Source organism: Taudactylus pleione, unplaced genomic scaffold (assembly GCF_031769625.1).
Source record: "Taudactylus pleione unplaced genomic scaffold, aTauple2 ptg000250l, whole genome shotgun sequence".
Lineage (NCBI taxonomy): Eukaryota > Metazoa > Chordata > Amphibia > Anura > Myobatrachidae > Taudactylus > Taudactylus pleione.
In genome coordinates this window covers 10,270,244-10,414,422 of record NW_028284652.1, presented here as the reverse complement: position 1 = coordinate 10,414,422, position 144,179 = coordinate 10,270,244, and the positions used below count along the sequence as shown (strand labels likewise).

Here is a 144,179-nt window from a genome sequence, read left to right as displayed (position 1 = left end):
GTTTTATAGAGGTTATGTATCACCCTCTCGTACCCAGTTAATTGGTATCTCTGCATCGGCAAAATGTCCGAAGTGTACTAGCACTGAGGCCACATTATACCACTGTCTTTGGGACTGTATCGCTATTAAAAGATTTTGGTATCAAGTCAAACAATTAGCAACTTCCGAATTAATTAATTTTTTACCACTAACTCCTGAATGGGCCATTTTTGGAATGCAAACAACAGATTCAAAGATCTCCCCAGGTTGCGGGAAATTACTACTGATACTCTCAGCCGTAGCGAGGAAATGTATACTCCAGCAGTGGATTTACTCTTCCCCCCCATCTATACAAATGTTCAGAGACAAACTTTTTCACACGTTTAAAATGGATTGGATGGAAACGACATTACATAAAGAACAAAGAATAGAAAGATTTTTTGAAATATGGGAATCTTTTATTGACACTTTGAATACATCACTTAAACAACAGATACATAACTGTTTCCGAATGACTTTATGGTATGAAACTAGAACATTTCAGATGGAACCTCCTATTCAGCTTAGTTAAAAAATTAAACATAACAAAACAAAATTATGATCACAGATGACAAGGTGAATCCACGGATGAACACTTCCCTTTACCTTCCCCCCTCTTTTTATTTACATCCTTTCTTTCTTCAATACTTTTCTTTCCCCCCTTTTTTTTTCTCTTCTCTTTGTGTATATGTATGTATGTGTGTGTGTGTATATATGTGTATGTATATGTATATATATATATATATATATATATATATATATATATATATATATATAGCATGATATGTTCTGGTTTATTTAAAACTGATATAAGTAATTCATGTCAATTATATACCCCAATTTCCATATTCGGGAAAGGGGCGATTTGACTACTATGTTAACAACAAGTATATTTAGTTTCATATAATCTGTATTACAACAAATGCATTATTGTAACTATGTTGAAAATTTTCATATGCTCTATATAAATGTTTGAAAACCCAAATAAAAACATTTATAAAAAAAAAAAAGAAAAAGAAGTGAGTATATATTAACAATACACAAAGGAAAAAAAACACACATAGGCCCTGATTCATCAGTGCACGCAAGAACACTGCTGATTGCAAATTCCCGATTATCGGGAATCTGCGAGTGGTCAGAATGGGTCCTGCGTTTTCACACGCAGTGATTCCCACCATGACTCAATTTAAACAAGCTGATTCTAAACTTAAACATTTGGGTGTACAGATTACTTCTGATCTGTCTCAGCTTTATACTACTAATTTCTCCGCTGTTATATACAAAATTGTCACTATGCTTGACAGTTGGAAATTACTGCTATTGCCAGTTTTGGGACATGCGGCTTTCCTAAAAAGCATTATCTTCCCAAAGATTTTTTATTTCATGCAAATGTTGCCAATTAGCTTGTCTAAATCAGATATTATTTTTTTTTTAAATAAGAAAATGACCCGCTTTCTGTGGCAGGGCAAGAAAGCAAAAGTGTCCCTTTCAAGGTTAGTGGCTGTACACAATTCGGGAGGGGCTGGAATCCCAGAGTTACCCTCTTACTCAGTGTCAGTCTTTTACAGATATATGAACGATTGGTTCTTGGAACAAAATACTTATACTGATTATCAGCTAGATATAGTACTATTTTTCCCTTATTCCCCTAGTGCTCCCCCCTGCCACAATCCCCCTCCTTCCCCCACAGCCTCCTGGAGCAGGGACAGCAATAATGCAAGAATAATAAGATACTTACCTTACCTCCTTCTATTCTGGCTGCCCCTCTATCCAGGGTTGTTGCTAGCCTCAGTCCAGTCCTCACATATCGTGGCTCCTCTTTCAGTGGTGTGGCGTGACTTCATGACGTCAGGGCTGCCATCAGAAAATATGGGGCCTAGGACAAACAAAATAAGCAGGGTCCCAACCCCAAACACTTACCTTAGTTACCTCACTCCTCCTTCTGTTCTGACTGCTCCTCAGTCCTCTCTCATTCAGCGGTGCGGCGTGCTGTCATAGGGATATTAGTCAGAGGCGTAACTAGGGTACATGGCAGTCAGGGCAAATGGTGCCCTAAGAAATATGGTTTCCCTTGAACACTGCACCCACCCGGCATGTAGTAGGACCTACTGTACTACATACACACTGTGATCACTAACTGTCTGTAGTTAGTCCTGTGGGACCCAGACGTTCTACATGGCCTTGCTACCATATAGGGGTAAAAATACATGTTATAGTATGTAAGTGCAACACTGACTGCCTTACTATACAGAGAATAAGAGCTCTGCAGCTCACGCTATGCAATGAACGATAGTGTGGCAGCAAACCAAAATGCAGCTGTCTCATATTGATATGATCCTATGCTGCCTGTTGAATGCCCACTGACAGCAGGTATAAATGCAGAATTTCTTGCCAGGGAATTGCTAAATGATAGATTTCGCTATAAAGGAGAAAAATAAAACATCTTTTTGATAGACAATGGGCCTGATTCAGACCCGCTCGCGAGCGCTGAGCGCTCGCAAGTGGGTCGATGTTGGCCAAGTGCGCATGCACACGACGGAGCCAGCTCTGTTGTGCGAATGCGCGAGATCCGAATAACGACGGCCAAGCCATCGCTATGGGTCTCGCACCAAAGAGAGCATGCTGTCGATGGTGTTTGACAGCATGCCCCCTTTGGTGGGCATGCCGGGGGCGTGGCTGCCCAGACAGAGGCGCTCCCATGGGAACGCCTACCGTCTGGGGCCGGCCCCACTGACATCACTAGCGATGTCAGTGGGAGTGCTTTTGGCTCTAATAGAGCCAAAAGCACTCCAGGGCTTGTGGCAACGAGACCCTACCACAAGGGTCTCATCGCAAGCCCAATGGTCGCGATGGTCTTGACCATCGCGACCATCATTTTGGCCGCTCGCTATAGCTGTGGGTGGTCACCCACAGCTATGCGAGCGGCCAGGAGCCGCTCTTAAATTCAGAGGGATGGCCCTGATTCAGAGCGAGTGCTCTATCAGAGCATCGGGCTCTGAATCAGGGCCAATATCAGTGTATTTAATTATATATTTACAATATTTTTATAATGCCCCCCTGTCTGTATTATTCTTCTGGTGCCCCCTATCTGTATTTTCTTAGAATGCCCCCTGACTGTATTTTTCTTTTAGCGTACCTCTGTCTGTATTTTTATTATAGTGCCCCCCTTTTTTTATTTTGCCCTTCCCCTATTATTATTTTCTTTACATACAGTAGCTTCTCACACCATGTTGTTTATTTCAATAATGTGCTCTGTCCTCACCCTTTTCTCCACACAAACACACACTTCCACACACACACAAACAAGCACTTCCACACATACTTCCACGCAGGGCTGCCATCAGAAATTGTGGGGCCCGGGACTGACAGAACAGGCAGGGCCCCCCTTCCTACCTTATTCATACACACAAGAAAAAAAATTGTCAAATATTTTGGCCAAAAATTATTAAGCCTGCCACCATGTCAAGGTAGACTCTTTAGGCAGGTCCCTAACCACCCTCATTAAATTAACCCTTTAAACCAAAAATGTTCTTGGTAACTAACCATGAAAAAAAGTTTGGCCAAACAAGTATCAGATCCTAACAGCAGGAAGCTGATGTTATGAAGTAAACAAGAGTCCTTTAGTCTAATATTTTGGCCCAAAACATCCAACCTAAGTAATAACTTAACCTATAATAACTTTTAAAAAATTAATGTTAAAAACGAGTGCTTGAACATGTACTGTGTATAGAAATAAATAAATAAACCACGATTTACTTAAATTAATAAATAAATTTCTCCTATACACACTCGTTGTTTATAGCTCTTTTTTGTGACAGAGTGGTAAGGAGTAGAATGTCTCAAAGGTAATCCGGTGAATACGGGAACATGGGTGTTTGTAGAATAGCACACTGCCCCTACTCTTACCCTATAGTTGCCGTATTCCTTTAGCTGTGCGGCGCGCGGTGTCTCCTCCGTCACTTTCGGCTTTGGCGTGCTGTGCCTCCTTGCACGGCGGTCAGCAGCGTCTTGCTTCTGGTGAAGTGGGGAGATTAAACGAGCAGCCTGCAAACTGTGCCGTCTCCAACGCGTTTCGTACCTCACGTACTTTGTCAAGGATGACGTTCGCTTCCCTGGGGGGCCCTTTTATTCCTCCTCCATGGTTTCCTTTTCTTTTTTCTTTCATAAAACTTTATTGATTAAAATGACACTTTGTGTCTTTTCTAAGTTAAATGGTCTCAGTAATCGTGGTTGCTATTGGTGTCAATAAAATGTAACTAAAATGTTCCAGAGGAATGATATATTAAAAATAGATACTTTATTCTAAAAAATATATATACTTCCCTATAAAAAAACATTCAATTCAATATCTATATTTAAGCCCTGCGGTTTTAGGGTTTTTAATACGAAAATCCACTTGCTTTCATGTTTTTTTAACTCTTTCACTATGTCACCTCCCCTCCAATGGATCTCAACTTTTTCTATTCCAAAGAATTTTAGTCCTGATGGATCTTTACCATGTACATCTGTGAAATGTTGAGAGACACTATGTGTGCTAAGTCCTTTTCTAATATTATTTATATGTTCTGCTATGCGGGTTTTTATTTTTCTCTTAGTTTGACCTATATAGTTTAACCCACATGGGCATATCAGAAGGTAGATTGCTCCTTCGGTGTTGCAGCTTATATGACTTGCAATGCGGAATTCCTGTCCATTCACAGTAAATGTCTCAATGACTGAAGTGGAGCGATCTTCTTTTTTTAAATTTTTACAGCCTTTGCAGTCTAAACACCTGTGGAATCCCTTATTCAATATGGTGTTGCTTTCCTTTTCCAGCGGAATAAAGCTTGATGTCAATTTTTGTTTCAGAAAAATTAAATAGAATCAAAATAAATAATATATGCTTTTTGTATATACAAAAAAAGTGCTTTAGTGGTTACACCTTCAAGAGTCTTCTAAGAACGACGAGTTGACCATCTTCTCACTTTACTAGATGCAAATTCCTTTATTAGGTCTTTAAAATCCTGTTGTTGTGCAAGTTTGTTTTCAATAGACAGAAGTGCAAGGCTATTCAAACGTTGTTCACTCATTGTTGAGCGGAGGTAATTCTTAATCAAGGCCAGTTTGCTAAATGCTCTCTCGCCTTCTGCCACAGAAAGTGGGAGGCGGGTGAAAATTCTGATAGCAATGCAAACCTCTCTAAATATTCCTTGAAGCTGTACGCTGTATTTAGCATTAAGCAAGTCCAGTGGTGTTGAATGGCTCCTAAATGTAGCATCATATACTTTTTGAAGATGTTGAAGTTCACCTACTAAATCTGGTGTAAGATCTTTTGGATATTTGGAGACCAGAACTTCAGCAGATGTCACCAATTCATCATCATTCATAACTGTTAATTTTAAAATAGGAGAAAACAAATTGCAAATATTTTGCATTGATTCAAAATGCTGATTCAATTCACAAATGATGGAATCCAATGCTACAAGAAACACATTCACCTTGAAAGATGTCTCAGCATCTTGTTCATGACACAGGGATTCCCCACTGCGTCTGCTTGGAATCCTACGATGACGTGGGTTCAGCTCCTTTGTAATTTGCATACTGTCAGCAACAAGTTTTGCCTCTGAAAGCAAAACAGGCCACTTATCCCTAAGTGACTGCATTTCTGCCAAAAGAGCCTTAGTGTTGGCTGCTCCTATATCCATGGAAACTGATCTTGATTGAAGAATTTTATTCCTTTCTTCAAAACTTTGCAGGATCTTAATCCAGAATGTGGAAAGCAGTATGGATTTGAAAGACAAGAAGTAATCTCTTAGACTTTCTGCCTCAGAATGAGCCTCACTGGAAAGTTTTCTAGATGAAATAATTTTCTTTAATGCCTCAATAACACCAGGATGCTTTTGAGTTATTGGCCGAACTGCTTCAATTCTGGCGCTCCATCTGGTGTCGCTTAAGCCATGCAAGGAACCTCCAATTTGTTCTTTCAAAATGTGCCATCTTCCAGGGCTTGAACTAAATAGGACATATAAGCGATTTACACATCAAAAAAATGTAAACACATCTGGACAGCACGATGCTGCATTTAAGGAATGGGCAGCACAAGGGCAAAATATAGCTGCAGGATACTTCTCCTCTATACGGGCACGTACTCCTTTGATTTTTCCAGACATATTTGCTCCATTATCATACCCTTGGCCTCTGCAGTCGTTAGCATTGATGTCATGTTCATTTAGTCGTGATAATAACATTTCAGCTATCTCTTCTCCTGTTTTGTTGTAAAAATCAAAAAACTCAATGAACCTCTCTTGAATGGCCCAGACTTCTGTCAATGAATCATTAACAACATAACGGATAATAATAACATTCTGTTCAGTATGTGAAACATCTGGTGTGGCATCACATATCACTGAAAAATAGATGGATTTTTCCCTTTCTTTTAATATGGTGTCCAGAACATGTTTTCCACATAGATCAATAAATTTGTTTTGTGTGGCCCAGGATAAATAATGCGCATGCATTTTTTTCCCCTTTTGCTGGCTGTCTTTCACAGTTTGTAAGTGCTCACGCAGAAGTGGATCGTAATGGGATATTAGTTCCAGTGTACCAAGAAAATTCCCATTGTTTAGGTCTCCAATCCGTTGAGAACTTCCTCGGAATGCCATATTCCTTGATGCCAAAAACAAAGTCACATCCAGTAGTCTTTGCAGTAGAGAAGCAAACTTTTTAGTTTCCATGTCCAGATTTCTTTGAATGCTACAGTCCACTCCATGCCCTCTAAGAGACATCTGCAGTGTTCTAAAGCTCAAATAATGTTGCTTGTGCTGCATGCTTTTTTCATGTTCCGGCAGCCTGCTGTATAGTTTACGCCAGCTGATCTTTGATGGGTCAAATCCTTCTTTCCTGCAGAGAAGACTAGAAGACTTGCCATGGTCCGAAGTAAATGCAAAGCAAGTGATGCAATATAATGATTGTTTTACATTGCTCCATCTGAGCCAGTCTCTTATAAGCGTCTCACGCCCATTAGGCGATTTTGAATATACTAGGAAAATAGAAAAAGAACGGCCGTCACAATCTTTAGGCAAATATTCAATCATTTCCTTTAATTCCGCTTCATTACTTAAGCCACTGAGTGCAATGGTTTCTCTGTCTTTTTCCTTCACTATATCTGGCCACAGTGCTAGGTCTTTCCAGTTTACATCATCAGAAACATTCTGTAGGATTGTAGCCTGTTCTTCAGTCTCTGTGATATCTTCGGCCTCAGCGGCCTTGGACACATCTTTGGCCTCGGACACATCTTCGGCCTCGGACACATCTTCGGCCATGAGCACATCTTTAGCCAGGGGCACATCTTCAGCCATGGGCACATCTTCAGCCACAGGCACATCTACAGCCACAGACACATCTTCGACCTCGGACACATCTTTGACCTCGGACACATCTTCGACCTCGGACACATCTTCGGCAGCCTGTGTAGAAAGACCTCTGCTGCAGCAAAGACTCTCCTCTTCGGCAACCTCACTAAGTTCTTGCACATTTGCTTCAGTGAATACATTCTGTTCTTGAACATCTTGCTGTTTAGAGGGAGGCTTTTTGAAAAACTGTAATATTGAACTCTTCTTTTTAAGCTTTTCCTCTTCTTCTTGGCGTTCTTTCTTTTCCTTCCATTTCAATGATCCAGACTTATGTTGGTACATTGTGCACTATCATTGATGTTCTTATGCAAGCACAAGTACAAATAACTGAAATATGAAATAATTGTAACCTTAAAATACTACTGTCTAAAGTGTCACAAACAACAACATCAAGAGTACAGCTGTGCAATACCAAAAGTATAATTCAGCAAAGTAAAACAAATGTACAGAATACAAACATAAAAAGTGAAACAATTTAAATCAAGAGCCAAAGTACTATTTAGTGTTATGCTGCAATTTATAGCAAATTTGAACTACATACAGTTTAAAGGAAAAACTATGAAAGTAAAACATCCAAAAAATTACTTACAGTTTCTTGCTTGCAGTCTTCTACAGGGGGCTCTAGGCTGTTTCAACACACAAGGACCTGTGCGGCAGCCGAGCCTGCTTATCCTCAGAGATGAAGGCACTAGAAAAATAATGCATGATTGCAAAACATTGGAGAGGCAACTTAGGTATGCTGATTATCTATAAAAGGCAAGATATTGGTCCATGCAAAAATACCTTTTCTAGACAAAGTGGAATGAGGCTTAAGCCGTGAACACATATAAATGACTGGCTATCGTGCCGATGGATGAGGCAATTACCCTTTGCCCCGGACCAGCTGAAGATTACCAGTACACACTGAGCGATGTGATGAAATACAGAACAATACCTTTTTCGTCCTTCGTTACACTGTATAGCACCGCATGCGATATAGTCCGATTGGCCGCGCAACACGACCAACCAAAAGATATCGCATGCGACCCTTGGGAGCACTCAATCTTGCGTACACACCAGATGATTTTGATGATTTGATATTCCAATATGGAAAATCATCAATATATTGTTCTGGTGTGTACCCAACCTTAGAAAGCACTCCCTGAGTTCCTTACACTGCAAATAAAAACTGAACTACTTACCGTTGCCTGACTGCCCAATTCAGAAATCTTTTGCAGTGATGATTCTTCAGTCTTTAGATCCACACAAGCTGGAGACATATTTATAAATATACAGTATTAGAATAACTAGTAGTAGCAAATATTTAATTTGAAAGCCAGCTCCTTTCTGCCTCTCCAGCCCTGCGGTGTCTGTTCAGTCCCAGCCAGCACCCTTCAATCTCTCCAGCCCTGCGGTGTCTGTTCAGCCCCAAATAACCAACTGAGTACTCTCCGCTTGACTGTGTATTCTCTTTGGGGAAGGTGATACTCAGCATCAGAAAATAATGTGAATAAGATTAGCTGTACATTCTCCTTAGGAAGGGTAATACTCAGTATCAATAAACAGCTCTCAATTCAATATGAACAAAATGATTAATGTGTCATGGAATACAATTTAAAACAGAGCCACAAAGCCAAAACAACTACTTCTCCATTATAGCTACAGTATGGCATACTTGCCTGATTGTAAGGGAGACTCCCTGAAATAGAAGTAATCTCCCTGACTACCTGAGGAGTCTAGCAATCTCCCTGATTGCCCCATTATAAAGCTGTTATATACCAAGAAAAAAATAAATAAGATATATAGATATACATTCAAATGGTATAATCAGTGCAATATCCATGCATTGGTTATAAGGTACAATGATACCTATGACTACATGCATTTTCAAATAAGGTTTATAATGCCCATTAATATGCGGCAAACTATGTAACTTATATGCACTAAACCAGTGATTTTCAACCTTTTCAACTCGATGCACACTACACAAGATTTTAAAATTGCCAAGGCACACCATCCGGCTATACGGTGTGCGTGACCAATGAAAAAACAAAAACATTGGCTCCCTCATAAAATTATACACACATATTGGCCTCCACAGGAATAAAACACACTACATTGGCTTCCACAGGAATAAAACACACTACATTGTCCTCCACAGGAATAAAACACACTACATTGGCCTCCTCAGGAATAAAACACACTACATTGGCTTCCTCAGGAATAAAACACACTACATTGTCCTCCACAGGAATAAAACACACTACATTGGCCTCCTCAGGAATAAAACACACTACATTGTCCTCCACAGGAATAAAACACACTACATTGGCCTCCTCAGGAATAAAACACACTACATTGGCCTCCTCAGGAATAAAACACACTACATTGTCCTCCACAGGAATAAAACACACTACATTGGCCTCCTCAGGAATAAAACACACTACATTGGCCTCCACAGGAATAAAAAACATTACATTGGTCTCCTCAGGAATAAAACACACTTACATTGGTCTCCTCAGGAATAAAACACACTACATTGGCCTCCTCAGGAATAAAAAACATTACATTGGCTTACACAGGAATAAAACACAATACATTGGCTTAGACAGGAATAAAAAACATTACATTGGTCTCCTCAGGAATAAAACACACTTACATTGGTCTCCTCAGGAATAAAACACACTACATTGGCCTCCTCAGGAATAAAAAACATTACATTGGCTTACACAGGAATAAAACACACTACATTGGCCTCCTCAGGAATAAAACACACTACATTGGTCTCCTCAGGAATAAAACACACTACATTGGTCTCCTCAGGAATGAAACACACTTACATTGGCCTCCTCAGGAATAAAACAGACTACAGTACTAGTGCGCTGAGCTGACCGCCGCGGCACACTTGACAACGGCTCGCGGCACACTAGTGTGCTACGGCACAGTGATTGAAAAACGCTGCACTAAACTATGAAATGTCTTTGGGGCCTCGTTTACATTTGGATGTAAGTCTATTATATGACACACTTCACATATGTAGCTGTACATGCCCACTGCATTCTTAGGTGTTGCTTTCACAATCTCCCTGAAATGCTTTTTAAAAAGTAGGCAAGTATGATATATAGAGAACACACGGACAGTCTCTTCCCATTCCAGGAGTAAGTAACTATCTCTCTGACCCTGAGTATAGGCGAGTATAGCCATTTTGTGAACAGACACGGGAATGAAGCTTTTTCAATCATGGAAAAGCAAGCGAGTCAGTATGTGGCTCAGTGATGTTACTGTCTGCCAGGCTACACTAAGAAACACAGCCTCAATAGTGTTTAAGTGATTAGTGCATTAGTGCATTAGTCCTAAGTTGTTTAGGATAAATATAATAACATGTACATCAAATGCTGAAACAAATCATCCCATAAATTACAAGTCTCATGACTTAACAAAGTTATGTATAGTAGTGTTTATGAATATAACTTAACATTTATTGATATATTGTAAAATATGCTATGGAGGTCTCAAGAGGGCAAACCTCAAACAAACAGGCATAACATAGAGGGTTATGTACTACAGATCATAGAACAAAATAATAATGAGCCTAAGATGCTGACAATATGCACTCTTAAGGGGCCTATCCATTTGCCGACTTTCTGCACGATGCGACCCAAACCAGGAGGTTTTGGTAGGAACGTGCAGAAAGTCTGCTAGTGGATAGCCGGCAAGGACCAGCGATGCGCATGCACGCTGGGTCCTTGCCGATCCCAACTATCTCTCCAACATGCCGGTCAACCTGACAACAGTCGTCAGGTTTGGCATGTTAGGAGATAGGAAGCTGGACGTGCAGCAGCGGCAGCACTGAAAAGATGTTCAGTGAACGTCTTACAGTGCCGCTCAGCACCCGGCGACTTGAAGGTCTGAACGCTAGATGTTCAGACATTCAAGTCTATAAATGGATAGGCCCCTTTAGGTTAATAGCACATATACCCTGCTGCCAGCCATTTTTTCACCACCTCACTCCCCCAGTTATTTATTCCAGTCTTGCACCCTGGGCCTGCTGCCCAGCCTTTGTTTATTCCATCATCTCACTCCCCCAATTATTAAATCCACTCTTGCTTGCACCCTGCTGCCCACTGCCAACCTTTTGTTTCCCATCACCTCACTCCCCCAGTTATTAAATACAGTAATGCACCCTGCTGGGCAGAATTTTTTTTATCCACCTCACTGCCCCCTCCCCCCAGTTATTAATTTCAGTGTCTGCGCAGCCTTTTTATTTTATTTTTATCTCCTGATTCACCCACGTTATTGAATGCAGTCTTTTTTTTTTTTAAACACCTCACTCCCACCCCCCCTTATTGAATGCAGTCTGTGCCCCTCCTTCCCCCCCTGTTGTTAAATGCAGCCACTGCCAGTCTGTGCCTCTCCTCCCCCCCCATTGTTAAATGCAGCCACTGCCAGTCTGTGCCTCTCCTCCCCCCCATTGTAAAAGGCAGCCACTGCCAGTCTGTGCCTCTCCTCCCCCCTATTGTGAAATGCAGCCACTGCCAGTCTGTGCCTCTCCTCCCCCCCTTGTTAAATGCAGCCACTGCCAGTCTGTGCCTCTCCTCCCCCCCTTGTTAAATGCAGCCACTGCCAGTCTGTGCCTCTCCTCCCCCCCATTGTTAAATGCAGCCACTGCCAGTCTGTGCCTCTCCTCCCCCCCATTGTGAAATGCAGCCACTGCCAGTCTGTGCCTCTCCTCCCCCCCTTGTTAAATGCAGCCACTGCCAGTCTGTGCCTCTCCTCCCCCCCTTGTTAAATGCAGCCACTGCCAGTCTGTGCCTCTCCTCCCCCCCCATTGTTAAATACAGCCACTGCCAGTCTGTGCCTCTCCCCCCGATTGTTAAATGCAGCCACTGCCAGTCTGTGCCTCTCCTCCCCCCCATTGTTAAATGCAGCCAGTGTCAGTCTGTGCCTCTCCTCCCCCCCCATTGTTAAATGCAGCCACTGCCAGTCTGTGCCTCTCCTCCCCCCATTGTTAAATGCAGCCAGTGTCAGTCTGTGCCTCTCCTCCCCCCCCATTGTTAAATACAGCCACTGCCAGTCTGTGCCTCTCCCCCCCCATTGTTAAATGCAGCCACTGCCAGTCTGTGCCTCTCCTCCCCCCCATTGTTAAATGCAGCCACTGCCAGTCTGTGCCTCTCCTCCCCCCCATTGTTAAATGCAGCCACTGCCAGTCTGTGCCTCTCCTCCCCCCCAATGTTAAACGCAGCCACTGCCAGTCTGTGCCTCTCCTCCCCCCCATTGTTAAATGCAGCCACTGCCAGTCTGTGCCTCTCCTCCCCCCCATTGTTAAATGCAGCCACTGCCAGTCTGTGCCTCTCCTCCCCCCCATTGTTAAATGCAGCCACTGCCAGTCTGTGCCTCTCCTTCCCCCCTTGTTAAATGCAGCCACTGCCAGTCTGTGCCTCTCCTCCCCCCCTTGTTAAATGCAGCCACTGCCAGTCTGTGCCTCTCCTCCCCCCCATTGTTAAATGCAGCCACTGCCAGTCTGTGCCTCTCCTCCCCCCCTTGTTAAATGCAGCCACTGCCAGTCTGTGTCTCTCCTCCCCCCCATTGTTAAATGCAGCCACTGCCAGTCTGTGCCTCTCCTCCCCCCCATTGTTAAATGCAGCCACTGCCAGTCTGTGCCTCTCCTCCCCCCTATTGTTAAATGCAGCCACTGCCAGTCTGTGCCTCTCCTCCCCCCCCCCCATTGTTAAATGCAGCCACTGCCAGTCTGTGCCTCTCCTCCCCCCCATTGTTAAATGCAGCCACTGCCAGTCTGTGCCTCTCCTCCCCCCATTGTTAAATGCAGCCACTGCCAGTCTGTGCCTCTCCCCCCCATTGTTAAATGCAGCCACTGCCAGTCTGTGCCTCTCCCCCCCATTGTTAAATACAGCCACTGCCAGTCTGTGCCTCTGCTCCCCCCCATTGTTAAATGCAGTCACTGCCAGTCTGTGCCTCTCCTCCCCCCCCATTATTAAATGCAGCCACTGCCAGTCTGTGCCTCTCCTCCCCCCCTCCCCCCCATTGTTAAATGCAGCCACTGCCAGTCTGTGCCTCTCCTCCCCCCCCATTGTTAAATGCAGCCACTGCCAGTCTGTGCCTCTCCTCCCCCCCCCATTGTTAAATGCAGCCACTGCCAGTCTGTGCCTCTCCTCCCCCCCTTGTTAAATGCAGCCACTGCCAGTCTGTGCCTCTCCTCCCCCCTTGTTAAATGCAGCCACTGCCAGTCTGTGCCTCCCCCCCCCATTGTTAAATGCAGCCACTGCCAGTCTGTGCCTCTCCTCCCCCCATTGTTAAATGCAGCCACTGCCAGTCTGTGCCTCTCCCCCCCATTGTTAAATGCAGCCACTGCCAGTCTGTGCCTCTCCTCCCCCCCAATGGTAAATGCAGCCACTGCCAGTCTGTGCCTCTCCTCCCCCCCATTGTTAAATGCAGCCACTGCCAGTCTGTGCCTCTCCTCCCCCCCATTGTTAAATGCAGCCACTGCCAGTCTGTGCCTCTCCTTCCCCGCTTGTTAAATGCAGCCACTGCCAGTCTGTGCCTCTCCTCCCCCCCTTGTTAAATGCAGCCACTGCCAGTCTGTGCCTCTCCTCCCCCCCATTGTTAAATACAGCCACTGCCAGTCTGTGCCTCTCCTCCCCCCCTTGTTAAATGCAGCCACTGCCAGTCTGTGTCTCTCCTCCCCCCCATTGTTAAATGCAGCCACTGCCAGTCTGTGCCTCTCCTCCCCCCCATTGTTAAATGCAGCCACTGCCAGTCTGTGCCTCTCCCCCCCATTGTTAAATGCAGCCACTGCCAGTCTGTGCCTCTCCTCCCCCCCAATGGTAAATGCAGCCACTGCCAGTCTGTGCCTCTCCTCCCCCCCCATTGTTAAATGCAGCCACTGCCAGTCTGTGCCTCTCCTCCCCCCCATTGTTAAATGCAGCCACTGCCAGTCTGTGCCTCTCCTCCCCCCCATTGTTAAATGCAGCCACTGCCAGTCTGTGCCTCTCCTTCCCCCCTTGTTAAATGCAGCCACTGCCAGTCTGTGCCTCTCCTCCCCCCCTTGTTAAATGCAGCCACTGCCAGTCTGTGCCTCTCCTCCCCCCCATTGTTAAATGCAGCCACTGCTAGTCTGTGCCTCTCCTCCCCCCCTTGTTAAATGCAGCCACTGCCAGTCTGTGTCTCTCCTCCCCCCCATTGTTAAAAGCAGCCACTGCCAGTCTGTGCCTCTCCTCCCCCCCATTGTTAAATGCAGCCACTGCCAGTCTGTGCCTCTCCTCCCCCCTATTGTTAAATGCAGCCACTGCCAGTCTGTGCCTCTCCTCCCCCCCATTGTTAAATGCAGCCACTGCCAGTCTGTGCCTCTCCTCCCCCCCATTGTTAAATGCAGCCACTGCCAGTCTGTGCCTCTCCTCCCCCCATTGTTAAATGCAGCCACTGCCAGTCTGTGCCTCTCCCCCCCCATTGTTAAATGCAGCCACTGCCAGTCTGTGCCTCTCCCCCCCATTGTTAAATGCAGCCACTGCCAGTCTGTGCCTCTGCTCCCCCCCCATTGTTAAATGCAGCCACTGCCAGTCTGTGCCTCTCCTCCCCCCCATTATTAAATGCAGCCACTGCCAGTCTGTGCCTCTCCTCCCCCCCTCCCCCCCATTGTTAAATGCAGCCACTGCCAGTCTGTGCCTCTCCTCCCCCCCATTGTTAAATGCAGCCACTGCCAGTCTGTGCCTCTCCTCCCCCCCCCCATTGTTAAATGCAGCCACTGCCAGTCTGTGCCTCTCCTCCCCCCCTTGTTAAATGCAGCCACTGCCAGTCTGTGCCTCTCCTCCCCCCTTGTTAAATGCAGCCACTGCCAGTCTGTGCCTCTCCCCCCCATTGTTAAATGCAGCCACTGCCAGTCTGTGCCTCTCCTCCCCCCCATTGTTAAATGCAGCCACTGCCAGTCTGTGCCTCTCCCCCCCATTGTTAAATGCAGCCACTGCCAGTCTGTGCCTCTCCTCCCCCCCAATGGTAAATGCAGCCACTGCCAGTCTGTGCCTCTCCTCCCCCCCATTGTTAAATGCAGCCACTGCCAGTCTGTGCCTCTCCTCCCCCCCATTGTTAAATGCAGCCACTGCCAGTCTGTGCCTCTCCCCCCCATTGTTAAATGCAGCCACTGCCAGTCTGTGCCTCTCCTCCCCCCCAATGGTAAATGCAGCCACTGCCAGTCTGTGCCTCTCCTCCCCCCCATTGTTAAATGCAGCCACTGCCAGTCTGTGCCTCTCCTCCCCCCCATTGTTAAATGCAGCCACTGCCAGTCTGTGCCTCTCCTCCCCCCCATTGTTAAATGCAGCCACTGCCAGTCTGTGCCTCTCCTTCCCCCCTTGTTAAATGCAGCCACTGCCAGTCTGTGCCTCTCCTCCCCCCCTTGTTAAATGCAGCCACTGCCAGTCTGTGCCTCTCCTCCCCCCATTGTTAAATGCAGCCACTGCCAGTCTGTGCCTCTCCTCCCCCCCTTGTTAAATGCAGCCACTGCCAGTCTGTGTCTCTCCTCCCCCCCATTGTTAAATGCAGCCACTGCCAGTCTGTGCCTCTTCTCCCCCCCATTGTTAAATGCAGCCTCTGCCAGTCTGTGCCTCTCCTCCCCCTATTGTTAAATGCAGCCACTGCCAGTCTGTGCCTCTCCTCCCCCCCATTGTTAAATGCAGCCACTGCCAGTCTGTGCCTCTCCTCCCCCCCATTGTTAAATGCAGCCACTGCCAGTCTGTGCCTCTCCTCCCCTCCATTGTTAAATGCAGCCACTGCCAGTCTGTGCCTCTCGCCCCCCCATTGTTAAATGCAGCCACTGCCAGTCTGTGCCTCTCCCCCCCCATTGTTAAATACAGCCACTGCCAGTCTGTGCCTCTCCTCCCCCCCATTGTTAAATGCAGCCACTGCCAGTCTGTGCCTCTCCTCCCCCCCATTATTAAATGCAGCCACTGCCAGTCTGTGCCTCTCCTCCCCCCATTGTTAAATGCAGCCACTGCCAGTCTGTGCCTCTCCTCCCCCCCCATTGTTAAATGCAGCCACTGCCAGTCTGTGCCTCTCCTCCCCCCCTTGTTAAATGCAGCCACTGCCAGTCTGTGCCTCTCCTCCCCCCCTTGTTAAATGCAGCCACTGCCAGTCTGTGCCTCTCCTCCCCCCCCCCATTGTTAAATGCAGCCACTGCCTGTATCTGTATGTGCCTCTCCTCCCCCCCCCACTTTGTTAAATGCCTCTGCCTTCTCCCCCAGGCCCCCCGGCTCCTGCCTAACTTACCTTTACAAGAAGAAGAATCCGGCGGCGGCTCCTTCCTCCACGGTCCACAGCTCCTCTTGATCTGCTGCTCCGCCGACGTCAACCTCACCCTTCAGAGGAGTCACGCCGTGACGTCATGATGTCACGCGCGCTGACTCCAAAACAAGCTTTATTGAAAGCTTGTTTTGGAGTCTGTCTCCCACTGTAAGCTGGTGGAGGAGCGGCCCGAGCGGGCCGCGCAGCCTCCTCCAGCTCCATTAACTAAGGGAGCGGGTCGTGGGGTCGGCGGGCGGTAGCAGCAGCGGCCGGGCCCCCTTTCATGGTGTAGTTCATGCTGCAGGCTCTGCAAATGTGGATGGTCATCAGAGAGACTCATAGTAGTAGGCGGCGGGCGGGCGGGAGCGGGCCCCCCCCGTTCAGACAGAGGCCGGGCCCGGGACTCCAGTCCCAGCAGTCCCCCCCTGATGGCGGCCCTGCTTCCACGCACTTCCACACACACACTTCCACACATACTTACACACACATGCACTTCCACACATACTTACACGCACTTCCATACATACTTCCACACACACATGCACTTCCACACATACTCCCATGCACTTCCACACATAGACGCACTTCCACACATACTGTACTTCCAAGCACTTCCACACGCACTTCTACACATACTTACAAACACAAGCACTTCCACAGATACTTACATGCACTTCCACACATACTTACACATACACGCACTTCCACACATACTTCCACGCACTTCCACACATACTTACACGCACTTACACACATACTTACACACAAACGCACTTCCACAGATACTTACATGCACTTCCACACACTTCCACACATACTTACACACTCACTTCCACACATACTTCCACACACACGCACTTACACATGCACTTCCACACATACTTACACGCACTTCCACACATACTTACACACACACACACACTTCCACACATATTTACACACACTCATGCACTTCCACACATACTTCCACGCACTTCCACACATACTTCCACGCACTTCCACACATACTTACACACATGCACACACACGCTCTTCCACACATACACGCACTTCCACACATACTTACACACATGCACACACACGCTCTTCCACACATACACGCACTTCCACACATACTTACACACATGCACACACACGCTCTTCCACACATACATGCACTTCCACACATACTTCCACGCACTTCCACACATACTTCCACGCTCTTCCACACATACTTACACACATGCACACACACGCTCTTCCACACATACACGCACTTCCACATATACTTCCACGCACTTCCACACATAGACGCACTACCACACATACTTACACACACACACACACAGTCCCGCGTCACACATGCTGGCTCACAACAATTAAAAACTTTATTGCATGGGCTGGCGGCAGCAGCCTAGGTAGGAGGTGGAGTGGGAGCGTAGGACAGAGCGGGAGGGCGGGCCCTTGACTGTCACCTCTATTGTGCAGCAGTGGGAGAGAGCCCCTGGGCCTGTCACAAGAAGGATATAGTAATACAGGATTCGAGCCATCGTCCTTATGGCTGCAAGCTACCGGTGGCTCGCGAGCGATGGGTTGGCGACCGATGGTTTATACTGTAATAGAAAACTTTAAAAGGTGTACAATGTTTCCTTTTTCCGCAAAAGTTTTTGTAGTTTCAACAGTTGTATCCAATTGTATTACCAAGAAGCAGGATTAGATAAACAAAATAACGCTTTATTTTTACATGTAAAACAAATGAAAAAGTCCAAATAGATAAAAATAGTAAAAAGCAGCAGCAAAGTCTTTTGATAGCCAAACCACACTGTCACATATAGCACGGTTTCTTTGCAGAAAAAGGTGGCCGGTTTTTAAATACTGTAACTATATCACATACATTCATTCTGAAATCAAAGAGGCAATTTTCATGTAGAATAATCAGTGGAGCGATGATGTGATTGTTGGCTCATAGAGGCAGTTTTTATGCAGAAAAGACAGTAGAGCAATAATGTAATTTTTAGCTCACTGGACTTTTGGAAGTATAGGCTGTCGATCAACATCGACAGCCGCCCCTTTTGTAGGGAGCTCCGGAGCGAGAGACTTTCTCTCTCGCACCGGGGCTTGCGCATGCGCAGTGCGGCCGCTGCACGTGCGCAGGGCCTAAATATCGACCTGGTTGCGAGCACTCAGCGTTTGCACATCGACATCGTAATCGTGCAGTCGCTCAGTAATCGTGCACTTTTATGTCGGAAACGACCAGCGATGCGCACTCCTGCTGGTCGTTTCCGACATTGTCCATGAATGATCGTTCAGTGCAGACACTACAGGGGATCAGGAACGACGGTACGATTATGATGTCGTAATCGTACTGTCTTTCCTGATCGCCTAGTGTGTACACACCTTAAGGCTCCGGTGGCTGACTAGCCGCGTCAGTCGGCTGCCGGCCACCGGGGAGGGAGGAGGGGGCCCTGCACAGGGAGTGCACACAGGCCTCCTCCTCTCTTTAGATGCCCCAGGAGGGGGGGTCCAAGTTCATATATAAATTGCTTTATAAAAATAAAGCATCTGTTGGTTACATGCAAAAGCCGGCACTATCTACTCTGCAGCATGCTAAAAGAGAATACAAATTGGAATTTTATCCCTTTCATTGCAACATGGTTTTGCCCACGTGCAGAGCTGTGTCTTTTTTTTTCTTTGCTCCCAACTCTGAATAAGAGCCAATATGTCCAGCACATAGCTCAAAAGATGTCGCTTTCCTTTTATAAATACCCATGTTCATTAATACATATAGTCATAAGATATTCTGGCCAGAGAACATCATTTCTTAATAAGGGGCATATTTATTAATATTTTACATTTTCTTCCTGATATATATCAGCCACTGTTTAGTGACCCATTGTTTAGTGACGTATTTGGAAATTGCATCACAGCAATGGAATGGTTTTCTTTAGCCGTGACCGCTCCTCTGATGACCTGCTGTCTCGGTGAAGGAGGCCAGTGTTGTCCGATACCCATCACATCCATTCATCTCAGAATTTACACATTTGTCCATGTGGCGAATCACAGTCAGGCACATGTGCAAATTGTAATTGTATGGATAGTACGCCTATCTCTCATACCTCACTGTAAGCTGGTTAGACAAGGAAACTGAAGCAATACACCACTATTGTAAGCAAGTAAGTAGATATTGTTTTGTTCTCTAATATTTGCAATTAATTGGCTACGCTATACTGCTCATGGAAGAGTGATGTAGTCACTAACAAAGTCAACACCACAATGTCAGGCAACATGTTGACATTCTTATGTTAACGTGTGAAATGTTGACATTATTGAAATGTCAACTTTAGGTTAGGCTGCGGGAGGGTTAGGGTTAGGCTGCGGGAGAGTTAGTGTTAAACCTAACCTAAGTGTGTCACACTACTACACATACTACAACAACATCGTGCTCAACCCTGTGTGTAGTGCGGCATATTTATCAATAATCCATTGAACTTTTACCCTACACGGAAAAACAACAACCACAGATGGAATCACACAAGAGTAAAACACCTTACTGTCCCTTTAAATGTTTGCTACCTGCCTAACTAGAGCTGGCCAGCTCCTCTTCTAGGTGACTGGGAAACACTTGCTATATTAGTCGGAGCCTGACAGCTCTCCACTGGGGACTTGGAGGGTGAGTGTCGCACTACAGCTAACACCTCTACACACTAGCACAGGGGCTGCCTACTTATACCAGTGGTCTGGGCCTAATGCCCAGATCCACTCTCAATGGGCTCAGTGCCTAACGCCCAGGGTCTTACCTGTGCCTCAGACTATAAGCCTGCCTATTTCAGGGCACAAAGGGACTTGGGCCTAATGCTCAATGTCCTCCTTTAGATGTTGCCTCAGGCCTATGGGCCTGTCAAATGGAGGAGCTCTCTCTTAGTTGTTCTAGGCCTAGTGCCCAGATCAACTGTATTGGATCCTCAGGCCTACCTAACTGTGGGGCATACCAAGTGGCTTGCACCTAATGCCCAGGGCCACTGTCACGACAGGGTTTCTCGGCATGGTGGTCAATGGGTAATACCTGTGAGGTCACTGTGGCAGGGGTTGTCTGGCAGTGGCACTCGTGCTTGGCGAGGGGCATTGGCTGCGCGTGGTTCTGTGCGTGCACATTGTCACTCTGTCTGGTGAGGCCTGGCGGTGCTTCCGTTCCGCTCGGCATGAGCGCCATCATCTTGCCTCCGGCCATGTGATTCAGTTGTCCAATCCTGGTGGGTCATATGCTCTCTCCAGCCAGTCATGGCGTGGCAGTTGTTATTTAGGAAGTTCCAGAGCCTTCCTTCTTTGCCAGTGCAACGTGTTTCTCAGCAGCAGCTGAGAGAGAGTTCCTGAGCTCGTTACCTGCCTCCTTGGAAACATTACCTAGCCTGTTACCCTGCCTTCTCCAACCGCTGTCCTTTCCCTGCACCCTCCATTTACCTTCCCCCTGCTTGAGTACCTGAGTCTGCTGTCACCCTGCACCTTGCCTCCACTTACACTCTGCTGGACTCACTTCAGCCTGCAAATTCACTTCAGCCTACAATTCATTTCAGCCTCACCACACATATATACTGGACTGTTCCTGCCTGTCACTATCTGGACATTCTCCCATTTGCTTCATTACACTTCAGTGCTATACCTAGACTTTTTCTTTTGCCATATCCATGTCTACTAAGTCACTCATTAAAAGTTCCACATTTTCATTTAAATCTGCTTCTGTGTCTGCTCCTGTCACCACCCTGGGTCCAAAACAAAATCAGAACCTCACAGTTTGCACTATGCCCATGGATCCAGCCACAGACCAGGAGTCAGGAGTGGATTTATTCCGGTGTATTGCTGGCCGTTTAGAAAACCTGGAAGCTATGCAGCACCAAATAGCTCAGTTTCTACAGGAGATGTCTAAAATACAAGATAATCTGCAAACCTCGTTATCCACCCCTGGGGTTTCAGCAACTACACTTACTCCTATGCCTGGTAATACAGCTAACAGGGTATCTCCCATTACATCTTCCTATGCCAAGCAAATTTGATGGTGATCCTAAGCTCTGTCGTGGCTTCCTGAATCAGTGTGATATACACTTCACTCTACAGCCTGATAACTTTCCCACTGCAAGAACTAAAGTGGCACACATTGTGTCTTTGTTGTCTGGCTCGGGTTTGGATTGGGTCTCCCCAGTCTGGAAGCGTTCAGATACACTGCTGGATAACTATGCAGGCTTTGTGTCATCATTCAGGAGGATTTTCGATGAACCTGGATGCACTGTGTCAGCATCGTCCAGTATCAGGACCCTGAGACAAGGAATCCGTCCTGTCAGCCAATATGCCATACAGTTTCAAATTTTGGCATCAGAGCTCAAGTGGAATGAGGAAGCCCTTACCTCAGCCTTTTGGCATGGTCTTTCGGACCGACTAAAGGATGACTCCCACTAATTTAAACGACATGATCTCACTCTGTAACAAGACTGACCTGCGCTTCAGGGAACATCAGGCTGAAAAGCACAAAACTGACCGGCAAAGGTCATTTACTCCTCCCTTACCTACCCATCCACCCCTTCCCCTATGGAAGAAGAGTCTATGCAGGTGAACCAAACCCATCTCTCTAAAGAGGAACGTCAGAGAAGGATACTAAAAAACCTCTGCCTATATCGTGGAGATTCGGGTCACCTGGTGGCCTCCTGTTCCCGTAAATCGGGAAGCGCCCATTCCTAACTGACCCTGGGGACATCAAGTTAGGAGTTATGAGCCCGTCCCCAAACACTAAAGATTTCAAAATTACCTTCGCTATAGATCTCAAGCCTAAACCTGTCTTCGCTACTGCTCTACTAGATTCTGGAGCAGCCAGAAATTTCATGAGTTCCAGCAAAATTGATAAACTACAGATCCCTTGTTCATCTCTCAATCACGCAATTTCCCTGACCTCGGTAGATGGACGGCCTTTAGCTAATGGAGTGGTCACCAAAGAAACTCAACCAGTGTTAGTCCATATTGGAGCCCTCCACTCCGAATCTTTAAAGTTATTTGTGATACCTGAAGCTTCTCAAGACATCATTTTAGGATTACCCTGGTTACGCCAGCATAATCCCAGGATAGACTGGTGTTCAATGCAAATTCTTTCATGGGGGACTGACTGTCAGAAATCCTGTCTTCCCAAGATACGACCTGTAAGGAAATAGTTTAATTAATATCTCCAGTTATTCCTAAGGAGTACCAGATGTTCACTGATGTTTTTCCGAACAACAGGCGAATGTCTTACCTCCTCACAGAGTATGGGATTGTCCAATCGATCTGATGCCTGCCAAGATGCCACCTCGTGGTCGCACCTATCCTCTATCCTTGCCTCAGACTCAAGCTATGTCCAAATACATCCAGGACAACCTAGTGAAAGTATTTATTCGTCCCTCCACCTCTCCTGCCGGAGCTGGGTTCTTTTTCGTCGGCAAGAAGGATGGTGGCTTAAGGCCTTGTATAGAATACCGGGGCCGTAATGATATAACAGTCAAGAATCAGTATCTTCTTCCACTGATCACAGAGTCGTTCGACAGGGTTAAGGGGTCCATCATAATCTCAAAGTTTGATCTGAGAGGGGCCAATAACCTCATCCGTATTCTCGCTGGTGATGAATGGAAGACCGCCTTCAATACCAGAGATGGACATTTTGAATACCTTGTGATGCCCTTTGGGTTATGCAATGCCCCTGCTGTGTTTTAGGGCTTTGTTAATGAAATTTTCCGGGACTTGTTATATTTCTCGGTTGTTGTCTATCTAGACAATATACTGATTTTTTTCATCTTCAGTAGTGGAACATTATGAACATGTGAAGCAAGTATTATCCCGTCTGAGGAGTAATCACCTTTACTGCAAATTGAAGAAATGTGTCTTTGGTGTGCCCAATGTGCCATTCCTTGGTTACGTCATCTCTGGCTCCAGTCTAGAAATGGACTCCAAGAAGGTACAGGCGATTTTGGATTGGTCCCAACCTCAAACATTGAAAGCCATCCAGAGACTGCTTGGGTTCGCCAGCTACTATAGATGCTTTATCAAGGGATTTCATCATTATTGGCTCCCATTACAGCCCTGTCCCGCAAAGGTGCTAATCCTGCCCTATGGTCACCTGAGGCAGAAACAGCCTTCCAGCTCCTAAAACAAGCCTTTATTTCGGCTCCAGTCCTACGACAACCAGATCTGGATAGGCCTTTTCTGTTGGAAGTGGATGCGTCATCAGAAGCTGTGGGAGCAGTCCTATCCCAGCGTTATGAGGACAATTGAGTTCATTCCTGTGGGTTTTTCTCTGAAAAGTTTTCTCCTGCCGAAAGAAATTATGCTATAGGTGAACAAGAACTGTTGACAGTGAAATTGGCATTAAAAAAATGGAGATACCTGCTGGAAGGAGCGAAGTTTCCCTTCACTGTCTTCACTGACCATAGGAACCTCCTTTTCCTCAAGAATATCCAGTGTGTGAGCCCTCATCTGGCCCGATGGTCAATATTTTTTGCTAGGTTCCAGTTCACTCTGACCTTCCAGTCAGGAGCCCTTAATCAAAAAGCAGACGCTCTGTCCAGATCCCTCCTCTGTGATGACAATTCGGAGACCCAACCTAATGCCCCTGTCTTGGAGTCAAGAGTTTTCGCCACCATACAGTTACAGCCTCCTACTGGGAAGACTTTTGTGGCCCCGGAGTTAAGGAAGCAGCTCCTCACCTGGGCTCATTCTTCTCTTTTTGCAGGCCACTCAGGTACTCGAAAGACTCTGGAATTTTTAAAGAGAGGCTATTGGTGGCCATCCATGAAGGTGGACATTTTGGAGTAAATTTTTTCATGTAACTCTTGTGCTCAGTATAAATCTTCACATCAAACTCCGGCTGGCGAGTTGTTGCCATTACCTATTCTATCACGTCCATGGACTTATCTCTCCATGGACTTCGTAATGGATCTACCGAACTCTCAGGGATACGCTACCATCTGGGTCGTAGTAGACCGATTTTCTAAAATGGTCAATTATATACCCCTAAAGAAAATCCTGACTTGGCTCACCTGTTCGTTCAACACATATTCCGTCTCCATGGTCTTCCTGCTGAAATAGTCTCTGACCATGGTGTTCAATTTGCAGCCAGATTTTGGAGAGCCTTATGTTCTGTTCTTCAAGTAAAACTACATTTCTCTACAGCTTATTACCCACAAAGCAATGGATCTACTGAGAGGGTTAATCAAGACCTTGAGACCTTCCTGAGGATTTTTATGTAATCTTCCCAAGACAATTGGTCTGAATTGCTGCCATGGACTGAATTTGCGCACACCGCCTCCTACCACTCTTCTACAAACCAAACTCCATTCCAAGTTGTCTTTGGTCTTCATCCTCGGGTTCTTGAATTTCAAAGCCTGCCTGTCTTCGATGTACCAGCCGTAGAGGACACTGTACGGAAATTTGCTTCTATTTGGACTCAAGTACGTGCTGACTTGGAGAAAGCATCCTCCCGCTACATACATCAGGCAGATAAAAGGCGTAGGAAGGTGCCACGCATGCAAGTTTGAGACCAAGTCTGGTTGTCCACCTGGAACCTACGCTTAGAGTACCTTTGTTGAAGTTTGTCCCACATTTCTTCGGGCCCTTCTCCATCATAGAAATCATCAACCCAGTGGATTACCACCTTCAGTTGCCTCCTTATCTGAAAGTACCCAACTTTTTTCATATTTCCCTACTTAAACCCCTGGTACTGAACAGTGTCCTTCCTGTTCCCCCTCGTATCCAGACTGAAAGGGGCGTGGAGTTTGAGGTCTCCCAGGTGCTGGATTCTCAGCTTTGCAGAGGACATTTGCTGTACCTGTTAGACTGGAGGGGTTACGGTCCAGAAGAGCGCTGTTGGACCGATGCCCGAGACATCCATGCTCCCGCACTCATCAAGAAGTTTTATACTGCCCACCCGGAGAAGCCTGGTGAGTGTCCTGAGGCCACCCATAAGGGGGGGGTACTGTCACGACCAGGGTTTCCCGGCATGGTGGTCGACGGGTAATACCTGTGATGTCACTATGGCGGGTGGTGCCTGGTGGTGGTGCTGGTATTTGGCGAGGGGCATTGGCTGCACGTGGTTCTGTGCAGGCACATTGTCACTCTGGCTGGTGAGGCCTGGCGGTGCTTCCGTTCTGCTCGGCATGGGCGCCACAATCTTGCTTCCGGCCATGTGATTCAATTGTCCAATCCTGGTGGGTCATGCGCTCTCTCTACTGCCAGTCATGGTGCGGCAGTTGGTATTTAGGAAGGTCCAGAGCCTTCCTTCTTTGCCAGTGCAACATGTTTCTCAGCAGCAGCTGTGAGAGAGTTCCTGACTCTCGTTACCTGCCTCCTTGGAAACATTACCTAGCCTGTTACCCTGCCTGCTCCAACCGCTGGACTTTCCCTACACCCTCCATTTACCTTCCCCCTGCCTGAGTACCTGAGTCTGCTGTCACCCTGCACCTTGCCTCCACTTACACTCTGCTGGACTCACTTCAGCCTGCAAATTCACTTCAGCCTGCAATTCATTTCAGCCTCACCACACCTGCATACTGGACTGTTCCTGCCTGTCACTATCTGGACATTCTCCCATTTGCTTCACTACAGTTCTCAAGTGCACTTCAGTGCTTTACCTCGACTATTTATTTTGCCATATCCATGTCTACTAAGTCACTCATTAAAACGTCCACATTTTCATTTAAATCTGCTTCTGTGTCCGCTCCTGTCACCACTCTGGGTCCACAACAAAATCAGAACCTCACAGTCACTTCATATAATATCTGGGCACGGGCTGGGTCACCCGCCTGTTTGCTCGATTAGTGAGCTGGGCCTAATACCCAGGTCACTCCCTCCTAACAGGGGCAATAACAATGTTTTAGAGCCTGAAGCCCCCTGTGTAGCCTGGGCCTACTGCCCGCCTAATGATGGCACAGGCATGAAGTTTGACTCACCCCCACGGGCCTAATGCCCGATGCCTGGTGGTCTAGGGAGGGTTAAATAACACCAGTGGCCCAAGGCCGGTATTCTGGGAGAGGCTGCAGTGGTGATCTTCTCCGGTCCTCAACTGCTTTCTTCTTCTGCTTTTATATGAACAGCAGCGGCTGGACGCAGAGAAGAGGTGTCGCCACTGACCACGACAGGCCAGCGGCACCACCTGCTCTTCTCCGCGTTCAGCCACCGCTGTTCATCTTCTTTCTTGACAGCTGCGTCTTCTGGCCTCTTCCGCAGCTGCCGAAACTCTGGCCGCTTCGCTCCTTTTCTCTTATTTGAGAGGTCTTCTTCCCTCCCTCTCCACTGCCCAACAGACTGTTCCTGCTCATAGCGAGGCTATGACATGGTGAGCTACTATTGGCTCGTCGTGGCTGCCTCCTATTGGCTGCTGGACTGCAAGCCGTGATTGGCTTGCGGCCAGAGCCAAACACCCGCCGCTCCCGACGCTGTATCAAGGCTGCTGGGTGACAAGCTACAGTCAGCTCATGCCCTTGGCCAAGTCCTGCCCACCACTGCTTTACCTGCACTGGGAACAAACACACTGTCTTAGTGCCAGCCACGGATGTGTCCTGCAGAGGATCCGCTTGGATCGGACATTCGATCCCATCGCTGGTGACAGCTACTATTTCCACGGGTCGAGGTGGCGATAACATCACATGCCATGACCTGCTTGAGTCTGTTGCTCGGCATTGGACCCGGCACTCGAGTGATCAGCGGGACGCCACTAGTCATGCAGCCTCACATAGTGGTGCTAGGCTCTTCCCTCCAGGGGGGTGAAGTTAGTAATTATAGTGGCCCTGCCTCCATTAGCAGAAGAGGCAGGTGCCATCTTGGGCATCAGCAGGGGGTGGAGCTGGCATCCTCAGGGTTGCCAGTTTTAACCCAGTCACTGCCTGGAGCTGCTACTGCAGCTAAGGCTGCTTCCCATTCTGATTTAACCCTGCCATTACCTGTGGCTACTACTGCTTCACAGGCTGCTGCTCCTGCTGCTGGGCAGGCTGCTCTATACCTCCCTCACCTGCTCAATTAGCTGCTCCAGTGGTGTTCCCAGCACTCGACCCTACTGCTATAATGGGGTTTATCTCCAACATGGCCAATGTTTTTGCCCCTGTGTTGACAACCATGCTCCCTAATGCTGCGCATTCAATGCCACCAACCCCTGTTGCTCCTCTGGTCACTGTTTTTTTGCAAGGGTTTGCCCCTATGGGCAGTTTAACTGCTTCAGTGATACATCCTACTGCCACTTCCAAGGTGTCCGCATCTGCGGGCATCGTGTTAGGGGGCCCGCCCGCCTGTTTGCTCGATTAGTGAGCTGGGCCTAATACCCAGGTCACTCCCTCCTAACAGGGGCAATAACAATGTTTTAGAGCCTGAAGCCCCCTGTGTAGCCTGGGCCTACTGCCCGCCTAATGATGGCACAGGCATGAAGTTTGACTCACCCCCACGGGCCTAATGCCCGATGCCTGGTGGTCTAGGGAGGGTTAAATAACACCAGTGGCCCAAGGCCGGTATTCTGGGAGAGGCTGCAGTGGTGATCTTCTCCGGTCCTCAACTGCTTTCTTCTTCTGCTTTTATATGAACAGCAGCGGCTGGACGCAGAGAAGAGGTGTCGCCACTGACCACGACAGGCCAGCGGCACCACCTGCTCTTCTCCGCGTTCAGCCACCGCTGTTCATCTTCTTTCTTGACAGCTGCGTCTTCTGGCCTCTTCCGCAGCTGCCGAAACTCTGGCCGCTTCGCTCCTTTTCTCTTATTTGAGAGGTCTTCTTCCCTCCCTCTCCACTGCCCAACAGACTGTTCCTGCTCATAGCGAGGCTATGACATGGTGAGCTACTATTGGCTCGTCGTGGCTGCCTCCTATTGGCTGCTGGACTGCAAGCCGTGATTGGCTTGCGGCCAGAGCCAAACACCCGCCGCTCCCGACGCTGTATCAAGGCTGCTGGGTGACAAGCTACAGTCAGCTCTTGCCCTTGGCCAAGTCCTGCCCACCACTGCTTTACCTGCACTGGGAACAAACACACTGTCTTAGTGCCAGCCACGGATGTGTCCTGCAGAGGATCCGCTTGGATCGGACATTCGATCCCATCGCTGGTGACAGCTACTATTTCCACGGGTCGAGGTGGCGATAACATCACATGCCATGACCTGCTTGAGTCTGTTGCTCGGCATTGGACCCGGCACTCGAGTGATCAGCGGGACGCCACTAGTCATGCAGCCTCACATAGTGGTGCTAGGCTCTTCCCTCCAGGGGGGTGAAGTTAGTAATTATAGTGGCCCTGCCTCCATTAGCAGAAGAGGCAGGTGCCATCTTGGGCATCAGCAGGGGGTGGAGCTGGCATCCTCAGGGTTGCCAGTTTTAACCCAGTCACTGCCTGGAGCTGCTACTGCAGCTAAGGCTGCTTCCCATTCTGATTTAACCCTGCCATTACCTGTGGCTACTACTGCTTCACAGGCTGCTGCTCCTGCTGCTGGGCAGGCTGCTCTATACCTCCCTCACCTGCTCAATTAGCTGCTCCAGTGGTGTTCCCAGCACTCGACCCTACTGCTATAATGGGGTTTTTGCCCCTGTGTTGACAACCATGCTCCCTAATGCTGCGCATTCAATGCCACCAACCCCTGTTGCTCCTCTGGTCACTGTTTTTTTGCAAGGGTTTGCCCCTATGGGCAGTTTAACTGCTTCAGCGATACATCCTACTGCCACTTCCAAGGTGTCCGCATCTGCGGGCATCGTGTTAGGGGGCCCGCCTGCTGAAGTTGTGACAGAGTCTACATATGCTGCTTGGGGTTCAAATTTGCAGCACAAATTAGGCACAGATCGACCTGCACCCTCAGCCAGCAGCAAGGGTAAGTATTTCTCATTCAACTCTGCTCAGTGTCCTTTTCTGCATCAAATGTGGAAATGGCCACCCCTCATCTGGCTGCTCTAAACCCATTGCTGCCCAGCATCCAAGAAGCCAGCCGGACCCAGGGCTGCTAGCTAAAGCTTTTTCCCCAATTAACTTGGATGCCATGGCCAAGTGGTTGGCGTGGTAACCAAACAAAGTTGAAGCACAATTTTTTCTAGATGGTTTTAAGTTGAGTTTCCATTTGCCAATAGATTCTGCGGTGCCTGTTGGTTCTCCAAGGAATCTTCGGTCAGCAAGAGAGCTACTGCTCATCATTAAGGACAAGGTCTTTAAGAAGGTGCAGCTGGGCTGCATGATTGGATCTGCCTCTAGCAGAATTAGTGTTGTTCCCTGTTGGCATTGTCCCTAAAAAGACGCCGGGGTCTTTTAGGCTCATTCAGTATATATCTTGCCCACCCAGCAGATAAGTTAATGATGACATCCCACAAGAACTTTGCTCTGTGTTTTATCAATCTTTCGATCATGCACTGGACCTTGTCCAGGCACAAGACGTTGAATTGGCTTTTCGTTTGCTACCCTTGCATCCTGACTCGTTCAGGTACATGGGTTTTCACTTGGATGACAGATACTACATAGACAAGTGCTTGCCTATGGAGTGTTCCGTTTCATGTGCCTTTTTAAAAAAATTCAGCTCTTGTATTGCATTGGTGCATGAAGGCTGGGTCCAGGGGTAACAGTATCGCGCATTATCAAGATGACTTTCTGTGTGTCAGTCCTGCTGATTCCCCTCCTTGTGGTAACTTGCTGGATTCCATTCAGGCACTTGTTTCATTTTTGGGGGTTCCGATTGCCCACGATAAAACTTAAGGCCCTGTTACTCAGCTGACCTACTTGGGTATCAAAATCGATACCCTGGATGAACGCTGCTGCCTGCTGGCGGACAAGATTTTAAAGTTGAAAGATGCCATTCAGGTTTGATTGTAGGTAACGCTGCGCCAAGCCCAATCTCTTTTGGTAGGGTTTTGTCCTGTAAACTCAAGAGGGCCACTGCGGACATTTGTAGAGCAGACCATTTTATTTGGCTGTCTGCAGAAATCAAAGGGGACCTCTCTATTGGCTCTCTTTTCTGGCTGATTTTAATGGTGTTCTCTTGTAGTTGCCTCCAGCGGTCCCCAGCTCCCAATTGCAGTTGTTCACTGATGCCGCTGGCTCCCCTGGTTTCAGTTGTTACCTGGACAGGACTTGATGTGCTGCCCATTGGCCTGCGGAGTGTTTTTTCTAGGGGCCTTACTAAAGGAGTGTGGTATAAGAGATAGATGGAAATTAGATAGACAATGTCTAGATCGGTCCCAGATGTTAGACAGTTAATAGATCGACAGATACAAAAGGTCGACAGGTACAAAAGGTCGACATGGAAGATGGTCGACAGGTACAAAAGGTCGACATATACAAAAGGTCGACACAGAAAAGGTCGACATGGAAGAAGGTCGACAGGTACAAATGGTCAGCAGGGTCAAAAGGTCGACATGAAAATGGTCGACACCACTTTTTTTTGGGTGGAAATACCATTCGACCCCTTTGCTGGCTCGCTTTGCTCGCCACATGGATATATTCCCCCTCCATGCCCATGGGTGTGTGCATACACAAAGCGATCGCATGCCAAGACATAGTGGGCGTGCTAATGCCTTTCCGTGTGATCGCCTGCCTTCCTGAATTTGCATACGCATCGAGTGAGTGAACGCACTAGCAAGTGGGTCTAAATCGAGCCCTGAGTGCCAAGACTTCTGAGTGCACATCTATTTTTTTGTGTCACAGCACAGTCCAGCTCTGAATGTGTTTGCTTGTGCTATGGGTCACTCCTGTCTGTGTAGGTAGTGGTACATCAAGTTGTGGTACTATGGACCTCATTCAGACCTGGTCGCAAGCACTGAGCACTCGCAACCGGGTTGCTGTTTAGGCCCTGCGAATGCACAAGCCCCGGAGCGAGAGAGAAATTCTCTCGCTCCAGAGCTCACTACAAAAGGGGCAGCTGTCAATGTTGATCGACAGCTCACCCCATTTTGTAGGCGTGGTGGGGGGGTGGTTTCACAAATGGAGGCGTTCCTTAAGGAGTGATGTCAGTGGGGAGCTTCCTGCTCGATCAGAGCAGGAAGCTCCCTGGGGCTTGCGGTTGCCGAGACCCATCCTTAGGGTCTTGTCGCAAGACCCGATGGTCGCGATAGTCTTGACCATCACGACCATCAACCTGGACAGTCACTAAAGCTGTGGGTGGTAACCCACAGCTTAGCTAGCGACCAGGAGGCCGCACTTGAAAAGGCAAGCGGCAGCCCTCATTCAGAGCGTGTGCTCGGTTCTTGCGACCGCCTTTGAATGAGGGTCTATGTTCCACACAAAACTCCAACCTAAAGGAATAAGAGTTCAAGCCTCCCTAGCCCTCTCTGTCAGTGGCGGCTCCTACCGTCTAGGTCCAGGGGGGCTGCCCATGCTGCAGTCTACAGTCCCAGCACCTGCGCAATGGATTTGGCAGGCCCTGGGACCGGCACATGAGAAAAATACCGGCATATAGGGACTGCATTGCTGCAACCCCTAGCAGCTGGGTAGTGCTGTCGGAAAGACAGAGGAGTGGATTCCTTTTGGAAGCACTCTCTTTGTTAATTACAGCCTGAACTGGCAGTACCAGGATGAGAAAACACCTTGCTTGTCCTGTGTGTGATTGGCAGGTAGCGCTTCCAATGGGAAGCCATTACCAGTAACAGCAGTACACTGCAGCCCCTAGGTAAAATATGTCATTGCTCCATAGGCTACCACACTTGTAGCAACTTTTACTTTTGGAGTCACAACGATGGAAGACATTTTTGGGACTTATATAAAATACAAAAAACATCCCATTGACCGTCCTTGAGTACACTGAGCATCCCAGTGAGCTCCATACAGTACACACAGCATCCTAGTGACCACCCTACAATACACAGAGCATCCTAGTGAACTCCATACAGTACACAGACCATCCCAGTGAACGCCCTACAATACAAAGAGAATCCCAGTAATCTCCATACAGTACACAAAGCATCCCAGTCACCACCATAATAGAGCATTTTTGTGAATGCCACAATATTATCCTCTCTACAAAAATAATTTACTCCTTAACCCTTAATTGCACCAATCCCATTCCCCATAATTAACGTACCTCCTTCCTATTATTACTTAATCCCCACAACATCCATTATATTTATACTCATTAACCTCCTAATTACCTTTCTCATTAATCCCAGTAATAGGCTAAGAAGAGCTCCACAGAGCTGAACATGAGAGCTGTCTGGTGGAGGCCATACATGCCCAAAGAAGAGTTTCAATGACAAGAGTTAGTGCGTGCACTGCACACGTGTCCCTGGTGCACGAGGAAACCAGAGAAAGTAGGGAAAGAGATGGCACATCAAAAGAAGACATTGATCGTACCTATGTTTTCCTATTGGTCACAAAACATCGATACCACTAACCTGCCTATTCAATGGCTGATACACCTTAAAAAGTACAAATTATGCACAAAAATAGCTTAGCTTAGTCTATTCAACCTAGAACAACTCTACTGGCAATAGATTTATGAACTAAGGGCCTGATTCAAAGTTATGGGATAATAGCATCACTGCTGAATCTTTGGATGCAGCAGAGATGCTAAGATATGCTAATGCTGCAAGAGGCATTCAAAGAAAAAAGACACCCTCTTTCAGCATCGCAGATCCGAGTGCTGCATCCAAAGACGCAGCATCAGATCTCCATCGTGACCATCAGCCGCAAACATCGCCCATCTGAATAAGTTTACGCTTACTCAGAATGAGTGATGGAACTCCTCTGCCAGGGCCAGGAAATCTGCACAGACCCTGGCCTCGGCACTCCCACTAAATGGAGGCGACACACCCATTCCCCACCCTGAAACACTCTTATTGGCTGCGGGGTCCAGGGCATCGCAACACGTGCACTGCATTCCCCAAAACATCTGTCAAATGCGACCAATACGGGACTGCGTACAACTCTGAATCAGGCTCTAAAGTACTTAAACTGCCCTGATCTCATTAACATACTTAATAAGTCAAAATAAAATAAAAAAATCAACACATTTCTCTTACCCACTTAACTGATTTTTTTTTTTTACCAAAAGGCCCTCAAAAATTATCATTCTTTTTTTACATTTAATTAAGTTAACAAAATATTTGTAAAAAATGTATTTAAGAATTTTATTACTGTCACCCAGGTGTTATTAGGGGACTAAGATTGTCACCCAGATGTTATTATTAGGGGACTAAGATGGTAAATATTATTACTGTCACCCAGATGTTATTATGGGACTAAGATGGCAAATTTTATTACTGTTACCCAGATGTTATTAGGGGACTAAGATGGTAAATATTATTACTGTCACCCAGATGTTATTAGGGGACTAAGATGGTAAATCTAATTGCTGTCACCCAGATGTTATTAGGGGACTAAGATGGTAAATCTTATTACTGTCACCCAGATGTTATTAGGATACTAAGATGGTAAATTTTATTACTGTTACCCAGATGTTATTAGGGGACTAAGATGGTAAATCTAATTGCTGTCACCCAGATGTTATTAGGGGACTAAGATGGTAAATCTTATTGCTGTCACTCAGATGTTAATAGGGGACACAGCAACAGAGCAGCCGGCGACATCTTTTCCGCAGGTAATGTAGCGCTGATTGCAGACGTGATCTTTTCTTTTTTGTGCCATTATCTGATGACTGATCCCTGTCTGCATCAGGCATGATGTCTTCTTCTATTTCCTCCATCTCTTCCGAGTTCACCTGGTGGAGATATAAATTATATACAGTATGTTATATGTGTCCTCTAAAGTGATAAGAATAGTTCTGGCAGTATGACTATTACCAGACAATCTACTAGTTATTACTCAGACATTGTACAATAACTAATAGGTTCCATGTTTAATTCATTAAAGATAACTCATATCCTATATCTATCTAAAGGAACTATATGCTTCGGCAGTGATTACTTCTTAACTAGGTATTTGAAGGCCCCATAGTGCCCTTTATACACATTACACCACAGTAGACCCCTTATACATGTTACACCACAGTAGAGCTACTTATACACATTGCACCACAGTAGAGCCCCTTATACACATTACACCACAGTAGAGCCCTTATACACATTACACCACAGTAGAGCTACTTATACACATTACACCACAGTAGAGCCCCTTATACACATTACACCACAGTAGAGCCCTTATACACATTACACCACAGTAGAGCCCTTATACACATTACACCACAGTAGAGCCCCTTATACACGTTACACCACAGTAGAGCCCTTATACACATTACAGCACAGTAGAGCCCCTTATACACGTTACACCACAATAGAGCCCCTTATACACATTACACCACAGTAGAGCCCCTTATACACGTTACACCACAGTAGACCACTTATACATGTTACACCACAGTAGACCACTTATACATGTTACACCACAGTAGACCCCTTATACATGTTACACCACAGTAGAGCTACTTATACACATTACACCACAGTAGACCCCTTATACATGTTACACCACAGTAGAGCTACTTATACACATTACACCACAGTAGACCACTTATACATGTTACACCACAGTAGACCCCTTATACATGTTACACCACAGTAGACCCCTTATACATGTTACACCACAGTAGAGCTACTTATACACATTACACCACAGTAGAGCCCCTTATACACATTACACCACAGTAGAGCCCTTATACACATTACACCACAGTAGAGCCCTTATACACATTACACCACAGTAGAGCCCCTTATACACATTACACCACAGTAGACCACTTATACATGTTACACCACAGTAGACCACTTATACACATTACACCACAGTAGACCACTTATACATGTTACACCACAGTAGAGCTACTTATACACATTACACCACAGTAGAGCCCCTTATACACATTACACCACATTAGAGCCCTTATACACATTACACCACAGTAGAGCTGCTTATATACATTACGCTACAGTAGAGCCCCTTATACACATTATACCACAGTAGACCCCCTTCACCTCATTCCTCCTCCTACTACAACTACAGTAAGTCATGTGCAGCTAAAGTGACAGCCCAGCATCTCTACTACACTGTGAGTGGTGTTTTTCTGCAGTCTGTGATGCAAATAAGGTGCATAATTTAAAGAAAAAGATGGTACGCTACACCTTTCTACGTGGCTCAGTCGCACCAGGCTACTTGTGCCATAAGGCGCAAAGACACTGGGGATATGAGGACTCATCTGTAGTAAATTTATTATGACTATTTACTTGTGCATATAAGTGATTAAGCACCATTGTAACTTCATTGGTGATCATAAGATGTGGCAAGTTATCACGGTGATGGGGCACATCATTATATGACAGGATCTCACTCCATTTAGAATAAAACAATGTCCTTATTACTATGGGGGCCCAAATATTACTCATTTATTGAACACATTTTGAGAGAAATCCCTCATCCCCTGGATGCTATTGTTCCCCATATCATTGTTACTATGGGGGCCCAACTTTTACACTTAAATATTGATTAAGAATTCCCTATAAAGCACTTTTTATGAAACAAATTTTGTGAGAATTCCCTCATCCCCTGGATGCTATGGTTCCCCTGTTTCAGTTTGCACTTGCAGCCCCCATAAGTTTTTATATTGTAAAATTTACCAATGTGAAGCATTCTGGAGCTTTGCCCCGATAACTAACTCAATCTTTATCCTATAGTCTACATATGGCACAATTTGCCAGTAGTGCAATTAATTGGATCCCCCTCTGGTAATGGCCATTTCAATATGTGCAATCTGAAGACCGCACATACCCACTAGTGTGCCAGGGATCCCGCAGCAGAAAGTACAGTAGGCCTGATTCAGCACGGATCCCAACTGCAACAGCATACGCAGATGGGCAGATGGTGCATAGCGCGCATGCATGTGCACTGAGGTGCGCAGGCGTGAGATAGCATTGCGATCTCTGCACGCAGAAAGAAAGCCATCACAGAGTGAGTGACAGGCAGTGACCTTTTGGGGTGGTGACGGGGGAGTGGTCGGAGAAACACAGGCGTGCCTGTCCGTTTGAACGGCATTGCATGGGCGTGCATATCTTAGCCACTGTGACGGCATATAGCTTGAGTACTTACTGCGGAAGACGAGGTTAGCAATTTCTGAGTAAGGTCGGACCTCCTGTAATTGTGCATGAGGGACCAATGTTACTTGATATTTCCAATGTGTACACAGGACTCCAAAGTATTACGGATGTGAGATAGTGGTAGTGGTTGTCTCTATGCTGGCTGTGCGACGGCTTTGTGATCCCATTCATTAGCAGATTTTCACAGCAGACCTGTGTGTGCAATCGCAGCTGCAATCGTAATAGCAATCCATGCTAAATCAGACCCAGTGATCGCATCAGCAATCACTTTACTCATCGCAGGGATGGGCTCCTATTAGCCCCTGTCCCTGGATGTGTTCCTTCATATATATGGGAAGTATATAATTTCTTGTTGGTGAGAATATCAGTGAAAGAAAATGATAATTATTGGGTCTAAACCTGATAATTGATAAATATGCTGCTTTGTAAAGTATTTAGGCTATTTCAGGGTTGATAATAATAGTAAAACTACTACTATTACTACTACTACTACTAATTATAATACTATTAGCAATTTACTTGTGTAGTAAAGTGATTACTCACCATTGTAATTCCCTGTGTGATTAAATATTGTGTCTCGTTGTTATTGGACACATCGTACAGGCTAGCGATGACTCTCAGTCCTGCCTATAATATAAATATGTATAGAACAGCCCAGTTAGATTAAAAAATGTTTTTGTTACATTGGCTGGCCACAATGTAATCATAAATATTGATTACAAAATATTCTCTATAAAACACTGTGTAGTATATTTTAACTATATAAAGGATATTGATAATAATAATTTGGCATTGTAGCTAACATATAACTCACCATTGTATGTGCTTGGGTTACAAAATACTCTGTACTGTTGCCGTTTAAATCTTCAAACACATAAGAGTATGTTCTTACCTTGGTCTGTAATACAGATAACAGTAATCCTTTTTAAAAACAATGTGCCAAAATAAAGTAAAAAAATTATTAAAAACTGTAAAGTGCTGTGTATAATATTTGTGAATATATACTACTATTACTTCTGCTAAAAATACTATTATCAACAATATCAACAACAATAATAATAATAATAATAATAATAATAATAATAATAATAATACTATAAATTACCAGTGCACTGAAATGATGACTTACCATTGTAATTTGCTGAAACATCAATGTTTCGATTATGTAACCGCTGGGAGTCATATAAGTGTTAATGTAGACTCTGACCTCATTCTGTAATATAGATACCAGTAGTTTGTTTATATTAAAATCAATGTCTTTCTGACATAGGGAGCCCAAAATGGACTAAAAAAACTTTTAAACATTCTCTAAAAAGCACTGTGTAATATGTTTGTGTAATATAAATAAAGTCTAATAATAATAATAATAATAATAAGGTATCTGTATTTATTAATATACAACCAGGCTCTTATATCGGCCTGTAATACAGAGACCAGCTGTCTGTATGATTATTAATGTACAACCAGGCTCTTATATCAGTCTATAATACAGAGACCAGCTGTCTGTATGATTATTAATGTACAACCAGGCTCTTATATCAGTCTATAATACAGAGACCAGCTGTCTGTATGATTATTAATGTACAACCAGGCTCTTATATCGGTCTGTAATACAGAGACCAGCTGTCTGTATGATTATTAATGTACAACCAGGCTCTTATATCGGTCTGTTATACAGAGACCAGCTGTCTGTATGATTATTAATGTACAACCAGGCTCTTATATCAGTCTATAATACAGAGACCAGCTGTCTGTATGATTATTAATGTACAACCAGGCTCTTATATCAGTCTGTAATACAGAGACCAGCTGTCTGTATGATTATTAATGTACAACCAGGCTCTTATATCGGTCTGTAATACAGAGACCAGCTGTCTGTATGATTATTAATGTACAACCAGGCTCTTATATCAGTCTGTAATACAGAGACCAGCTGTCTGTATGATTATTAATGTACAACCAGACTCTTATATCGGTCTGTAATACAGAGACTAGCTGTCTGTATGATTATTAATGTACAACCAGGCTCTTATATAGGTCTGTAATACAGAGACTAGCTGTCTGTATTATAATTAATGTACAACCAGGCTATTATATCGGTATTATATCGGTCTGTAAAAAAGAGACAAGCTGTCTGTATGATTATTAATGTACAACCAGGCTCTTATATCGGTCTGTAATACAGAGACTAGCTGTCTGTATTATTATTAATGTACAACCAGGATCTTATATCGGTCTGTAATACAGAGACCAGCTGTCTGTATGATTATTAATGTACAACCAGGCTCTTATATCAGTCTGTAATACAGAGACCAGCTGTCTGTATGATTATTAATGTACAACCAGGCTCTTATATCGGTATTATATCGGTCTGTAATCCAGAGACAAGCTGTCTGTATGATTATTAATGTACAACCAGGCTCTTATATTGGTCTGTAATACAGAGACCAGCTGTCTGTATGATTATTAATGTACAACCAGGTTCTTATATCGGTCTGTAATACAGAGACCAGCTGTCTGTATGAAGGATACTTGCCAACATGTTTAATCTTCTCTCAGGTACAGTAAAAGCCCAGAGAGGAGATGCATCATTTAGGGGGCAGGGCTGGGCCCTTTACATCATTAGGGATGCGATGCACTGCGGGGCCTGGTTGCAGTGGGTAACGCCATCTTCCTGAAGGCATTACCCTATAGAAGCCTATGGGCTTCTTTTGGGAGAGTGCTGTGAAAGGGATCTAATTCTATCCCTCCCGTGGTGCTTGGGTCCTTGTTTTCACACTGCAAAGGGCCGCTGTTACCGAGAGAGTGGTCCTTTGCCGTGTTCAACATGCATACTGGCGTATGCTTATGCCGGCATGCATGCGAAGGGTGGCAGGATGCTTCAGATTCCGAATGCAATGCCTCATACATCCCAACCCTACACAGACAAATTAAATATAATTTGGGCACTTAATGTTCTCCTGCTTTAGTTAATCAACTATAAAACATGTAATAGGACAGTTACTGTATCCTGTAGATAGCTATTCCAGTTTGTGAAAGTACTTATATTCTAGTTGGTGGGGCCCTAAACTGTTCCCCCCGTCAGTGCTGGAGAAACACCAAGCTATTGTTATTAGCCTTCCCAGTGTGGACACACTGCCCTGCAGACTTAACATAGGGATGTGTCATGTCAGCACATCTGTCAAATCATGGTACAGCTATCTGAATTCTGCACACTGACCTTATGATATGTATAAGTGATAGAGTGGTTACTATGGGTGTTGAAGCTTGCATATATCATTATGTCTAGTGTAGAGCAAAACCATGCATCCCTACTCTGTGGCCTGTAAAGCAGGCTGGTTTTTCCTTTGTGGGGCCCAATTTCAGGGTGGCTCCCTGGTGATGAGGATTGTGGTACAAGGAGAGCAACCCCATAACTCTGGAATGGAAGGTTGGTAATGGTAAGTAACTTTTAAATGTGATAAAACTAATTTTCCTCTTTATTAGCATAGATAACTATGGTATTATGTACTATTTGTATATCATAGTTTATTAGCATAGATGTTTAAACATTTTGTAAACTACAGTAACTGGATTGACACTACAGTCATGGTCATTATCACTTACCCAGGTTACATAAGTTGTAGGTGTTTCTCCCCAAGTGTCACCTGGAGGCCAGCCTTCCATAGCTACCTATTAGGCACAAATAGCAGTTGGATTATATGCACCCTGTATGTGTATATAGGAAGAGAACATAACCTCATAACTACAAATACTGGTAAGTTTCTCTCAGAAATGGTGTCTGGCTCCATACTGAGTCTTATCAATAGATAAAACAGTGTTCCTTGCTCTGCAATTAATATACAGAGTAATGGGCACTGTTCTACATGTAACATCTGCCCATCTTCTCTGCTTTGCTGACTGTAAGCTCTGGTAAATGTCAGGAGCCTATATCTACACAATACATTATATATAGAAAACATATTGAGGCAAGTATTAAAAATCAATTCAAATCTTAGAATTAGGCCAATATGATGCATGCATTATTCCTTGGTAAAATACTTATATATATATATATATATATAATAAATAAATTAAGTGGGCAGATGATTTCTATGTACTGTAACTACAGTTCCTAAAGTGGTGTGTGTCTGCCCAGTCTAGCTATAGTATTAATATAACAGATTAAACAAATATTATGAACCACTATGAGATCTCAGTTTCATTACCTGTTCAGGTGAAGAAGCGGCCTCCTGGAATTGGGTTTTGAATCTATAGTATAAAGAAAAATCCTATAACTGCAAATATCTGTCCTGGGACAAATTCTCTGAGAACCTCCCTGTCCAACCAACTCTCTCAGAGTGATGAGAATCCTGTGACATCACAGAGCTCAGGTGGACCTGACTATGACATAACAATGGAATTTCAGCCTTTTATGCTTTCATCATAAACATCTACAGTATATTTACTGTAGTCTAAATTCTGGCATAATGAATACACAGTAAGAATGAGTGAATGGTATAATGATCATATTTCAAATCATTAGCATTTTGAAATCCGACTTGACAAATGGCAAAATCTTATAGTACTTTTACAAGGACACAATAATAACACTGATTTTGCTTTATATTATATTTGCTGATGCAATATCAATGCCATCAAGAAGCTGGTTTATTTCTTTTTTTATAGTATTTACATATACCTTAGTCACCACATAACATTTCCCTATTTATTATGTGTAGGCCAAGTGGAGAATAGAATAACAACAAGCAACTATGATGATGTGAGCTGGGCATCCATCACACAGCCTACTAATCACAGATACAGAATGGGATGTCTAAGGGGCGTTCATTTATATAATGATCTATACAAAAAAGTCCAACCAATTGGAAAAGCAGATAAATGGATTTATTTCAATTAGAGATGAGCGAGTTCGGATTAGTTTGGATTTCCACGCCTAGTTCGGATTTTTTCCGGCAAAACATGGGACTCCAAAAGAGGCAAAACATAATTTTTCATGGACAAACATCATCATTCCTGGACTTTTGACCAGGAATTATGATGTTTGTCCATGAAAGATGGCATTTTGCCTCTTTCTGAGTCCCGTTTTTTGCCAGAAAAATCCAAACTCTGCGTGGAAATCCAAACTAATCCGAACCCGCTCATCTCTAATTTCAATATTATTCAGCATTTGCAGATAGTGAGCTATACTGTAATTTCCAACTCACTTACTGCAGACAATATGAAACATTTTAAATGAACCCATATATACAGTGTGATTAAAGGGAACCTCCATACAGTATTTAGGTATTTTGCATTACATTATATTTGCGGATGCAATATCAATGCCATCAATAAGGTGGTTTATTTCTTAGTATTAGTATTTGTATGTGTCTTGTCACACATACTAATACTATGCGAATACCAGCTGATGGGACGTTACAGGGTTTTCCACGTCCCGCCAGCCAATCAGAGGCCGAATCACATCTAGCAGCCTCTCATTGGCTGGAACCCATTTGTACTCTTACCAATGAGAGGCTGCTAGATGTGAAGCGGCCTCTGATTGGCCGGCGGAATGTGGGAAGCCCCATGACGTTCAGTCAGCTGGCATTCACGTAGTATTGGTATGTGTGGAGTGATTCTGTATCTGCGGCTGCCATGGATAACTGCCCAGGCTGGGATAGGTCAGTACAAGACAACACTTTCAATCCTCTATCTTTTTGCAATGTATCACATTAATCCTTTGCACACTCCTCCTATAGCGCTAACCTGGCTTATTATCTTCATGTCTGTGACGGTCACCAGCATCACAGGATTGTCCATCTCGGCCATTTCCACCAATGGAAAAGTCAAGTCAGGAAAGCTACAGTTTTAATAAAGCTTTTCAAATTCTTGTTCAACTCATTTCCTCGCACAGTTTGATAGGTCATTGTGGAAACCTTTAAATACAGACTCAAGACTTACCAGGCTACTCAGCATTTCATTGTCCCTTTATTTAAAACAAGAAATAAATAAAATGTAGGTCTTTTCTCTAGTCTGATAATACGTAAATTGATTTGTATTATGTGTTTTTTAATCTGCAACTGTAAACCACTCTGGGGGCGATTCAATTGTTTTGTAGGCGGCAATAATTAATAGGCACCCAGAGTTGCAATTGAATTGATCTGGGTGCCCATTAATTATCGCGGTCATCGCACCCTGCTAGCCCAGGTTTAGCTGTGTAAAACAGCTAAACCTGTGTAATGTCCTGGTTAGGGTGCCCAAGCTGCTGTTTGGGCACCCTAACCACAGGTTAATCGCACATTTTTGCTCGCACCCTCCTGATGGTACGAGCAGAAAACCAGCGGCTATCGCTCCCTAACGGAGCATCAATTGAATTACTCTGTCGGGCACCCAAAACAAATAGTCCCCAAAAGTCAATTAAATTGCCCCTTATATTCCCATTGGGAAAAAATAAATGTATTTATTATTATTATTATTATTATTATTATTATATTTTGCTAATTCAATAGTGGATTCCATTTGCAAAGAAAATACATGAGATGTCCCATTAAAATAGATAGGCAATAGTTTTTGGCAATATGACCTTGTATTACTAAACAGAAGAGCACAAAAAATGGTGTATTTCCAAATATGCGCAGAGCCTTATACATCCAGTGATGTGACGGCAGCCACTACTACAACATATACGCCTGGTTTATGACAAGTCATCATCATCTTCAATGTGAATTGGCCCCAGCCCTGAGGCAGGTACAAAAGATACCCCACCTAACATGCACATATGTGCTTTTCTGCAGGTTTGTATGAGCCACATTTGCTTAATAAAAATAAAACCCACGTGTTTGCTGTACTGTGGCAGAATCAATGGAGTCTGCACAGGTGCATATGTGCGTGTGCCCACTGTCTGCCGAGCAATATCATGCAGTATATGCTAAACAAACTGGTTGCCATGGAGATGTCTGTTTGTATTATTTATATAATATGCATAGATAAATGGAACAACCTTCATCCAGCATTCTAAATCATCTCAACTCCCCTTAATACCTTGGAAAGCACCTAAAGGGGGGGAGATTTATCAAAGCTTGGAAAGAGATAAAATACTAACCAAACAGCTTCTGTTATTTTACAGGCTGTATTTTTCTCTCTCCACTTCATAAATCTCCAACTTTGTTAAATCTTCCCCCAAGATGAGGTTTGATATGTAACTTGGAACATCCTCAGATTGCAGTTTGAGTAACCGCAGTTCCCTCTGTTACTTAGCAGTTATATACTCCAGAAATGTACAAAAAGTCACACTAAACTGTAAACCACCTGTACTATACGGTACCCAAAGTCTACATTTGTACACTTCAGGTGGGACCTATTTCCTTATCTCTAGAAGTCTTGGCCCTGAGCTTGGTGGATCCATCGGACTGATATTTGCATTTGCGAACGCTGTGGCAGTTGCTATGCACACTGTTGGTTTTGCGGAGACAGTCCGCGATCTTCTGCGGGTGAGCCAATGTGTCTATGATAAGCGACCTTCAAGTGTCAGCTGTGTTCTACAATAAATAACTGACAATTTTACATATTTAGGACTATGACTCAACCATTGTGGATCCAATCAATGACATCAGAATTATTGGCATCATTACGGTGTTTCTCCTGCTAGGAATCTCACTGGCTGGCATGGAGTGGGAGGCTAAGGTACAGTAAAAGTACTGAATGTTCATTATTTGAATATTTAGGCCCTCATTCAGAGCCACTCGCAAGCGGGCGCACGTACGTTAGGCGTACGTACAAAAATATTTAAATTCAAGGGCTCGCTCGTATTTTCGATCGCATCTAAAAATCCTCCCCAAACTCAGACGACCCCTCCTCTAACTAACGAGCGTGCGAAATAGCGAGCGTACATCCCCGAAATGGCTTGAAGGGAACGCACAAGTATAAACCGGAAGTGGCCATGTCAGATGTTGATTACCTGCTCCTTTATTCTGCCTACCTCCATCAATCGTATCATGCCAATCAATGTATCAATTAGCTTAATGTTTTTTTTTTTTCAACACAATGCAAGAAACTTTACTCTTGTCCGTGTTTGTGTTTACCCGCAGAATACGTACGGCTTAAACATTCGCTTTTATTGCTCAAAAAACATGTTAGCCACAATGAGACAATTGTTCTATTGCTGTGGATCCCCGCATATTTTCCGGGGTTCATTTCTTTATTTAAATTTGCTTACGCATGTCACTGCATCAAGCCTATCATAACTCTCCAGAGATTTCTGGCCCTGTCGAACACATGACTCATACACTAACCAATCAAATTGCTCCTGTTAATTTCCAAGCTACATTAGCCAATCAGAAATTTTTGGCACACTTTATCAAAAATGAATTTTAAGAAAAACACCATTGCCATCATGAGAGCCTCCGCATTCACCAGGCGCGAGCTGCTGGTGCTAACGGAGGTGCTGGATCGGCGTATCACCAGCCAGCCTCCACCCATCACCAACCGGCAGAAGCGTTCCGCGTATGCGGAGGCACGGGCCCGCCTGCGCTCCTTCGGCTCACACCGCAACATCGGCCAGCTGGAGCGCAGGTGGTCTGACCTGCAACGGCGAACGCCCCGCTTGCTGGCATGCTTTCGCATGCAGATAGTGGAAAGTAAGTGTTATGTATTGTGGTTTTCATGTTTGTCTTTGTGGGGCAAACTGCGTGTGCATGTTTTCATGTCTGTCCTATTTTTTCATTCTCATCATATCTGCGTGTGCATGTTTTTATGTCTGTCCTATTTATTCATTCTCCTCATATCTGCATGACCATGTTTTCCCTCTATTTCTGATATATTCATTCTACTCATATTTGCATGTTTTTTGTTGGTGGTGGGTGATTTTAAAATGTTATTTGGGCAGGATTTGGCCAGAAACTAACCACAATTTGTTTGACATCTTTTAGGGGGACAGGCAAGACTACGCCGTCACCGTCCGGCCAGACGGCGGTCCCGCCCACTCTCACCCACCCCCAGCCAACACTCCACCCCAAATAATTCCCCTATTCCCCCCTCCTCCCAAGCCTTCCAAGACCCTCTCCCGGAACTGTCGGGCTTCCTTCCCCTCCGTCCCCCTTCCCCCTCTCCTCCAACCACCCCTCTTCCAATTACCCCCTCCCCGGAGTCCGTGATAACCCCGCCCCGTTCTTTGGGGAATGAAGGCTCCTCCGAGGATGAAGATGGAGGGACTTCGGGATCTGCCGTTTTGGCTACCGGTATGTTTTTCTTTTGCGTTTTTTTAACCACAAACTGTTTGTATGTAATCATGTGTCGTTCCTTTATTCGTGATTTTTGGGTTCTTTTTTGGTGATTTAGCAGTTTGCCTTTACCTCTTCCTGCTGATTTCAACATACACATATCACACCTGTGGGTATTTCTACATAGGCCTTGTAATTTTTGCAGCACCCCTTTTTTTAAAAATTTTGGTTTTGGAGTGATTTCGTTGTGTTTTTGTTTTTTTAATGTGGATTCCCTATTGTTTGATTAATCCACACACTTTTCTCACCCACAGAGGAACAGAGGCGTCGGCAAGAGGTCGAAGATTGTGTGGCACACATGCGCCAAAATGTAATTGGGGTGCTTGTGGCCCTTGACCGGCTGTCTGGCATCCTTCGGCAGTAGGTTTTTTTTGTTTTTATCTTTTTCAAAATAAATTGTTTATTTCTAATATACGTTCTGCCTCATTCGTTTTTTCAAAACCAAAGATAGTTAACCCTGACATAAGTAGACTGTTCCTGCAAGGTTTTGCATTTTTTAAAAATTAGATTGGGTTTTGTATTTGTATGTAAAACACCCTCAAGAAACACATAACAGTAACAATGTCATTTCCCTTTTTGTGTGTAGTGGCAATTAGATATTTCTACATTTTACAGGTTCCTAGTTGGTGGGCAAGCTGCTTAGGCGAATCTTACAAAGCCAAATGATTGGACAGGCTTCCTTTTGGTGTGGGTTGGGAACCTGAAAACATATTTCATTTTTGCTCAACTGGCGTCAGTACTGGATTACCCCTTAGTCAAATGTAAGGTGTGTTAACCTGGTTAAACTTGCTGGTAACGTCCAAAAAAAGGAAGAACATTTAACTCTCCAAACATTTATTCACAACATAACTGAGAAATCAAAGTGGTCACTCACAAAAAAAACACACAGTGAGAATCTCAAATACAACACATACCCAATAAAAAAAACAAAAAAAAAAAACAAATCAAGAACTGGTTGAGGAAGGACCATGCCAAAATGATTCCACAAACATGGCGTTGCGATATGGGTTCCTGAATATATTCCCAAAATGAGCAGATCCAGGTTTGGTAAGGGTAGCATGAAGTAGTGAGCGTTGTAGTGCCAAAGATTATGTGAACAAACCGAAGATGTTGAAAAAAAGAAAACAAAATTAGATGTTCGCAAACAAACACAAACACATTAGGTTAAAACACTGTTTTGTTCAAACTTACCTAAAAAATCTGGCCACCACATCATCGCGTATGGCCCCCCCACATACTGACCTCCGACCAACCTCGGGGGGGCCATCCTCAGGTAAGGCATCCTCTGGCTGCATTGGGACACCACTCCTTATGGCAATGTTGTGAAATATCCCACACAGGACCACAATTTTCGACACCATATCTGGCAAATACATGAGCTCGCCACCAGAGCGGTGGAGGCATCTGAATCGGCCTTTTAAAAGGCCGATACAGCGCTCCACCACTTGCCTGGTGGCTGTAAGTGCGGAATTAAATGCACTTTGTGGGCCTGGTGTGGGAGCCAAATAAGGAGTGAGCAGCCAGGACATGCAAGGATATCCACTGTCTCCTATGGAAAAGAATTGACAACATCAGGAACACTGTGTATCAAGCTTAACATTGTTATGTACTAAAGGTCTCCACTTACCCAGAAGCCACGCATCACCAGCTTGTAGGTTGGTTAATTTGTGCCATATCCCTGATTGCCGGATGACGAAGGAGTCATGTGCACTTCCGGGTAATTTGGCATTCAGGGACAGGATCTGGAGGGAGGCATCACATACCACCATTACATTCAGGGAGTGATAGTGTTTCCTGTTTCGAAATATGGCCTCCAGCCGGGCTGGAGGCTGAAGTGGTATGTGAGTACCATCCACAACCCCTATGATGTGTGGGAAGGCAGCTATTTGGTAAAAATTGGCCTTGGCCACACTAAGGGCACCCATATCCAAAGGCATTTGAATAAAATGATGGAGGTGCTTGAAAAGTGCCTCCATCACTGCCCTCAGGATCCGGGAAAAGGAGGATTGGGAGATGCCCGCCACTATTCCCACCATTGTTTGAAATGATCCTGAGGCACAGAAATGTAACACCGCCATAAATTGCGTAAGTGGTGGTATTGCTGTTGGACTGTCAATTTGCCGCTCAAGATCACTTTCTATTAATGAGAGAGTGTCTATGATGATTTTGGGAGGTAGACGGTAGCATCTTAAAACCTCATCATCGGGCATTCCAAAAAGGGTGACATGTGTTCGAAATATCTGGGGCCTTTTGTTTGAGCAATAAATTGGAAATTAAACAATGACATTGGATTGTGAAATTATTGTACAAATGGGTTACATTTAATCCTGGGCCAAAAGGCAAAAACTCGGCCAAAAAAAAAAAAAAGGGCTCTTTAAGGAACGTTTAAAAATTCATATAATTCGGCAAATTCAAGAGGCACAAATAAAATGGTGCGAAACTGAAAACATGATGAAATTATTGTTACAATAGGCCCTAACCACCAAATTGCTGCCCAAATAAACCCCCCCAAATGTACGCAAATTGACTGTGTCATCCTGACATTAGCAGCTCTGAGTTCCACCTGCGTACGTTTTGTGCTATCCCAAAAAACTGATTTCAAAACACATACCAAGCCGGTTCTCAATCCAACACTAATTGCTTTTCTGCCCGCCCGTGATTAATCGCAACAACATCGTGGAGTCCAGGGACGGAGGAGAAGGCCATCGCCAATGTGGTCGAGTAATCCAGACCCTAAGCTGTGCGAGCATTTGGAAGGGAAAGAGGATCATCCAGTGACGTAGGAGTCGGTCCGTACACATTTTACGCTCGCATCTGCTAATGTATGTACGCCCCAAAAACGCCTCGCCACGCCTGCGTTTTTCCATCTCCACCCTCGTCAACACCCTAAAACGCCCTGTTCTGACAATCACATTTGACATGTCACTTCCTGTACGCTATTTTAGGAACGAGTCCCAAAAAACTCGCAATCTGCAGTACGCACATGCGCAGTGTTACACCGAAGCATGCGCGGTTATTCAACATCGGAACGCAACGAGCGTACTGCTGTTAACGAGTGGCTCTGAATGAGGGCCTTAATCCAGTGCTGTCCACTGTCTCTATAATCTGAATTCTTGATCTCAGATTTGACCAATTAGTAAAAATGTGTCCTGCAATAAATCAGGTGAAGCAAACATAGGGCCTGATGCAGACCTGCTCGCCAGCACTGAGCGCTCGCAAGCGGGTCGATGTTGGCCCAGTGCGCATGTGCACGATGGAGGCGGCTCCATCGTGCGCATGCTCGAGATCCGGATAGCGACGGGCAAACCGTCGCTCCGGGTCTTGTACCAAAGGGGGTGTGCTGTCGATGTTGAGTGACAGCACGCCCCCTTTGGTGGGCGGGCCGGGGGCGTGGCTGCGCAGACGGAGGCATTCCCATGGGAATGCCTACCGTCTGGGGCCGGCCCCACTGACATCACATCACTGACAGCTTTAAAGGTGCACATCCACTAGACAATATACCGTATATACTCGAGTATAAGTCGACCCGAATATAAGCCGAGGTACCTACTTTTACCCAAAAAAACTGGGAAAACTTACTGACTCGAGTATAAGCCTAGTGTGGGAAATGGCAGCAGCTGGTAGTGCCCCCAGTAGTAATTCCCCCTGGTTGTGCCCCCAGTAGTAATCCCTCCTGGTAGTGCCCCCAGTGGTAATCCCCCCTTTCAGTGCCTCCAGTAGTAATCCCCCCTGGTAGTACCCCCAGTAGTAATCCCCCCTTTTAGTGCCCCCTGTAGTAATCCCCCACTGGTAGTGCCCCCTGTAGTAATCCTCCCCTGGTAGTTCCCCCAGTGGTAATCCCCCCTTTTAGTGCCCCCTGTAGTAATCCCCCCTTTTAGTGCCCCCTGTAGTAATCCCCCCCTGTAGTAATCCCCCCCTGGTAGTGCCCCCTATAGTAATCCCCCCCTTGTAGTTCCCCCAGTGGTAATCCCCCCTTTTAGTGCCCCCTGTAGTAATCACCCCCTGATAATGCCCCTTGGTAGTGCCCCCTGATAATGCCCCCTGGTAGTGCCCCCTGTAGTCATCGCCCCCTGGTAGTGCCCCCTGTAGTCCCCCCCCCTAGTAGAGAGAGACGTGAAAAGAATAATAAAAAAAAAAACACTTACTTTAAACCTCCGCTCCTGGTCCCGCCGCTGTCCACTCCTCCGGCCGCTTTGCATGGGAGAGACGTCGTCATGACGACGTCTCCCCCATCACCCACTGCGGGAGCCGGAAGATGGCTCCCGCAGTGGGAGCAGCAGCAGCCGCTGAGAGTCTGACAGACTCTCAGCGGCTGCTGATTACACCAAACATGCAGCTGCCGGCTCCGGCGGCTGTGTGTTTGGCAGTGTGTAGCGCTGACCGAACTCCGTCCGGTCAGCGCTACACTTGACTCGAGTATAAGCCGAGGGGGTACTTTTTCAGCACATTTTTTGTGCTGAAAAACTCGGCTTATACTCGAGTATATACGGTACTCCGTGTCCAATCTCTAAACGATTTTCCCTTGATTTTTTCCCTTGATATTTTATCTTTCAGTCTGAACGATATGCAAATGATTTGTAAACGATCTTTAATAGATCGAGTGAAATTGACCTGCATGTTCGGTCAACTGACGAGACGATCAAAAGACCAGCGGGAGCGCGCATCATTGATCTTTACCGAGCATACACTGACAATTTATAAATGATTTTTAAACAATTGAACCATAACAACGTTGTTATCGTTCAATCGCCTGATAAAATAGTGTAGTGGATGCCCCCCTTTAGGTGCATACACACACAACAATTTTTTGAACGATTATCGATCAATCGTTGAAAAAATCATTCACTTTCTGAGTTAAAATGATGAACAATTGTCGTTCATGCACGTTCACGTTTGTAGTTTGTAGTTCAGTCAGACTGACCAACTCAACGATTTTCAGTAAGGGAATATGCAAAAATCGTTTGTAGTTCAAAAAAATCGTTCATTACATTTAGTAAATTAATGATTTTAGTAAACGATTTTTGTTAATTTTTCCCTTGAAAAAATGAACAAAAATCATTTACTAAAATCGTTCATTTACTAAATCGTTGTGTGTGTATGCAGCTTTACTGTATCCATGTGTTGTTAAACTACTGTACTGGTCCTCAGGCTCAGATTCTGTTCTTCATAGTGATCATGATCTCCTTCATAAACTATTTGGTTGGGACAGTGATTCCTGCCTCGGATGAGAAAAAGGCTAAAGGCTTCTTCAGTTACCGTGGTGAGTGATGCAGAGATCACATGATCATTTGCTGTAACCTCAGCGTAGTGTCACAAATATATGGTAGTCATATGGTGACAGAGTTGGGGGTGAACAACATACAGACATTGTAACAATGTTATATCGATACCCTATGATGTCATCAATACCCTGCTAGTATGCTGCTTTGTCTCATAATATGATCATTTGGTAGTGCTTGGTGCAATGCTACCAGTGTAGTGTCAGGTGAGTGTTAGATTGACAGCAGAGCTGCCTGGGCGGTCGCACAGGAGCCCCCCACACATACTGTATCTATATGGCATAATGTGAACTAGGGGAACTACAGTGTGTTTCATACTGCTAGATGTATTTAAATATACTTTTAATAACATATATCATATTGCCAATATGATATATTGACAATTTTATTGGCAGTGGACCCCACAAACCTTTATCTGGCCCTGTGTCTGGTTGACAGCACAAACATATTGTGGTCACCATGGGTATGAAAAACAAAGTATAGTGTCTAATGATAGTGGTTCATTTACATTTAGGATAAGTACATTAAGCTTATTTGTGGAGTGCATTGGAATATTCGGTCATCAATGAGTATGTGCTATGTACATTAAATAATTTTCTTGAGTATGACTTCAGGAATAGGAAAATTAACTATTAGTAGGTCTGTCATTTAAGGATAATAGGGTATTTATTGCAGGTCTGATGTGTGTTGGGTTCTGTGAATTTTAGGATTACTCTGGTAGTGGATAGAGACCATCTATATAATAATAAAAGATGGTCTGTCCCATCTCCATCACGTGTAGGACTCTCCGCCCCCCCCACCTTTATAGGCTACCACTGCCATGACAGACAGACAGGACAAGTTAGCAAATGAGGGTGAGCGGGAAAGAGAGGGGTACCCAGCAACACCAGCCACACAGAGTAAGCATAACAGAAGTGCGGGGGCAGGAATGGGGGGGACCCGGCATATAATTGGTCCAAAAGTTATACATATTCTTTGATTGTAACAAATTATGGAGGCAAATGACAATCAAGCTGGCTATGGCCTGGGAAATGTAACCAAAAAAGTTTATCAAAGGGGACCTTAAAGTGAGTGAAAATTATATGCTCAAGGAGAAGTAGCATTTGGGCCAATCGCACTGAAGTGGCTATATTCTGTTCATGGTATGACTTTATAGTTTTCACAGTTATTGATGCCATGGGAACCGGATAAATGGCATAATTGTTTAACCATGTGACAGAATGACAGTGTGATTAAGCACCACCCATAGCATGTAACTTGGGTTACTCCTGTCCCTTCTCAACCCCATACCAATTTAGGCAAGCTTTGCTTTCTATGCCTTTAATACAGAAGAACAGTGCTTGGAGCTAACCTTCTGACTATTGTCGTCTTGTATTTCTATGCTATTCATTGAGCAGGATCTTCCTGACACCAGATACATGCCAGGGAGGGCATTTGGGGCCTGATTCAGACCCGTTCGCTATCTGCGTACGCTCGCTAGATGCATATGCAAATTTTTCAGAGTGACACCACGGGAAACGATCACTCGCCAAGGCATAAGCACGCCCACCATGTTTTAGCGAGCGGCTACTTTGTGTATGCATGCGCTCAATCACACAGGCAGAGCCACCCACCAGCAACAGATCATCTCCAGGAAGTGTATTAAAACATTGTTAAATCGAGCATCATCGGATGCGAACGCAGTGCTTGAGGTAGCTTTACCCTACCGCAAGCAGTGCAAGGAAATCAGTGTAAAAAAATGGCAAGTGACATGTGCTATGACGCTGCCTGTTAATTATGCACGCCTCTAAACCGGCGTTGAAACACCCAGGCACGCCTGCATTCGCATCTCCAACCCCCCGTTATTAGTGTCCTGCCCCTGTTACCACCCACAAACGGTCTCTCCTGTCACTCGTTACCCTGGGCTGCCTTTGCTGGGTGAGAGAGAGGGTTGTGAACGCAGTGTGTAGTTCGCGCATGCGCAGAACAAAGCATGCGCATACGCAGAACATTGGGCCACTTGCGAACGCACAGCGCGAGCGGCTCTGAATCAGGCCCTTGGTCTTTTAATCCCCTATCCACTCTTGCCACAGTATTTTGTCACTCCATTATTTTTCCTCCAGCACATCTTTGGCTATACAATCATCCCAGGCTCCATACTGGAGCACCAATACTGGGCAGTGACATGGTATAGATTCTCTACTTTACGTTTGCATCCAGATTCTTTAGAAAGTTATTGAAGGCATTTGCGTCAAGGGTGTAACTATTGGGGATGGGGTAGCAGCTGCTGAGCATGTGTGTAGCTTCCCCCCTTCCATCTCCAGGGCCATCCTGTGCAGTCTGCAATCAGCAGAGCATTGCCTTATCTCAGTTATATATTCATCTTCAGCAGGCCAGTATTCTCAGGAGCATATTTAGCTGGTGCATTATTTTGCCCTCTCCCAAAGTGAGAATCTCCCTCAAATGATGGTTAGATTGAGCTTAACAGAGAAGTTGATGACCCATGTCAATCTTTCCTTGGAAGGATCACCCAACCTGAGGGGAATGAATGATTTTTTGGGATACCACACTCAACATGGTCTATGGTCTCCATCCAACTATAACATTTGCTGGAACTCAGTGCAATTCTTCAGGGATTGACATCTTTCCATCAATGTGACCATAGTGGCAGACCCTACATCTAGCCCTTTGGTCCCTCCAACCACAGTTCTACTTTGCTTGGTGCCAAGCTCCTCAGGCTCTCAGAATAGGTGCCACTGACTGTGGCTCACTGGGAAGTTTTTTTTAACTCTCCACTGATTTTTTAATTGATTCTGCACCTCAAAAGTCTTGCTAAAGACATGGAAACCCACCTTTTCAAAGCATGCCATGGGGTCTGGGCTGCTTATATCATATTATGTATGCGTGCCCAGAGAATTTGACTATACCCTACCTCAAGCACTGCGATCACTTCAGTGTGAAATACAACCAAGTGACGTGTACTATGAACCTGCCTGTTAATTATGCACACTTCTGAAACGGCGGTGAGACGCTCAGACATGCCTGCATTCACACCTCCACTCCCTCGTTTCTAGTGGCCTGCCCCTGTTACCACCCACAAATGGCCTCTCCTGTCACTCATTCATCTGGGCTGTCTATGCTGGGTGAGCAAACACTTCTCGATCATTCGCAGTGGTTTGTGCACGCGCCTTGTGATGCATACACATGAGCACAATGCGAACCATCGGCAGCTACGAGCGTACGCTTCTTAGCAAGAGGGTCTGAATCAGCTCCTAAATGCCTGATACCAACAACACATAATTGGTACCCTGCTACTACAACCTCGGGGTGTAACCTGGCTCAGTCAGATTGCAGCTGCCTTACGCTATTCTTCACACAGCTGCTGTCAAGTAAAAATTAATATAAACTTTCCTTTCTCTACAGCTGACATCTTTGCTGAGAATTTCGTGCCTAAGTGGCCAGGACAAGACGGACATTTCTTTGGAATGTTCTCCATCTTCTTCCCATCAGCCATTGGAATTCTAGCTGGAGCCAACATCTCTAGGGATCTAAAGGTAGAAATCATTTGCTTAGGTCAAACCATGTAAGTTCCATTTTACAAGAGTAGTGAACCTATAATTGAAAGAGATGGTTGAAATATTCTGCTCTCACCCACTCCCCTCTCTTGTTTAACATGTTTTATGTTCAAGACTAGTTGGAATAATCATTGCACTAACTCACTAAAGGGGAGGACTATCAAACCCTCAAGAAAGAGAGTGGATAAGTTAACCAATCAGTTGGTTTTCATGTGTTTTTCTGGCACCAATCGAATGAAAGCCCTCTAGTGTTCTTGAAGATATATGTACAACCATCTTATTATCAATGTTTGATGGTGGTAAAAGGGTCAATGACTATTAGTCTTATCTTCCCTCACCCAGGACCCGGCAGTGACTATTCCTAAAGGCACACTGATGGCCATTTTCTGGATGACTGTCTCATACCTGGTTATATCCGCCACTATCGGTATGGAGATTTTCTTATTAAATCGTTAATATTGAGTAAATTACAGATGATTTATAGTAATGTATAATCTGGCATAAGCTGCTCTGCAGATATTGATGATAGACAAACATGAAAAATGCACATAAATCACACATTTAAATACAAACCCTACTTATTAAGATGTTCTGTGGTCATATTTCCATGTAATATGATGTAAGAAATATTGATAGTTCTATTATCTCAAGTAAATCTATTGCCTCAAGTAAACTGAGCCTCTGTCTAATTGGAAGAAAATGTTCAAATCTAAGGTGCACAACTCCAAATTATTGATAATATATAAATGCAATAAAATTTTGCAATCAGTAGAGGTTTTTAGCATAATCATGGCCAAGGTTATGGGCCTACCCACCATATCCAGGTAACCTCTTTAGGGTAGGTCCCTAACATACTAGAGTTCAAATCCAGTGCGCAGGACCCCCCCCAAACTGACCCAGCTAATTTGCCCCAGGGCACCACCATAGTAAGAAAAGTGCAGTGTAAAAGAGATAGTATGTTAGTATTTATAGTATGTGCCTTATAACCAATGCAGGGAAATTATACTAATGATCCCATTTAAATGTATATATCTCTTATTTATTTTAATATAACAGCTTCATAATGGGGGTAAGGTGCTATGAGAGAGATTGGTAGACTCTTCAGGGAGACAGGGAGATTGCTGCCATGTCAGGGAGTCTCCCTGACAATGAGGGAGAGTTGGCATGTATGTAATATGTGTAATAATGATAAGTATACATCTAATTAGAAATCCTGCCTATATTGTCTGCAGTATATATGTTGGAGCATATTTGTTCAAAAATATTTGCGGGGTATGAAGGGGGTTTTACAGCAGATATCAGAGATACTGTATCTGCTCTGGTCACCTGTTTTCAATCACAATAGCAGCCTCATAACTCCACGGCTTAGTACATAGACCCTACAGCCTGTAAAATGACAGTTAAGGAGCTGCTTGGTTGGTACTTTATCTCCATCCACTTTCTCTCTCTTTCCAAGGCTTAGTACATCTTTCCCCCGTACCCGTTACCAAAACAACACAACATAAGGCCCAATGTGGCATATTTATCATGTATTGGGAACTGGTCTTGATAATTATAATTTCTTAATGTGGCAATAAGGAATTAAACATCATCTGAATTTAACATTAATCACATGCAGGGACAGGAGCTCTGGTAGGAGCCCGCCCTGTGGTGTGCTAGATGTAACGTGACCACTAGTGCGGACCCCCGCCGTATTACTGCAGCTGCGCGATCATAAGACCAAGCACGTGCAAGCGAAGAGTGCTGGAAAGCTTTGCATTGAGTAGCTACGTTATACGCCGTTACAGTGACTACGCTATCTGGTCTTATGATGGTGTTAGCTACACAGGGCTATTTGGCATTTTAGCAGGACCCATATTGAGACAATGTGTATTTAGAATACAAAACATTTTTTTGTTCCAGACAACATTCAGTTTAGAATCATATATAACAGGCTACTTTCCCCCAACTGATTCTCCTCCCAGGATCTTCAACTGGCTTAATACCGGACCGGCCATTTTACCTATTCCAGCTATATCGCCATCTTGGAACCACGCCGATTTATTACAATTGGATCCCTATCAGGACGTGAGGCTCCACTGGAGGCTGGTAAATACACATACAGCTGGACATTAATCTGGATTGAGCATTTGATGTGCATATTTGTACCAACTTATTCTCATTTACACTTGATTTACGTGACTATTGAGGATCAAATTAGTGACTATATGGAAATACCAGATACCTGCCATGTGCAGTGTCCATCATGAGACTGATTTTTAATCAATTTTATTTCATATATTTTTGTATTTATACATTTTTACATTTTTATGTCTTTACTGATGCAATTAAATTTCTTTATTCAATTCAATCAAGCCGTATTTATATATATTTATATATTTGTATTCCAGTATATTCCTGTGGTTATAATATATTGTTTATTGACACGCCATATACACAATTGGTCCATTAGACCTATTATTCTGATTATTTAGTGCGGTTCTACCATTTTATTTTTGTGCACCATTCTTTATATAGCTAACTACCCCCTTTGAACCTGCAGCTCCTAGACAGCGCCGTCTGGTCCTCATTGTATTCTTTTCCTTTTATGATATAATAACAAATTCCATCTGTATAAATTACAGCTACACAATTGAAAACATATCTTTCAAATTGAAGAACAAACCTTCAGTTTCGTCTTTTGCATTTATCTATTTACTATATTAAAATTAAACCAGTACAAAATTATTGACCCGGAGAGAGAAACAGCCAAACCATCTTTCTAAATAATATTAATATTAATAGGAGGATCATCTACCGCTAATCTTGCGAGATACCATGTGGTATTTTTCAAGCTATGGTGTATTTGTTTTCTTGTGGTAATTGGAAGTGTATCTATGTATGTTTCCCATAATGAAAAGAAACATTCCATCTTTTTTCTTTTTGTATCAAAGTCTCTATCCAGTCCATTTTGAAAATAAAATATAATTTTGTCATAAACAGAGACCATTGGGGAGGTGAGCTATCCAACCATCCCTGCAGTATGGTTTTCCTAACTGCCGCACTCATAATCAACAGTCATTTCTTACTATCTAAGGTCATACGCTGTTCTGGGTCAGAAACCCCCAATATTGCCCACTCAGGAGTAAAAGGGACATCATTTATAAATTTTGTCTCTGCATATCTACGAATCTGATGCCAAACATTTTTTACTATTGGGCATGCCCAGAGACAGTAAAAGTTATCTGCTTCTTCCTGTTGACAACGTGGACATAAATGATTATTAGATGATCCCATTTTAAAACGCCTAATTGGGGATAAATATACATTGTGATAAACATTTATGAAGAGTTCAGTATACATACTGGCCGGCAAAGTTCTTCTAGAGAACTCCAATGCCTTTTCTAATCTCAGAATTGTCGGATTTGGGAAATGAATTAACCATTTAGCCATACCTCTAGGGATTGTTGAATGGTCTATTATATCTCTTAAGAAAGTATAATGAACTGAGATAGCTCTACGGTTTGGTACCTGGTAAGACAAAAAGGAGTCCAACGTGTTATCCCAATCCTTATCAGAGAAACGCTGTAAAACATGTGTAAGATAAGAGCGTATTTGCAAAAATGCCAATGGCTATCATTGGGAAATTATTTGATACCTCCGTATATGTAAGCATACATTTTCCTCTATTGAAACAAAGGATTTAATATTAGTTATACCTGCCAAACGCCATAGTGTAAAAGGGTGAGCAGCCATGCCATCAAGGAAGCTGGGATTACGGATCAATGGGAGATGAAGAGTGTGATAGGCATTTAATCCAGCCTTATGTCTTAAAATATGCCATATCTTTCCAGTTGTCTACAGTAGCGGATTTGATTTATATATCTCGGATATCTTTTGATCATGTTGATGAAGAAAGCTGATCAGATCACTCTCTATTATAAAACTTTGTTCCACTGAAACATTAGTATATATGGAAGACTGAAGCAGCCAATCGCGCAAATGTCGCAAAAGTGCCACCTGATTATATATAGCTATATCAGGAAAATTTATACCTCCGTTATTCCTCGGTTGGCAAAGTTTTCGTAGGGCTATTCTAGCTCTGCCTCCCCTCCAAATAAATTGACAAATCAATTTATTAATTTTAAATGTATCAGCTTTTGTCAAAAGAACAGGGAGAGATTGCAAGGGATACATTAAACGGGGGATAGCCACCATCTTTAACAAGTTAGCTCTTCCCAGAAATGACAAAGGAAATTCCTAAGTATGATATATATTGTTTAGTCCATTGTAAGGGGTATTGAGAGGCCCATCTAGGAGATCTAGCAGAGCTTTTAAGTGACATAGCCACTGACTTATTCATATTTATATGTAGACCAGACACAAGACCGAAATGTTCCAATTTACGTAACAGAAGGGGCACAGATTGTTCAGGATTACCTATATAGAGAAGAATATCATCCGCAAATGCGGAAATTTTTAGTTCCTGTCTACCTACAGAGATACCCTTAAATTCTCGCCAGGTTTGAAGAGTTCTAAGAAGGGGATCTAATGCCAGGTTAAATAATAACGGCGAAAGGGGACAACCCTGGCGGGTGCCCCTTTCCAAATAAAAATGGGGACCTACTATTCCATTGACCAGTAACGATGATGAAGGATTTAAATAAAAATAACGTATTAGCTCAACATAATTTCTCTCAAAAGCTCTTCTCTCCTGAACCTCAAAAAAGTATGGCCACAGGACCATATCAAAGGCCCTCTGAATATCTAGGCTTAACAATATATTTTCACCTCCCGACGCACCTGCAGATGCCACCACTGCTGCGATTGCTGTTCTTATAGCCTTTACGGCATGTCGCCCTTGTACAAACCCTGTTTGATGTTCTGTCACTATGTGGGGTAAAATCGTCTGGAGTCGTGATGCCATAATCTTAGCTAGGATCTTAAAGTCGACATTTAGAAGACTAATAGGTCTATAAGATGACATCAAATTTGGGTCCTTATCAGGTTTTGGTAACAAAATTGTGTATGCCTCATTGAATGTATCATATGGTGTGTTGTTATCATGTATTGTCTTATATAGTTCCAATAATGTTGGGGTTATGTGAGTTTGTAGTATTCGATAATATTGGCCAGAAAAGCCATCTGGCCCAGGGGATTTGCCTGCAGGAAGTAAAGTTATGGCTTTATTCATTTCTTCCATAGTTACGCTGCCTGCTAATGCCTCCCGCTGATCCTCTGTTAGCTTAGGTAATACTTCATCGGTGAGCAGGGTGGTTTGAAGTGCACCATCAACAGGTGTGGAACAAAATAATTCTTCAAAATGTGTTTGAAATTGATTAACAATTTCTTTGGAGTCAGTCATTGTGTCTCCTGTAATAGGGTTTGTCAGTGTAGTGATTGTATGGCATTGTCTGTGGGGTTTAGATAGGGTTGCTAAAAGCTTGCCTGCCTTGTTTCCCCAACGGTAATATTTGTTTTTATTGTATTCCATAGAATGTTTTGCCTGTGTTAGCAGATATGTTTCTAATACCTGCCTGGCTTGTTTGTACAGATTCATATTTTCTGATGAGGGATGAATAGTATATTGTTGAAAGGTGTCCTGTACTACATCTTTTAAGGCCTTGTATTCTGCCTTAGCCCCTCGATGCCTGCGGGACACGTAGCTTATAATATGACCCCTCATTACAGCCTTAGAGGCACTCCAAAAAAGAACAGGATCATCCCAAGAGGACAAATTGTCGTCCACGTAGTTTGTCCAGTGGTGAGTAAGGTATGTTTTAAAATCATCAGATTGAGCCAGGTAATATGGAAAACGCCAAACATAATCTATTTGTTTCATGTGTGGATGAGAGAGAGCCAGTGAGACAGGAGCATGATCTGAAATAACTATATCATGTATATCTACCCCCTGTACCTCAGACTTCAAACCATCCGAGATCAATATTTTATCGATTCTTGAAAGTGATCCATGTACCATGGATAGATATGTATGTGTTTTATCAGTGGGGTTCAATAGTCACCACGGATCTGACATATTTAAATTATGCCTAAATATAGTGAATATTCAATTATTTGACATCTGAGATCTCTGTGTCAGTGATTTGTCAAGTGATGAGTCTTCCACCATGTTAAAGTCCCCCCCCCCCACTATGAGTGGATGAGTAAGCCTACTTTGAAGAAGATTACCTAAATCCTGAATATATATATGAGTGTTAATATTTGGGGCATAGACATTTACTAAAGTATATGTGGTATGATATAGTTCAACGTGTAGAATTATGTGCCTTCCATCCGCGTCAACCGTTTGGGACAATATAGAGACTGGCAAATCCCTTCGAAAAAGTATGGCCACCCCTCTTATCTTAGTTTTATAGGAAGCTGAATAACAGGAGCCCAAACAATTAGCTTTCAAAGTATGTTCTGCAGATGCAAGCCAATGGGTTTCTTGTAAAAATATTATATCTGGGTTAAATCGTTTAAGGTGGGTAAGGACTCGCTTCCACTTAATAGGGGTATTCAAACCACCTATATTCCAAGAAATGAACTGTATGGGCTTAGGGGGAAGCATGGTTACTTGTTCATTTAATAGTGACGGCATGGCTACTCACCCAAATGATACAAGCAGAACCCGGCATGGTTTCCCCCTTATATAAAATGGCCCCCTCTCTCTCTCCAGGCCCCTGATCATCACAATCAAAATACATCGATAAAACAAAAATGTTGGAAAACATGGTCAGGTTTATCTCTTATTCTTTGCATCCAGTGTTGAAGACAAAACTTGTTTATTACACAACATCTCAATTCGCCATTTTCAACTTTTTCCACTAAACTCAAACTGATGGTGGACACCATCTATCAATAGAGGTGCACACACAAATAGAAAAAATATAAACTAGATATGAGTTAATTTGGGCCGTCAGCCCCTAGGAATATAAGAAGTAACACTCCCCTCCAAGTGTAATAACCCCTAATTTTATAACTAGTATTGATTAGTAATAACATTCTCAGCGTGGGGACCTGGGCGGTGAACGTGGATTCATAAAGTGTGATTTTGCCTTTTCTGGATCGGTAAAACAGAATGTGGTGCCATCCTCCACCACACTCAATTTAGCTTTATACAGCAGAGCAAATCTTATTTTCTTATTGAACAGAAAAGTGCAAATCTCTGAAAATTCCTTACGCTTTTGGGTGACAGTAGTCGAAAAATCTTGAAATATTAAAATTTTATTGTCGTTTATTCGCAGTTCCTTCTTTTTGCGATAGGCAGCCAGAACTTATTCTTTCGTTCTAAAATCTAGATATCTAGCCAAAACTGGTCGAGATCTCCTTCTTGCTCCGTCCTGCTCAATTCCTAATTTATGGGCTCTTTTAATATAGGGAACTTCTATACTGACATCTAGTTCCAGAGCATTTGGGAGATCAGTTGTTAGAAAAGACATTAAATCTGCTCCAGAGATACTGATTCTGGAATGCCTATGAAGTGCAGGTTATTGCGTCTGGAGCGATTCTCAAGGTCATCAATTTTATCCTGCATTTGTTGAATTAATCTAGCATGAGAATCTACTCCAGATTGACAGGCCTGCATGTGATACTCGTCTCCAGTGCTACAATACGTGATGCATGAGAGTCGATTCTAGCAAGATCAGATTCTAAGTGCATTTGGAGATCCTCAAACCTCTTGTCCATCAAAGGCATCATAAAATCTGATATTTCCCGAGCCGTCAAAGGGGTGGTCTTATCGGGCGGGATTTCCGAGGATCCCGATTCAGAGAGAGATGGTGAGGGTGGCCCTGATTTCTGGGAAGAACCTTTTGCCTTACCATTTTTATTTGATGCGGTAGAATGTTTGGGAGGCATGTTTCTATCAACAAATCTGTCCATACCCCTCGTACTGCAATAGAACAACTAGTAGTGGTCACCTAAGCGATATATAGTGTTAATTGGTCACCTGGGTAGGGTTTGCATTACCATTGGTTAATGTAACATTTCAATATTTCCCAGAGGTAGCTCTCCACAATTATTTCAATAGTCTACATTTGGACAACAAAAAATATCCAAATATTCCGAAATTTACAGTGGTTTCTAATTTACTCACAAATCAAATAATACCAATAACGGTCACTAGATGGCAGTCACGATACCTCTTATAGTTTTGAAAGAAAAATCAGGCTTGGCTGAATAATTATTCTATCACAAATATAACAACTATAGAAAATGACCAGTAGATGACAATCTTAGCATTATAGATGTGTTGAGATGCAATTTTTCTTAGCCTGAAACAATCAATTATTTTCTGTAATTCCACAATAACAGTCATTTATAAACTGGTTTGTTTGTTTGTTAAAGAAAATGAAGGTGTAGAGGAGGGAGAGCAGATTAGGTAGGGTGGGACAAAGATTAGGGGAGCAAAGGAAACACAAAATGTAAATAAGGAATATAGGGGAGCAGAACATACAAGGAGAGATTAGCAATAAGGAGAGGTAAATTTCTCAGTCCCCTTTACTGCAGCCTCAATGACACAGTCACAAAGTTACCAGTGTGATGTCCAGTACATGAGAGACAGCTGGACATATAACAGAGCCAGACGCCACCTGATGAGCAGCAGCCGTTAATAGAAGGTCTCCAAAGCCATCGGATGTCCCTGGGGGAATGCCAGAGGAAATGGGACCTGTGGCAAGTGCTTTGCAGGATGGAGAAGTGGGGATCACCTCACAGCAGCTTGTAGGTAAGCGGGGCTTGATACAGGCGCACCAACCGGAAAAAGCATCGGGCTCCTCCACACAGCAGCAGGGTCCCCAGCATTCAGCACAGGATACAGATCAAGGGTCACGTGAGGCAGTCCGGGCACACGCACACCACGGAGAAGGATGCCAAGGGCCTCCACACTCAGGTGGACAGATCTCCGCACAGGATACGGAGCAGAGCGGATCACAGGAAGGGAAAGTCAAGTGTAAAGAGGAAGCCCAGTACCTTACGAGGGGAAGCCTCCCCACTACAGTGGAAGGCACAGGAGACTCGGGAGACCAGGGTGACAGCAGCTCCGTCGATGATGTCAGACGGCCGCCCGGACAGCAGTCAGAAGGTGGCACACAGCGTCCGCAGCTCTCCAAAGCCACATCCAGTGCCACTGGCTCTAATAAAGCAGGTAAGCAGGCAGGGATCCCTTGGGACAAACTGCCGTTCTCGGCAGCAGGCTGCTTATATGTTGGGTAATCCGGCTTCCAGATAAGACACTGGGGGTATAAAAGGGGTGGACAGCAGCTCTCCAATATCCACTTCAGGGATCAAATTTCTCAGTCAGAGGTAAATCTGGCAGAGTAAGGCAGGGATAGCTGAGGAAAATACCGCACCTTCCCACGCTTAAATAGATAGGTCACTGCTATTAATGGCCGGACTTCGGTGTTTTGAAGGTTTTCCCACAAGATAAAAGCACCAAGTTGTTCCTCCCCACTTCCTCTAGTTGTTATTTTGGAAATGGGGTACAAAAAGGCAATAGAATTGATGGATGGTGAGGAATTACAGGAGCCATTGTAGGGAGAGTGGTAAAAGTGCGGCCATGCTGGATGCCCCGCCTACCGGAAGTCCTGCTGTGTTGTTCTCATTGGTAGGGTTTTCGCCTGTAAACTCAATAGGGCCACTGTGGGCATTCATAGAGCAGACCATTTTCTTTGGTTGTCTGCAGAAATCAAAAGGGACCTCTCTATTGGCTCTCTTTTCTGGCTGATTTTAATGGTGTTCTCTTGTAGTTGCCTCCAGCGGTCCCCAGCTCCCAATTGCAGTTGTTCACTGATGCCGCTGGCTCCCCTGGTTTCAGTTGTTACCTGGACAGGACTTGATGTGCTGCCCATTGGCCTGCGGAGTGTTTTTTCTAGGGGCCTTACTAAAGGAGTGTGGTATAAGAGATAGATAGAAATTAGATAGACAATGTCTAGATCGATCCCAGATGTTAGACAGATAATAGATCGACAGATACAAAAGGTCGACAGGTACAACAGGTCAACACACTAAAGATCGACATGGAAGATGGTCGACAGGTTCAAAAGGTCGACACAGTAAAGGTCAACATGGAATAAGAAATCGACAGGTACAAATGGTCGACATGAAAACAGTCGACACCTGTTTTTTTGCGGAAATACCATTCGACCCCTTGCGGGCTCGCCGCGCTGCGGGCATGGTGGCTTGCTTCGCTCGCCGCATGGATTTATTCCCCATCCACGCCCACTTGGATAGTAGGGAATGACGTTGGACACTGGCTCATCTTAAGTGCCTAACCCTAAACCTAACCCTAAAAAATTAAAAAATCATGTGTCAATCATTTTTGTGTCGACCATTTTCTTGTCGACCTTTTGACCCTGTCGACCATTTGTACCTGTCGACCTTCTTACATGTTGACCTTTAATGTGTCAACCTTGTGTACCTGCCGACCATTTGTAACTGTCGATCTTCTTCCATGTCGACCTTTAGTGTGTCGACCTTTTGTACCTGTCGATCTATTCATTGTTTAACATCTGGGGTCGATCTAGACATTGTCTAACTAATTACTGTCTATCTACAGTCCGGCAGCCTTACTAAAGATATGTTGCTCCTGGAACGGTTTCCGATCATGGTGATGCTGGAACTGTGAGAGTGCAAGTTGCGCGACAGCAGCATTATTGTTGTTCGCGCTATTAACGGGCAACGTGCCTCCTCGCTGCCAGCGTTGCGTTTGCATGCTGAGCTGGTGTTGTGCTCTTGCAATCTAACACTGTTTTCAAAGCGCTCCACATTCCGGGTTCAGAAAAGTACTTTGCTGATGTGCTTTCATGCTTCCAATAGGACAGGTTTAGGGTTCTTGCACCCGAGGCTTGTTTGATTGGTGAGCTTTGCCCTCCTTATGTTTGGCAGGTCATAGAGCCGGCATGGAGGGCCTAGCTAAGCAATCCCTTGCTCCTGCAATGCTGCAGTCCTATCAGAAAGCATTAACTGAATGTGAAACTTACCTCCAGCACTGCAGACATAGAGGTGAGAGCAAGCATCTTTTATCTGGGGTCTCTATGTCTCCGGTCGGTCTTGGGCAGTTGTCTCCTGGGTTCTGGCTGGTATTTGTTTCTTTTCACGTTTAAATGGGCGTCCTGATTTTACTAAGAGCTTTATTGTTACTAAAGCTCTTAAGGGTTGGGCTCGCTCTGCCCCTTGTCCAGTTGATAATGGGTGGACAATCGATATCCCACTCTTGCTCAGCCTCCTAGCGGTGGTCCCTGTGATTGTAGTTTCTAATTTTGAGGTTCACCTTTTGCATATGGCGCCTTTCGAGTATTGTAGCTACAGTAGTTGCTCCTGCTAAATTAGCGTTTCCCGCCATTATGCATTTGGCATCTCGGTGGTCTGGATGCCGACACTCCTATTACCCGCGACAAAATCCCAAAGCCGGTCAGAAGCCCGGCGCCCGCATCCCAACCACCAGGATACCAAAGATAAGTATTAGGGGGTTAGGCACTAGGGGGAGGGTTAGACACTATGGGGGAAGGGTTAGTCACCAGGGAGGAGGAGGTTAGGGTTTGGCACTAGGGGGAAGGTTAGGGTTAGGCACCAAAGAGGGAGGGTTAGGGTAGGGACAGGGGGAAGGTTTGCATACCGACCAACAAGTGTCAGTATGCTAGCCCTTTCGGGATGCTGATGTCGGGATCCTAACAGCCGGCATCTCAATACGATTCCTTTCCCGCCATTCTCCACTCAGACATGTATCGGGGAGAGTGCAGTGTTGTGCAAAATTAGGTGTTCTAAAACCGACCAAATGTGTCACTGACCATTTGGTCTCCCTGAAGGCTTGCGCTGATGAGCATATTTGTTCAATTTCCCTGGCCAAAATGTACTTAGATTTGCGACCAACCATGGGGAATGCATGGTTAATTCATGCTGATGGTTCACCACTTACTAAATATCAGTTTGGTTTGGTTTTTAGATGCTGTTTGCTCCACATTGGCCCCTCCCCGAGTGAATTCCTTCAGAATGGGTGCTGCCACATCCGCTTCATCGGCTGGTTTGTCGGTTCCATAGATCATGGCTCTTGGTCGGTGGAAATCGGCTCGTTATAAACTCTATGTTAGGCAGGTTGCCAATGGTTGAGGTTTTGCTTTACTTGTGCTTTATGTCTACATTGTGGTCCTGTTTGTCTGTCTGCATGTTTGTATTGTCGTTTTGTCTCCCCTGTCCATGCTACTCGGGTGATACTCGCCGCTTTTCAAAGTGGGGGTCTTGAGGGAATTTTATTATTACCTGACTAGACGGACTAAATTTGCCCCAATCATACAGTCCCTCAGCAGGTCTTTGTTTTTACCTCTTGCTGAGTTATTGTTTTTTCCTGAGCTACCCCCCACTTTTCTCCCCACTCTGTCCTTCCCTCCCCCCCACTTTTCTCCCCACTCTGTCCTTCCCTCCCCCCCTTTTCACCCCACTCTGTCCTTCCCTTCCTCCCCCCTTTTCTCCCCACTCTGTCCTTACCTTCCCTCCCCTTTTATCCCTGGTTTTCCCATTTTGTTCTCTGCTGTTGTCAAGTTTATTATATAATTTAAAATGACTAAATTAATAGTTTGTTATTTTTCAATTACTAATTTGGAACACTGTTTTACGCTTGACTAAATTTAAAATGTTTTTATTTTTAATATAATTTTGAACTTAATATAACTACCATATTAACATTCTCAGGGGCGGATTGGGCAGCCCGGGAAGCCAGGCTGGTTCCCGCTGGGCTGGTCCCTTCGCTGACTTTAGGGGCCGGCGGCTGCACTTTCCTCACCCACCCCTCTCCTTTGGTGGCCCGGCTGCTGCAATCGGAGCTCAGCTCCGATCGTGCAGCGTTCCAGGCTGCTACACTCACAATGTATGGTAAGAAAAATGGCCACCGGGGGAGCTGCTGCGCATGCCCAGCCGCAGCAGCTCCTCCCATAATCCTTTGCAGAGCCTGTCACTGACGGCTTTGCCCCCAGGCTTTCTGCGGCCACCGGCCGACCTCTGTCCAGAAGTAGTGTAACTATCTACGTGCACGCTGGCTGCTACAACAAGCAGCCCTTGCACACACAGAATGCCGGGCACAACAGCAGCCTGTAAATTCTGACTGTGTCATACAGTGTGACAGCTGACAGTAAGTAACCTGTTTTATTATACCTAAAATATGTCTGCCTACCGCTCTACTTGCTATATATATATATATATAGAGAGAGAGAGAGAGAAAAGTCCAATATGCGCAACAGTCTCTATTCAAATGTGTCCAGAATTTTAGTCAATTGTATCAGATCACGCGCCGCTTCATCCCAGTCTCCAGCCACGGAGCATAAGATTCCAGATATATGTAAACAAAGGGAGAGCGCACTCGTAAATAATAAATAACACACGTTTTACTGCACAACATATGCTCACATACATTGAAGTTTAAAAAGTTGATCTTAGCTGTAAATCAGTCTGATTCCACCATATCTCAGGATACAGCCCGATCAAGACGCCCGCTCTGGTACACAGCAGGTAACGTCCAGTAAGTCCACGTCACAGGCCATGCCCAACGCGTTTCGTCACTATCGACTTCGTCAGGAGGTGTGGCTCAACCCTATTCCAACCCTCTTTTATACAAATCAATATTACTCCAATTGGATGTTATTTAAACAATTGAAATTGATAGTACTCATACAATGTTCATTATAAATCCTAATACAGACATTTGACATAGAAATTATTTCAAAGTACACTACAATTTATAAAAATTTCACAGAACTTGTAAACATCAAAAACTTGGCAAGGTGATAATCAGAAAGTTTTCGATCTCATAACATACATTAATTTTTGATATATCGATAAATAAATAAATAAAAAAAATATATATATATATATATAAAACACCACATCTTTCATATATAATTTTTTTTAAATATTATTAAAAATAATACATAATCAATAAAATATAATATTCAATACTCTACATCAAAAATCCCAATCCATACCTTATCCGATATTCACCTCTGCCATACAAGCTTATGCAAATACTAACATTCATTCGTTTCGATAAACAAGGGATCAGATTAAAAAAATATTTAAATAAGGTATACTACAAAAGAAGTTACTAATTTCAGTCATTACTTCCCATAACTCAAGGGACATAGTAGTTACTGTATACCTCATAGCACAGCCAGACACCATATAAGCGACACGGAAGGGAAAGAATACAACAACAACCGTATCACAAAGGTACCCGCTCTACCATTCAGCCCTGCAGAAAAGAGACTATGTCACATCCCTCATTGAGTCCCACTGGAGTAAGCGTATTTAATGTGTAAATCTAGAAAGTTTCTCATTTGGATAGCTTCAATAATAGATTACCTCCCCTGTCATCTAATTTCACCTGTTCTAAAGCAAGAAATTTAAAATGATCTCATTTTGAATTACAACTGAAGAGAAAGTGCCTCGGGACACTATGATTGTTTATTTTATTAACAATATTTCTGGTGTGTTCCAGAATTCTAATTTTAAGCTGTCTCTTTGTCTTACCTATGTACCTTTTTCCACAACCACATTGTAATAAATAAATTACATGTGTGCTGGTACAGTTCAAATTCCCTTTTATTTTCCAAGATTTATTCTTTTCACTATTATAAACTACTTTGTTATCCTTATTAGCGTATTTACACACCTTACATCTATTACACGGGAAAAAACCATCTGTTTTATTTAACCAACATTCTTCACGATTGATTTTTAACTGGCTAGGGGCTAGCCTATTTTTTAAATTAGAGGATTTCTTATACACAACCTGAGGTTTTATAGGTATAATTCCCTTCAGTAATGGATCCAAACGTAAAATGTCCCAATGATTAGCCAGAATCCTCTCTATGTCTTTCGATCTTGTATTGTATGTGGTAATAAAAGGGACTATGTTGTTCACGTTATCACGTTTGTTAGTCTTATCCTTATATTTTAAAAAGGTCTGATCTAACATAAGCAGTAGCTTTTTTTGGCAAAGATCAATTGTTTTGTCTGGATAAGATTTCTCTAAAAACCTCTTTTTATATATCTCTACCTGTTCATTATATTTAATATCCTCAGAACAATTACGCTATACTCTAATAAATTGAGAAAGAGGTATATTTGATACCCATTTCTTGTGATGACAGCTACTGAAATGGACATAACTATTTTTGTCCACTTCTTTAATAAAGGTGTATGATTTGATATTATCTCCTGTTTTACAGTTACTACTGTCCCAGGTTAAATCCAGAAAGTCTATTTTTTCACTATTATAATTAGAAGTAAAATGTTAATTATAATTATTAGTATTTAAATAGACCATAAAATTATCAAAACTGTATTCATCACCCTTCCATACCATAAGTACATCATCTATATATCTGTGGTATATTATAATGAATTTGCTAAAGGGATTGTTATTCTCTATTACTTCTCTTTCCCATTTTCCCAGGTACAGATTTGCAAGGCTCGGTGCATAAGGGGTCCCCATCGCTACACCCCGCTTTTGGTTCTAAAAGGAATCTTGGAATTTAAAATAATTATTCTTTAAAATAAAATTAATACATTCCAGTATAAACTCTCGTTTGTTATTATCTACTTCCATATTATTTTCCAAATAATATCTTACTGCCGCTATACCTTCGTTGTGTGGTATACTGGTATATAATGCCTCCACATCTATCGTTACCCATTTAAAGGTGCAATCCCATCTAAAGTCTTCCAACTCACATAACACCTGTGTGGAGTCTTTAACATAAGAATTCAACTGTATTACATATTTCTTAATCTGCATATCAACATATTCCGACATATTTGAGGAGGCTGAATTGATGCCCGAAATAATCGGACATCCCGGTGGTCTAGTGAGGCGTTTGTGAATCTTTGGTATACTATAAAAAATTGGTATCCTAGAAAAAGGGTTAAAAATATAACCAAATTCATCTTCATTAATGCATTTTAAATTAAGACCTTTTTCCAGGATGATTTTAATCTCATTTATAATCCTATTGGTTGGGTCTGAATCTAATAACTCATATGTTTCAGTGTCTCCCAATAGTCTTAAACATTCTTCAATATAATCTCTTTTATTTAAAACAACAACACCTCCACCTTTGTCCGCTATTTTTATAACTATTTGATGGTTTGATTCTAATTTCTTAATGGCATCTCGTTCACCTCTACTTAAGTTGTCTTTAAATTTATTTTTATTAGAAATACATAACTCATCAAAATCTTTTTTCACTAAATTAAAAAATGTCTCTATAAAATTGCCCCTTGATTCCACTGGGTAAAAAGTAGCTTTCTTTTTTAAATGTTGACAAAAATCTACATGAGGCAGTTTGTTATTTACCTCCTTAGAAAAGTGCCTTTTAAGAGTAAGATTCCTAATAGATCTATTAGTATCGATAAATAATTCAAAACCATTTGGAGTATTATTCAGAGCAAAAGTGAGACCACGTGATAGAATTTGTTGTTCATTATCGTTTAAAACCACATCAGATAAATTAAATATTCCAGTTGTTACCGAGGATTTTGTCTCCTCAATTTTGCATCTCTTACCCCCTCTCTTTCCTCTCTTAATTCTTCTTTTCTTCTCTTTATTCTCACACCTGGACTGTATAAAATCTGTTTTTCTTGCCCCCATATTTGATTCCTCCAATTCTGATTCCTCTGAAAAGGGTAAGGCCCTTGAAAATCTGGTGACATTGGAGCTAATGTTTCATATCTATTGTAGATCTTAGTCTCATTTCTTTTATTTATATACGGCTTAAACGTGTTCTTTTTTGACACTTTATTCCACCCCCCATATTGGGGTTGTTTATCTTTTCTATAGATATCAGTATCATAATTATATCTTTTCATATGAGACCAATTTTGTACGCAGTTGTTTTTATAATCAAAAGTGTCTCGTTTAAACTTTTTTACTTTCGTACTAATTACTTCTTGTTCCAATTTGTTAATACGTAACTCCGATTCAGCCCTTAATTCCTTATATTCTGACAAATCCTTTATTAGTTCTATTTGTTTATCTAATTCAGACATATCTTTATCTAAATCCATTAGTTCTTTCTTCCTTTCTCTTATAATCAATCTCATTAATTCTAAGGAACAGTCTTCAAGAATCTGATTCCAATTATCTAAAAATTCCTTCCTTTCATTACCAAAGGTGGGACTCTTTTTCATTCTTAACCCCCTAGGAACTCGTTTCGACTCTATGTAGTTCTCTAGGGCAATTACTTCCCAATTTAATTTCATTTCCTTAATAGATAGTTTTTCAAAATTTGAACATATAGTATCTATGTCTAAAATATCAGTATTATGTGAATTTTTAATATCAAACGCCGTATTTAGATGTTCACTGAACATTCTATGACATTCTTCAAATCTCCTTAATCGCTTTTCCATAATCACACTCAAATTAAATTATTATAGGGTCAAACAGGGTAAAGCCACCAGCTTGTGACGTGTAAAAATACAAATAACAATTTTCACAGTGTTAATTACAAACAAAGACACATGCAGCAACGGACCAAATGGCAAAAAAGGATATATAGAGAAAGGTCCAATATGCGCAACAGTCTCTATTCAAATGTGTCCAGAATTTTAGTCAATTGTATCAGATCAAGCGCCGCTTCATCCCAGTCTCCAGCCACGGAGCATAAGATTCCAGATATATGTAAACAAAGGGAGAGCGCACTCGTAAATAATAAATAACACACGTTTTACTGCACAACATATGCTCACATACATTGAAGTTTAAAAAGTTGATCTTAGCTGTAAATCAGTCTGATTCCACCATATCTCAGGATACAGCCCGATCAAGACGCCTGCTCTGGTACACAGCAGGTAACGTCCAGTACGTCCACGTCACAGGCCACGCCCAATGCGTTTCGTCACTATCGACTTCGTCAGGAGGTGTGGCTCAACCCTATTCCAACCCTCTTTTATACAAATCAATATTACTCCAATTGGATGTAATTTAAACAATTGAAATTGATAGTACTCATACAATGTTCATTATAAATCCTAATACAGACATTTGACATAGAAATTATTTCAAAGTACACTACAATTTATATAAATTTCACAGAACTTGTAAACATCAAAAACTTGGCAAGGTGATAATTGGAAAGTTTTCAATCTCATAACATACATTAATTTTTGAAATATCGATAAATTAAAAAAAAAAAAATATATATATATATATATATATATAAAAAAAACACCACATCTTTCATATATAAATTTTTTTTAAATATGATTAAAAATATTACATAATCAATAAAATATAATATTCAATATTCTACATCAAAAATCCCAATCCATACCTTATCCGATATTCACCTCTGCCATACAAGCTTATACAAATACTAACATTCATTAGTTTCGATAAACAAGGGATCAGATTAAAAAAATATTTAAATAAGGTATACTACAAAAGAAGTTACTAATTTCAGTCATTACTTCCCATAACTCAAGGGACATAGTAGTTACTGTATACCTCATAGCACAGCCAGACACCATATAAGCGACACGGAAGGGAAAGAATACAACAACAACGGTATCACAAAGGTACCCGCTCTACCATTTCAGCCCTGCAGAAAAGAGACTATGTCACATCCCTCATTGAGTCCCACTGGAGTAAGCGTATTTAGTGAGTAAATCCAGAAAGTTTCTCGTTTGGACAGCTTCAATAATAGATTACCTCCCCTGTCATCTAATTTCACCTGTTCTAAAGCAAGAAATTTAAAATGATCTAATTTTGAATTACAACAGGAGAGAAAGTGCCTCGGGACACTATGATTGTTTATTTTATTAACAATATTTCTGGTGTGTTCCAGAATTCTAATTTTAAGCTGTCTCTTTGTCTTACCTATGTACCTTTTTCCACAACCACATTGTAATAAATAAATTACATGTGTGCTGGTACAGTTCAAATTCCCTTTTATTTTCCAAGATTTATTCTTTTCACTATTATAAACTACTTTGTTATCCTTATTAGCGTATTTACACACCTTACACCTATTACACGGGAAAAAAACATCTGTTTTATTTAACCAACATTCTTCACGATTGATTTTTAACTGGCTAGGGGCTAGCCTATTTTTTTAATTAGAGGATTTCTTATACACAACCTGAGGTTCGGGACGCCCGATTATTTCGGGCATCAATTCAGCCTCCTCAAATATGTCGGCATATGTTGATATGCAGATTAAGAAATATGTAATACAGTTGAATTCTTATGTTAAAGACTCCACACAGGTGTTATGTGAGTTGGAAGACTTTAGATGGGATTGCACCTTTAAATGGGTAACGATAGATGTGGAGGCATTATATACCAGTATACCACATAACGAAGGTATAGCGGCAGTAAGATATTATTTGGAAAATGATATGGAAGTAGATAATAACAAACGAGAGTTTATACTGGAATGTATTAATTTTATTTTAAAGAATAATTATTTTAAATTCCAAGATTCCTTTTATAACCAAAAGCGGGGTGTAGCGATGGGGACCCCTTATGCACCGAGCCTTGCGAATCTGTACCTGGGAAAATGGGAAAGAGAAGTAATAGAGAATTACAATCCCTTTAGCAAATTCATTATAATATACCGCAGATATATAGATGATGTACTTATGGTATGGAAGGGTGATGAATCCAGTTTTGATAATTTTATGGTCTATTTAAATACTAATAATTATAATTTACATTTTACTTCTAATTATAATAGTGAAAAAATAGACTTTCTGGATTTAACCTGGGACAGTAGTAACTGTAAAACAGGAGATAATATAAAATCATACACCTTTATTAAAGAAGTGGACAAAAATAGTTATGTCCATTTCAATAGCTGTCATCACAAGAAATGGGTATCAAATATACCTCTTTCTCAATTTATTAGAGTATGGCATAATTGTTCTGAGGATATTAAATATAATGAACAGGTAGAGATATATAAAAAGAGGTTTTTAGAGAAATCTTATCCAGACAAAACAATTGATCTTTGCCAAAAAAAGCTGCTGCTTATGTTAGATCAGACCTTTTAAAATATAAGGATAAGACTAACAAACGTGATAACGTGAACAACATAGTCCCTTTTATTACCACATATAATACAAGATCGAAAGACATAGAGAGGATTCTGGCTAATCACTGGGACATTTTACGTTTGGATCCATTACTGAAGGGAATTATACCTATAAAACCTCAGGTTGTGTATAAGAAATCCTCTAATTTAAAAAATAGGCTAGCCCCATGCCAGTTAAAAATCAATCGTGAAGAATGTTGGTTAAATAAAACAGATGTTTTTTTCCCGTGTAATAGATGTAAGGTGTGTAAATACGCTAATAAGGATAACAAAGTAGTTTATGGTAGTGAAAAGAATAAATCTTGGAAAATAAAAGGGAATTTGAACTGTACCAGCACACATGTAATTTATTTATTACAATGTGGTTGTGGAAAAAGGTACATAGGTAAGACAAAGAGACAGCTTAAAATTAGAATTCTGGAACACACCAGAAATATTGTTAATAAAATAAACAATCATAGTGTCCCGAGGCACTTTCTCTCCTGTTGTAATTCAAAATTAGATCATTTTAAATTTCTTGCTTTAGAACAGGTGAAATTACATGATAGGGGAGGTAATCTATTATTGAAGCTGTCCAAACGAGAAACTTTCTGGATTTACTCATTAAATACGCTTACTCCAGTGGGACTCAATGAGGGATGTGACATAGTCTCTTTTCTGCAGGGCTGAAATGGTAGAGCGGGTACCTTTGTGATACGGTTGTTGTTGTATTCTTTCCCTTCCGTGTCGCTTATATGGTGTCTGGCTGTGCTATGAGGTATGCAGTAACTACTATGTCCCTTGAGTTATGGGAAGTAATGACTGAAATTAGTAACTTCTTTTGTAGTATACTTTATTTAAATATTTTTTTAATCTTATCCCTTGTTTATCGAAGCTAATTAATGTTAGTATTTGTATAAGCTTGTATGGCAGAGGTGAATATCGGATAAGGTATGGATTGGGATTTTTGATGTAGAATATTGAATATTATATTTTATTGATTATGTGTTATTTTTAATCATATTTAAAAAAAAATTATATATGAAAAATGTGGTGTTTTTTTTTTTTATATATATATATATATATATATTTTATTTTTTTTAATTTATCGATATACCAAAAATTAATGTATGTTATGAGATCGAAAATTCTCCGATTATCACCTTGCCAAGTTTTTGATGTTTACAAGTTCTGTGAAATTTTTATAAATTGTAGTGTACTTTGAAATAATTTCTATGTCAAATGTCTGTATTAGGATTTATAATGAACATTGTATGAGTACTATCAATTTCAATTGTTAAAATTACATCCAATTGGAGTAATATTGATTTGTATAAAAGAGGGTTGGAATAGGGTTGAGCCACACCTCCTGACGAAGTCGATAGTGATAAAATGCGTTGGGCGTGGACTGTGACGTGGACATACTGGACGTTACCTGCTGTGTACCAGAGCGGCGTCTTGATCGGGCTGTATCCTGAGATATGGTGGAATCAGACTGATTTACAGCTAAGATCAACTTTTTAAACTTCAATGTATGTGAGCATATTTTGTGCAGTAAAACGTGTGTTATTTATTATTTACGAGTGCGCTCTCCCTTTGTTTACATATATATATTTATATATATATACGTCTAGAGTGCCACTCATCCACTTGCTATATACAGTAGATTTTGAGATAGATCTATATATAGATCTAGCTCTATATATATATATATTGCAAGTGGACGAGTGGCACTCATAGATAGATAGATATATACACACGTCTAGAGTGCCACTCATCCACTTGCTATATATATATATATATATATATATATATTCTGTATGTATACATGTGTGTGTGTGTGTATATATATATATATATATACACACGCACACACATATATATATACTGTATATGCATACTTGTGCTTGTGTGTGTGTATATATACATATGGAATGCCACCACTCGGGATTCCGGCAGTCAAAATCCCGACTCCGCTCCTGGTTCCTACAGCTAACCTCCCCATGCCCTAAACCTAACCCTTTTCCCTCAGTACCTAACCATATCCCTCCCACTAACCCACTAATACTTAACCCTCCCTAAACCTAAAAATGTTGTGGCACCCCTGACTGCATCTGTATTGGTGTTTCGCTGTATTTACCACTGTGCATCATGCAAAGGGTTAGTAATAGCCGCGACTGCATCCAATTTAGAATCAGGCCCTATAAGGGGGAAGTATCCTGTCCCATCAGCAGACTCCATCCTCTCAACTGAGCCTGTCCCAATAGGGCTGCTTCCAAAAAATTCCTAGGCTGGTTTTCTGTCCCAATCCGCCCCTGAAAATTCTTTAATTCAATATTATTGTTCTTTCAAATTTCTACCCCGCCCTCCATTACAGGTTTGATATTCTGTGTAACGGATGTTTGGTTTGTGGGTCATTCGTTTTGATTTTGATTATCGTTTGATTTTGGGCGGCTCACTTTGCCATGGCTGGGGAGAGCGGCTGCATTGTCCTTTGTCAGCTAGGATTCATTGGCTAGATTCCAGAGGTCTTTGTTGAGAGTTCCTTAAACCCAGGTGGTTAGCGGCTGCGCTGCAGTTTGGTGTCCCCAAAGTGCTGGTATTACATCTAGATGGGAATGACCTTGGCTCTACGATAGGTCTTGACTTACGCCTTAACATCATGTCGGACCTTCTACTCATAATGAGTGCTTAGCCGTCTATACCATGCTGTGGTCTTTCATTACTCCGAGGCAGCAGTGGCATGGTGCACGTTGTCCGAGGGCTTTGGAAGAGGATAGATGATTAATGCGGCTGTGGCTAAATTTGTGCTGGCGCATGGAGGTTTTGTGGTGAAGCTTCCTTTGATCTGTTTCTGTGATAAGTATCTCTATAGGCCCGATGGGGTGCATTTGATGAAGGAGGTTTTGGTCTTGTTTCTGAATAGTTTGTTCGCTGGTATAGGTCAGGTGGTCTAGTTTTATATGGTGGCGGGTTGCTTTTCTGTTAGACAGAAACTGGCATTGGTGTGAAAGTACGGCTTATAATCAGCCCGGGTGCAGTTTGTGCAATGGGTGCACTCACCTTCTAGTAATTTGTGGAGAAATACTGTACTACCTTTAAGGAGGCAGTATGACAATCTACGGATGGGAATTGGAGAGTTGAAGGCTTGTGCTTAGTACTCTAGTGTTAGGTTTTTGCATCCACTGGGCGGATACTGCCCGCAATGCAGTGTTTTTGGTTGTTTAGTTTGCATTGTTTGGCTGGTCTGTGTAGGGGCCATCCTTTCTAACCACCATAAAATATTTTAAAATTAAAATAAAATTCTTCAAATAAATAGCTGATGTTTTTTAATTCAATTAGTTTTTAGTAGGGATGAGCGGGTTCGGATTTCTGAAATCCGAACCCCCCCCGAGCCCCCCTGATCCGAGTCGTATCTGAGTCAGACTCGACTTTTCCCGCCTGACTCGGATCTGAAATCGAGGCAAAACGTCATCGCCTTCCGGATCTCACGGGTTCTGGATTCTATAAAAGGTCCCCATGTTGGCGCCATTTCTCACTCCAGCTGTGGACAGTGAAGAGGGAGGGTGGGAGCTAGGGCTGGCTGTGCTGTGTTGTGCTGCTGTTGTCCATAGGGGCTGTGACCACTCAGTCCATAGGGACTGACTGGGCTATGTTGAGCTGCTGCTGTCCAAAGGGGCTGGCTGGGATGTGTTGTGCTGCTATCATAGGGGCTGGCTGGGCTGCATTGTGCAGTCAGTTGTCCATAGGGGCCCTGTCCACTCCAAAGTCTATAGGGGCTGGCTGGACCGTTTTGTGCGGTGTCTCATAAAGGTTGTAGTCCTAGAGGGGTGCTCTAGTGTTATCCAGGGGGTGATCTGTGCATCAAGGGTGCTCCCCCAAAGTGCACTCCAAAAATTAATTTCTTTTTTCTGTGTTTGTGAATTGTGTGCGCAGTAGCCGCACGTGCATCAACAAAGTAGCGCCAAGCATGCGCCTGTGTCATAAATCAAGGGCCAGCTGGCTTGTCTGTTAAAGGGTCCTGTAACCCCCAAAGTGCACTCCAAAAAAAATATATATTTTTTTCTGTGTTTGTGAATTGTGTGCACAGTAGCCGCACGTGCATCAACAAAGTAGTGCGCCTGTGTCATAAGTAAAGGGCCGGCTGGCTTAACCGTTAAAGGGTGCTGTAACCCCCAAAGTGCACTCCAAACGAAATAAAAAATTATTTTCTGTGTTTGTGAATTGTGTGCACTGTGGCTGCACGTGCATCAACAAAGGAGCAGCGCCAAGCATGCGCCTGTGCCCCATAAGTAAAGAGCTGGCTGGCTCATCTCTTAAAAGGTGGTGTAACCCCCAAAGTGCACCCAACAAAATAAAATATTTTTTTTTTCTGTTTGTGTGTGAAATGTATGCGCAGTAGCCGCACCTGCATCCTCAAAGCAGCAGCGCCAAGCATGCATTTGTCTGTTAAAGGGTGGTGTAACCCCCAAAGAGCGCTCCAACAAAATAAAATAATATTTTTTTCTGTGTTTGTGTGAAATGTATGTGCAGTAGCCGCACCTGCATCCTCAAAGCAGCAGCGCCAAGTGTGCGTCTGTTAAAGGGTGGTGTAACCCCCAAAGTGCGCTCCAAAAAAAATAAAAATTTGTCTTTTTTTTCTGCCTTTGTGAAATGTGTGGGCTGTAGCCACACCTGCATCCTCAAAGCAGCAGCGCCAAGCGTGCATCTGTCTGTTAAAGGGTGGTGTAACCCCCAAAGTGCACTCCACAAAAAATAAACAATTCTTTTTTTCTGTGTTTGTGTGAGAAATGTATGCGCAGTAGCTGCATGTGCATCAACACAGCAGCAGCGCCAAGCATGCGCCTGTGTCATAAGTCAAGGGCCGGTTTGGACATCTGGTCTGGACTGAAGGACATGCCAACTATTTCTGACATGTCTACTGTCACTGCATATGATACTGTCACCACTGACAGAATGGTAGAGGATTACATTGGTGACAGCATTCAAGTAGGGATGTCAGACAGTCCGTACCTGTACTGGCAGGAAAAAGAGGCAATTTGGAGGCCCCTGTACAAACTGGCTCTATTTTACCTGAGTTGCCCCCCCCCTCCAGTGTGCACTCCGAAAGAGTGTTTAGTGCAGCGACCTTGTACCTTGTCAGCGAAAGGCGTAGGAGGTTGCTTCCACAAAATGTGGAGAAGATGATGATCATAAAAATGAATTATCAAATCTTCCAGGGAGACCAGCCCCCAGAACGTACAGAGGGACCTGTGGTGGTGGATTCCAGTGGGGACGAATGAATACTCTGTGAGGATGAGGATGTACACAACACTGAAGAGGGTGAAGAATCGGTGGATGATGAGGATGAGGACGACATCTTGCCTCCGTAGAACCAGTTTGTGCAGGGACAGATTAATTGACAGCTTGCATTGTGGGGGCCCAAACGAACCAATCATTTCAGCCACAGTTATGTGGCAGACCCTGGCGCTGAAATGATTGGTTTGTTAAAGTGTGCACGTCCTGTTTATACAACATAAGGGTGGGAGGGCCCAAGGACAATTCCATCTTGCACCTCTTTTTTTCTTTGCATTATGTACTGTTTGGGGCCTAGTTTTTCAAACTGCTATCCTGTCTGCCACTGCAGTGTCACTCCTAGATGGGTCACGTGTTTGTGCCGCCCACTCGTATCGCTTAGCATAGTCATCCAGCTACCTCGGTTCAACCTTTTGGACATAAAAACACTATTGTGAGGTGTTCAGAATAGACTGGAAATTAGTGGAAATTAATGTTATTGAGGTTAATAATAGCATAGGAGCAGAAAAACCCACAAATTCTGTGATTGTAGCTGTATTTATGCTTTTTTTCAAAAAAATACAGATCCAAAACACAAAACCCAGAACCCAGAAAATGGAAGGGTGGTTTTGGCAAAACCAATCCAGATCCAAAACACGAAGAAAGATCCAGATCCAAAACCAAAACACGAAAAGTGGCCGGTGCACACCTCTAGTTTTTAGATAAGCTTTGGTTATGTATGACGATCACATACCCAGGACACACCTCAGCCATTACTAAGTTTATTACTATTAATAATACGAGTATTTATGGCTTCGTCATCTTTTCACATAAGCAAGAGTGAACATGGAAAAATAGTCTCCCTGGTCCCAGGTGTTCTTTACATGCTCCTTATAAGGCCCATTAGACCCATCACATAGAGTCCCCCATATGTATGTCCTGTTTTGTAACCTCCTCATCTGTATGTGCCTACGTGATCTGTATGGTTCCCTCCATCTGTCATCTGTGTTATGTATAGGTCCTGTATTTTAGACCTCTCCATTTCTATTTTTTCATACCACACCCATATCTGTATGAACTGTACTTTGCTGTCCTCCATCATCTATATGCACTGTACTGTGCTTCCCCCATCATTTGTATGTCCTGTACTGTGCTCCCCCCATCATCTGTATATCCTGTACTGTGCTTCCCACCCCATCATCTGTATGTCCTGTTCTGTGCTTCCCCCCCATCATTTGTATGTCCTGTACTGTGCTTCCCCCCATCATCTGTATGTTCTGTACTGTGCTCCCCCCATCATCTGTATATCCTGTACTGTGCTTCCCCCCCCATCATCTGTATGTCCTGTACTGTGCTTCCCCCCATCATCTGTATGTCCTGTACTGTGCCTCCCCCCATCTGTATGTCATGTACTGTGCTTCCCCCCCATCTTCTGTATGTCCTGTACTGTGCTCTCCCATCATCTGTATATCCTGTACTGTTCTTCCCCCTCAGCATCTGTATGTCCTGTACTGTGCTCCCCCATATCATCTGTATGTCCTTTACTGTGCTCACCCCTATCATCTGTATGTCCTGTACTGTGCCCCCCCATTATCTCTATGTCCTGTACTGTGCTCACCCCCAGCATCTGTATGTCCTGTACTATGCTCCCCGCCCCATTATCTATATGTCCTGTACTGTTCTTCCCCCCAGCATCTGTATATCCTGTACTGTGCTCCCCCCATCATCTGTGTCTCCTGTACTGTGCTCACCCCCATCATCTGTATGTCCTGTACTGTGCTCCCCCCATCATCTGTATGTCCTTTACTGTGCTCACCCCATCATCTGTATGTCCAGTACTGTGCCCCCCCATTATCTGTATGTCCTGTACTGTGCTCACCCCCAGCATCTATATGTTCTGTTCTGTGCTCCCCCCCTATCATCTGTATGTCCTGTACTGCGCTCACCCCCATCATCTGTATGTCCTGTACTGTGCTCACCCCCATCATCTGTATGTCCTGTACTGTGCTCCCCCCATCATCTGTATATCCTGTACTGTGCTTCCCCATCATCTGTATGTCTTGTACGTTTCTCACCTCCATCATCTGTATGTCCTTTACTGTGCTTCCCCCATCATCTGTGTCCTGTATTATGCTTCCCCCCATCATCTGTATGTCCTGTACTGTGCTTCCCCCATCATCTGTATGTCCTGTACTGTACTTCCCCCATCATCTGTATGTACTGTACTGTGCTTCCCCCCATCTTCTGTATGTCCTGTACTGTGCTTCCCCCCATCATCTGTATGTCCAGTACTGTGCTCCCCCCATCATCTGTATGTCCTGTACTGTGCTTCCCCCCATCATCTGTATGTCCTGTATTGTGCTCCCCACCCATCATCTGTATGTCTTGTACTGTGCTTCCCCCGCCATCTGTATGCCCTGTACTGTACTTCCCCCCCATCATCTGTATGTCCTGTACTGTGCTCATCCCCATCATCTGTTTGTCCTCTACTGTGCTTCCCCCATCATCTATATGACCTGTACTGTGCTCCCCACCCCCATCCTCTGTATGTCCTGTACTGTGTCCCCACCTACCCATATTCTGTATGTCCTGTACTGTGCTCCCCACCCCCCCAATCATCTGTATGTCCTATACTGTGCTCCCCCCATCATCTGTATGTCCTGTACTGTGCTCCCCCCATCATCTGTATGTCCTCTACTGTGCTTCCCACCCATCATCTGTATGCACTGTTCTGTCTTCCCCCCATCATCTGTATGTCCTGTTCTGTGCTCCCCCCCATCATCTATATGTCCCGTAATGTGCTCCCCCCATCATCTGTATGTCCTGTACTGTGCTCCCCCCATCATCTGTATGTCCTCTACTGTGCTTGCCCCCATCATCTGTATGTCCTGTTCTGTGCTTCCCACCCATCATCTGTATGTCTTGTTCTGTGCTCCCCCCATCATCTGTATGTCCTATTCTGTATCCAGCTGTAATGGGTGGATGGCATGGTCCCCGCAATCTCATTATCCTGGCAGTCGACGCAGTAACTGGCAGTAAAAAAAAAGTGTACTGCTTTGCTCACTGGCTCACAAGTCTAGATTTTCAGCTGGGGACTGTATGTCATTGGTGGGTGTATAAGCTGTTTTTGGGGGATTTTCCACAAATTTTTTATGATAAATATGCCCCTAAGAGTGAGAGCATAGTCTGCAATATAACAATGGCCCCCTGTGGCCAAAGTACCATGACATTCCTTGTTTTCTTTCCCTGCAGGCTCTTATGTGGTTCGAGATGCCTCTGGAAGTTTGAATGACACCATAATTGATGGAGGCTCAAACTGTGTTGGATTAGTGTGTGGGTATGGGTGGAACTTCACTGACTGTGCCCTTAAACAGAACTGTAAATATGGGCTGAGCAATTATTACCAGGTGTATACCTTTTGCTGTCTAATTACATAACAAAATATATACATGTTCAGATCTGGGTTTCTTATCGGGCCACTAAAAATAATATGCAACAAGTCAATGTGAAAAGGACTTTACCTAATTTCAACAATGGTAAGTAGTTAGTTGACTTGCATTTATCAGTGGGGCCATTGCTTCTTTTGACTTCCCCTTAAACCCTTTAAGCCTTCCCAGAGCCTCTTGACAATGGAGCTGATTCAGAGAAGTGCTCTGACGCGATGGTTAGCCCACATCTCCGATTGTGCCTCCTCTGCGCTGGCGCATGACCCATAATGTACATGCGCATGCAGTGCAGTATTGACAGTCTGCTGCCATTTCTGGGCAGAGAGGGGGAGGCGACAGCCTCCATTTCCCCAAACAGAGGCATGACATCACCGTTGGGTGGGGGGGGGAGAGGCTGGGATCTGCGTCGGCTGACGGAGATTTCCTGGCCTCTTTTGTGCATCTGCGTTGGTCGGCTAGAGTGACCCCATGGTGACTCATCCAGCTGAGGATCCCGCAGATAATCCGTTGCTGCATCCCTGGATGCAGATCGGAGCAGTAATGCATGCAGAAGGTGTGGTGCCCCCTGCTGCATTACCATAATAGTGCTATTGCAGCTACTACCATGTTAGCAGCTGTGATAGCATCTCCGTCTGAGGCTGAATCACCCCCAATATTATTTGATTTGGGTACGATATCCTACCAGTATCCTTCCCGACAGTCAACCCAACAAATTTTAGTGAGTATTCTAACCCAAACCATCCCCTACCACAGCCTGACCCTAACCATCCCCTACCGCAGCCTAACCCTAACCGTCCCCTACCGCAGCCTAATCCTAACCATCCCCTAGAGGCAGCCTAACCCAAACCATCCCCTACCGCGGGCTACACCTAACCGTCCCCTACCGCAGCCTAACCTAAACCATCCCCTACCGCAGACTAACCTTAAGCATCCCCTACCACAGCCTAACCCTAACCATCCCCTACCGTAGCCTAACCTTAAGCATCCCCTATCGCAGCCTAACCCTAACCGTCCCCTGCCGCAGCCTAACCCAAACCATCCCTTACCGCAGCCTAACCTTAAGCGTCCCTTACCACAGCCTAACCCAAACCATTCCCTACCGCAGCCTAACCTTAAGCGTCCCCTACCGCAGCCTAACCCAAACCATCCTCCTAGTGCCTAAGCCTAGTGCTGCTGCCAGTATTGTGACCATAGGGATGGTCACTGCTGGGATACTGACTACATCCCTACTATAGAAGTGTGATACTACTATCATAATACAGTAGCCTGGTGCATAGCCTAGTGCATACCTCCCAACCGTCCCGCATTAGGTGGGAGAGCCTCAACGTCTAAAGACTATCATGACAACAAGTTATCAAGTCAGGTAGAATGGGTTATAGTTAAAAGAAATGTAAAGTCTCTTTAGTATATACTATAGTAGTAATAAAGAATGTGATCATAAGGATGTGGCACCAGTGCTCCCCAGGCACATCTAGACATCTGCATACTTGTAATTTGACTAATTCTTAATCCAACCATATATGTGCAAAAAAAGTTGATACAAATATTTGTGTGTTCTGCAGGCAATGAGTATGGTATCAGGGTTCGCTCCTCTTGTCACCGCTGGGATTTTTGGTGCCACTCTGTCATCTGCTTTGGCCCGCCTGGTCTCTGCACCCAAAGTATTTCAGGTACATCATGGAATGACAAAGTGCATGTATATGAATGTAAATCTAAGTTCAGTGCGACTACAAATATGTACTGTAAAAAGTTTGATCTTGACCTCTAACAGTTGTGTAGCAATGTGGGCCACATCTGCAATCAGACACACTAACCTTGTCCAGTGATTATTGCTAATAGTACTGGCAAGTTCCTATGGCAAACACCTAATATGAAGAGTGGTGCATAACCAGTAAAACAGTGGTGGACAGCATGGGAAACCGAGGCATCATGTGACTCACACAGTGGTCACATGCAGACCTACTCACCATGGTAATGTTCCCATCAGTATGGCCTGCTGGCTATGGGTTAAGCTAATGATTATATTATGTGAACATAACTGGTGTTGCTGCACATAATATGAGACCCACTTTATGGGATCAAAGGATTATGATGGGCGTCGGTATTTCGACGCCTATCAATAATCCCTAGCCAGCATTATGCCGTCGGGATTGTGACTGCATCCCGATAAAGGCCACATGGGAGGCATCTGAAAAATGTTTTCTACCACTGTTCTAGTAGGGGATAAAAGCATTATCAGGTTATCCAGAAGTCTGAGAGCTGAAGATCTAAAAATGGTTATATCAATGTCTTTATAATCACCAAGGTCAAGTTATGATGGTAATCTCTGTAATTATTATCCCTTTCTCCCTCTGCACAGTGGCTCTGTAATCACTAAGGTCAGGTTATGATGGTAATCTCTGTAATTATTACCCCTTTCTCCCTCCGCACAGTGCCTCTGTAATCACCAAGGTCAGGTTATGATGGTAATCTCTGTGATTATTACCTCTTTCTCTCTCCGCACAGTGCCTCTGTAATCACTAAGGTCAGGTTATGATGGTAATCTCTGCAACTATTACCCCTTTCTCCCTCCGCACAGTGCCTCTGTAATCACTAAGGTCAGGTTATGATGGTAATCTCTGTAACTATTACCCCTTTCTCCCTCCGCACAGTGCCTCTGTAATCACTAAGGTCAGGTTATAATGGTAATCTCTGTAATTATTACCTCTTTCTCCCTCCGCACAGTGCCTCTGTAATCACTAAAGTCAGGTTATGATGGTAATCTCTGTAATTATTACCCCTTTCTCCCTCCGCACAGTGTCTCTGTAATCACTAATGTCAGGTTATGATGGTAATCTCTGTAATTATTATCCCTTTCTCCATCCGCACAGTGCCTCTGTAATCATTAAGGTCAGATTTTGATGGTAATCTCTGTAATTATTACACCTTTCTCCCTCCGCACAGTGCCTCTGTAATAACTTTATTCAGATTATGATGGTAATCTCTGTAATTATTACCCCTTTCTCCCTCCGCACAGTGCCTCTGTAATCACTAAGGTCAGGTTATGATGGTAATCTCTGTAATTATTACCCCCTTCTCCCTCCGCACAGTGCCTCTGTAATCACTAAAGTCAAATTATGATGGTAATCTCTGTAATTATTACCGCTTAATCCCTCCGCACAGTGCCTCTGTAATCACTAACGTCAGGTTATGATGGTAATCTCTGTAATTATTACCCCTTTCTCCCTCAGCACAGTGCCTCTGTAATCACTAAGGTCAGGTTATGATGGTAATTTCTGTAATTATTACCCCTTTCTCCCTCTGCACAGTGCCTCTGTAATCACCAAGGTCAGGTTATGATGGTAATCTCTGTGATTATTACCCCTTTCTCCCTCTGCACAGTGCCTCTGTAATCACTAAGGTCAGTAATCACTAAGGTCAGGTTATGATGGTAATCTCTGTAATTATTACCCCTTTCTCCCTCCACACACTGCCTCTGTAATCACTAAGGTCAGGTTATGATGGTAATCTCTGTAATTATTACCCCTTTCTCCCTCCGCACAGTGCCTCTGTAATCACTAAGGTCTGGTTATGATGGTAATCTCTGTAATTATTACCCCTTTCTCCCTCCGCACAGTGCCTCTGAAATCACTAAGGTCAGGTTATGATGGTAATCTCTGTAATTATTACCTCTTTCTCCCTCCGCACAGTGCCTCTGTAATCACTAAAGTCAGGTTATGATGGTAATCTCTGTAATTATTACCCCTTTCTCCCTCCGCACAGTGCCTCTGTAATCACTAAGGTCAGGTTATGATGGTAATCTCTGTGACTATTAACCCTTTCTCCCTCCGCACAGTACCTGTGTAATCACTAAGGTCAGGTTATGATGGTAATCTCTGTAATTATTACCCCTTTCTCCCTCTGCACAGTGCCTCTGTAATCACTAATGTCAGGTTATGATGGTAATCTCTGTAATTATTATCCCTTTCTCCATCCGCACAGTGCCTCTGTAATCATTAAGGTCAGATTCTGATGGTAATCTCTGTAATTATTACACCTTTCTCCCTCTGCACAGTGCCTCTGTAATCACCAAGGTCAGGTTATGATGGTAATCTCTGTGATTATTACCCCTTTCTCCCTCTGCACAGTGCCTCTGTAATCACTAAGGTCAGTAATCACTAAGGTCAGGTTATGATGGTAATCTCTGTAATTATTACCCCTTTCTCCCTCCACACACTGCCTCTGTAATCACTAAGGTCAGGTTATGATGGTAATCTCTGTAATTATTACCCCTTTCTCCCTCCGCACAGTGCCTCTGTAATCACTAAGGTCTGGTTATGATGGTAATCTCTGTAATTATTACCCCTTTCTCCCTCCGCACAGTGCCTCTGAAATCACTAAGGTCAGGTTATGATGGTAATCTCTGTAATTATTACCTCTTTCTCCCTCCGCACAGTGCCTCTGTAATCACTAAAGTCAGGTTATGATGGTAATCTCTGTAATTATTACCCCTTTCTCCCTCCGCACAGTGCCTCTGTAATCACTAAGGTCAGGTTATGATGGTAATCTCTGTGACTATTAACCCTTTCTCCCTCCGCACAGTACCTGTGTAATCACTAAGGTCAGGTTATGATGGTAATCTCTGTAATTATTACCCCTTTCTCCCTCTGCACAGTGCCTCTGTAATCACTAATGTCAGGTTATGATGGTAATCTCTGTAATTATTATCCCTTTCTCCATCCGCACAGTGCCTCTGTAATCATTAAGGTCAGATTCTGATGGTAATCTCTGTAATTATTACACCTTTCTCCCTCCGCACAGTGCCTCTGTAATAACTTTAATCAGATTATGATGGTAATCTCTGTAATTATTACCCCTTTCTCCCTCCGCACAGTGCCTCTGTAATCACTAAGGTCAGGTTATGATGGTAATCTCTGTAATTATTACCCCTTTCTCCCTCCGCACAGTGCCTCTGTAATCACTAAGGTCAGGTTATGATGGTAATCTCTGTAATTATTACCCCTTTCTCCCTATGCACAGTGCCTCTGTAATCACTAAGGTCAGGTTATGATGGTAATCTCTGTAATTATTATCCCTTTCTCCCTCCGCACAGTGCCTCTGTAATCATTAAGGTCAGATTATGATGGTAATCTCTGTAATTATTACCCCTTTCTCCTTCCGCACAGTGCCTCTGTAATCACTAAGGTCAGGTTATGATGGTAATCTCTGTAATTATTACCCCTTTCTCCCTCCGCACAGTGCCTCTGTAATCACTAAGGTCAGGTTATGATGGTAATCTCTGTAATTATTACCCCTTTCTCCCTCCGCACAGTGCCTCTGTAATCACTAAGGTCAGGTTATGATGGTAATCTCTGTAATTATTACCCCTTTCTCCCTCCGCACAGTGCCTCTGTAATCACTAAGGTCAGGTTATGATGGTAATCTCTGTAATTATTACCCCTTTCTCCCTCCGCACAGTGCCTCTGTAATCATTAAGGTCAGATTATGATGGTAATCTCTGTAATTATTACACCTTTCTCCCTCCGCACAGTGCCTCTGTAATCACTAAAGTCAGGTTATGATGGTAATCTCTGTAATTATTACCCCTTTCTCCCTCCGCACAGTGCCTCTGTAATCACTAAGATCAGGTTATGATGGTAATCTCTGTAATTATTACCCCTTTCTCCCTCCGCACAGTGCATCTGTAATCACTAAAGTCAGGTTATTATGGTAATTTCTGTAATTATTACACCTTTCTCCCTCCGCACAGTGCCTCTGTAATCACTAAAGTCAGATTATGATGGTAATCTCTGTAATTATTACCCCTTTCTCCCTCTGCACAGTGCCTCTGAAATCACTAAGGTCAGGTTATGATGGTAATCTCTGTAATTATTGCCCCTTTCTCCCTCCGCACAGTGCCTGTGTAATCACTAAGGTCAGGTTATGATGGTAATCAATGAGATTATTACCCCTTTCTCCCTCCGCACAGTGCCTCTGTAATCACTAAGGTCAGGTTATGATGGTAATCTCTGTAATTATTACCTCTTTCTCCCTCCGCACAGTGCCTCTGTAATCACTAAAGTCAGGTTATGATGGTAATCTCTGTAATTATTACCCCTTTCTCCCTCCGCACAGTGCCTCTGTAATCACTAAGGTCAGGTTATGATGGTAATCTCTGTGACTATTAACCCTTTCTCCCTCCGCACAGTACCTGTGTAATCACTAAGGTCAGGTTATGATGGTAATCTCTGTAATTATTACCCCTTTCTCCCTCTGCACAGTGCCTCTGTAATCACTAATGTCAGGTTATGATGGTAATCTCTGTAATTATTATCCCTTTCTCCATCCGCACAGTGCCTCTGTAATCATTAAGGTCAGATTCTGATGGTAATCTCTGTAATTATTACACCTTTCTCCCTCCGCACAGTGCCTCTGTAATAACTTTAATCAGATTATGATGGTAATCTCTGTAATTATTACCCCTTTCTCCCTCCGCACAGTGCCTCTGTAATCACTAAGGTCAGGTTATGATGGTAATCTCTGTAATTATTACCCCTTTCTCCCTCCGCACAGTGCCTCTGTAATCACTAAGGTCAGGTTATGATGGTAATCTCTGTAATTATTACCCCTTTCTCCCTATGCACAGTGCCTCTGTAATCACTAAGGTCAGGTTATGATGGTAATCTCTGTAATTATTATCCCTTTCTCCCTCCGCACAGTGCCTCTGTAATCATTAAGGTCAGATTATGATGGTAATCTCTGTAATTATTACCCCTTTCTCCTTCCGCACAGTGCCTCTGTAATCACTAAGGTCAGGTTATGATGGTAATCTCTGTAATTATTACCCCTTTCTCCCTCCGCACAGTGCCTCTGTAATCACTAAGGTCAGGTTATGATGGTAATCTCTGTAATTATTACCCCTTTCTCCCTCCGCACAGTGCCTCTGTAATCACTAAGGTCAGGTTATGATGGTAATCTCTGTAATTATTACCCCTTTCTCCCTCCGCACAGTGCCTCTGTAATCACTAAGGTCAGGTTATGATGGTAATCTCTGTAATTATTACCCCTTTCTCCCTCCGCACAGTGCCTCTGTAATCATTAAAGTCAGATTATGATGGTAATCTCTGTAATTATTACACCTTTCTCCCTCCGCACAGTGCCTCTGTAATCACTAAAGTCAGGTTATGATGGTAATCTCTGTAATTATTACCCCTTTCTCCCTCCGCACAGTGCCTCTGTAATCACTAAGATCAGGTTATGATGGTAATCTCTGTAATTATTACCCCTTTCTCCCTCCGCACAGTGCATCTGTAATCACTAAAGTCAGGTTATTATGGTAATTTCTGTAATTATTACACCTTTCTCCCTCCGCACAGTGCCTCTGTAATCACTAAAGTCAGATTATGATGGTAATCTCTGTAATTATTACCCCTTTCTCCCTCTGCACAGTGCCTCTGAAATCACTAAGGTCAGGTTATGATGGTAATCTCTGTAATTATTGCCCCTTTCTCCCTCCGCACAGTGCCTGTGTAATCACTAAGGTCAGGTTATGATGGTAATCAATGAGATTATTACCCCTTTCTCCCTCCGCACAGTGCCTCTGTAATCACTAAGGTCAGGTTATGATGGTAATCTCTGTAATTATTATCCCTTTCTCCCTCCGCACAGTGCCTCTGTAATCATTAAGGTCAGATTATGATGGTAATCTCTCTAATTATTACCCCTTTCTCCCTCCGCACAGTGCCTTTGTAATCACTAAAGTCAGGTTATGATGGTAATCTCTGTAATTATTACCCCTTTCTCCCTCCGCACAGTGCCTCTGTAATCACTAAAGTCAGGTTATGATGGTAATCTCTGTAGTTATTACCCCTTTCTCCCTCCGCACAGTGCCTCTGTAATCACTAAGGTCAGGTTATGATGGTAATCTCTGTAATTATTACCCCTTTCTCCCTCTGCACAGTGCCTCTGTAATCATTATGGTCAGATTATGATGGTAATCTCTGTAATTATTACACCTTTCTCCCTCCGCACAGTGTCTCTGTAATCACTAAAGTCAGGTTATGATGGTAATCTCTGTAATTATTACCCCTTTCTCCCTCCGCACAGTGCCTCTGTAATCACTAAGGTCAGGTTATGATGGTAATCTCTGTCATTATTACCCCTTTCTCCCTCCGCACAGTGCCTCTGTAATCACTATGGTCAGGTTATGATGGTAATCTCTGTAATTATTACCCCTTTCTCCCTCCGCACAGTGCCTATGTAATCACTAAGGTCAGGTTATGATGGTAATCTCTGTAATTATTACCCCTTTCTCTCTCCGCACAGTGCCTCTGTAATCACTAAAGTCAGGTTATGATGGTAATCTCTGAAATTATTACCCCTTTCCCCCTCCGCACAGTGCCTCTGTAATCACTAAGGTCAGGTTATGATGGTAATCTCTGTAATTATTACCCCTTTCTCCCTCTGCACAGTGCCTCTGTAATCACTAATGCGGATTATGATGGTAATCTCTGTAATTATTACCCCTTTCTCCCTCTGCACAGTGCCTCTGTAATCACTAAGGTCAGGTTATGATGGTAATCTCTGTAATTATTACACCTTTCTCCCTCCGCACAGTGCCTCTGTAATCACTAAGGTGAGGTTATGATGCTAATCTCTGTAATTATTACCCCTTTCTCCCTCCGCACAGTGCCTCTGTAATCACTAAGGTCAGGTTATGATGGTAATCTCTGTAATTTACCCCTTTCTCCCTCCGCACAGTGCCTCTGTAATCACTAAGGTTAGGTTAAAATGGTAATCTCTGTAATTATTACCCCCTTATCCCTCCACACAGTGCCTCTGTAAAGACAACCTCTACCCATTGATTGGTTTCTTCGGGAAAGGCTATGGAAAAACCAATGAGCCAATTCGGGGATATATCCTCACCTTCCTTATCGCCTCCGCATTTATCCTCATTGGTTTGTTAATCACCCTTTATTTATACTTTGTGTCATAGCTAGCAGTGTGATTCTTCATGTTGCCTCCTTCAGTTTGAATAAGAAACTTTGGCCCTCATTCAGAGGCAGTCGGTAGAAGTGAGCGCTCTCTGAATGAGGGCGTCCGCTTAATTTTTCAAGTGTGGCCTCCTGGTCGCTAGCTAAGATGTGGGTTAACACCCACAGCTTTAGCAACCAACCAGGTTGATGGTCGCGATGGTCAAGACCCTAAGGTTGGGTCTCAGCAACCGCAAGCCCCAGGGAGCTTCCTGCTCTGATCGAGCAGGAAGCTACCCACTGACATCACTGCAAATTATATGTTATATATATTGTATATATTCTATACCCTAATGCACAGCTGCAATGGCTTTATTTGTTTATTTTATCCACTAGAATATCTATTGAATTTGATTCTCTGTAACTTGGAGAGATAGTTATGAATGCGACAATATCTACATTCACAATTGCTGGCAGTGGAATGTCAATCAGAGTATTACAGTACTAAGGTTCTTTCAAGTGTTGTAACCAGGTCTGCACCATCATGTTAAAAGTTATATAGTGCCGACACGGTTACAACGCTTGAACTAATGTTAGTAAAGTGTCATCATACTCTGATTGACATTAAACTGCCGACAATGTGATTGTTGAAAATTCATACAGATCCCGTACCCTGCACTGGTGAAAAGCACACTCTACACTCATATGGGGTCTATTTATCAAGTAGTGATAACACCTTTTTCTGCTATTTAGTATTAAAAAAGGGTTATTACTGCTTCTCCATATTCTCTCCTGGTACCTGTTTTTTACACTTGGACACCGACCCCATAGAAGACAGTCAATTATAAAGCAAAGAAAAGCTCAGCTTTTAGTTGCTTGTGTTAGAATCATATTATATAGTACATGCTTATTTACTACAGGCCCACAGGCATCCGGACTCTCCTAGTGATCCTTCTGCGAATGCAAAACATTTTTTGGCTTGTGCACGCACAGTATGGCAGAAGGGATAAAGCAATATGATCTAGGGATTGCCATCTCCCATTGATGGCATTATAAATTGCCTCCTGGCATCTGGGATGAATTTACGCCACTAACTGGGACACAGAGCATAGCTCTACCCCATGATCCACAATTGGCCTACAACCCGGTGAGAGATAGAGCTGGGATGACCAGCGATGGGTGAAACCATCGATGGTTCCCCTGTTGATGGTTTCATATTATCAAGGTTAACCCCCAATGGTACCATCGTTGGATACCCACCGATGGCCATCCCTATTGTGATCAGATTATTTCACCTTGCGATCCTGCTGTTGTGTAGTGAGCATGTGCTACCTTTATGTCTCATATATGCGCAGTACGGATGAAAAGTAAAGGACAAGAGTTGGTGGATTTCACAGTCAGAGTTATGCCGGCTGCAGGAGGTACAAATACATCGCCAGAGCCCTGGTTTATTGCATTACCAGTCCGATGGGTGTCAGATTGATAAATAGCTCTGCAAGCACCTTTTGTATTGCTGCAATAATTGGCAATACAGAACCTATGTTAACGCCGAGAATAGTGACAGATTGATGAATATACTCCGTAGAGATTAGATCAATTATTATGGTTAGCATTCCTGATAAGAATACCAAAACTAAGTATTTTTTGTTAATACTGTGTAATCACAGGGTGTTAACTGACAGGTAAGCTCTAATATGAAAATCATGAGTGTGGTGAATACGGATACATTGTTATTATACTGTAGCGCTTCTGTCTCCTACAGGTGAATTGAACACCATTGCTCCCATCATCTCTAATTTCTTCCTGTGTTCATATGCCCTGATTAATTTCAGCTGTTTCCATGCATCTATAACTAATTCTCCAGGTAAGTGGCATATATTGGTCCCAGCTACTAACTTGCTTTACACGTCTCTGCGACACTCCCGCAGCCTCATCTGGATGGTTTATGTTCATATAATGCTCGGTTGTGACTTCTCAACTTCATTTATTAGTGCTCATGTTTGCCTTCATCACAACAACCAATCAGCACTTTGCTTTAATCTATTTTGTGGTTTGCAATGAGGAAGTGACTGATTGGTTGCCATGATTTAGTGTCATTTTTGCATCTAATAGCGAGTGACTAAGGTTCTCATTTACAGTCCAGCTTTCATGTGCAAAATTCTGCTGTTTTACATGCGCAGTAAAAAAACATTGACTTTTGAGTTCTGCCCAGGTAGCCCTTGTAGCCCCTTTAGCTGGAGGTGGATCAGAGGGCATGCACATGATGCGTTAGTACAGTACGGATGTGTACATGTGTGACCTATATCCAGACCACTCCTGTTTGCTCGATTCTTAGTGCAGATATATATCCTTATTATTTATAATGATCATCTGCACAGATCTTTCCAGTGTTAAAAAACATAAATAGATACAGATTGTGGCATGGCCCTTCCCCTACAGAGTAACGCTGGGTACACACTGAGATGAGCAGGGACACTCTGGACATCACATGATTGTAGGTACACACTACAGTGACTAGTGAACGACGGATTGATCATTCGTTCCGTCCTCCATTAATATAAATTGTGTCACATACGAAATCATCAGGTTTGATGTGCAGCATGTCAAAACAGATGTTGTCGCTAGTGACCGCGGGCAATCGCATATTGAGCGTACACACTGAGCGATGTAGGCGATTTGTTATTACAAATTGGCAAATCGGCCCGACATCGCTCCAGTGTGTACCCAGCTTTAAGCTAGCACCAGTGCTAATAGCCAGGGCTGGTAAAAACTTATGTGAGGGTAATGGAAGGCGCTTGTGCTCCCCTCCTAGGAAAAACAACCCCATCCTGACATCACTTGAGCTCCTCTTACCTCGCATGGGTGGTGGTGGGTGTTGTGGTGGTAACATAGTTTAAAAATAGTATTTTAGTATCCAGCACCACTGCTACAAGTGCCCACATACCCATGGCTGCCAGAACTTCTATTATAGCCTGCAAAGCATCAGCACGCCTTAGCATTCATGGACAAATAGGACCTGTTAGTTACCATAGAAATATACACATTGACACTATATTACATTTCATTTATTTGAAGTAAAGACTCAGCCAATCCCCCTTTATATTAATTCTGTATGGCCTAATGAATTCCCATTGTATCTTCATCTACCGTCTTTTTTTCCTACCTATTTCCTTCTTTTCCTTTCTTCTTCAGTAATAAAAAAAAAAAAACTGAGGACATATTTATATTTGTTCTTTACATGATTAATATCCCCACCAGGCTGGAGACCTTCATTTAAATATTACAGCAAATGGGCCTCACTGTTTGGAGCAATAGTGTCTGTAGTCACCTTTTCCCTGCTGGTATGGGAATCTGCTCTGATCGCCATCGGTATTGTCATCTTCTTGCTGGCCTATGTACTGTATAAAAAGCCTGATAAGTACACCGTGCACAAGCTATCATACTGATGCCTCTAGTCTAGGCGGGAGTGTCGAGCCCGGGCCTGTGCTTGAATTATATTATCTTTTATTTATATAATGTCACAAGGTGTTCGCAGTGCCGTAAAGAGATTAAACAATACAATTATGCACCAGTACATGGGACGACACAAAGATACAACCCAAGGAATGGTGGAGCATGGAAGAGTAGGGTAGGGTCAGGGATTAAGGCTTGTGGGGGCCCCGAGGCAACCAAGTTGTGGGGGCCCCATCAATAAAATTACTACGGCCCCACACAACGACTACTATGCCCCTTGTTCTCCGGACTCTCCCCTGACCGGCAAGGATCGCAGTATACTACTTCATGTCCGCAACGCTGTTGGGGACTGACTCCCAGCAGCATAGCATACATGATCTAGTACACTGATAGGAGCAAATGCAGGTTTTCGAGTGGGGGGTTTAGATGGGGGGAGGCAGACAGAGCTAGGGGAGGTAGTGAGATATAGGTACATTAAGCTGTCTTTGGGTACATACCGCAGTTGATTACCATATGTACCGAGAATATTGCAAATGACAGTTCTTCCGATAAGAGCTGTCTTTTGCGATGGCTCCGAACAGAGGAGCTTCTGGGTTTAACACCCAGAAGTCCCTCTGGCATCTTTCTTCGCATGTGCAGAAGGCCGCAGGGAGTGATGGCAGGGATCCAATCAGATCCCTCCAAGGGGGAGCGTCCCGATAAGAAGCCCATAAGCTTCTATGGGGTAACGCCACCTGAATATGGCGTTACCTATTAGGACGAAGCATCTCGGTGCTTTGTACATATGGAGAATGCGGTAAGGGGTTTTACCTCATTTTCCCCTTTAGTACATGCCAGTTCATGAGAGGGAAGAGAGAGGGAGGGAGATAGAGATCAAGATAGATCGATAAGAGATAGATAGATATGAGATAGAGGGATAGGGATGAAGCTAGAGACAGAAGTCATGAGCGAGTTAGAGGGGGGAGAGATGAATGGACAGTCAGGAGCACATACATATTTCCCTACCTCCATTTACAGTAACAGGCAGCAGGGTAGGCTTCTAATGGGGGCAGGCACTTCACTATGATAGGCCCCACCCCCTGCCAATACACCCGCGAATCACGGCATTATGTCAGTGTGGGGGCGGGGCTTCCATCCTCTTCTGCTGTCACGCTGTGTGATAGAGTGTGCTGTCACTACAGTGCAGTGCTTTATGCTGCCGGCTGTGATTGGGAGTCGGCCATGGAGGGTCCAGAGTGGCCAGGAATGTTTTTGGCAGTGTGGGGGCCCCCAATGTGTGGGGGCCTCTGGACGACCGCCCCGTCCGCCCCGCCTATAATCCAGCCCTGGGTAGGGTAGAGCTACCATTGAAAATCAGAACGTTAATACTTTTTGGAAGAGATATGTACTAAAGTAGCTATATCTTTTTCTAGTATGACTGATGTTCTTACAGCTGTATAATTGCTTTATTTTGCTGCCATTAGTGTAATCAACAATCGCCATAAAATCCTCTTTGTGTGTATACAGACACTTATTTGGACTTACTGGGCCGTACAAGAAGTTACACAGCAGATGTTACACAAATATTGCAAGAACATACTTGTGAGTGTGACTAATCTGGAGTAGGCTGATCATGGGATGCCAAATGCCAGCCCTACCCACAAATGCATCTTTTTGGGCTGGTGGTCAAGTATAATGGACCACTGTCTAGTATCTGCCACCTGGTTATCAGTGGTCAGCCTTTCCCTGTAATCTAGGTCCACTGGGTGCTGAATTCTGGGAAAATAAACATTCCATGTTCTAGGTCTCCAGTGGTAAAATAGTAAATACAGGTCTGTTTTGGATAATCTAGAACATGTAAGACACATAACTTTGTCCCATGTGCTACTGTCACTCTTCCATGGAAAACAATCAGCATTATTTATAGTCAGTTTATAAAAATATGATTTCATGTGAAAGCTGTAACAGTGTTCTTAATGAATAGTGGGATGACAATTGTTAGAACTGTCACAACATTATTACTGATTACATGACTACTACCTGATTCTAATAACACAATTTTTAGACTTTTATTATAGTACAGTTATTTGTGTATTCTAACTTTATATACCTGATGCATGCATATACTTATCATAACACAGCATTTGACATTTACTTGTAGAGGCAAGCTGGGGTTCCTCTGTGCAGGCTCTTTCTTACTGTGTGGGGCTCAACCAAGTGGAGGATCACATCAAAAATTTCAGGTGAATGTAACTGAGTGTCCGGTCTTTAGGTGCAATCCACTGGATTTCTGGGAATGCTCATTTAATCCTAAAAAAATCTGCAGATCTCCTGGATGGCAGGGGAAGGGGATTAGCACAATTCTCAGATTCAAGGCTGCACAATGATGTGAAACGCGTCATTACACCGTGGTGGAGCTCTGCATAGATGTAATTGTGCATTGTTGGGCAGACAGTTGATGCAATAGTATGAGTGCAGTGATGACACAAAACGCGTCACCTGGAATGCCCAACCTGACTTTTTAGACTTTCTCTCTACATCTCCCAGAGGGCCGGTTAAATGTTTTCTTTTGTTCATAACGTAATGTGATACAGGCTTCATGAAGAGCTTTTTTAGTGTAGTGTGCAAATGTGATGCAGGTTCAACTTTTGCAGAACTATGATTTACTCTGTGTATCCTCTCCTTATAGACCGCAGTGTTTAGTCCTATCTGGACCTCCCAATTTCCATCTGGCTCTTGTGGATTTTGTGGGAACATTTACAAAATAACAGAGCCTGATGCTATGTGGGAATGTAATTATTGTAAGTACAAGCAGGCATTAATGTTATGATTTCTGACCTACCTGAATTTGGGTACATTTATTTTTATTATGCAGCCAGGAAAATCATTCTGGGCACCAAGCTCTGTTAAAGTGTTTACAAGTCAAAATAGTGATGTTTCACAACTATCAACCAATAAATAATAATGAAAGTCATATTATACATTTCAGGAAATGAAACCAGGGGCATCTGCTACCTGCCTTTCCTCTATAAGTCTGCAGGTTCAAAGGCGAGGTCAAGGACAGTCTTGGGCCAGCTATTAAAGTTATCTTGGACAATGGATGGCCTTTAACTTATCAGAAAAACTACATTATGATACTATAAAACACCAATACATAGTATTCTATATTAACAATATTATAATATGTGTGCATCGTGGGCCTGATTCAGACCCGCTTGCGAGTGCTGAGCACTCGCAAGCGGGTTGATGTTGGCCCAGTGCGCATGATGGAGGTGGCCCGTTGTGCGCATGCACGAGACCCGGATAGCGACGGGCAAGCCGTTGCTCTGGGTCTCGCTACAAAGGGGGCGTGCTGTTGATGTTGAGTGACAGCACGCCCCCTTTGGTGGGCGGGCCGGGGCTGCCCAGATGGAGGCGTTCCCATGGGAACGCCTACCGTCTGGGGCCGGCCCCACTGACATCACTTGTGATGTCAGTGGGTGGATTTCTTGCTCTGTAAAAGCAAGAAGTCCACTGGGACTTGCAGCAACGAGACCCTACCACAAGGGTCTCGTCGCAAGTCCGATGGTCTTAACAATCGCGACCATCATCCTGGCCGCTCGCACTAGCTGTGGGTGGTCACCCACAGCTATGCGAGCGGCCAGGAGGCCGCTCTAAAAATACAATAGGCGGGCACTGATTCAGAGCGAGCGCTCTGAAAGAGCGTCCGTCTCTGAATCAGGCCCTGTGTCTAATATATTATTTTAAGTAAGCAGTAGGGTTCTAAAGCCACATGAACTGGCCAGTGGCCAGTGTTTCATATGTTGTTAGGAGGTGACCATTAAGTTTCTTACAAACTATGGGCCTGATTCAGAGCCGGACGCTATTTGCGCTCGCTCGTCCAGAAAAAGGGGCTGGCTATTTAAATTGACCGTTCGCTATTTGCGGTCTGTTGACGCCTCTAAACCTGAACGAGCGAACAAAACCTGCGGCCGCTATTTTGATAAAAACGCCCTCTGGCCGCTCGCATCCTACGTCATCTCCGCTATTTATTTGATTAATCGAGTACATCGAAAGATGTCTGAACTGCTCGCAGTGCTTGTGGTTGGATTTTCCTACCGCAATCATGCGAACAGTTCAGGCTAAGAAACAACCAAGTGACGTGGTCGATGACGCTGCTTTGTTAATTATGCACACCCTTAAAACACCCGTTTTGACCGTTTGGCACGCCTGCGTTCGGATCACCACTCCCCGTTTTCAAGCACCTTCCCCTGTTACCACCCACAAACGCCTCATCCTGTCACTCAAATTAGCAGGCATTCACTATTTTGCGAGCATATGAATTCCGACCGCACTGACTGGTTCGCGCATGCGTATTACGAGCCGTACGCATGCGCAGTTGTGCGAACATCGCTCGGAGCGAACGAGCGGCCGCTTACGAGCGGCTCTGAATCAGGCCCTATGATTAATACTTTCCCAATCTATTGGAATGTCCGGTGGTCTGCTACACACTCCTGAAAGAGTAGATCACCTTCTCACTGTCTAGTGTAATGAGCAGAACTGTTGTCAGTGAATCGCGTCATCATAGCTCCAACCACCCACAACGCATTTTGTTGGTGGCAAAATCGCACTATTTTGCCGCCTCTTCTCCCACAGTTAGCACCTCCAAATTTCCTCATGTATCTCTCAAGGGGAGGAATAAATGTTGACAAGTATAGTGAAATTTATATAACTATAAAGAACATTATAAGTAAATAATTAAATAAATAAATGCTTAGCAGAATTTAAAACCTGTACCTTTTCGCTAAATTAATTGCAATTTGAATTTGTTTCATTGTTATCCCTAATCTATACGAAACTCATGTACTGTAGTTGCACAAGTAACAATTTTAGTGCAGCATAGGAACATCTTTCAGGGTCATATTTGTATATGTTCCTTACCCAGGGCCCTCGGAAATAGAAACTCCAGGAGTTGAACCCAGATGGCCACGTCAAGTGGCTGAATAAGAGAAATATTAGAGGCTTCTATACAGGGATAGTAGCCGATGACCTTCGCAGTGGCGTTCAGATGCTCATCCAGGTACACGTGCTGTAATAGTAATCATCTGCTGCAAGGTTTAAAGATGCTTAGGGTTAAAATTATGCTTTTTAAAGCTGCAGCGCCCTTCGGTAGTTTACGCGCTCAGTTTAAAGGGGCGATAATATTAAATACAAAACTATGCATGTTTTGCATTTTAATGTTATTGCCCATTGAAATCTAGAGGCCAAAACCCCAGAAGATGCGTCGGCTCTGTAAATTTACCCTAATGTGTAATTGTTACTATCAGACAATATCTTCTAAGTTAAAATCCCATTAGAAAGATAGACATTATCTTGTTCATTTGTTCCAAAAAATATTTTGTATAGCATTTTAGTCATATTACTGTTAGTATAAGTCCTTCTTATATTATGATATAATTTACTTTTCTGCATGTGTTGCTATATAACGTGAAATTATAATTGCTCACCATTCCAGAGCTGTTGGAACAGTTGTTTGTTCAGAAAATGATCTCATCCTCCCAGGTGTACACTGCCACAGCCAGGGCTGCCATCGGAAGTAGTGGGGTCCAGTACAAATAAACATGCAGGGTCCCCTTAACCTCTGTGTCCCCAACCTCACCAATGTCACAAAACAAACATGGGATACAGATTATACACACTGACACAGACAGATGTGCATAGAGCGGAGACAGAATAGCATCCAGGGATATGGCTCCATCCGTACAGAACCTGCCTGTGGTAGATCTCCAGCAGGGCCGGTTCTCCCGTTACGCATGGTACGCAGCTGCGTAAGGTGCCACATAGTGAAGGGCGCCTCTGCTGCGTACCATGTGGGCCGCGGGCAGACTGTGTCCCTGTGACACAGCTGCACCGCGTGTGTAGCGCTGACCGGACGGAGTTCGGTCAGCGCTACACAGCACAAACACATAGCCGCCGGTGCCGACAGCTGTGTGTTTGCTTTAGCAACTGATGAGAGTCACACAGACTCTCATCGGCTGCTGCTCCCATTGCCAGAGCCGGACATCTTCTGGCTCCCGCAGTGGGTAATGGGAGTGACGTCACTCCCATAATGCATAGCGGTGGACAGAGGAGCTGATATCGGCGGCGGGACCTTGTGGTGCCCCCAGTAGTAATCCCCCCCTTGTAGTGCCCCCAGTAGTAGCCCCCCCTGTAGAGATCCCAGTAGTAGCCCCCCTTGTAATGCCCCTGACATATCTTCACTAGTCAGTGAAGATATGTAAGTAGCGTAAAGAAATACCATTCGGCCCCTTGCAGGCTCGCTTCACTCGCCACAAGGCTATATTCCCCCTCAATGCCCACTTGGATGGTAAGGAATAACGTTGGACACTGGCTCATCTTTACGCTACTTACGTATCTTCACTGACTAGTGGAGATATGTAAGTAGCGTAACCAACGCCTCCAGCAGGGGGCTACAAAGATGAGGAAGTACAGAAAAAAAAAAAGAGGAGACTCTGAAAGAGTAAAGTCTGGAAAATCGACAAGAGAAATTAAATTGAGAAAGAGAAGAGAGTGAGAAGGAAGTCTGTCAGTGTTACTTGTTGTCAAGGACATTAAGGTACTGTACCACTATCACCAACAGGATCAACCAGCAGTAACACACAATACTTCTGCTATACTGTCTGTCACTAGTAGTGCCCTGCCAGCAGTAACACACAACACTTCTGCTATACTGTCTGTCACTAGTAGTGCCCTGCCAGCAGTAACACACAACACTTCTGCTATACTGTCTGTCACTAGTAGTGCCCTGCCAGCAATAACACAACACTTCTGCTATACTGTCTGTCACTAGTAGTGCCCTGCCAGCAGTAACACACAACACTTCTGCTATACTATCTGTCACTAGTGCCCTGTCAGCAGTAACACACAACACTTCTGCTATACTATCTGTCACTAGTAGTGCCCTGCCAGCAGTAACACACAACACTTCTGCTATACTATCTGTCACTAGTGCCCTGCCAGCAGTAACACACAACACTTCTGCTATACTGTCTGTCACTAGTAGTGCTCTGCCAGCAGTAACACACAACACTTCTGCTATACTGTCTGTCACTAGTAGTGCCCTGCCAGCAGTAACACACAACACTTCTGCTATACTATCTGTCACTAGTGCCCTGCCAGCAGTAACACACAACACTTCTGCTATACTGTCTGTCACTAGTAGTGCTCTGCCAGCAGTAACACACAACACTTCTGCTATACTGTCTGTCACTAGTAGTGCTCTGCCAGCATTAACATACAACACTTCTGCTATACTGTCTGTCACTAGTAGTGCCCTGCCAGCAGTAACACACAACACTTCTGCTATACTGTCTGTCACTAGTAGTGCCCTGCCAGCAGTAACACACAACACTTCTGCTATACTATCTGTCACTAGTAGTGCCCTGCCAGCAGTAACACACAACACTTCTGCTATACTATCTGTCACTAGTGCCCTGCCAGCAGTAACACACAACACTTCTGCTATACTGTCTGTCACTAGTAGTACTCTGCCAGCAGTAACACACAACACTTCTGCTATACTGTCTGTCACTAGTAGTGCCCTGCCAGCAGTAACACACAACACTTCTGCTATACTATCTGTCACTAGTGCCCTGCCAGCAGTAACACACAACACTTCTGCTATACTGTCTGTCACTAGTAGTGCTCTGCCAGCAGTAACACACAACACTTCTGCTATACTGTCTGTCACTAGTAGTGCCCTGCCAGCAGTAACACACAACACTTCTGCTATACTGTCTGTCACTAGTAGTGCCCTGCCAGCAGTAACACACAACACTTCTGCTATACTGTCTGTCACTAGTAGTGCCCTGCCAGCAGTAACACACAACACTTCTGCTATACTGTCTGTCACTAGTAGTGCCCTGCCAGCAGTAACACACAACACTTCTGCTATACTGTCTGTCACTAGTAGTGCCCTGCCAGCAGTAACACACAACACTTCTGCTATACTGTCTGTCACTAGTAGTGCCCTGCCAGCAGTAACACACAACACTTCTGCTATACTGTCTGTCACTAGTAGTGCCCTGCCAGCAGTAACACACAACACTTCTGCTATACTGTCTGTCACTAGTAGTGCCCTGCCAGCAGTAACACACAACACTTCTGCTATACTGTCTGTCACTAGTAGTGCCCTGCCAGCAGTAACACACAACTTTAAACAAAAGATTCTGATCCCTTAACAGTTGCGCATAAGAAACCTGCAGCCTTGTTCACAGTTCTAATAAAAGAGCATCACCACACTCTCAAAGAATAACATACAATCATAAAATTTTTTAGAACAAGCGTTTGGCGCTGGTTTTGTCAATTACACATTGATACATAGGCTTCTTGTGTTTTCTTGATACAAAAGTAAGAATGTCCACCTTGTGGTCACTTCTGGCTTCAACTCATATGAGATAGGTTTCACAATATAAAAAGAAAACAAGACAAAATGGAACGAAAAATCAGGGTCTTTTCTGAACCAATAATATTAATCAGTATAAAGGTCACAAAAGTCAGTTGAAGATATAGTTGTTAGAGCGTACCCCACTAACATATAGCAAGAGTTATAAATGCATATAAAGGTATCTTTTCCAAATATTTCCCCAGCGAGTACTTCAAAATTAGACAGGGTGATAATGCGTACCTCCACTCACAATTAATTTAAATTCTATGTTCCCATCACGGTTTCTTTCTCCATTCCAAATATACTTGTTGTATTTTCACCATCAAAAGGTCCTCCTCCCCTCACATGGATATTAAACATGAAAAGAAGAGGGAACGGACCATATATCAGAATAAAAGTATATATTTATTATACAGGTGTATGCCTTGTAAGAAATAATATAAAAACAAAGGATGATTATTCTTGCAAAAATAACGCTGGACAAAAAGATGGTATATATGGACTCAAGTACAGTGTAGTGGAATATCCGGATTCTCCACCAAAACTGACTCAAATCAGGTGATTCCAGAACAAAAGTTAAATGCAAGGATAAATCAGTCCATACCGTGTTCAAAAAGGTCCCTCCACCAACGCGTTTCGATCATCTAAAAACAAGAGATATGGTAAGAACTTACCTTTGTTATCTCTGTTTCTACGAAGTCCATAGGGTCCACAGGGTTGACCTTGGGGTATAGGTTGGGAACCAAATCCGGGCACCACGCAGTTAAAGCTTTTAGCTCCCAGGATGCACTGGGTCCACTCTCCCTATAACCCCACCCCCAAGCCAGAGGCACCTCAGTTTGTAAGTAGCCAAAGGCCGGAGGAGGAGAGAAAAAGAGAGAGAAAACTGGAACACTCAATAACCATACTCACCGAAATGGGAGACGGAAAACCGGTGACCAGCCACACAGCCCATATGAAGCCAGGTGCGTCAGGGCGGGCGCCCTGTAGACCCTATGGACTTCGTAGAAACAGAGATAACAAAGGTAAGTTCTTACCATATCTCTTGTTTTCTACTTCAGGGTCCATAGGGGGTCCACAGGGTTGACCTTGGGGATGTCCCAAAGCAGTTCAACCAAGGGTGGGGACGCTCCTGTGCTGAGAGGAGAATCCGTCGCCAAAAAGGAAGCATCCTGAGAGGCAAAGGAAACCAATGCCTAGAACCTTAAAAAGGTGTGGACAGAAGACCACGTGGCCACCTAGTAAGGCAAAACAGCCGAGGCGCCACAGCGAGCCGCACACGAGGGTCACATGGCCCGAGAAAAAACAAGCATCAACAACAGGAAGGCCTACCCATGGGTAGGCCCCTGAGGAAGACCTACGAGGCCATCCAGCCAACATTTGGTTATAGGCCGGCCATCCTTTCCTGTGAAAACCAGAAATCTCAGACCACCAATAAGGAGTCCGATTTCCGTAAGGAACCTGAACGGATCACATAAATCCAAAGAGGCCAGACCACAGTCAATGAGGCCACACCAGCCGAGAGGACTGGGGACAGAATGGCCGTACCATAAGTTCCAGAATAATATGGAACCTGAAAACCACTAAGAAGAAACACAGGGCGAGAGCAACTCACACCCTGACATGATGCCCTCCAGAAGAGGGAGCCACATGAGAACGCTCCCAATTCAGACACTCTCCTGGTTGATATAAACACCCTGAGAGAAAGAGAGAGCCTAAGCAATAGACCATGTAATGGCTATCACAACCAGCGGTTCCATTGACTGTCCCCGGAGGTAACGAAGAACCACTACTTACTCCCAAGGAGTCCCTAGGGAGGACAAATGGAGGCATAATCAAGAAAACACTCCAAAGGATGAACTGGATACCAGAGTGGAGCAATTCCATATCTTAACCATACTGACAGTGTAGAGATCCGCACTGTCAGGAAGACCAGGCCAAGTGTGAAACCCAAGCCAGCCGGAAGGAATGCCAGAATATCTGGAAATCCTGGACACCGGAGGATTGTATCGACAGGTACAATACCATAAGATTTATGGCTGCCACAGTTTGTGGTAGGTCCCAGCAAAAGCTGATCCATGTGCTCTAATCATTCCAACGATGACAAAGCCAGGGAAGCCGTAAGACCACTGTAAGGACACAGTCAAAGACAAACGACCCAGGTCCAAGGCAAAACCAAGGACCCTGAGACAACAGGTCCGGGCAGTGAAGCATCAGGGATGGAGTATCGATGTAGAGACTCCGAAGATCCAAGTACCCCTGACATCTGGGGCAATCAGGAGCCACCAGCAGGAAAGCATCTCCGTCTCGATTGAAAACACTTCCAAAGACCTCGAGGAAGAAGGGAGACCGGAGAACACAGGTACACAAAGTGGAAGGACCACTTCACCAACAAAGAGTCGCTGAAGGTTGCTTCAGAATCCCCAGAGCTGGACTGTAACACCATAGTGTGATAAAGTCAGAAGGCCATGAGGGTCACCTCAGGGGGGCCCCCCCTGCTCACCAGGAGATGAAACCTCTCTTGGGGAAGAGACTAGTCCCCGGGATGCACGTCGTGACGGCTGAGGACTCCCGCTTCCCAATGGAGAGCTCCTGAAATGAACGCTGCCGAGATGGTCGGGAGGAGACCCTCGGACTATGTCCGAATATGTGACATACCTGTCATTGCCACCCAACGAACAGTGTTGCTAAAAAGGAAGCCACTGTCCTGACCCTGTCGGACTGAACCTTTTCAGGTTCACCGGGAAACAAGAGTTATGCCAGAGTAAGTTAATTGACAGGGTGGAATCGACAGACGTCCAACTGCACTGAAAAGGATTCGATCCAGACACTGTCCATAGCAAAGAAAACCCTGGACGAGATGGCCATAGCCACCCGGACAGGGACCGACTTGCCTCCGGAGAGAGCATCATCGTTTGAACAGTTATCCGACAGAAAAAACTCGTTCCATCTGGAGATGAGCCAATTATGGAAAGGCCTGGAATGGAACTGAGCCCATTCCACCATGCATCCCAGAGTGTAAAGACATCTGTCGACTGCACAGACAACCATGTACTCCTAATGGAAGAGTGGAGATTCCGTCTTACGCCAGAAGAATTCTCAGATTCTGAGAATCCAGCAGGGATCCTAGATGAAGAATACCCAGAGAGGGATGCAGGGAGGACTTTTTCCCCGTTGATTAAACGTCTGCACCCTGAAGAAGCCACAGTCATCCTGACCTGGCCGTAAAGTACCCCGGTGATCCCGCTAAGAGCAGGAGGCCGTCCAGGTACAGGAGCATTGGGATATACTGAACAGAAGAACTGTCAGAAAATCCAAAACGCTGGTAAACCCCTGTGGGGCTGAGGACAGTCCCAACAGGCAGAGCCCGAAAAATTGTAAGTGTTGCTGTGATACAGCAAACCTCAGCCCATGCTGAGGAAAGGTCTCTGTAAGTACCCGTAGGCACGCGTCCTGTATATCCAGTGATACCATAAAGTCCCCAGGTTCCAAACATCGTATGAAGGAGCATAGGGATTTCCTCCTGAGCCCAGGTAGCTTTAGGAACTGGTTCAGGGAATTGAGACAGAGAATAGGCCAAAGAGGACCATTCAGCCACCGCACCAGAAAGAAAGCAGAACAACCAGTCCCTCACTGAGATAGTGGGGATGGCCTAATTAGCTCCGCTTACCGCAACAACTGCATAGCTTTCTGGATCTGTAAGGCCCTTGTAAAGAGGCCGCCTGAGCAAAGAGGGCGTACCCTCCTACCCACGTAGCCGCGGCAACTTGACACTAGTACCGGGCGAACTGAGAAAATCGGTATCTCCCAGTTGTAGGCCTGTCCCGTCAGGCTGAAGAGATATCCGTAGGTTCAGAAGCAGGATCGGCTGGCAGTCCAGGCCTGCTCGGTACTGGATATGTCGGCCCTTGTAGATGCCGACAGTCTACGAAGAAACAGACCTTTAGGCTGACCCAGAGGACAAAAAAGACTTAACAGACTTAGTCTGAGGCCTTGTAGTGGGCATAGCTGAAAGCGGTAAACTTGTCGTTAGTAATACTGCCAATGTTACTACAATCTTGTCAAGGTCAGGACCAAACAATATCAACCCTAAAGATGGTATCTGCACCTCTGCATTCCCAGAGCGCAGCCATAGGGTATTACGGAGGATACAGTCGCAGCCGGAACTCTGAAAGTTAGGAGACTGGTATCCAATATAGGCATTTCCACCTATGACAACTGCATATATTACGTGAGCGACCAAATACATTTGAACCCCCGACGTGTTGGAGGGCAAAAAACGTTACAAATGCATCAACCCAATATGCAATAGTATTAACCAACCATGCTATAGCCATGGTAGGATGGGTAACAACTCCTGAAAGCAAGTATACTGATTTCAGGCAGAGTTACCACCTACGGATCCGAAGAATCCGACCACGCAGGAATGGGAGGCGTAGTAACGTCTGTAATCAGACGAGTAACACGCCCATCCACCCCAGGAGGTGCTCGTGATGACCCTCAGGGAATTTGGGACAGGGGGCCAAACACTGTTGTAACACCTCCTATCTGGCAACAGCCAGAGTCCCGCTATGCGATCCACCCGCTAGTCAGCAACAGGGAACCCGAAGGCACGCAATACTGAGGGTGTATGATACAGGTGCAGGTCAACATTCACTCTAACCAGAATGGACCTGCTACCAGCCCTAAAGCAGGGATAATAATACCTGAAATAGGCTTCCCCCCGTGTAAGAGGGAAAGAGCCCCAAACAGTATCCAGTTCACGGCAGAGCCAACTGGGAAGTAACCACAGGGCGTCAACCACGCCAATTAGCATTTCGTAGAAAACGACATCCACCCAGGGTGGCTGTTGTGGTAATCCCTGCAAGGGGAATGACAGACTATTGTGGCACCAGGGGGAATTCATAAACTGCGAAAAAACCTCTGCAGGGAGCGGTAGTCTGTGTCACAGGGGAAGAGTGCAAGAAGCTGCGAGATACCCTGAGATGAAAAGGGCAGTATGGTGAAGTAACCCCAAGAGAGGTACAACAATGGGGCCCGCCCGGCGATCCGCAATTGAGAGGATCCCGAGAAAACAAACCGCCCAAGGGGGTCGTGAAAGGGGCCGGCACCAGATGACGCCACATACAGAACCCTTTATGAGTCAAATCCTCCGCACTAACACCTGCAGCACATGACTTGCAGGATAGTAAAAATGGGTGCAGTATAACGCTCTATCTCCTGGTCAGACATATCTGACCAATCTTGGCGGAAATATTAAGCAGCACTATACTGGTCCTGACTGATGCCAAAAATTAGCTGCAGGGACCCATTTTCAGCGTATGCAACACACAGTTCCATCTAAAATATGGCAACGTGCAGCACGCAACAGTATGTGACAAACCACACAAATATTAACAAGTATATAAATGTGAGGTCTCAGAACCACCCTAAGTACAGCTGTATTAGGGCAGATAAAGAAAAGGGATAGATATACACTGACAGGTGAGAGAATAAAGTACAGACAGTCAGCACTAGCATAAGTCACATACAATGCAGATATATACATATATACATAAACATGTCATATAATATACTGCACTATTACACTGCATTCAACTGCCCAGATTCAGTGTCTGGGAAGGCTACAGCGCTGTGTACACTGACCTGATGGTGAGGTACACAGGGGGACTGGACCAACTGCCATCCTGAGAGATTTCTGCTGCACCACAGAGATAAAATGGCCGCTGGAGACCTCAGAAGCAGCGTGGCCCGCGGAGGAAGCAGCTCAGCGACGCCAGACTATGGATACTGAAAGGCGCGCTGAGCTGAGGGGAGGAGCCGCTGTAACAGGGAAGGCTGCCTCCCCTGGCCGGCTATTAACCCCCGGGACGCCGGCTCCCTGCACCGATCGTTAAGTCCCTGGTGGTCTAGTGGACCCACGGGGTATGGGGGGCCCGCCGCCACTGCCGGCGCCTCCGGTCTGTCCCCTGAGACCGGAGGCACAGGACTGCATTTGAAATGCGCGGATCACCGCAAGCGGTGATCCGCGACCTTACCTGCTCCCCGTGGATCCGGCAGCAGTCCTGGGCGCCCGCAGAGTCCGGCTAGTACAGACTCTGGGGTCCCGCTGAGATCCCCAGATCTGTACTGGCGTCTCAGCGCCAGCGGGGTGACGGAGCGGCAGCTTAGACGTCCTATGGACAGTCCGACGCTGCCGCTCTGAAGAGTCCAAAGTCCATGGAAAAAACTTTGGGCCTGATTCAGACCCACTCGCGAGCGGCTGTCCGCTCGCAAGTGGGTCGATGGTCTGCACTGAGCATGCGCACGACGGAGGGAGCTCCGTCGTGCGCATGCGCCAGACACGACGAGCGAAGGACTTTCCTTCGCTCGTTGTGTCCGATCAAAGGGGGCGTGCTGTCAATGTTGATTGTCAGCACGCCCCCTTTGGTGGGCGTGCCGGGGGCGTGCCTCCCTGACGGGGGCGTTCCCACGGGAACGCCTCCCGTCAGAAGCCGGCCCACTGACATCACTAGTGATGTCAGTGGGAGTGATTTTGGCTCTGATAGAGCCAAAATCACTCCGGAGCTTGCGGTTGAATACCTCAACCGCAGGCTCCGGCTCGCAATTTCGATGGTCGCGATGGTCACGACCATCGCGGCCATCAAAATGCACGCTCGTATAGCCTGTGGGTGGTGACCCACAGCTATACGAGCGTCCAGGAGGACGCTCCATGAAAATGGAGCCCGGCCCTCATGCAGAGCGTGCGCTCTGCTCAGAGCGTACGGCTCTGAATGAGGGCCTTTGTCCCTAAAAAAATAAAATAAGCTTAGGGGCTGCTAATCAGCTCCCCCTGCGCTAACGGTGACCCGACTCCGGCCGGGCACCAACTGAAACTGAGGTGCCTCTGGCTTGGGGGTGGGGTTATAGGGAGAGTGGACCCAGTGCATCCTGGGAGCTAAAAGCTTTAACTGCGTGGTGCCCGGATTTGGTTCCCAACCTATACCCCAAGGTCAACCCTGTGGACCCCCTATGGACCCTGAAGTAGAAAGTGATCTTTTTCTAGGTGCATGGGACCCTACTAACATAATGGGTTCTACATACCCTCCGCAATAAAGCTGATCATTCCCAGCTGTGAAAGGTAGGAAAACCCTAAAACATGTATAGCTCATCTCTATAGTTATCCCCACTGTGTCCGCATATAGGGCCTGATTCAGAGCCGGACGCTATTTGCGCTCCATCGTTCAGAAAAAAGGGGTGGCTATTCAAATGAACCGTTCACTCTTTGCGGTCTGTTCACGCCTCTAGGTCTGAACGAGCGAACAAAATTTGCGGTCGTTTTTTGGGAAACTACGCCCCCTGGCCGCTCACATCCTACATCATGTCCGCTATTTATTAGATTAATCGAGTACATCGACCAGCGTATGAACTGCTCACTATTCTTGTGGTTGGTTTTTCCTACCGCAATCTTGCTAGCAGTTCTGACTATAAAATAACCCAGTGACGTGGTCAATGACGCTGCTGTATTAATTATGCACACCCATAAAACGCCCGTTTTGACCTTTAAGCACGCCTGCGTTCTGATCTCCACTCCCCGTTTTCAAGCACCTTCCCGTTACCACCCACATACGCCTCCTCCTGTCACTGAAAATAGCAGGCATTCGCTATTTAGCGAACAAACGATTTTCGGCCGCACTGACTGGTTCGCGCATGCGTATTACGATCCGTACGCATGCGCAGTTGTGCAAACATCGCTCGGAACAAACGAGCGGCCACTTACGAGCGGCTCTGAATCAGGCCCATAATCCATCCAGATCGCGACCACAGTTCTCCGCGTGGCTCCAGCACTAACAACTTCCGGGTTCGCTTCCAGAAATGATGTTGCCGGCATCTGAATGCACGGCATTCTTTTCATCTGCGCCATCCCTTGTTCTCCTGTGTGTGGTCACGTGGCACTCATCCGCCTGTTTCTATCTTTAGAAGATATGCTGGATATATTCACTCCATAGGAAGGCACCATGACACTTACATTTCTCTATATCCGGAGTGCCCATCTACATGCAGTTGTGTATATATACAGGGCCGCAACTAGGGGGGGGATAGAGGTGCACGTGCACCGGGAGGGGATTGCGGGGGGGTGAAAAAGCAGACTCTGCCATCTGAAAATGGCCGCCGCCGAAGAGGAGACTAATGCTAGAGGTCCTTACTGGACCTCTAGTGTCTGTCTCTTTCTTGGCGGCGGCTATTTTTGGATGGCAGTTTTCAGCAGATTCCATACGGACTAGCCGTCCGCATGGACTCTGCTGAAAACGGCCATCAAAAAATGGCCGCCGCCAAGGAAGAGACAGATGCTAGAGGTCCTACTGGACCTCTAGTGTCTGTTAGCAGAGCGCAATGCACACAGCATTCCCGGAAGTGCCGGGAACGCTGGCGCTGCAGGGAGAGGATGCTGAGAGCTGCATCTTCTCCCTTCAAACCCCCCTGGCAACGAGCATAAACCCCCCTGGCTGAGCATAAACCCCCATGGCAACGAGCATGGAACCCCATGGCAACGAGCAGGTAATTTTAAAGTAATTAGAAGCATTACTGTGGGGCATAAAATGGTGTCGGGCAAATATGTAAGTGGCACTTTGGTAATAGGCATTACAGTGTGTGGCATAATGTGTAATGGGCATTATGGTGTATGGAATAATGTAAGTCACTATACCAGGGACGTCTGAGTAATGCACTGCCTTATGGAGGAGCAAGGACAAAATCCAGGTACGGGAAGGGAGGGGGGCGCAAAATTGCTGCCTTGCACCGGGTGACAGATATCCTAGTTTCGGCCCTGATATATATATATATATATTTATATATATATACTGTTTGCCTCCATGAACATAGCCATAGTATAAGCTATTATATGTTTAAATACAGTTTGCTAAAAAAAAAAACGGTAAACATCGGCTCCAGACAACCAATGTTTATATCTAAATTTTATTTTGTATTCAATGTTTAAAACATCGGTACTTCTAAAGTTTTCTTTCGATGTCCCATCCCTACTTGAAAAGACTTTATTTAGAAACTGTACCTCAGTGAGATACAGGGCCTCATTCAGAGGCGGTCGTAGGATGCAAGCGGTCTTTCAGAAACATGTCGGTCGTTAGGCTGTGGGTTAACACCCACAGCTCTAACGACCGCTAAGGGAGATGGTCACGATGGTAAAAACCATCGCGACCATCGGGGCTTACGACGAGACCCTAGGGTAGGGTCTCGTCAACCTTAAGCCCCAGGGAGCTTCCTGCTGTTTCAGCAGAAAGCTCCCCACTGACATCACTGATGATGTCAGTGGGGACGCCCTCAAACGGCTAGCGTTCCGGCGGGAACGCCTCCGTTTGGGCAGGCACGCCCCCTGCCCGCCCAGCAAACGGAGTGAGCTGTCAATCAACATCGACAGCTCGCTCCGTCTGCTTCGAGTCTGCTAACGATGGATCACCCGTCGTTAGCGGGGGCTCGCGCATGCGCACAACGGAGCTGGCTCTGTCGTGCGCATGCCCTGTGGCCAAACATCGAGTCGGTTGCAAGCACTAAGCGCTCACGACCGACTCTGAATAAGGTCCACAGTTTCTAAATAAAGTCTTTAGCCCATTAGTGTGCCTTTATTACTGGTGACAGCCATTTTTCTGGAGACCAGAAATCCACTGAGACCTATGTTAACAACTCAGCCACTATGGCTTCCGGATAGAAGACAAACTGATGGTGCAATTGATCGGCAAGTGGTGAATGAAATGTAGGATAGGATCATCAGCATCGTGTCCCCTTTACAGCTTGGGCTCCTTGCAAATGTACCTACGTAGGTACCACCCTTATAATGGCCCTGTCTTCCTCAGTGACAAGTCTCTTATTTCATAGTGTCTGTAAGTTCATCTAACTTATTTAATACATTTCATTAAGGTTTAGTGCTTCCACATATGTAATTATTTTGTCTCTTCCATAGATCATAGCTTTACACAATTTATTTTCTTTTACCTTATGTAGTCTGCTGGCCTAGGTCAGATGAAGCCAAATGTCCTGTTTTTGGGATATAAGAAGAACTGGCAGACTTCTCACCCAAGGAACGTTGAAAGCTACATGGCAATGCTGCAGTACGTATACAATGCTTGATTTAAAGTAATAGGAGTGTGCTCCTTACACTCACTCATTGGTTCAGCAACAAAATGGCAATGGTTATATGACCTACATCTGTCTGTTGTGTCTTACCTCTCTCTTAATTCACTTTTTTCATTCCACTGAAAAATAATCTTAGGACCTATTATGGGTTGGAGGTAGAGATCCATCATCTGTGTTTTTTTAGTCAATTAATAGGCAGATTTGTCCTCCATGCTAGATACCTGTATGCCATTCTTACTAGCTCAACATTCATATTCCCATTACATACTTACAGCTAAATAGAGTCCATAACTCCAAATATATTTTTTTATCATTACATTTGTATTGAATATATGCAAAAATAAATAATTGGGGTACAGAAAAAATTCTAGAAGACAACAAGGGGGGAAACAAAAACATAAAGGGGGATAGGAGAGACAGGTCATCTACAGGCGTCAAACAAACAATAAACCAGAAATGACTAAGTATAATGATCAGGCGTCTGAATATACCACCAGTTTCATTTCAATTGAATTGAAAAGGGGGGGAGAAGCATGTGCAGGGGGGGGTGTACACTTTCCCTCTGTGACATATATGTGCCATGGAAGCCACTTCTTAATAGGAGAAGAAGGGTGTGTAGAGTAAGGAGTCTCTCTAGTCTCAATTTCAAAATGGAGGAAGGCCGATACTAAAACGTGACCAAGGACATAACGTATAGATTTAGGAATGATGGGCTGATACCAATGTAGAAGGGCTAAGGAGGGGTCTGGGGTGAGGCCTAACACATCATGTATAAGGGTAAGCACTTCCATCCAAAAAGGGCGTAATACAGGACATTCCCAAAAAACATGGAAATTAGAACCATCAGAATGGCAGAGACACCAGCAAAACTTGGAAGTCGCAGGCCATATCTTATGGAGTTTCAATGGAGTCAAGTTCAATCTATTTAAGAGCTTGACATGCATTTCAGTATGATTGGTGCATTTAGAGAGGGAGAAGGAAGAAAGCTGAATAGATTCCCAGTGTTTAAGGGTCAAATATTTTATTTTTAATGATTACTCTACCCATGCATATTTGGTGACCGATCAGGCATAGAAGCATTGTTGGAATTATAGGAGGTGAGGTGGGCCCAGTGTGAAGGTACAACCATTTGTCCGGCCCCCGTAGCAATAACATTGTCATTAAGATATCCCCGGATGATGTTATTATAAAGTATTATGTCTAAATATTCCCAGCACCACAAATATGATAAACACACTGTAATGTTCCCAGTTCACATTATGCCACACAGAAACCCAGTTCACATATAGTATGCCACAGTGCCCCCACAGTATATAAATGTGCTATTAATGCTGATGACAAACCAATAATATATAATGTTACATTATTATTTTATTTTATTTGCAAGGTGCCACAAACGGTCCGTAACACTGTACATAGGGATGAACAGAGAACATATTAAACAATGCACTAACAATAAGGAATAATACATCATTCCACAACACCAAATTCCACAGTGATCAACTACAAGAAAATGACAGGGTATAAATTGAGAGAATAGCAAATCCAGCTATTGACAAGACATTGAGCATCAGTGATAAGTAGCACCCAGATGAGGTAGGCCAGTACTCACTATTGTCGGCTTGAGAACCAGTGCTACACTTGGTGACTAGTGTGTAATCTAATAAGACATGGGAATGTGTTTCACAGGTCAGCAGTAAAATCCTAGAGGTGGGAGAGCAAAGAGGTTATCAATGTTGTCTTTTGCAGACTGGAGGAAGTGTAGGTAGAAATGAGCAGCGCTGGATTATAGGTGGGGCAGTCACCCAGCGGTCTCCACACATTGGGGGCCCCCACACTGCTGCAAACTTTCTGGGCCACTCTGGAACCTCTTTGGCCGGCTCCTGGCAGTAGTGACAGCACACTCATGCAATGATGGTCCGTGGCTGACTTTGCCCCTACGCTAATATAATGCCGTGATTCATGCGTGAGTAGGTAGGGGCGGAGCCTAATGCTGTGAAGTGCCCATCCCCATCAGAAGAAGCCTGCCCTGATGCTGCAATAGGTTGTATGTGTGCTGTCACCCCCTCCTTCCCTTTCTCTTTCCCTCTCTCTCCCCAGCCCTCTTTCTCTTTCCTCCTCCCTCCATCTCTCCCCCTCTCTGTCTCCCTCACTCTTTCTTTCTCTCTGTATCCTTCCTTGTCCCTTCTTCCCTCTCTCTCTCCCTCTGTCTGTCTCTTATTCTCCCTTTCCCCCCACCCTCTCTACCTCTCCCTCCCCCCTCTATCTCCCTCATGACTTTTCTACCTCCCTGTCTCCCTCCCTCTCGGTTTTCTGTCTTTCTCTCTCTCTCTCTTCCTCCAGCTCTCCCTCTTTCTCTCTCTTCCCCTCCCTCCATCCCTCTCTGTCCCTTCCATCTCTCACCCTCTCTGCCTCTTTATCCCTCTCTTCCTCTATCTTGCTCCCCATCCCTCTCTGTCTCACTCTCTCTCCCTTTCTCCCTCCTTGATCCTCCTTTTCTCTCCCTCCTTCTCTCTTTCTCTATATCACCTCACTCAAAATCCTGTGTTTGCCCCTGGCAGTGTACTAGATCATGTTCACTATGCTGCCAGGAGTTGGTTACCAGCAGTGCCCTGGACATGATGTAGTATGCTGCGACCTTGCTGGAGAGTCTGGAGACAAGGTAACGGGCATAGTAGTCGCTGCGTGGGGCTGTGGCAATTTTATTGATAGGGCCCCCACGACCTTATTTACCCTGGGACCCCCAGTAGCCTTAATCCTGCATTGGAAATGATATTGGAGATGTATGGGAGAGAGGAGTGGCTGAGGCCTTTGTAGGACAGAGTAATGAGTTTAATCTGTAGGAGACAGTGTAGTGATTGGTAGAGAGGGCCAGCTGAGGTAGAGCGCAGAGAGAAGAAAATAAGGCAGGCAGAGGCACATCATAGGGATTGAAAAGGGGTGAGATGGAACATGGATAGACCAGATAGAAACAGAGTTCAGTAAATGAGGTGAGAGATAATGAGGGACTGAATGAAGTCTTTTGCTTCCATGGTGAGAGGCCAGATGCTGGAGATGTTGCATAGGCAGGATCAACAGGAATGAGAGAGGAACTCAATATGGGGAGTGAAGAAGAGGGATGGGTCAATGATGACTCCTAAGAAGCAGTCTTGAGGCTGGGTACACACCTGGACGTCTTGTCCACCAACCCAGGGATTCACAGATTGAGAGGCCAATTGGTAAGCCGATAAACACCTGTTGCTCAATATTCCTGCGCTGACATCACAACTGGATGGGCATTTAAATTTGCCGCCTAGTCGGAATGTCAGTGTCGGCGGGTCCCTGCATCAAGTGTACGAGCAGTCAGCAGGTCGCCCATACACACAGCCAGGTGCGCGGATATATACGCAAGATATATCAGCATCTGTTGTGTTGCAAGACCGATGCGCTATGTCTATGAACAACACTATGTGATATGTTGTTAATTGGCTGATTGAACGACATATCGCATAGAGTATACGTTCAGGAAGCCGGTGGACGCAATGCCGACCGCCGGCTTTCTGACTGCTTAATCCCAGTGAGGGTTAAATGATAGGCGTCTAAATCTAGATACCTGTCATTGTACCGCTGCCGGGAGACCGGCGCCCGGCATCCCGATCGAAGAGATGCCAGGCGTGGACAGCCGCGTGGGGGGGTTAGGTTTGGGGCTCCCGGGGGGGACTTAGGGTTAGGCACCGCCCCGGGAGGTTAGGGTCAGGCTAGGGGATGGGGGGGTTAGGCACCCCCTCGGGGGACAGGTTTAGGCGGCGGGGAAGAGGGGGCTAGGTTTAGGCATTTAGAGAGGGGATTAGGGTTAGGCACCCTAAAGGACGGTTAGGGGGTAGAATTAGGTTAGTTTATACTTACCTTTAGGATGATTGGGATCTCCTCCTCTGTCGGGCTGCCGCTGCCAGCGGTAAATCATACTGAATGCATCGTATAGTATGTACCCTGCATGACAGACGAAAGAGATTGTTTTAGGGATGGTCATCGAATGATGCACCATTGTCTGTGCCATCTGTGATTTACATCGATGGTGGGAAACCTTTGATGGGAAACTATAAAGGGTTTACACCATCGATGAACATCCCAGCTTCAGGGATTCGGTGGGGCAGGTCAGAATTAAGCTCTGTAACCCCAGCATCTTGAAAAAAAGGATTTGCTGCATTCTTTGCCATTGGTGTCGGGGAACCATTGTATCTCCGCCATTGATGGCAAAGACATCGACAATTGGTGACAAACCATTGATGGTTGATGGTCTTTCCGAGTGTATTGCCTTCAACTAATAGCCTGGAGGGTGGAAGGACGGTGATTTCAGTATTAGACAGACATACTGAGCTTCAGATAGTCAATTGGAAACATAGGCAGATGGGAGTGGAGATGGCAAAGGAGGAGAGGAGAGAGTACAGGTGATATTAAAGGCCAATAGAGCCCAGGAGAATGGGCTGTAGAGGGAGAAGAACATATTAAGGGCCTGATTCAGAGCCTTATGCAATGCCGATGTTTCACGGTTGAGTGATTATCGGTGCACATGCGTCAAGGTACATTACCATAGTCGATAGCCACGCCTATTTATTCGTAATGTGTCTGACAGTAACGGAGCGTTTGGGGAAGGTAAAACGGAGTGACGGCTAAAAACACAGGCCAGTTGCGACTGTTTTGAGGGGTGCATCTGCGACCCTGTACGCAAGAAATATGGCTCTGACATCTCCATTCCCATGGCCATTCGGTGCGACCATAGGGTAAGCTCAGGATTGGTGCCTACAGGTCACGCATGCGCACAAGAGCCCTGACGTCTGGCGGAAGGAGCCGGACAGGGGCGGAGAGATCCGAAAGGATCCCTCTTGCAACCCGGACCTCCTTCCCACAGGGAAGGAGCGGGTTGCGAGTCCGAAGCAGGAGCATTCGCCATCTGAAGATGGCGAATGCTCCCTTTCGGAGCTTGATGAATTCTGTCCCCATACTAGTGTATGGGGACAGCGGGCCATTCCGCAAAAGGAAGGTAACTAGGAGATACATGTGATATCTCCTGCTTTACCTTCTTGATTAATGGCCCAATAACTTAATTTTTACAATTGCTGGTGAAAATGTGCATTTTCACCTACTTCTGTAAAAATTAAGTGATGATGAATAGGTCCCTATATGTGTGACCAGAATGCAACATTTGGTACTCTAGTCAAATGAGCAGAACAACACACACAGGAATGCATTGAGCCCATTGGTAAAACTCTAAACCTTTGTCCCAGTTGATTACACTGGTATAATAAGGCGTCCATAACTTTATTGCAATTAAAGACAATATAACAACCTACAACTAACATATTCTAAAATAAAGACACGGACACAGACTGCTTTGGTTAAATGGTCATAACTTGCTTTTATTGAACTTTTAATTTACTTTTGGGAGGAAAAGAAGGATGTACAAACACTCAGTTCCAGCCTTGCTACTTAACCAATATTAGGGAGCGAATGATACGCCCCCCGTGGCCATTATAAGCTGAACTGTGAAGACTCACAACCCCCTATAATACTACATAGTATGAGCATGTCCGCAGAGATGGACGCCCAAAGTCCTCCCGCAGAGGTAGGCCATACTTTGGCCCTTTAAAGGATATGTGCTCCACAACGTTTTCTTACACCTTAGGTGGACACTGGTTTGTAGCACTTTCTCGCCACCGCCAGGTTCAAAGAACCGCAGCCTGCCACCCAAACCAAAACACTAGACCGCATCCAAAAAGAAAAACAGCACCCAAAAAAATTCCTACCTTCACTCTGACCAATGTACCCCATCAGGGCGAAAAACTTGAGCCTGTTCCAGCCGCAGACTTGAATGTCCCATCACCAAACCACCAGAATTTTGCACAGGACAGCCCCAGCCTGAAGTACCACATGCTTAAGTAATAGACCGGAGTCAGCAGACCTCCCACCAGATGCCACAAGCTTGCTAATCTGAAACGCGCCAAAGAAACCCAGCACACAGTAAATCGGAACAAAATAAATTCAAAGTCAGAAGAAGCAATCAATGAAACCACCTCTACCAGACGCAGCAGCAGTCCCACATCAACTGGGCAGTGAAAATCGCCTACAATGGAGCTGTCTATAGCCCAATTCTTAAGGGACTTAGACAGCACAAAACGACTCTGTGGGGGTGGTGACCACCATTAAGGCAAGAGAAAAAGCAATACCCGCTAGGGCGTAAGCCATGGCCACCTTAGATCTGCCCCTCTGATAACGGTTCCACACAAACTCAACCAAGTGCTAATCCAACAACTCACCTGCAGGAAGAAACTTAACCCAATAAGTCTCCCAGTCGCATCACCCTGCCTTGTAAACCCCGCAAAGTAGGCTGAGCGCGGGACCCCCGGGCCAGACCAACTAGTCCGACTCGACAATCTGCCAGAAAGAAGACCGTCAAGTCATCCCAATCGTTTTTGGCTTCGGGGGCCAACATCCGAAGCCTATTAAATTGAAAATGGGATAGGGTATCCACAATCCCATTCTCAACATCCGGCACGTGTTGCGCCCTAAAACAATAATCGCCTGCAAACACTTCAAAACCAAGGACCTCAACAGACGCAGCGCCATAGGGGAAAACGAATGCTGATTATTAATAGTGTGCGCTACTCCCAGGCCATCACACCATAAATGAATTCCTGTCAGTCAACAGCCACAAATCAACAGCCACTATTTATTGGAAAAAGTTCCAATAACAGCAGGTTGGACTGAAAGCCACACGATATCCATGATGCAGGCCATGGAGCAGTGCACCAGTACCCTTGAAAGAATGTGTTGAAGTCAGTCGAACCAGCAGCATCGGTGAACAACTGCAATTCGGCATTGTCAACCGGCTGCAAGGGCCAATCAACTCCAAATTAAAATCAACCATAATTGAAGCCCACCCCCGTAAATCAACCAAAAATTTCCCTGAATAGGCGAGCACTGAAATGTGGGTTAGAGACCTCCGCAATAGCACGCTCTAGCTTACAGAAAAAGAAACAGCCCCATCAAAATAGTCCAGCAAGCAATATTAAATGCAACCTAGGACCGACTGCCCTGACGCAATTTAAACTGCCAAGAAGCCAAACAATACTGAATCTTCCCTAGCAAACCGCTGCACTTTATCAGCCGGCAACCGGCAGCACCCTTCAACTGTATCCACTTCAATTCCAAGGACCGACCGACTGCCCTGACGCAATTTAAACTGCCAAGAAGCCAAACAACACTGAATCTGCCCTAGCAAACCGCTGCACTTTATCAGCCGGCAACCGGCAGCACCCTTCAACTGTATCCACTTCAATTCCAAGGTAAGACAAGAGGAAGTCGGGCCTTCCGCTTTGTCCAAGGCAACCGGCAATCCGAGCCCCGGAAAAGCGGCCTGCGCAGAAAATAAAACCTCCCCACAAACTGCGCCATCTGATGGCCTGACGAACAAAGTGGTCCCAATAATGTGCAATTCCCACATGGCCCATACCAGCCTGGATACACCAATGCAAGAAAGAGTTAAACTGTTCAAAATACTCACACGAGATAGCGCAGCCCAAGGGGAGGCACCTGTCAACAAAAATTGGCCATCTAACTGAAAATCCATAAAATGTGGTAACTCAGGGTGCAAAGGCAGCAGGTGAAAAGTGGATTCAACAACCAATTTTGCCCTAAAAAAACCCCAAGACTAAACCCTTTGTTGCCTATCGAATAACTGATACTGAATCAGGCAAAGCGAGTGGGGGATTGCATCGTTCACAGAGCCCCCATGAGGACATGATAAATACTGGATAAACGAGTTTGGCCCTGGACCTTCTCGGGAACAACACCGAGATGGGAAATGCACAGGTCCTGAAAAGGGAGAAAATAGCCCAAAGCCACTAAGCAAACACTTTCTGTTATACCACATGCAAATTCAGGGGGGTGGTGACCACATGTAATGCGCCAGCTACAGGTAACCATAAACCCACACCAAAACCCACCAGCAAATATCAGGAATCTTCACACAAAGGATACCAGCCCAACCATTAGACAAATCTAAAACAACCGGAGAATAGGCCTTATTTGTCAACCCGGGGAACATCACTCCTGCCCCCTGAACCGCCCTTTGATCCTGACTAACAATCTTTGGCAGGGTGACTGCCATTACAAATGTGGCAGAATAGCGAAAAATGACGCCCAGCCACCCTAGAACACAGAGAATCGTTATAAGCACAACACTTCCCCTTGGCGAGCACGTCCATGCCCACACTAGAAGAAGGGTTAGGCTCCCTTCCCTGCGCCACATCCACAGGCAAGTTAGCCTCCTGTGCAACCACTAACCAAACCTCTACATCCGTACAACCCAGTGGCATGACCAGCTGACCATCCTGCTTCTGACGAAACTGCTCGTAATAATCTCTCCATACAAAACCCTTGGACTAATGAAAATATCATGCACCAAATGACTATATTTATTTACATGACGGTGAGTCGAAGGGCGAGTTTCGAGGTAGCAGGCCGGAAAAAACAGTATGACACCCCCCCGTCTTCTTGACCTTATCTTAAGGAATTTTCCTTGTCATCCGTTAGCGAAAAAATATCTCCAAGTGTTTTTTCTTGCGAGTCTTAACCCTAACACGCTTACCCAAGCCCCTGTCCACTTGCAAAAGTAGCGCAGTGAGCCATACCTGGATCCTCAACTGATGCCGCAGAAGCAACTGGAATTTCTAAATGCCCTGACATTTAGCTGCCTTCTTAACTAGAATGCCGTGCAACCAGCTTAGCCAATTTATGTGGGCGTACAAGTGACCCTGACGATGAGCTACTACCACTAGACCCCTAAGAGTCAGTATCACATAACAAAGGACCTGTGACAGCGCTTCCACTGGAGACCCCAACACCGGCCAACATCATCGTGGGAACACTAGGCGAAACACTACGTTGAGACACAAATAAGGGTACATCATGGGACACCTCAGATGAGGTACCTGAAACTGAAGCTGGGGGAAGTGCAGGAACAGGAGGAGAAAAACCAGCTGGAGAAGGGGGTGGCCAAAAACAGGAAGAGGAGGAGAAGGCAATGGTGGGTGCGGATTCGCCCCACCTGCGCCATTAACCACTGCGGCCAAGACAGGGTGGAAGGTGAAAACCAGGGAAAATTGCACAGGGTAAGGAGAGAAAGGGTTGGGTTGAGGGAAAGACGGTTGCCAATAAGGGAACTGAGCCCTGGACAAGAAAGAAAAAAATGGGATGAGCACCTTGGCCAAGAAAAAAGGGGGGGGTGGAAAGAGGGGTGGTAAACAGGAGAAAAACCTTGGGAGGGCGAGTCTGTGAGGGCAAAAGAAGAGGGCGGGGCAGAGAAAGACTATGGAATAAAGGGAAATGGAAAGCAGAGAGGGATTAAACAGGTTGTGATGGAGAATGGCAGGCACTGAAGGAGCCTGGGGAGAGAGAGTGGAAACCAGACCCCTACCAGGCACAAAAGGAGGGGTGTGAAATTCAATCCCCCAGGAGCAGCAAGGCCCTGCTGCATAGACAGTTAAAAGACTGAAAATACAGGGAAGGGGGCAGGGCAAGGAGAAAAGATGGCCATGGTGGCTCAGGCAACCCCAGGGGGGGCGTGACAGGGGGTATGGAACCAGGTACACAGCAATGGGGGGAGGCACCCGGCAGATGAGGCAAGAGGGCCACTGGTGGGTGCTCCTCCCCCATATGTGTGCATCTTCAAACACACCCATATAGATATTGGCGAAGCTCGGCACGAACCTCGTCCCCATAGCCGTGCCAAGTGTCTGCAAATAATAAACATGATCAAATATAAAATAATTATGTGAAAGAATAAAGTGAATTGATTCTAAAATAAAATTACGCAATTCCACAGGAACATTTCCTGATGCTTCTAATCAATTTTTTATGGCCTCTATGCCTTTAATCGTGAGGTATATTTTTAATAAAGAACCTGTGCGTCACAAGTGACAAAGAAATATGAACTTTCCCATGTGATCTGAGCCATATAATTAAAAAAAGATGTTGTATCTTTAATATGTGATCGTAGTGAGGACGCATATGGTTGCAAAATATAATCTACAAAATGTGAAAGATTGTCAGTGAGGGACCCTACACCAGAAATAATGGGACGACCGGGTGGGGAGGTGAGGGATTTGTGAATTTTAGGAAGATGATATGTGGGGATAATAGGGTGAGTGGGTAACAAATAGTGAGATTCACTCGTTGATAATATGCCTGCCATAGAATCTTTATTAACTAATTCCTTCAAGGCCAGCATAAATTCTACAGTTGGATTATTTTGTAATATTTTACAGGTGGATGAATCATTAAGCTGTCTTTTGGCCTCACAAATATAGTCTTTAGTGTCTTGTATAACAATCCCCATCCCTTGTCTGCAGGCTTAATTACAAGGGAGGGGTCTTGAGCTAAATTTTTTAACGCCTTCCTTTCATTCACAGATAAATTATTTCTGTATTTAAAACATTTTTTTTCCTTAAGACAAAGTGAATTGAAGTAATCTAATGTTCTTTTGTAAAAGATATCTATCTGTGTACTCCTATATTGTGTTGGAAAAAAGTTTGATTTATTTCTGAATTTGTCTCTGCCCTCATATTTCCTTTCTATATCAAAGATTTTTTTTAAAAGAGTCGTCTACAGGAGATCCCGATTCTAATAGAAGTGATTCTAGGGCAGAAATACCTTCTTGGTCACCGTCATCCAACACAATAATTCCGCCTTCTATTCCTTTCTTTTTTAGTGATTTAGAGGCAAAATATCTCGTCCTAGTTAGACTTCTAATGAATCGATTTAATTCCATAAAGAGGTCAAAAAGACTGGAGCTTTCTAAGGAGAAAATTTGAGCCCTTTGTCTAAGAGATCAATATCATGTGGACTAAGCTATTTGGAGGATTAAAAATATTTTTACCTTTTAGGGACCTATGTCTTTTCTTTTTCTGAATTCTGGTCCCTCCTCTACATCCTTTAAGCTTCTTTCTCTTCTTCTCTTTGGGGTCTCTGACCTTAATACCTGGTACTGGTTTTTTTGTGGTAATTTATGGTGATAATTTGTTTGACTCTCCCCTAAAAAAGATTGTTGATCTATTCCTCCAATTCGATCTACTCCGAGAGCTCGAGGAAAAATTATTATTTCTTTTATTGTATGACCTAACTTGGTTCCTCCGATAGTCATTGAGATCTTGATCAAATTTACTATTTTTTCCCTCAATAACTTCTCTCTCATAAGTTTCTAATATCTGATTTAATTTGGAATCCTTTTGAATATAAGCAGGATGTTCAGAATATTTTTACAATGCCTTTTTTATTTCTTCAATTTAATTAACTAGAAGATCAATTTTGTCACTTCTATACGTAATTAATAGTTGCATAAGTGAAAAAGAGCAATTATCCAACAAAGACTCGCACTTACTTTTAAGTATAGGATCATTGATAAATGATAATGCCTTAAAAATCCTTAGACCTCTTGGTATTTTTTTGGTCTCTATATATTTTTGCAGTGTGATCATTTCCCACCAATGGCATGTTTCTGCCTTTAGGAGATCTTCTAGTTTATGAAAGAGTGAATCAAACTCTCTATCTGCCTCCTCTATATTCCCTTGGGATATATTGACCTCAGATTCAGTATTAAATGATGCCATATATTTTTGTCTTCTCTTAGATCTTTCCGCAAAACAAATAAGTTCTGTCATGTTGTATTAGAAAACAGAGTCCTATATGATGCTACCTGGCTATACACAAGATAAAAACTAGAAAAAGCAAAAACCTAAGCGCTTCTAGTAGGATAATCTGGACCAAAATCTTGTCTATTAAGTTATACTGCAGCAGATCTGATTGAACCCTTGTGAGAGTTCAAATTGTGAAAAAAGCTGTACAAAATATATATGAGCTGCGCTGAATAACTTGAATAAACAAAATAATAATTATAACTAAGACACAATGGTCAAAATTACTCAAACTATGGTATATTTAATGATAAATTATATACATAAATATATTCACAAAATAATCAATACAACAAATATAACACATACATAAATAAAATAAAAAATTGTGGCCACAATAAAAACCTAGTCTATATTAAAAATAGAGTAGAGACAGCAGTAACACTGTATCAATATAAAGTGTCAATTTTGTTGCAAACCGTCTATTGGACTTTTCTTTGAAACCTCTTTTGTTGTGAAGAGAGAATACTTTGTTGCAATCCACAGTCAGCACAAAAAATAAAGTAAAAAGTCCTATATAGTAGGTCAAGTTAGCTAATCAGCGTGTGGTAACCCACCATATGATCTCTATTCCGATAGAGTATAATTGCATGATGAATAGCAGCAGCAAGATAAGAAATGTGTATACTGACAATCCCAATAAAAAGAAAATAATTTGATTATATATATATATATATATATATATATGTTTTATTATTACTTTTTTATTTGCGACTAAAATCAATGAATTAATGCACCCACAAATAGAAAAGTCTAATAGACGGGTTGCAACAAAATTGTCACTTTATATTGATACAGTGTTACTGCTGTGTCTACTCTATTTTTAATATAGACTAGGTTTTTACTGTGGCCACAATTTTTTATTTTATTTATGTATGTGTTATATTTGATGTATTGATTATTTTGTGAATATATTTATGTATATAATTCATCATTAAATATACCCTAGTTTGAGTAATTTTGACCATTGTGTCTTAGTTATAATTATTGTTATCGTGTATATTCAGCGCAACTAATATATATTTTTTACTGTTTATTATACAGCCCCACTTCTTTTTTCATCCTGTTATTCTATTCTTTAACACATTTGTGTTTGTTTATCTCTGTTATCTCTTTATTTCTCCCACTATTTCGGTATTTTTGTCCCAGATGTCCATTATATCATTCTGCCAGTTACCACACGCACTAGCCTGCCCGCATATTTTTTACAGTGTTCGTTGACACTTATGCATGTTTAATGTCTGCTAATAACTTGTTTCATATTATGTTTGTCAATGTCAACACTTCCACGGCGCACACTTAGTCCACTACTCCGGGAGTGTTGTTCACGGAGTATGTGTAGACTAACAGCCGTGTCAGATATGCGTATGTATGGTTGAGCCGGGTTGCCATGGTACATCACCATGACGACGACGCTCCTAACAGCCGCATCATGACGGGCGCGCCGGTTCTGCTCCTGTGACGTCACTCACTCGGCAGATGGCGCTGGGCAGACTGCACGCTTGTACTATGGGATGTCACTCGGTATATAGGTATGTACTGTATCACCTTTCTTGCTGTTCTTGATAAAAGTCATTCTAACTAAAAAGTTGAACATTAACACATTGGAGTTGTGAGTCTCATTTATATAAGTCCTGCGAGTGCCGCTGTGTTTCATTTTTATATTTGGCTGTTTTGACCATTAGAGGGCACCCAGGCAAGTATCCTGTTAGTGTGGAGGGAATCGGTTAGATTCCTGGCAGTGCCTGGCCGACAGATGAGCAGAGCCCGGCAGCGGAAGCCCGACAGCACTGGAAATCCCGATCGTGGTAAGGTAAGTATCAACTAATCTAACCTAACCCTCCTTAGGGGTGCCTAACCCTAACCTCCCCCCCAAGTGCCTAACCCTAATCACCCCTCTAAGTGCCTAACCCTAGCCCTCCCCTTCCCCGCTGCCTAAACCTAAGTCCCCCGAGGAGGTGCCTAACCCTAACCCTCCCTCCCCCTAGCCTAACCCTAACCCTCCCGGGGGGGTGCCTAACCCTAAGTCCCCTCCGGGTGCCCTAAACCTAACCCTCCCCCCCTGCGGCTGTCCGCTCACAGCGCCTGGCATCCCTTCGAACAGGATGCCGGGCACCAGTCTCCCGGCTTCGGGGAAATGTCAGGCGCCCGGCATTTCACCCTCGCCGGGATATGACTGTCGGGAAGTCGGCTGTCGGTATTAAGGCAGCCGGTTTCCCGATTGTATACCGTGTGGAGTGCCGGCGTAATTACTTTGTATTTATCCAATCAGGCATGTCATGTCATTTCTGTGTATTGCAAGGCACCTCTTGTTTTGGATTATTCTACCTATTCATCAGAACATTTTTCTTTTTTCCTTCACTTTTTCATTCATCTATGTGGATTTTTTATTGACTTTGGTGCATTTGTTTATACAAAAAAGAATTTCACAATTTTTTTTACAGCTGTTCAGACATAGGCGACTACTCTTTATGATTTTAATTTTTTTGTCTTCTATTATTGTTTACTTATGGCATCTATGCAAATATGGTGATATCTGTCTTTTGTATACCAGTTTGGTCTTTTTTGGATATTTCCTATAATACTTTAAAACTGTTATTATCCAAATTATTGTTTTTTCCTTCAGTCTGGTATGTCTCAGAGTAATAAAGGTGCGACCACCGCACCATCTGATGGTTGTGGTTTTCTTAATATACAGTTACCACTAAGAGAAGTGTGAAGCTTCAGCGAATCCGAGGCAGAAAGCCTTTATTTTAAAGACACTCTACTTGACACTGCAGGGGCATCCTCTGCCGATTAATTATTTATTCAGTTACTCAAACTAAAGAAAATAGAAATTGATTACTACCTACATGGGGTTACCCTATCGGACTATCACAAGGAGAGAAAGATTCCTAGAGGGTTCAGAATTAGAAACGTTCCCACCATTGGCCAAAATAGTGTTGATTTCTGCAGAAGGTGGGTTCCAGTTCTTAACAAATGCTCCCTAGACCTCATTTTGTTGGTTATAGAGGAGTCAGGTAAAGAACTCAACAGCATTGACTGAAAATGAAGCAGGGACTATTCCACCGATGTGCAGCTGCTCCATATCATATTTACACTTGCCGCTTGTCCACTTGCCGGAGAACTCCAGTACCCTGCATGCTGCTTCACCAGCCAGAGGTCCATATAAATGGATATAAATCCTCTCTCAGTGGAGTGACGGTGCCGTGTGCTATCCGGTACCTGACACCCAGAAATCAAAGCCTGAGCACTGGTAGCGGTAAGAGCAGATTACAAAAGACATTGCTCCTGGACTGAAATTAACATATACCGCACAAACCGGGTGAGCTAAAAACTGAGATTGAGAGTTTTACATGTAAAAGCAAAACTGGAGACAAGAGAACTAACTTGGCAATAAGTATTGTGGAGACAAAAGGCTAAGTGATAGAGATGTTGCAATAATTACATCAGCTGCATAATAATTTTTTTGAAAAGGTGGATTTTTTATCTGAATTTTTAGTATTCTTTCACTGATTTTTTGTTTTGTACTAATACTAAGTGCATTTTTCTAGTATTAAATTGAGTGTATATGTGTATATATAGAAATTAAGATACTGAATACAATCTATGTATGTGCTCCTTGTTGATATAATCAGCTGGTGAACAGCTAGACCAGAAGATGCAGGACATCCAGAGGAGATTGCCCAGTTTACATCAGTGTCTGCACCTCCAATTCAAACAACATCGACAGCACGTACCAAAGAAGTGAGGGAGGGGTATATGGCCTATTTCAACAGACTAGGTGCGTTGCCATGGCAGGAGGACTGTCTGTGAGATAACTGACTAAAATGGACATTTGGGATTATTCTAAAATGTTTTGTTTAAAAAAAAAAAGGTTTTGGTGTATGAACTGTGTCTCTACTTACCAAAATCTCCTCAGACGGTCCACTCATTTCTGCCGCCTCCTCTTCTCCCTCTCACTCGGCCATCAGGACGACATACTGGCGTTGTGGTTCCTGTTCGCTGATGAAGGTCATCATGTTATCGTACCACAGCGTTGGATGATAGAGGTCGTCGGTGCTCGCTCCAGACCGTTTGCAAACTTCCACTTTCTTCCTTTCCTTGATGTACACTATACGCAAGTTCTGGATTTTCTGACAGACTGCTTTCAGGGTAGCATTCAAAAACAACTTTTTGATGTATTCCAACAACACCTCCAAAGCTGCCAATTTTTGGGACTTATTGTGGTATTGTCTACAGCTTATCTGCCATAGACATTCTTTGGACTGCAGGATCTCCAGGAATCCAGTCACAAATTCTTGCTCGCTATCCATAGACATTCCTAGGAAGAAGAAAAATATGGACATATACAGTTTTGGCAATAATTGTAAATAGCTTTGTGATTTTTTTTTAATATATTTTTTATTTTAAATTGAAGCCAGGAAATCATATACATAATACAAAAAGATGACAATGCTGAATTCAATTACATATTTGAAATCTACAAATATTTAACTTTTCCATTTGTTTGACAATAATTCCTGTCAATCAAACAACATATACTGATACTTATTTAGCTCTTGATACTGTAAAAGGAAAAGAGTAAAAACATATAATGCAGTGAAGTTCCGTCTGGCGTCCATCCATTGGCCAAGCTCAAATTCTTATTTTTAGGAATACAGTCACCTTTCTGGTAATTGAATTGGTGAGTCTCCCATCAATATCTGTGACTCATACCATTGTGTTCTACGCATACAGCTGTAAATTTGTGTTTGCATTGTGACTGACAGGGTGGGGATATAACTCTCCCAGGTCTCAAAAAAGAAAGAGGCCTTCTTTTCTCTATTAAACATAGTCTCTACCCAATCCATTCTAAAAATAAATCAGTTTTTCTTTGTATAAAGTGAAAGTTATGGGAGTTGGGTTAATCCATTCCTGCAAAATAGTTTTCTTAGCTGCAGCGCTTATGGCTATTAATAGTTTTCTACTGCATTGGGTAATTCTCTGCCCTTTTGGAAAGATACCTAATATCACCCATTCCGGTGTAAAGGGTACGTAGTTTACTAGATGTAATACAGCATCTTGTTTGACTTTTCTCCAAAAGCCATGAACTACTGGACACTGCCATATGCAATGATATAAGTCTGCCTCTATTGTATCACATCTAAGACACTTATGAGTGTCCGACAAACCCATTCTGTATCTTCTGTGGGGAGATAAGTAGGTTCTACAGTAAATGTTTAAGAATAACTCATTGTATGTGCTAGCACTCAATAGTGCAAGTGATTCCGATAAACCTCGTATTAAATCCTCCATCGAGAGGGTTGGGAATTGAGTCAACCATTGGCGCGTACCCTGGCTGACCAATGTATGATCCAATTCTTCAACATGAAATCTATAGTATAGGGGATCTTTCTCTTGTCTAGGTATAAGAATGGTGTGTGAATTATTAAAAAACAGAAGGAGAGTTACGGTGGATATGTCTATACAAGTCCAACAACAATGGGGAGATATCCTCCGATAGAATTTTATAGTATTCCCCGGAGTAACCATCCGGACCAGGAGCTTTTTTTGTTGGCAATGCCTTTATGGTATCTCTGAGTTCTTGTTCAGTTATATCAGCATCTAGAGTCTCCCTATGGTCATGGAGGAGCATAGGAAGGCGTGCTTCATCTAACAACAATTTCTGTTGTTCCATGCCAATGGCTTGCGGGGAGTAAAGGGTAGAATAATACTCATTGAATAAAGAGAGAATATTCTGTGAGTCAGTGACAAGGGATTTGGTTGTGGGGTTGAGTATTGTTTTGATGTGATTTCTAGGTTTCCTTGATTTAACTATATTAGCTAGGAAGCGGCCTGCTTTATTCCCCCACCTATAATATTTGTGTTTAGAGATCTCTATATTCTGTTTAGCCTGAGTTAGAAGAAAATCTTCCAGAAATTGTCGAGCTTGCTTATATTGGCTTAAGTTATCCGGGGAGCGATCTGTAGAATATACATTAAATGCTTGATGCACTGTTGCGGAAAGAGAGTTCCTATTGCCGAAATGTCTCTTTTGCGCTTGGCCATATAAGGAATGATATGTTCCCATAATACAACTTTAGATGTCACCCACATTAAGCCAGGTTTATCCCAGTGCTCAATATTGTCATCTACAAAATTAGACCACTTTGATTTTAGGTACACTTTAAAATCCTCTGAGGAGGTCATATTTACTGGAAAACGCCAAATATTATCTCGATAGTTATCACAAGCAAAAGTTAGATTTATTGATATTGGGGCGTGATCTGAAATTACAATATTATCTAGATTTGCTTTTTCTAACCTAGCCATCAGAACGTCTGGTAATTAAATATAATCTATACTGGATAAGGAGCCGTGCGCTGCTGATAAATGAGTATATGAATGATCTGTAGGATTTAGCAATCGCCAAGGATCTGTCAAATTTAATGTATTCAGTAGAGATGGAAGTATTTTCCATGTGGCTATTTCCTGTCTAAGGGGTGGAGGGGCCTTATCAATATGTGGATCCAGTGTTACATTATAGTCGCCACCCATAATCAAGGGATAGTTGTCTCTTTGTTGTAATAGTTTCGTTAAGTGGTTAAAGACTGGGAGCCTGAGTTTGGCACATAAATATTTACCAAAGTGAACTTTGAATGTCTAATTTCAACATCCAATATTATAAACCTCCCATGTTTATCTATAATTTGATTCAGGATATTATATGGTAAGTCATGTTTAAACAAAACAGCAACACAAGTACCTATCCACATGGCTCGGAGGACAGCCTCATCCCCCAACTGCCAATGTGTTTACTGTAGAAACATGTCTGGATGTTGTTTTTTAAGGTGTGTTATGACCCTCTTGCGTTTTATAGGTGAATTTAGTCCCCCGACATTCCACAAGACAATTTTTAATCCCACTGGGCTACGGGTAGGCATCTCGTCTATTTGAAATCTAGTCTCTGTATTTCCTGTCGACATTTACTCTACGTAATAGATTATTTTCAACTCACAGAATATGTCTGCAATGTGAGGGGGGTCCAATGATAATTTGGTGCATGTAGGCCCCTGGGCGATCGCCAGACGGATGTTGACACAAAACATAAAATATTTCACATAGCAATGACAGAAAGCAAATATAATAATACATTTAATTCCCTGCTTCACCTTTCTCCACTTATCAATTTTCCAACCAACAAAGAAAATGAATAGGTGCAGCCTGGGGTTAACTGCACTTATCCTGACTATCCATCAAAACAACAATAACATTGAGTTCAATTACACCCGAAGAGGGTGGGGGTATCTAATCTTGTAAGCTGATAGATAACCCTTCACTATATTAATTTTCTTAATACAACTCAAAGAAGAATAAAATACCTAGGCTATAATAGCTGAACTAAATTACTTTATTATATTTATCATTGATCTTTTATATAACTCTCTGGGATGATTCTGTAGAGGTATACCTTTTCCCTATAAGTGAAGGTAAAATTAACATATATGTTTTTTTTCTTTCTTCTTTCATTTATTTTATGGTATTATTATGAGTTTTGATCATATACAGTATGACCCTTTTTAATATTTGACTCTCCATCTTTTTTATAGTCAGGGTGGCCTAGGGGGTGAGTGAGAAGGCAAAAAAATGGCGTTTCGCTTGTGCAGGGTCATCTAAGAATATTGGGCGGCCATCTTCAAATACTCTCAATTTGGCTGGATATAGAAGGGCAAATCTACGGTTGTGGGAATGTAAATAGCTGCAAACCTTAGAGAAAGCTTTCAGTTTCTGAGCAACCAACACCGAAAAATCTTGGAAAATCATAATTTTATGTGTTTGGATTGTCAGTTGATTCGATTTTCTATAAGCTATCAGAATTTGTTCCTTAGCTCTATAGTCTAACAATTTTGCTATGACAGGACGGGGTCTATTATTTTCCCCCTGCCTTTCTGCGCAAAAATGGTGGGCTCTTTCTATTTGAGGGGTACCCAAATTATCAATAATGTCTAATGCCAAAGGTAAATCTTTGGCAAGAAACAAGAAGTTGTGGGCCTTTGTGTGATTCAGGGATTCCAATGAATCGTAGATTTTTTCTTCGGTGCCGATTTTCCAGGTCATCAATCTTATCCTGGAGAGCATGGATAGTGGATGAATGAGATGAGGTATCATCCTGGATGTTTTGGACCCTGTCTTCTACATCACTAACTCTCGAATCTAGGGTAGTCAAACGTGAAGCATGTGCATCTATTCTAGTTAGGGCTGCTTCAATTTTCATTTCAGTTCCCTCTAGTCTTTTATCAAATTGAGGGATCAACACTTTGGAAATGACCTCTGCCATTTTCTAGCATGGGTAAGGAGGCTATGGAATAGCTCCTGAAACGGTAGAGCCTGTGTCTCTTGAGGGGAAGACGAGGGGGCGTTTTTCCCTGCTGTTTTATTTGTTTTACCCATGTTAGCCGTAGGTTGTGTATCAGGAGATGTAGAAACTTTAGGAAAATATTTGTCCTTACCCTGTAGGCCAATAGGCCAGAGCAAAGAAGGAGATTTCTTAAATTAATTGTTCACACCAGTACTTCTATGTTCGCAATGTTGTTACTTATTTAAAGGGTTATAGTAATAGAATTGTAAACGATACCCCCTTTTTTTTCCTTATATAATTACATATTGCCTAATGTGAGGGAAATCTTTACTATTTTACAAATGAAAAAAAAAATTATAACAATATTTTTTTTCCCAAGGTGATATAAAATATTACAGATGAAATATTCTGAAAAATATACTAACAGATAATAGAAGTAAAGAACTTCTTATATTAACTTAAATAATCCTGTATGCCCACTATGTGGGAATGTTGTACAGAGAATACAATTATACAGATTCAATCACCTTGATATTCTACCAAAAATATTTCAGAAAATATTAGCAATATAAATCAAAGTTAATTTTAACACAGAGATTCTTGTATCACACAATAAAACATTGAGCAACCAGTCTCTCAGAAAGAGAATATCTCACAAAGCAGAATATTACAAATCAAATACCAATCTGCTGAGAAAATTCCAAGATTATTAGAGAGTTAAGGGGGTATAGAAAAGGAAAATATGGTAGACAATAGACTAAGGGATGGATATAGGGTACCAGAAAGGGAATGGATAACACACGAGGAGGGTAAGGAATCAAGTAAGGGGAAAGAAAAAACACAAAAAAAAGGAAAAATATAAATGGACGTTAGTATAATAAAAAATTAGCTGACAAGGTTAATAATACCTGGTAATAGATTATCAGGCAGCCGTTATCAGGATCTTTCAAGTGCACGGGGAGTCAGCCCTCTCCAAAAGTCCCACTTCCGAATGGTATGTATAACAGGGTCGGAGAGGAGCCAGGCACACCGATCTATCCACTGCAATGTGCCGACGGAGAAGCTGGAGGAGACGTTCGTAAAAGGCCCAGGTCTCAAGTGACAGGTGAATGACCCTGCAGAGGAGGATGGAAAGTCCCTGAGGTGAAAATTGCCTCACAGCTCCAACAGCAGGTAATAAACGGCAGTCTCCTACCACGGGGCTCCGTTTTCAGCAGAGATGAGTCAGGGCAAGGCAAGTTCCCGGGCGCTCCCCCACAAAACTCAGCAGTGTGCTCAGTTCTCCAACCGGGAGAAGCAGGAGGCAGGAGAGCAGATGGTGGTGTCTTAGCCCCAGCTTTAATCCCTGCAATCTCAGCAGAAGAGGCAGCAGGAGCTTCACCAGGCAGCCACCAACAGATTTCAGAAGCAGGTGAGCTCAACCATGTGGGTCCCGGGGGATGGCAGGTGCGTGTCTGTATTTGTAGCCACTAGCAGGTGGGGCCAAAGGTTCCCGACAGCCCAGTAATCGGTGAGCAGTCCTAGGTACAGGAGTCAGCAGTGGGGACACCTGTCACAGACAGCGGCAGGCTGGGGGCCTAATCCGCAGCAAACTCCAGCAAGGGGGAAAGTGACCAGCCGATGAGGAGCTCAGAACGAGCTGGTGCAGAGGGAGTGAGAGACTAATGGTAAGTCTCCAGGTCCTGGGGTATGATCACAGGCAGCCCAGCAGAGTGTGTCCGGCATTTATGAGAAATCAGCTGGAGCCAGTGCGGGTAAGTGTGAATGAAAGGGGCTCACTGCGGCTCCAACACCGCTCTCCGCCGTGACAACAGCCTCCTCGGCACCGGATCTCAGCGACTGCAGGGTCCAGCGCCCAGAGAGCAGTAAGTGTGGGAAAGTAGTCACCAGGCAGCGTGTTAGTAGATCCTGACTAGCAAACAGGTAAGAACAGGAAAATATGTATATGCTTCGCTTGTTCTGTAGGTTTATGTGTAGTCGTACCAACGCCCAAGCTAAGTTTCGCGCAAAAATTCAGTGGACTCGTGGGCCTGTGCTATTAATAGCAAGACTCCGGTGCAATTGCTTTCTTCCTAGGCCAAATAGATATTTGAAGAATCCCTTATGTCCAGGTGATAAAGAGGAGAAGTTAAATCCCTAATTTAGGTCAAATAACGGAGGATGGAAGGAGATTCCAATAGCCTTGGCCAGGAGAGCATTTAAAAGATGGCCATTCTTGATTCCCTGCCCACCGGAAGATCAGTTTTGTGATTTTTAATGTTGATATTTTAATGTTTTTGGTACATTTTTAAGTGTTTGTTCATGTGATGTTGTTTTCATTTTTTTTTTCCAGGATTTTAATATGTTTGTTTATGGTGTTGTAATATGGTTTGTTTTTTAAAGGATTTTAATATGTTTGTTTATGGTGTTGTAATAAGTTTTTACAGGATTTTAATATGTTTGTTTATGGTGTTGTAATATATATTTTTTACAGGATTTTAATGTTTGTTTATAGTGTTGTAATATGTCTGTTTATGGTGTTGTAATATATTTGTTTATGATGTAATATAATTGTTTATGGTGTTGTAATATAATTGTTTATATAGGTGGGCGGTGGCTGGGTCATGCATTTCTAGGTGGGTTGCACACATTGGTGGACAGGGTGTATAATGCATGACCCAGCCACCGCCCATCTCATATAGGCGAGCGGTGGCTGGGTCATGCATTTATAGGTGGGTGGCACACATTGGTGGACAGGGTGTATAATGCATGACTCAGCCACCACCTGCCTCATATAGGCGGGCGGTGGCTGGGTCATGCATTTATAGGTGGGTGGCACACATTGGTGGACAGGGTGTATTATGCATGACCCAGCCATCACCTGCCTTATAGGCAGGCGGTGGCTGGGTCATGCATTTATAGGTGGGTAGGAGGGTGGCAGACATTGGTGGGCAGTGGGGTTGCATCAGTACAGCAGCAAGCAATATACTGACCAAAGCAATAGCCCAGACTTCAGGTGTGCAGGCTCAATCATGCGTCCTCCTTCAAATCACGATGCTGCACAAGATGGTGCTTGGGCGTATACAGGGTCATGTCAGTCAAATTCCGCAATGTACGATGAATCGTGTGATGGATTGTGAGTAAAAAATACTCACGATTGGCACTACATCGTGCAGCATGGCAGATCTGAAGATGCGATGTCCAACCTGCGGGTATGTGCATCGGCATCGTGATCATGAGTGGAAACTCACGATTTTGGCATATTTTACATAATTTGACGTTACAATTCATCAAATTCGGGCAAACCTCGTAAAAAATCGCCAAGTGTGTAGGCACCTTTACACTACTACTTGGGAGGGGAGAGAGGTACATGCCCAATTCATCAAGGAGGTGTTAAGGGGATATTGGTAGGAGGCAGCTCAGGGAGAGAGGATCATTGCTGCCATCTTCTTTCTATGATATCTGTACCCACAGGACGTGCTATCCCACCCCCCTCTCTCGTCTTGAGTGTGTACCAAGAAACCTGCAAGACAGCGAGGTGAGGCTTCCACTATGCTGGCTGTGCTATTGTGTGTCTATGGCTGCTGTGCAATGGCTTACATCAGATGTTCCCAAACTCTGTCATTACAGGCCAGGTTTTAAGGATATCCATGCTTGAGTTCATATGGTCAAATCAAATTGACTGAGGTAGTAATTAAGTCACCTATGCTCAAGCTTGGATGTCCTTAAAATGTGGACTGTAATGGCGGCATTTGGGAACCGCTGGCTTACATGATATTGCCAATACAAAATTTACTTTTTGCTATCTGCAGGCTCGTTGAGACAGGTGTTTGCAGAAAAAAATTGGGATTATATTCAGAGGCGTCACCAGGGTTGTTGTCACCTGGTGCGGTAACTCATGGTGTCACCCTCAATGGACCTCCTCCCGTATCAGCCCATGCTGAATTCTTATTAATGTTTTTTTGTACAAATGTTATTTTTTGGACGCAATTTTCTTTAACTCCACCCAGATACTGCCCAATTGCTTTTTGGGCACACACATTTTTTTTATTTTACCAGTGCCTACATACTGCCCAACTGCTTTTTGAACCACATTTTATCCTTAACAGCACCCAGATACTGCCCAATAGGTATTTGGACTAGAGATGAGCGGTTCAGATTCTGAGGTATCCAAACCGCTCCAAACAGGTGGAATCCGAGTCCCCGCCTGATTCGGATTCCACCTCGAGGTTGAACGTCACCCGGCCAACATCAGATTCTTGTGAGACTCGGGTGACGTTCGGCCTCTATAAAAGGCTCTGCGACATTTCTGCTGTCTGCTGAGAGAGGACGAGTTCATTCCTTCCTGCCGCTGGACATTATTTTCAAGGGCAGGAGGACTCTGTGTATATAACCTGACCTCCATGATTTCACTTTACTGGGCATAAGTCCACTGTGTATACAAGCTCCGTGACTGGGCCTAAGCCCATTGTGTATACAAGCTCTGTGACTGGGTATAAGCCCACTGTGTCTATACAAGCTATATAACCTAACACTGTGTGTATACAAGCTCTGTGACTGGGCATAATCCCACTGTGTATACAAACTCAGTGACTTTATTGGGCATAAGCCCACTGTGTTTACAAGCTCCGTGACTGGGCATAAACCCACTGTATATACAAGCTCCGTGACTGGGCATAAGCCCACTCTGTATACAAACTCCGTGACTGGGCATAAGCCCACTGTGTATACAAACTCTGTGACAGGGCATAAGCCCACTATGTATACAAACTCCGTGCCTGGACATAAGCCCACTGTGTATACTAGCTCCGTGACTTTACTGGACAGAAGCCCAATGTGTATACAAGCTCTGTGACTGGGCATAAGCCCACTGTGTATACAAACTCCGTGCCTGGACATAAGCCCACTGTTTATACTAACTTCGTGACTAGGCATAAACCCACTATGTATACAAACTCCGTGACTGGGCATAAGCCCACTGTGTATACAAGCTCTGTGACTGGTCATAAGCCCACTGTTTATACAAGCTCTGTGACTGGGCATAAGCCCACTGTGTATACAAGCTCTGTGACTCCAGTTCACAGTGAGTGGTAATAAATAAATATTACAAATAAATACATAATACTATTACTAAGTAGTTTTTGGACAATTTAGTGATTTCGTTAATATGGATCACGACAACGAACCGAGAGAAGAGCAGAAGCAGCAAGCAAATGCTAGCACTGTAGCTGCCGGAAGTCCATCACTATCATCTAAAGCTGATGCTCAAGGGCGTAGAGGCTTTAAAAAATTAGGGTATCTGAAATAAAAAAATCTGGTTTTCACAGGAGTAAAGACGAAAAAAAACTTCTAAAGGCTAGTGCAGAAAAACAGAAAATTCGCAACATACCATTCACCACACGTAGTGGCAAGGAAAGGCTCAGGTCTTGGCCTTAATTTCTGAGTGGTGGTTCTAAAACTGTCAGTGAGGAATCTTGTGCCTCTCATGACAATGAAAGATCTTTTCAATCTGACTATAGAAGTGTAAAAAAATTTAAAACCACTAAGGCAGTAAAAAATGTCAGAAATCCCTGAGGAGAGTCTAAGTGGGTCCACGAGTGGTATTGTATTGCTATGTGTAAGCCTGACCTTTCAGAGAGGCCGCCCTCCACAGTTTCTGTTACATCTGTATTTGTGGGGATGAGCATATTGTCGAGGACATAGAAATTGAGGATGCCATCGTTGAATTGCAAGAGGATGAGGGGAATATATATGCAGCTGACGCTGGCACTAATGAGGATGAGGATAAGTCAGGCACCAGTTGAAACAGCTCTTGGCCAACATAAAAAGGCCATTGCCATGCCTGGGCATAGAACCAACAAATCCACATCTTTTTTGTGGAATTATTTTTATCCAAATCCTGACATTTGTCAAACCATTTGTAGCCTTTGTGGGACCACAGCTAGTAGAGGTAGGGACGTTAAGCATCTAGGAACCTCCACGCTATTACATCATCTACAGCGAGATCATGACAAGTGTTTGATAACATCAGAAACTACTTATAAAAAAATAACAACAAGCAGTCCAGCATTAGCTAGATGCATTCTCTCTACTAAATTCCAGCACCTACAATCTCCACCGACAACACCTTCATCCTCAATATCCTCAGGAATGATCAGTGGTAGTCCAGCATCCAATTTGTTAATGCTAAGTCACGGTGACTATTCCACTTTCCAGGACACCTCAGAAGAAAATTAATCGTTGAGTGCTAGGCCTGCTGCCGCTGCTGGGGGTGTATCTTCATCCCAGAAGTGGACCAAGAAGACTACTAGTAGTAGTTTAACAAAAAAATAACTGACAGTTAAAGAAACTCTTGCAAGGGGAAGCAAGTATGACAGCTCTCACCCTGTCGCACAGCGGATCACTGACGCCATGACGGCTATGCTAGTATTAGATCTGCGACCAATATCCGCAATTAATGCAGTGGGATTTACACAGTTAATTGAGGTCCTGTGTCCCTGGTACCAAATTCCATCATGGTTTCATTTTACCCGAAAAGCCATTCCTCGACTGTACCAGGACATTAAACAGAACCTAATTATTGGCCTGCAAAATGCTATTGTACCCACTGTCCACTTAACCACAGATATGTGGACAAGCGGTAGTGGGCAAACAAAAGATTACATGACTGTGACAGCTCACTGGGTGGGTGAATCGCCTTCTGCAGCAGCAGGAGCAGTATCTAACAAACAACACCAGCTCATTCAGAGGTAGGTAACTCTGTGCATCACCAGATTCAATAAGAGGCATACCACTGACAACCAAGAGATGACATGGCTTACTCCACTTGGACTCTCCTCAGGATTTGTGATTTCTGACAACGCTACAAATTTTGTGAAAGCATTACAGCTGGGTGAATTCCAACACACCCCTGATTTGCTCACACAATGAACTTAGTGGTTCAGGGTTTTTTTTAAAAACAGGGGCATTCAGGAGATGCTGTCTGTGGCCCGAAAAATTTTGGGATATTTTCGGTATTCAGCAACAGTGTGCAGGAGATTGCAGCACCTGCAAGAGCAGTATAATTTGCTCTGCCATCAACTGAAGCAAGAGGTGGTTAAGAGGTGGAACTCCACCCTTTATATGCTTCAGCGGATGGAGGAGCAGCAAAAAAGCCATCCATAGCTATACGACAAGACATGACATTGGGAGAGGAGGGGGAATGTACCTTAGCGCAGCACAGTGGAGAGTACTTTCTTTCTTGTGCAAGGTGCTCAAACCATTTGAAGCTGCCACATGTGAAGTGAGTGCTGACACTGCTAACTTGAGTAAGGTGATTCCCTTGATTAGGCTTTTGGAAAATCAGCTGGAAAAATTTAAGGAGAAGATTAAACAAAGTGATTCTGCAAAGTGATTCTGATAGATGAAGTCCTTTATTCGCTTCTCCAGGATCTACGGGTGGCCAAGATTTTGAAATCTGATCATTATATTTCAGCAACCATGCTAGATCCTAGGTTTAAGTCGTATGCTGTGTCTTTCTTTAAAACTGACCCAGATCTTAAAAGATCCAAAGTGCTCCTGGTGAGCAAGTTGGCAGCCGAAGTGACACATGGCACTACGATGATGTCTCCTTCGGTTTCTCCAGCAGCAGCCAGAAAAAAATTCACCTTTTCCAAAAGACCCAGTGGTGATGTAGATAAGTCTAGTCAACATTTTGTTGGGTCTAAAAGAATTGCCCAACACCAGTGACACCTCTATCGTAACTCCATCTAATACGATTACCATCCAAAGAATGGTGGAGGATTATTTTCAGGACACCGTACAAGTAAAAATATCACAGAGTCGCTTTGAATATTGGAAGAAAAAAAAGGCAATTTGGAGACCCCTGTATAAACTGGCTTTGCATTACTTAAGCTGCCCACCCTCCAGTGTGTACTCAGACAGAGTTTTCAGTACAGCCGGGAACCTTGTGAGCGAACAACGTAGGAGGTTACTTCCACAACATGTTCAAAAAATAATGTTCATTAAAATGAACTGGAAATTTCACGAGGAATACCTTTCCCGCCAATCACGTCACAGTACAAATACTTCTATAATGGTGGATTCCAGCAGGGATGAAATAATATTGTGAGAGGAATCGGATGATGTACACACTGATGATGGTGAGGATAGCAATGATGGTGACATCTTGCCACTGTAGAGCTGTTGCCTTTAGCTGATTGGTAGCTTTTTTGTGGGGGCCCAAACAAACCAAGCACTTCAGCCACAAAGTGGCAGTCCCTGTCGCTGAAGTGCTTGGTTTGTTAAAGTGTGCATGTCCTTTTTAATATCCAACATAAGGGTGGGTGGGAGGGTCCAAGGACTATTCCATCTTGCACTACCTTTCATTTCTGCCACTGCTGTGCGGCAAAGTTTCATAGATGTGCTTTAAAATGTGGTTTTTGTGCCACTGTGCCGCTGCTCTGACGCTTGGTAACCAGTCAGCTCACTGCAACCTTTGGCCAATAATGGTGAAAACAATATTATAAGCTGTGAGGTGGTCTACATTTACTGTAAGTGACTAGAAATTAATGTTATTGAGGTTAATAATACTCTAGGAAGAGAAAAAAGCCCAATTTATGTGATTTTAGCTTTTTTTGTTGATTTTTGTAAAAAATCCACATTCAAATCCAAAGCCAAAGCCAGTCACCGCAGTTTGTCCAATCCAAACGACGAATTAAAACCAAATTCGGCAAAATGGTCCGGCGCACATCCCTAATTTGGACACATTAAATTTTTAATTGCACCCAGATGCTGTACAATTGCTTTCGGGACACATCTTTTAACATAACTCAGATACTGCTCAATTGCTTTTTGGACACAAGTACATTTTAATCTTAATAGAACTAGATACTGCCCAATTGCTTTCAAGATACAAATTACTTTGTTAACAGCACATACTGTATATACTACCCATTTTTTTTATTCCTAAAACCAAAGGGCCTAATTCAAACCCAGTCGCTAAGCTGCAATCGCACGCTAGCTGCCGATTTTCCTTTTCTGCGTATGCGTATGACTCACAGTGCGCGTGCGCCAGCCTGTCATTGTGATCGGCATTACACCAGCTTGCGATCACTCAGCCATCGCACGCTAAGACATGAAGGGCGTCCTGAAGCCAGGCAGTGTGATCGCTGGATTTGCATACCCCCTTTCGGCTGCGATCGCCGCTTAGCGACCAGGTCTGAATCGGGCCATGCTGTGTGACTTTATTGTGGCTGGCATTCTGGGAAAAGACCGGACTGGAGTTATCGCCAGGCGGCAGTAACAGTCCCTAGGTCACACCTGCCCGCCGCCACTGGAATATAGGTCCACCCTGTGAGTGGGACTTTTGGTGTCACCTCACACCCACCCAGTGACGCAACAGTTATCATTATTACTAGTAGTAGGAATAATACTGTCATCACTGTTATAATTGCAACATTTTATCACTAATTCTTTTCATGAGATTGTATAATATGTACCTTTTGATCTCTGTATAATTATTATTATAAAGCTTTATTTATAGGGTGCCACATGTGGTTCGCAGCACCATACACATGTTCACCTGTGACTTTGGGTCTGTTTAATGCCTGGGAAATGGCAGAGATTGTCTGCAGAAATGAGGAGGAAAACG

General features: G+C 43.9%; 1 protein-coding gene and 1 pseudogene across 1 annotated transcript; one reads left to right on the top strand and one right to left on the bottom strand.

The window, feature by feature from the left end:
* Nucleotides 1-4,952: 4,952 nt before the first annotated feature.
* LOC148515404 (zinc finger MYM-type protein 1-like) lies at nt 4,953-7,691 on the bottom strand. Its single transcript, XM_088480119.1, has 2 exons — nt 6,124-7,691; nt 4,953-6,009 (listed from the first exon to the last, which is right to left on the bottom strand). Exons 1-2 carry the CDS (start codon nt 7,689-7,691, stop codon nt 4,953-4,955), a joined length of 2,625 nt encoding a protein of 874 aa, XP_088336245.1.
* Nucleotides 7,692-42,313: 34,622 nt separating this feature from the next.
* On the top strand, nt 42,314-114,493 carry LOC148515403 (solute carrier family 12 member 3-like; annotated as a pseudogene).
* The last annotated feature ends 29,686 nt before the right edge of the window (nt 114,494-144,179 follow it).

Bases quoted from the DNA above. Each gene is read 5' to 3' on its own strand.
- LOC148515404 (XM_088480119.1), bottom strand. From the start codon at position 7,691: ATGTACCAACATAAGTCTGGATCATTGAAATGGAAGGAAAAGAAAGAA. The intron at 6,010-6,123 runs GTATCCTGCAGC...TGTCCTATTTAG, and splicing joins CGTGCCCGTATAGAGGAGAA to TTCAAGCCCTGGAAGATGGC.